General features: G+C 42.7%; 6 protein-coding genes and 1 long non-coding RNA gene across 8 annotated transcripts; 5 read left to right on the top strand and 2 right to left on the bottom strand.

Moving 5' to 3' along the window:
- The first annotated feature begins 19,344 nt into the window (after positions 1–19,344).
- Positions 19,345–26,589, top strand: extl3 (exostosin-like glycosyltransferase 3). The gene is made up of 5 exons (XM_083790781.1): positions 19,345–21,497; positions 22,441–22,568; positions 24,148–24,292; positions 25,000–25,128; positions 26,199–26,589. Exons 1-5 carry the CDS (start codon positions 19,359–19,361, stop codon positions 26,406–26,408), a joined length of 2,751 nt encoding a protein of 916 aa, XP_083646907.1. The 5' UTR covers positions 19,345–19,358; the 3' UTR covers positions 26,409–26,589.
- A 54-nt stretch (positions 26,590–26,643) lies between these two features.
- On the top strand, positions 26,644–29,372 carry LOC310876742. The gene is made up of 2 exons (XR_014570767.1): positions 26,644–28,671; positions 28,753–29,372. It is a non-coding gene; the product is annotated as an uncharacterized lncRNA (long non-coding RNA).
- Positions 29,373–31,692: 2,320 nt separating this feature from the next.
- Positions 31,693–39,605, bottom strand: syt14b (synaptotagmin XIVb). The gene is made up of 9 exons (XM_083790540.1): positions 39,544–39,605; positions 37,640–38,420; positions 36,826–36,934; positions 36,430–36,570; positions 35,659–35,906; positions 34,800–35,231; positions 34,224–34,401; positions 32,347–32,403; positions 31,693–32,013 (listed from the first exon to the last, which is right to left on the bottom strand). Exons 2-9 carry the CDS (start codon positions 38,366–38,368, stop codon positions 31,697–31,699), a joined length of 2,211 nt encoding a protein of 736 aa, XP_083646666.1. The 5' UTR covers positions 38,369–38,420; positions 39,544–39,605; the 3' UTR covers positions 31,693–31,696.
- A 6,926-nt stretch (positions 39,606–46,531) lies between these two features.
- On the top strand, positions 46,532–50,938 carry LOC310876212 (cytosolic 5'-nucleotidase 1A-like). Its single transcript, XM_083789669.1, has 6 exons — positions 46,532–46,739; positions 46,974–47,141; positions 48,204–48,333; positions 48,434–48,556; positions 49,018–49,202; positions 50,437–50,938. The coding sequence occupies exons 1-6, from the start codon at positions 46,632–46,634 to the stop codon at positions 50,800–50,802; spliced, it is 1,080 nt and encodes a 359-aa protein (XP_083645795.1). The 5' UTR covers positions 46,532–46,631; the 3' UTR covers positions 50,803–50,938.
- Positions 50,939–52,090: 1,152 nt separating this feature from the next.
- On the top strand, positions 52,091–69,249 carry LOC310876211 (saccharopine dehydrogenase-like oxidoreductase). 2 transcript variants are annotated; one of them, XM_083789668.1, is made up of 13 exons: positions 52,091–52,243; positions 58,861–59,059; positions 61,848–61,960; positions 62,246–62,326; positions 62,852–62,981; positions 63,115–63,164; positions 63,466–63,596; positions 65,955–66,075; positions 67,106–67,225; positions 67,438–67,494; positions 67,866–67,977; positions 68,267–68,348; positions 68,698–69,249. In XM_083789668.1, the coding sequence occupies exons 3-13, from the start codon at positions 61,850–61,852 to the stop codon at positions 68,795–68,797; spliced, it is 1,095 nt and encodes a 364-aa protein (XP_083645794.1). In that variant the 5' UTR covers positions 52,091–52,243; positions 58,861–59,059; positions 61,848–61,849; the 3' UTR covers positions 68,798–69,249. The 2 variants fall into 2 exon arrangements, with proteins under 2 accessions (XP_083645794.1, XP_083645793.1); XM_083789667.1 differs by lacking the exons at positions 52,091–52,243; positions 58,861–59,059 and adding an exon at positions 60,766–61,075.
- LOC310876365 (cytosolic 5'-nucleotidase 1A-like) lies at positions 54,266–57,792 on the top strand (the record flags this gene model as incomplete). Its single annotated transcript, XM_083789892.1, has 6 exons — positions 54,266–54,358; positions 54,844–55,011; positions 55,915–56,047; positions 56,135–56,257; positions 57,020–57,204; positions 57,478–57,792. The coding sequence occupies 6 exons, from the start codon at positions 54,266–54,268 to the stop codon at positions 57,790–57,792; spliced, it is 1,017 nt and encodes a 338-aa protein (XP_083646018.1).
- Positions 69,250–80,402: 11,153 nt separating the features above from the next.
- Positions 80,403–121,779, bottom strand: snap25a (synaptosome associated protein 25a). The gene is made up of 8 exons (XM_083790087.1): positions 121,643–121,779; positions 102,080–102,223; positions 99,776–99,817; positions 91,560–91,608; positions 87,963–88,080; positions 82,960–83,079; positions 81,565–81,709; positions 80,403–80,541 (listed from the first exon to the last, which is right to left on the bottom strand). Exons 2-8 carry the CDS (start codon positions 102,149–102,151, stop codon positions 80,473–80,475), a joined length of 615 nt encoding a protein of 204 aa, XP_083646213.1. The 5' UTR covers positions 102,152–102,223; positions 121,643–121,779; the 3' UTR covers positions 80,403–80,472.
- Positions 121,780–122,211: the final 432 nt, after the last annotated feature.

Raw genomic sequence — 122,211 nt, 5'->3', positions numbered from 1 at the left:
AAGTGTATAATAAAATCGCTAGTAAAAGGTGCAGTACTTCCTCTGGCCACCAGATGGGGCAAGTTCCCAACATTCCTTACCACGGTTAATCAACACCTCCCAGAATGCTTTGGTGTTTGCTATTTGCTCCAGCCATCTCTCTCTCTCCAACAATGCAGCTTTTAATCGTGCTGCTGCTGCCAGTGGGAATGTAACGCGCGTACGTACACATACACACACGCTACACCAGCGCACGCACCTCGCCGCGGACAGCGTCGCCGTACCGTACGTGCGACCCCCTCTTTGACAAAACCTCCCGGCCGTCTGTGTGTTGTGTCTTGATGCGGGGACATTCTGTGGACTGATACTGGGGGTGAGTAGCTACCGAAGCTAACATGAAGCAAAATGCAGCTTGTGTTCAATGTGTTGTGACCACTACTACTAGTGCTGGCTAACAGGCTAGTAGCTAATTGGCCAGATGACGAGACATATGGACCCCCCTTTTCCACCACCGCCCCCCTCGGACCCTGTTCCCTTCTTCAGGCTCTGACTGTTTATCTTCTTTTTTGTGATGCGTCAACGGTATCCATATCCCCCCTCCCCTACCTACCTACCTACCCCCAAAGGACCATCAGATGTGTAGACTGTAGAAGGAAGGTAGTTGGATTTAGCAGAGACTTAGTTTGGGTCACTGGTCAGTTTGTTGTGTGCTGTTTGTTCCTCGGAACCTCTGCTGAACAACGTCGACGCGACAGACTGGATTTGCTTTGATCTCACACACTGGGCACTTTCACACGTCAACCTTGCACCGGGTTGACGATGTGGTGCTGGTAGGCGTCGGTCTTTCTGTTGTCGGTGTTTAGGTTTTCAAGGGGACCCCCGCCCTAGTGTCCATCGGCCCCACTCACTGAGCCACGTTAAGGGTTGGGAGTCGGGACACTACAATCAGTCACCCCACTAAAACTGATTTTTTTAATGGGGGGGCCTTCATTCGGACCCACTCCGAGGTTGTTACACAGCCTCCTCTGGTCATAAGCCGGTACTTTAGCTCTAGCTTCTAGCCTCTGTCTGTGACTGAATGAGAGAGGGAGAAAAGTGTATGACTGACAGTGACAATAGTTCTGTATGTTTTGGAATATATTTCACTTCCCCAAACTGTTTAATGTTTTGATAGCGCGACAAACTACCTAAAAAAACAATTTTTGCTTTAGGTGAGCGACTGCGCGTGCGTGCGCGCGAGAGAGTGAGTGGTGGGAGGCGGGGAGCAGGTTCTCAGTGAAGAATTATTAAGTTGTAAGATTCTTAAACACCCAAACTGGGTTTATGAATTGGTCCATTATCTCAAAAATCCAGTTAGTGTGAGTATTACTGTGCCAAATTGATTCTGCTGATGGAATCTCACTACTTTCATTCCCACAGTTGCAATGATGCTATGTAAATGACAATGTAACTGTCCTGTCGATATGGCTTTTGAATTAATCCCAGAACAGAGTTGTTGACCAAGCTTTCTGTTATGACCTGACCTGCTCTGTTATAAGAATTTACACTTGTCTAGCTTAATGAACACCTGTTGTTTTGTGTTATACCAACCAGGCCATACCAAGGACAGTTTTTCAACTGGCAGCGTGATTTAATTTTGTACAAGGCAGAAGCAAGATAAATGACTGTCTGACATGAACAGATGTAGTGGGAACTCTTAGCAGTGTGGGAGGGAATGTCGAGGAGAGATGGCAACATTAGGCAGAGCAGCACACATACTATTGTTGTATCTTATGGGGATAGTATTTCTAAAAGTGTTTATGAAATCAATTTATTTTTCCCAACTGCCGTCAGTGCCGTGGAGTCAGTGGACATCAGTTGCAGCAGGGTACACTCAAGGCTATGTGTTAAAATGAAAGCTGTTAAATATAAACCTCTTGTTACAGTGCAAAGTAAATATTTGAATGCCAGCCTATTCTATTAAAGCAGAAGCTGAACCTGGGGTCCTGTGGGGGACACCAAACACCACTGTTTTTTTTATGTTCCTTGGAGCACTAGTTACTGTTATGAAGATAGACCAATGTACCAGCTGTTAGCTGATGGCGGGTTCGTCTTTGGCTAATTTGTCTAACTGAATTATTTTGATTAAAAAAAACATTTAAACTAAAGGTAACTTACATGCAAACGTCCACCCACTAACAAGTCATTAAACCAGACTAGCCAAAATTATGTTCAGATGGACGAGAACAAACCTAAATATAAGTCATGATGACTCATGAAATGTTGAACCATTTCCACTTTGTGTTTGTAAGCAGTAAACTACTTTTACCATAACATGGGCCAAATTTGTCATGCATTGCATCATTTGTTAGAGTTACCTATTGAACTTGTGTCTATGCTATGAGTTCGCAGTGTGTGTGTTAATCAATAATCAGTGCCAGCCCTAACTCTGAGGTACAATCTCTTTTGTGGGGTGGCACACCATGGCTGGGGCTAATCATTCTTTTTCCCCTCCCTAAATCCATCAGTGTCTGGAGGATGAAGCATGTCAGGGGGACTGGCAGCTGTTGTCAAGGGGCTGAGTCAATCTGTTATGGTCTGGGACTGTTAGCCTGGGCTGGGAGGGGAGAGGCAAGAAGCAACAGAAAGTGGCTTTCCTGCCACAGCTGTAGTGAGATAACAAGCAGATTTATTTGTCAGGACTGGCTTGGATGGGCACATCTATTAATTATGCTGTGTTAACACTAACTGTTTCTTCCCTGGATGCTTGCAACCAAACCTGTTGGACCATGCATGGACATGGCCAAACGATGTCTCAGTAAAGGAATGACAAAGGTCAAATTTACTGTGTAGATGGAACCAAAAAAGAGGAATTATAATGTTGATTCACATGAAGTATATGGATGTGTGCTGTTGAAATATATGCAGAGATATTTGACAGGTATCTTACTATAATTAGTTTAATAAAGAATATTTTTTGGAGCCAGATTACCGACTATTCGAACAGTTGTGCTGTGGGTACTAAAATAAACGTTGTCTTTTGCCAAACTTGTGGCAGTTTAACATAAAGAGAACCTTGCTACCAGATCTGCAAAGTGGGTTGAGTTTAAATTGGTCTACTGCAAAACAAGGACAGTGTTCCACACATTTTAATGGCTCACAAGTTTCATCTATAGACTTTGACTATCCTATGTCTTTCTGTGAATATCATGGCTCACCGGCTGGTCCTATTTATGGCTTCAGCCAAAGTGTGTTGAGTTTGCAGTGCTTGGCAAAGTTGAACTTGACACAGGGGAGAGGTGGGAACTGGGATTGGCAGGGACCTCTGAATTCGATTCACTTCTTGAGACTGAGTAATAGAGGACACAATTCAGTTAAACGTGTTGCGTTAGGACGTTAATTTGAAATGGGGTGGGGGGGGGATAAAACCTTTGTTTGGCATCAGTTTACCTGAGCTTCCCAAGTTGCTGGATGAGTTCAAAGTACCCCACTAGCTGCTGCTGTGTATATTCTGAGAGCACTGAGAGCCTGCCTTACGTCAATATCAAATATGTACTCATTGAATTTGTTTTAGGATGTTAGGATTCCATAAAAGGAGATGCAGATGGGCCAGATTTTTATTGGCAATGACCCTTACCTGCAATGCAGACTGCTTTAGTTGCACCCACTCTCTGTTCCTACATACACTTAAGCCTTAATGTATCGTATGAGAATAGCAAAATTCTACAAGTTTATTATTTTTTGTGTGTGAAGACACTTAAAATGCCCAAAATAGGAACACCAGGTTCAAAGTGGTTAATACAGATGTGGGCCTGCCCTGGCCTGGGCCACATCACTCTCACGTTGGACATTGCCACAGTTAAACAGCAAAATGGTGAGAGAGAGGGAGCAAGCGAATGCACTGCAGCACATAACATGTGAGAGAGATTTCCTTTGACACTTTCTATTCAATCACTGAAGCAAGCCTCCACTCTGGAAGAAAATGTAGACATAGCAGACAGGCACTCTAATCCAGAGCGATTTACAGTGCTAGGAGTAAGTCTGCAGGAAAATGGTCACTTAAAGTGCAAAGAAAACAAAGTTTAAAATATAAAATAGCAGGTAAACATGTTTACAAACCTAGTATCTGTGTAAACAACAACATGCTATCTAAATAGGCTCCTATCATTTGTGGCAAGCAATATACTATATCTAAGTTACTATTATCTGCATAAAGAACATGTGAACATGTAACCTACATACATCTGCTTAGTATAATTGGGATCTAACAAAAAGTTATATAAATAATAAAATATACACTTAAAAAAGGCCCACCCCTGCTCATTCTTCCTGTCTCGTAGGGACTGTGGTATACTAAAGCTGTTTACGTGCCCACTTGTTTTGTGACGGCTGGATTCCCCTTTCCACTGATAATGCACAATTACAGCTCAACAGACTAATTAAGGTCGCCCTGCCCTTGAAAATTGCATAGTGAACGCCTGTACGGCATCCCCAGCTCCTGATTAATTGCGTTGGGAGAGTGTTTTCATTTAGCACAGCATAATGGCATGAGCACAGCTACTTTGCATTGCATCTGGGAGGGTGATCATGTCCAGTTTAGGGGCAAACAGCAGTGACGCCAGAATCTCTTGAATGACCAAATCAAATACAATAAACAATTTGTCATTGTGACATTGGTGCATACACAGGAGGATATTTTTATTTACAGGATATTTTTATTTACAACTATACACACTGAAACCTGGGGTGCAAGGACAATGGACACCACATCAACCGAGTGAGCCACACTACTATGGATAGGTAACACTGACTACATGCACCCACAGTCCCACACACATACAAGTTTAATTGTGCATAATGCTATAGAATACAGTATGGTTGCAGCTGTTGTTTGTATGTGTGTGCGCATGTGGGGGGCAAATTCAGGCAATGCACGAACATTGTTGAATTATGTGTTAAGCCTTAAATCCACGATGCTCATGGCAAGCAGTCCTGTTAACGGAATGCACAAGTGTGTGTGTGTGTGTGTGTGTGTGTGTGTGTGTGTGTGTGTGTGTGTGTGTGTGTGTGTGTGTGTGTGTGTGTGTGTGTGTGTGTGTGTGTGTGTGTGTGTGTGTGTGTGTGTGTGTGTGTGTGTGTGTGTGTGTGTGTGTGTGTGTGTGTGTGAGAGAGAGAGAGGGCTGTGATTGGAATGCAGCTGCAGGGCGGAGGACCAACGCAGTTCATTTCATTCCATTGCATTGTCATGTCTCTCTGTCATACAAGTGGCCTTGATTTTTTTTTCCTGCTGAAATCATGTACAAGCCACTATCAGGAGCAGCTCTGTATAACGGATGTGACTGTAGCTCACGAGCTAACAGGGCAATGAAGCATGTGTTTATTAACACAAAGTGTTTTCCATCCATAAATATTCTAGTGAGAAATGGACTGGAACTCATCTGGTCCTTTCTGTATCAGATTTTTTTCCCTCTGGCACAGTGGTTCCCAACATTTGTTCTCTAATTTATGGCATTTCTTAGATTTGATTTGTCTTGGATTTCTTCATGAAATTAATGTGTTTTTTGAAAATGTTTTGAAACTATAATTAAAAACAATGTAGGAAACAAAAAATACAGAGACCCATAAAAATGTGTCCGGACCGCGACCCACAGTCTGACCCAGTGTTTGGAAACCAGTGCTTTAGTCTAGCAGACCCTCTGCTGTGGGCTTCAACGGTTGAAGTTCAACCCCAGTTGAATTGAGGCAAGAATATGGACATGGAGCAAGCCCAAGTACTCATGAACTTACTTTGGAGCTATCTATTCTAATAATCTTCTTATTTTGTAGTCAAAACTTAAAATATACAGTTCCTCTCACAGCCAGTGTCTAGACTACTAGCCTTTGGCTAAAGTGGAAGCGAGGCTCGTCTTAGCGTGCTCTTCGACATAATGTATGGAAGAGCTGGTGTTGGTGTGGTGGAGTTTTACCTGGCTTGAGTTTTTTTTTGGGTCAAATCATTCAGAGCAGAATCTCAGTATAGAGAAGTTTTTTTGTTTTGTATGACTTCCTCTCTTAGAATCTCTTCAACCCCACTTTCCTTTCCGAGTAACCTAATTATGCACACTTAGAGGGTTAGATGAGTACCGTGTGGCAGCCTGTAATTAGATTTTGGTAATGAAAGGGTCAAATGCCAATCAGCTATGCAGCTAACTCAGGAATGCCCGGTGAAGATGACATGTCAGACAATGCAGAAGGCGCTTTACATCGCCACATGAACACACCAGAAATCTTGGGCTGGAGTGTCTCTGTGTACCTGTACAAGTCAGTATAACTTAATTCAAAGGAATACTACAGGTGCAATTGACCTTAAAAACATTCTTAGATGTGTTTATAACACATGGTAGCTATGGCGAGGCAATGTATCAATATTCCATTGATATTGTGACCTGAGACAGGCATAAGTTGCCTTTTTGGGGATTTATACTTAAGCATTTCCATTTCTTCAAGAATCTTCAGAAATAACGAAAATAGCAATTTTTGGTCATACATATTATGATATACGGTTTGTCCATATCGCCCATTCCTAATGTGCAGGTAATCCTTTCCAGTGAAAAGAAAGCTAAAAGGAGTTTAGGGTCAGTAAAGGACATGTAGAACACATATTTACACAGTATGATGAGTGGTCAGTGATGGAAAATATGCAACAAAAAAAACTATTTTTTACATTGATTTATTTTTACATTTATTGTTGTTTAATATCATTTATTTTGTCAGATGAAGCTCATTAGACATGGTTGTGGAGCTGTTCTGTAATAAATATAAGATTGATGATAGACGCTTGTCCAGTCTAATTGTTTGACATCTCAGCATGTGGAAAGTGTGATGCCTCACTCTGTAGTGGCATATTGTGCCCCAGCCCGTAACGCGGTCATAAGCGTTGGCGTGTCTGTCAGACTACCACTGGTTGTTGTCATGCCAGCACAATGCATTTTGTTTATCATCCCCTACACACCTATTACCCAGGAGATGACATATACTGTCACCACAGCAAATATGTTTCACCACGTATACAAGTGGTTCTCAGAGTGTAGCCCTCCAGGGACTCTCAGGGTTCCTTGGGGGGTTTATAAAAGGTCCCGTTGGTTCCACTTGTATACTGTGCGAGTCCTTGAAATGTAAAAGTTTGATATTCGCCACTGACACCTGCCCTCATTACCATGCTAATTAGTAATTACACAGTTTACCAGCGTTTTGGACTAGATTTTCACCTTGGTTTGTGTCCTTCGACTGCACACCTGTCCAGTCCTACATGTACATGTTTGAAATTGTCCTCCTGGGTGAGCTGTATCACACTAAGGGAGCTTTCGGTTTTGAAAGGCGCCCAAGGCCCATCTGTCAGTAAGGCCCAACCCGCACCAATTATTCGCCATGCAGTTGCATTGGTGTGACATGTCCTTTAAAACTATTTTGTTGCAAGGAGTTGCATTGCTTCAGTTTGGACCTAAGAGTGCATCCATGCACTTCTTTTTAGTTTTGCTTCTATCTGCACCCATACCTAACTATATCCTTATTTCACTTCTGTCCTCCCCCTGCCCCCCACCCCACACGCACACACAATGATTCTGTGGTGAGTAGAAGGTAGTTGGCATGCAGAGCCCTCTAATTGCTTGTGCGCTGGGCTATAATCATGCAAAGACTGCCCATCATAACAAGCCTCATTGTCATCAGTTGCAAAGCAATCTGCTTTAAATGACAGCATTAGAAGAGCAGCACGAACACAATATAGATTTATACTGCGGTGGGCCGTTATTATAAGATCTGTTTTTCCGCTACTTTTCAGCTGTCAGCTGACGTTGTCATCCCAAATGAGGTAGAGAGATTTTAAATCGTCTAAAGTTATTTAGTTAGTTATAAGTTATAAGTAATCGTCTATATTGTTATTAGGAGGTCCTTTAGCCTGTCCCATGTTGCACCCAGTGAAACAACACTAGTGCAGCTTTGAGTCTCAATGCGGGAGCCTGCTGGAAAGATATCAGAATATGTAAATGAGTTATATTCTTAGTAAAGTGATTCACTCTACTATGCCCAGCCATCTAGTCGGGTTTGTACATTACGTGTCCTGAAATCCACAATTAAGACACAGTCACAGATATTTGGTTTTAATGTAATGCATTGTTTTGAATAAATTTTTTAAACCCCAATATTGAAATTCAATAGGACATCGATGGGTTAGGTTTTTTGATGGCAATGCTTGTCTCTGTACTGGAGCAGTGGGAGAGAGAGAGAGAGAGAGAGAGAGAGATAGATAGAGGGGCCCTCTGGGCGGTTCAGTGAGCACTGCAGTCTGCATATGAGCCATGAACCATGGTGGGAACAAACAGCTGCTCTCCTCACATGGCCCTCTGACTGCGCCCTCCCCTGCAGCTGCCCACATCTACCTCTGTTTGTTCTCTACCTCTGTCAACCATGAAATTATAATTAATCAACAGTTTGACCATGCTGAAGCAGAGGGCCATCAGGTGGCAGAACCAGTGATGATGATGATGATGATGATGAAATTGCAGCTGAGGTACTGAGCTGCTCACCAACATCTCCACTGGAGGCCTGTGTTCCAGCTGCTGCATTAGCAAGCACTCTACTGGAACAGTGCACTAACCTGAGTTATAGGTACATCGAAAATAGCTGATCTATTCTACAAGCAAGCTCACAAAACGGTGCAACTATTTTCTGTGCACGGCACAAGCAGGCAAATAGAAATCAGGCTTTAGCATTCTCTTTCTCACTGTTTGGATTGCTAGCACTGCAGTGACAGAAAAGGGTGGCAAATTGGCAATGATGGATAAAAATATAGGATCCATCTTTTAATATAGATAGTTGGAAAGGACTGTATAATTTCGAAATACTGTAAATCTATACCTTCAAATAACCCAGCAGGGAGACCAATTAAATACTGTGCTGTATTTACCTTAAAAATGAGTGAGTAGCCCTTTAAATGACCATCACTGTACCAAAAAAATAGAAAGATACCTTAAAAAATGATTTGGAGGCAGATGAAATAAAGTTCGGAGAGAGTTTAAGGTTTAACCATTATTTTAGTAGGTATAAAGTCAATTTACATAGAGAATGTGCTACCTGGTTCAGAATATTATTACATCAATATAATTTAGAATAATCAATTGTTGATTCCAAAAGAACCCGAAGCTGAACTGAACTTCCTCTTCCCAGTATTTGTTCCAGGCTAAATACTGTAGATCACGTCAGATTTGTTGATATATAGTTCATTGGCTGAAGCACTGGTTGTCGAGCGCCCATTGGACCACCGCATAGATGATGAGGATGGCATTCATCTTCTCTGTCCCGCACATGGATGCCCATTGAGGCCTGGAGAGCGCCTAGGCAGGCGTTGCCAGGCAACCTGTAGATAACTTTCCCTGCACTGAACTTTCGGCAGAGAAAAACACTCCCTGACTCAGTGAGCAGCTTATCTCCCTAGGCCACGGTCAAATGCATGCAGTAGACCTCTCATTATTGCAGGTTTGTGGCTGGAGGCAGACAACATGGAGACTGAATAAGGAGTCAGCAAGATATTAAATGGGACAGATGAAAACGTATTTTGGCCATAAACATGAATGACATGACATTTAGGATGATAAGGAACAACGCTGTGTAAACAGGCAGTAGGCTAAGAGTAAAATGATGATATGAAGAATAAGGTGACAATATGAATGACCCAGCCTGGATCAAAGTTCAGGAGAATATGGGACATTGACCACTGGACATTAGTTTGTAAACAGATTAGATCCATTTATCTAACAGGCAATGAGTTTCATTTTTGTTTTACAAAATGCACAGGTCCAGCTTATTTATGCTGTTTAGTTTGTGTAGGAAAGTCACAACTCACAAGTCCAGTCACAACACTATTTTAACACTATTAACCACTTCAAGGATCAGCTCTCTGTCTGTCTGTTTAGGTTACCAACAGGGGGCACTGTTGCACCACTTACTTCAGACAGGTCAGATTATTTTACAAGTGGGCAGTCCTACATAGTGCTGCACGATTCTTGCTCAAATGTGACTTGATTTTCACAATTTCAAGATTTTCTGTGAAAATATTTATAACATAAGAGTGACTAAAATGAATTCAACCAACTAGTGCTGCATGATTCTGGATCTCGATCTTTTTATTTATTTATTATTAACACTAGTACTCCTACATGAAAGATATATCGAAGACCGGTTTTGCAAGCATCAGTCCAGAAATGTAGTCAACGGTTGTCAACCCCACACTTGAAGTTTGGCCGTGGTGTGCAGGTATACAAAAGAAAAAAGAAAGTCAATGGGCCACCTACTGCATGTTTCACTGGCTCCAGCAGCTCCATCGCTAGAGCCTTGCCTATTAAAATATACAAGCTGTGTGATCTCACCCTCGCTCTGCCCTCAAAGCCCGCTGTCTATCTCTCTCTCTGTCAAAAGCTCAGTCTGATGCATCATGGGCTGGTAGATAAAACGGCAAGCTGCTTCACTGTGAACTCTGAAGCAGCAGGTTCTGTTATCTGGCATCCACTGCCTTCCACTAATAAATATGCCCCCCCCACCCCCAGTCCAGGGCCAGTTGCCCTGGAGTGTAGTTGATCCCAGACAAGTCATTGCAGTTGTCGGGATATGTTGTCAACGCTCTCCTCGGGTTGTCTGCTGCTTTCAGAGACTTTCAGGACTCTTAAATATCCCTCTGCCAGTGTGCAGAGAGAGAGACAGACTGTTCAAACATCTATAGAGACACTTGTCACTTGCCCTGTGGTATTTCGTTTTTTTTGTTTGGAGAGTGTGGGAACTGGAAAGAGGAGGCTTGTCCACGCTGGGGCTGATTCAGCAACTCTCAGTCTTGACAGTCTGGCTAGCCAGAGGCCGAGCTCTGAACACGGCACCTATACTGAGTGAGGTCCTGAAGGTCCCTCGCCCAGACCTGTTGGTATCAGTGCTAAATGCTGGAACAACACTTATCTTTGACGCCCTCAGCTCTTTGATCTAGGCCTGGACAGACACCTGGACACAGAAACCCAGCATTTGTGTATTACCGTTGAAACCCTGTCTAATGCGGTCAAATTTAACATGTATGGCATGTTGTATAATTTCTCCAAATCAAATTAACTGAGACCACTGAAGCTGCCTTGTTCACATATAAGTCCAATGTTCTGGCTGACTTAGTGCTGCTTGCTCAAAAATGTCTATCTGGGTCATCAGCTGTGCTAGTATGCACCCACCTCAAGCAAAGACCTTCCCATTTGAAAATGTTGCAGAATTCTGCCCTCTGGATGAAATGGGGCAGAAACAATATGTAACATTCATACTGACATTGCAGTACAACATTATAATGTAAATCCATTTTAGTCTTGGGGTGGCGAGGTTGTTCTGTCAACCACTTTGACCCCAAACAAATGATATTGTAGTCAATGGCCTTAATAGGGTGGAGTTTGCTGGGCATGGTGCTCCATGAAAGATGACCCTCCATGGCCTTTCCTGTAGCACCACTGTCAGGCCAAAATGTCTACATGCACACAAGAACATCCAACACTTTCATGCTTCCTGGAGGGGAAGAAGAGGTGCTGGTAGCACCACAACTACACTGTGATATATTCATCAATTCCATCATTCATCATCACCAGCCCATTTGTTCAATATGCCATTAATGCCACGAATAAATATGAACTCTGAACTACCCATCTGGTCCAACAAAAAGCTAAACTAAAACTATTATTACATCACAGTTTTGATTTGTTGTGACATAAAACACTCATGTAACTCTTGTGGTTTTAGCTTTAGGTCTGATGGACGCCTACTAAGTAATGTAAGTATAGGCTAATATTTCCATGCTGCTGAAAATCTGTTACATTTTGTCAGTAGCGCATAATTTAATTTAACCATCAGAATGAGTTTCCCCTCTATTAGTACCTATCAACCTAAAATCAAACCATGGTTAACTCCAATGAAGTTTGTTTTCATTTTGTTATCATACTCATTTTGTTGTTCACAGTTCATGTGATTGGCCTGCTACATTGGTAATGAAGGTCCATTCATGCATGCCTGTCCTTGCCACAAAGAAACGGAACCATTCATCAGTTTCCTTTCCTGAACCATGTACTACAGTCTGACTGCGTCTTAATACTGACTGGGACTGCTGGCTGAGCACAATTGCCTGCTAGCCGCCTGTGCCTGCACTCATTCTGGTACCCGTTTGGTCTCGGCTGTGTTTATTCTCAAGGCCGTTGACGATAAGCACTCAATGTAGTGTACTGTAATGTACAGGTATTTCTTCACGATCGATGAGTCTGGAAGACTAGAGTACTAAGAAAAGTGACAGTGGACCATTATGAGTAAAAAGATATTCTAACACAATCAAAATAACCATAAACTAGTAGAAATATGTCACCATGCATATTGCAATATTGCAACACTATATTGCAATTGAAATAATGGCACACTATATACTGTCCATATCTTGCAGCCATGCCCTGAAATGGTGGGCTCAAGTTCTCTCACGGTGTTGCCCAGCAGATTCATATTTTATTGTTGATGCAGGCAGTTTGAGGTCGAGGCAAGGACGGGCATCTCGGTGTGTGTGAGTGTGTGTGTGTGTGCGCGTGTGTGCGTGTGTGCTGCACTTGTTATCCCACCCACTCTGTCATCCTGTGCTACTTTTCACCAAAGCATACATTGTAAATGGATACAGCGGATACCATGCCAGCCTTTTAGTTGTTTAACATGAAACGGTTTGGTAGCCAATTATAGCATTATTATCATTGACTCCCATGAAGTGGGTCTAGTGGATCGATGCTTGCTTACTTGTGCACACTGGATATGTTCCCCACAAACTCACTCTCAGACAGGCAGACAGAGAAAAACAGAGCCCCACGACGTCACGTACACACTCCAGATTCAATTGAGTCTGGTGAAAAGAGGTCACTCGGCAGATTAGAGGGTTGCAAGTTTGCAACCAGGGTAGTGCGAGAGAGAGATTGTCTGTTTTGTTCTCCTTCCCAGGGGCCAGAACTGTAAATGTGTGTGTTTATGGTCCCAGATTAGACCTAGTGGTGGCGTGTGCCAGCATCTGTCTTCCATTACCCTTGGGATGCTGACAGGCCTGCAGCAATTAATTGTGATTGTTGTGATGGCTCCCTGTCTGTCTGCACCATGTAGGCACAGTGCATAGTGAGAGCTATTGGTCATGGGGTCACCTGTTAATGGTAGTTTGATGAGGCATACAAACAAAGGGAAGCCACCTTTCCTGAAATGTAAATACATTAACTTGCGTCAACCAGAGATAACTGTGGTCAACTCATCTTGTTGGCCCCGCCTCTCAAGGATGGCCCTTCGGTCCATCCAGCGATCCCCAACTAGCTCGATTGGAGTTTGGCCATAGAGTTTGATGTGCACCTTGATTTGGTGGTTTTGGAGACCCTATGGCCTTTTCCTCTTGTACAGAGGTTTTCAGCTAGTGGTCTGTGGACCACTGGTGGTCCGTGAAGGTATTTATTTGTATGTTGTCCCCGACAATGCATTCAATAATATAGGAAAGGGCCCAGGCCGTAGCGTAACGGTCTGGGCACCGGACTGGTAATCCAGTCGCAGTGTGCCGCGGGTTCGACTCCCGAGCCCGACACGGCCTTTACTGCATGTCATCCCCCATCTCTCTCCCGTTTCCTGTCAGCCTACTGTCTGTCCCTTCAAAAAAAATCAATAAAAGGCGTAAGCCGCAAAAAAATATCTTTAAAAAAAATAAAAAATAAAAATAAAAATAATATAGGAAAGTGTCTTCACTTGAAACGTTGTAATTATTTGATATTTGTCTGAAGACTATTTCTGGCCTGGGAAGTCAGAGGTCAATTACCGGTAAATCCACAGAAAAGGGTGTTAGAAAGAATGTCAAGAAGAGACTGTACCGGAGTGCCTGCCCTAGAGTCATCATTAGCATTGCCATTTGACCCATTTTGGGCGGGAACCCCTTTTGGTGTTAGCATTATGTTATGCTTTAGCGATTGAAAAATAGCAGATCTACAAGCTCATAGCGCGCCACCGAGTGGCGCGCTACGAGCTTGTAGGTCTGCTATTTTTGAAAAATCAAAGAACGACTGACATAGAAACATAGCTTTTTCAGAAAACTGTCAGGATGTAGAAGATTTTTTTTAAATCTGTTCTCAGGTCAGAATGGGTTAATGTGTCTGTCTGTCATAAGTTTCAAATCAGTATATCGTGAGTTTAATATGGAAGGTTGGATAAAGCGAGAACAGATTTTTGTTTTTAGATCTGGACCACTATCCTATTTCAAACAATCCTCAAGGGCCACCCACCCCACCTTTAATTTTTTTTGAGGGGTGCTAGCCCCTCCTATATCCAGCTGTTGGTGTCAGTGTCAAACAAACTCTCCTACACAAACATTAAATAAATTAATGGAGAATTTATAGTGTCTGAGCAAATAGACATTAGTGTCTATTTTACGTCTTGATGATGTACATTGTACAATGATAAGAGCGCCCCTCACTTCACACGGGAGTGATTTTTCTATAAATAGTTAACATTAATGATTATACTTAGTTCTGCAAGCTTACAATGCATTGCAGTGTGATGTGATGTCAACTTGTCAACTTGTAGATCAGCTGTTTTTGGTGTGCGATATTACAGCAAAAAATAATTATCAAGCCCTTAACGGTCAATAATTAATGCAATATTATTTAGACATAATGCATACATTTAACAAAGACATTTGAACACTTCCCCATGGACCACGTGTAATTATGCCACGGTTGAGAACCAGTGTTATAAAAGTACTATGCGTTCTTATAACAAACTATAACAGCAGTTTGTAATGCATTATACGTCTTAGTGTATTTATGATGCATTATAAAGTCAAAGTCGTACGATTTGTCACACACGTTACCGCAGTGAATTTTGTTCTCCACATTTGACCCATCTCTTGGAGTGGTGAGCCACCGCCAAGGAGCGGTGAGCTGCAGACGTGCCGCGCTCGGGAATCATTTGATTAGTTGAAATAGACATGTGATGCATAGTAAGTGACGTGTCACAAATATCCCCATCCAACACAACAGACAACATTGGTCACCAGGTTGATCCTCAAGTCAGGGTGGTATGTGGTCCCTGGTTCACAATCGGGTGAAAAAAAACCCAACTCAAGTAGCACCCATATGCCAAAATGTACAATTGCACCAATTATCATCAAGACCAAACATTTTGTACACACTGGCAAATGTTACCCCCGTGATAACGGAATTGTCCTGTGCACGTTGTCTTTATGCATCCTTGTTGACGAGGCTGTCTCTGAAGCAGTCCTAAGCCAAGTGTATGCTTTGAATTGTTTTCAATGGGAGTACTCACATATTTACAGTTATGACCCTTGATATGCTCTAAAAGGTTGAAAAAACTAAATTTCACTTTAACTTGTCTTCAATGAGCAGCACAGCCTCGTCTAGAGTCTAGAACAGGACTTCTCAAAGCTTTGCTGAAAGTATTTATTAACATCTGAGGCCTTCAGAGGATAACAGGAGGAATGCACAGGAATACAATATGGAGTTAACTAGGACAGTAGACCTCATCTCACAATGGCCTCTTGCCATGGCACAATTCCTTTGTCTGGAAGAAGGTCATTAGGTTGTGCCTTATGGGTGCAACCCATGTAGGTTTTTCTCTTGAATGTCTACAGAGACCAAATTGTAGTATGCACCGATTCACAGAACTATTGTCTTCTACTTTGTACTGGACAAGGCTGAGTCTGAGATGATAGAGTGCAGAAGCCAGACGGAAATGGGGTTGTTATCCAAACAAGTCACCCTAATCCTTTTTCATATATATTTTTTGGGGGGGATTTCTGACTTTATTAATATAGTACACAGTGGAGAGAATCTGCAAATATTCTGCAGCATTGAGCTACGGAATTGCAGAAAAAAAAGAAATGCTACTTTTTAGGATGTTTTTTAGTTTTTTACCAGCTGCTTTAGCTGCTGGTTAAACAACGCTCATGCAATGTAGACGACCTATTCGGGACCTAGTCATACTGAATGCATAGTCCTGATTGGCTGCCTCTGGCCAATGAGACGGGTCAGCACCAGCCTAACGCGGCTGCCTCGTCTCTGGCCAATGGGACCACAACATAGTGAAGAGAAAACGTATACACGCGCCGACACTAGCCATGTGGAAATTGACGCCAGCAACCATAGGCATGTGGAACATAAACGATCTACAAGCTCACAAGGTGTTGCGGAGGCGACGCGTTCCGTGCTTGCAGATCAGCTATTTTCACCATGCAACGTGTCGTACGGCGAAGCATAAGTCAGGCTCAGGCTCACTTTGTTTTTAGCCGAGCCGATGTACACAGACACACATGGCTCCTCTTGCATAATAAACAGTAAGAGCCGATTCATACTGCTATTTTACAGAGTTTTTATCACGTACAGTAAAGTAAGAAGTCTTAAGGCAATGTTGGCGGCAGTGCATCAGAGGTAGAGTGGGAACCAGAAGGTTCCCAGTTCAATCCCGGGCTCCCCCAGAGTTAAGGTGGTTGCACACCGGCCGCGTTTTTCGGAAAATCGATGGAGAAACGCAGAAAAAGGTGCTCGGTGTGTGGGGAGTCGGGACCTTTAGTGTCCTTGAGCAAAACACTGAACCCCTAATTGCTCCTGATGAGCCGGTCTGTGCCTTCCATGGTTTCCTCCACCATCTGTGTATGAATGTGTGTGCGTCTGTGCAAATGGGTTATGGGTTGCACAATCTATGCAAAGCGCCTTGGATAAAGGCGCTATATAAATGCATTATTTACCATTTATTTATGAGGCAGAGCTGCACCTATTCGCTCCTGTGTCTTATCTCTCTGCTCTGAGTTGGGAAGCAGGTGTATGAGCAAATAGCAATATTGCAAGATGCTCTGATCAGGAAAAAGCTGCATTCTCTGCCCACTCATCCCTTGGACACTGAAAATCGCCACAAGGCTGCTGGTAATCTCTGCATGTTGGCATGGCTATTCAGTATTCAGATGGAATCAGCAGGGAGAATTCCTGTTTTTCCTGGCACCCAACGGTGAAATATTGCAGGCTGTTTTTCTCAGGCTGCTAGTATCGAGAATAGATTGGGTAGTATTTCTGTGACACTTATTTGAAACGTGTAATTTCTATTTATTTTTATTTTTATTTTGACATGCCTGAAGAAAATGTATAATTAAAATGTAACAATATACAGTACTTCTGAGAAAAGTATTGTCAAATTTGAAAAAATATACAAAAATTACCTTTTTGTTAGGGTTAGGTTGCAAATCATCCATGTTCCCCAAGGACATTCTGGGCGACTTATAAAATATACCCAGTTGGTTTCACTTCGCCTGACAAGAGTTTGACATCCAGCTGAGTGACATGCAGCATCAGTGGCATAAATCCAGGGGGTGCAGAGGATGCAACTGGCTGCACCTGGAGGCTGCAGGAGCCCCACAGCCAATTACAGTCTTCGTTTTTGCAACATAGATTATATGTTTCACTGTATTAATGCACAGTTCAAAATGTAATCTTAGTGGTCCAAATTCAGTTAATATTCAGGTGATCTTGTTTAGAGCATATAGTGCTACATGTCATCTTGTCATTCATTGCAGGCAATGTCTGAGAAGTGTAATAACTTCAATATTTTGCTAATATAAAATGCAGGTATTTTATTTTGACTTTTTTATGATGGTAGTTTTGGAGGTATTTTGTATTTTATGACGCCATACTGCATTCTTATGTATTTCTGCCCATCCCTGCTTGTTGTATCAGACAGCATGTCACACCAGGGTGTGTTCTAAACGGGCATAGTACCAGTAGCCCAATTAATAATACTTTCACCCCAGCACAGAATTTCTGGCTGATCAAGTAAGCTCTGCTCTCCTGCTGCCAAGTTAAATTGTAGCTCAACCCGTCTATGTTGCTTTGGGTTTATCAAGCCTCTCTGATATGGTTTAGTTGTGTATTTGATAAGGCATGTTTGGCTCTCGGCATGTCTGGCGACATCCTCATGATAACTTGAGTGAAAAAGGAGACCGGTTGCCCTGGTAGGAAATGTATCAAGCCATGGTTTTAACTTTTGGCTGCTTTTGTGAGGACTTGCCTTGGAAATTGTGCCATTGTTTGAGTTGAGCCAACTTATGAAATTGTGTAACTTCTGTGCTGTAAATAAATTATAAATCTAATATCTGCTTATTGGTAATGAAACTCTTAAGAGCTTGTTTCTCTGACATTCCTAACATATGAAGATAAGCCCATTGTATGATAAAGTCCCATGTTCCAATAATTATTATTATTAGTGTTTAACAAACTCATTGGTTTACTAGGCAAAACATGAGTAACTTATTTGACTGATGATGATTGATGAACAATAGTTTATTTAACCTTTTGCATACCTGCTGATGCATATTACAATACTGTATATTTCATCCTACCTACTCTAGGATTGTGTTTGAGCAGGTGTGGATTTGATGCTTTGGAGGCTAGTGTAGAGAAATGCAAAATGTGATTTAGTTATTTGCTGATGCATTTTATTCAGATTTTCACCATTGATGCTGATGCTACCAGGCTTTACCATTCTATGCATAGTTAAAATAGTGTAACAATATTAAGTAAACAATGTTAATATAGGCCTAGTGCCTACCGCTCACACACTGCAGCCTTTTAAATACAGCTTTTCTGTTCAGACAAATTGCTCTATCATCTATCCTATTCAGTTACTGAAATAACTTTATCCAAGCAACATAAAACATCCACTTCGACTAATATTTATTAGATTCAATTTCACAGGCATAGTGTTTTTGCAGGAGTTCTATTTTAAGTGATGAATGTAAATTTCACCATAGAATTATACTTTGACTCATGGGTTTCTGTGAATGTTTTTTTTGCAGGTTCCTCTCTGGAGAAGATCAAGGGCAGTTTGGAGTCTCTGGGAGAAGCTTTCATCGATATTCAGAACATGAGCACGACCCCAGCCCAGATGAAAGAGATTGACCTGTGACCCCACCATGCCCCCTCTGGACCGGCCCTCGAGGGGCACCGCTCCCCTTATTCAGACATAGATCTGGAGTACCGTATGACCTTGCTTTGGAGACCATACCGGCTTGTTTAGACTATGATGACACACTGTCGCAGCACTGGTGAGGCCAAACGACTACGCAGCACCCAGAGCAGTGTGAAGACAGTTTAAATCCCTAGATGACCTTTCCTCAAGGACAAGACGGCATTGTCCCAGAGCAGTGTGAAGACAGTTTAAATCCCTAGATGACCTTTCCTCAAGGACAAGACGGCATTGTTTAGCATCCCTTCAGCTTGTCGATGAGGCCGTGCCATGGCTCCTGCTGATCCCCGTAGGATGACAATGTTGGGAGCAGATTGAGCGAGTGGAAGATGCAGCGCAACGGCGGCGGGGTGGGGGCCGGCGGGCAGCCGTGGGTGCTGCGCCGCGTGCGCCTCACCTGGCTCAGCTTCATGCTCTTCTTCATCCTGGTCTTCTTTCCGCTCATCGCCCACTACTACCTCACCACCATCGATGAGGCGGGCGGCCCCGACAAGCGCGTCTTCGGCCCGCGCCCCGGCGGCGAGCTGTGCGAGGCCAAGCACGTGCAGGACCTTTGCCGCATCCGCGAGTCGGTAAGCGAGGAGCTGTTGCAGCTGGAGGCCAAGAGGCAGGAGCTGAACGGCGAGATTGCGCGGCTCAACCTGCGCATCGAGGCCTGCAAGCGCAGCATCGACAGCGCCAAGCAGGACCTACTGCAGCTAAAGAACGTCATCAGCCAGACGGAGCACTCCTACAAGGAGCTGATGGCGCAAAACCAGCCCAAGCTCTCGCTGCCCGTCAGGCTGCTACCAGACAAGGACGACCCTGGGCTGCCCCCGCCCAAGTCTGCCCGCTCCTGCCGTCTTCGCTCCTGCTTTGACTATGCCCGCTGCCCACTGACCTCTGGGTTCCCAGTGTATGTCTATGACACGGCCTCCTATCCCTGGGGGGAACACATTGACCCGCTTGTCAGGCAGGCCTTCACAGCGGCAGTAAAGAGTAACATTTATATAACTGATAACCCCAGCGTTGCATGTCTGTACATGGTGCTGGTTGGGGAGCTACAGGAGTTCCCCTCCACTCCGCTCCCATCTCCTTCTGACCTGGAAAAGCAGCTGAAGGCTCTTCCCTACTGGAGGTCTGATGGCCACAACCATCTGCTAGTGCACCTATCCAGAAAGTCTATGACACAAAACTTCCTGTACAATGTAAGCACGGGACGTGCAGCGGTGGCTCAGTCTACCTTCCTGGAGCAGCAGTACCGCGAGGGCTTTGACCTGGTTGTGTCCCCGCTGGTCCATGCCCTCTCGGAGCCCAATTTCTTGGAGGTGCCCCCACAGGTTCCCGTTAAGAGGAAATACCTGTTCACCTTCCAGGGGGAGAGAGTGGAGTCACTGAGGAGCAGCCTGCAGGAAGCCCCACCTCAGTCGTTTGAGGAGGAGATGGAAGGGGACCCGCCAGCCGACTATGACGACCGCATCATCGGCACCCTAAAGGCGGTGCAGGACAGCCACCTGGACCAGGTGCTGGTGGAGTTCACCTGTAAGAACCCCCGGGCCAGTTTAGCCACAGAGTGGGCCCTGTGCGGGGAGAGAGAGGAGAGGTTGGAGGTTCTCAAGGCTTCCACGTTTGCCTTGGTGATCGCTCCAGGGGATGGACAGCTGGTGGCTTCAGCAGGATGTGGGATGAGGCTGTTCGAAGCCCTGGAAGTGGGCGCCCTCCCGGTGGTGCTGGGGGACCACTCCAGACTGCCGTACCATCACCTCATACGCTGGAGCGAGGCAGCTATTTTAGTCCCCAAGCCTCGTATCACAGAGCTCCACTTCCTGCTTCGTAGCCTATCAGACAATGACCTGTTGGCCATGAGACGGCAAGGCCGCTTTCTGTGGGAGACTTACTTCTCCACCTCGGAGAACGTCCTCAGCACAATACTGGCCAGCATCAGAACCAGCATCCAAGTTCCAGCCGCTCCCATCAGAGAAGAGCCTGCGCAGGAGATTCCCCACAAGGCCGGGAAGTTGGCAGGAACCGACGCCAACCTGGCTGACAACGGTGACCTGGACCTGGGTCCTGTGGAGACGGAGCCTCCGTATGCCTCACCGCGCTTCCTCCGCAATTTCACATACACAGCCGCAGACACCTACAGAGCGTGGAACCGTGCACCGGGCCCTTTCCACCTTTTCCCCCACACCCCTCTGGACCCGGTCCTGCCCTCCGAGGCCAAGTTCCTGGGCTCTGGTACGGGATTCAGGCCCATTGGTGGAGGCACGGGAGGCTCGGGGAAGGAGTTCCAGGCGGCTCTGGGAGGGAACGTGCCCCGGGAGCAGTTCACCGTGGTCATGCTGACGTACGAGAGAGAGGAGGTGCTGATGAACTCCCTGGAGAGGCTCAACGGGCTGCCGTACCTCAACAAGGTGGTGGTGGTTTGGAACTCCCCCAAGCCTCCCTCAGAAGACCTGTTGTGGCCAGACATCGGACTGCCTATTGTGGTGAGTGCTGCTGTTGTATACCAATTAGATGAGAACCGTATCTGGAGATCAGCAAGCATCCCCTGTTAATTTACAAGAGATATGTAGCAATTTGTTTTGCTGATGTTGGTGTCTACGTTCTTCAGCAAGAAATATAATCTTTAAAGCTCTGGCGCTCTCTTTAGCTCTGTCTCCCTGACAAATGCAAATAGAGCATCAGCTTTATGCTGCCATCTCAGAGGCAGTGCGTAGGTGTATTACATTCAGCTGATTGAATCGCGTTTCTGTTTGAACCTTTCATTTCAATGTCCAATTAAAGCAAGCTAAAAAAAAAGAGTTGGAACAACTACAATGCCCATTAAAATGTAAAGCTGTGATTTTAAATTTAGCCCAAGAAATCTAAACTTCAGTGGAGATAATTAGTTGTGACACATGAACTGGGGGTTGAGATCATTAATGACATCTTTGTGGATTTAATTAGTTAATTAGTTAATTAACGGTTACATACTATACCTGTGGTGGTTTATCTTTAGCATTCTCACTGCACTTTGTGATCAAGTAAGAAAGAGAAATGTATGTTTTTTGTTTTAAGAACTAATCTCCAATTTGATAGGCATCAGTAATAGTATCACTGCTGCGAAGGATTTTCCTTTTATCCATTTTACATGGTATTTTCACTAAAAGCTAATATATTGTGTCCGATTTTCAGCTGAAAAGAACTTTCTAAAGCATCTTAAGTACATTTTTGTGAAGATTTTAGCATTTCAGTCAAAAAATTGCAAAGACTCAGAAATGGCGATCTTTAACCATGTCATTACTTTCAAGAAAGGCTTAGTATACGTCATGCTGTGAGACGATGTCATTAACTAAGCACAGTAACAACTTTAGTAGATCCTGCATGTAGCTGCTCTGCACCGGTGAAAACCCAGTGACAACACCACGTGTTCCATCACCTCCCTCGTAGGTCGTACGCACAGAGAAGAACAGCCTGAACAACCGCTTCCTGCCCTGGGACGCCGTGGAGACCGAGGCCATCCTGTCCATCGATGATGACGCTCACCTCCGCCACGATGAGATCATGTTTGGCTTCAGGTCAGTGGTGGGGACAGACCGCTGATAGTGTGAGGGGTGATAGGCAGGCTTCAGGTCAGTGGTGGGGACAGACCGCTGATAGTGTGAGGGGTGATAGGCAGGCTTCAGGTCAGTGGTGGGGACAGACCGCTGATAGTGTGAGGGGTGATAGGCAAAGATTTCAGTCGCACTGGCATGCAAAGGAAATTGAGGCCCTATGCATTCCAGCGGCGGCGGCGGGCAACGGGAGCGTTCCTCCTCCGCTCTTTGTTGTTGATCAGCACTTTTTCAACACTACGACAAGCGATTACACCATTTTAAGGCGGATTTTCATGAAAAGGAATGATTATGTCGGGACGGTAGTTCTTCAAAGGTTAGTGGAAAAAACTAGGCAGTCAAATGGGGATTGCAATGTTTTTATCCCACAGCCAAACTGTTAAGATCGCATGAACCCCCCCCACCATTTTGCTGTAAGCAATTCCAAATTAGTGTGATTATTATCTCAGAGAGGCTAGAAGTATCCATCTCCCAGAGGTGGTTGTCCCTGGAAAGCCGTTTGTTCCACTAGTGCGGAGAAAAATGTGGTGTGACAGGATGTATGGAACTCCACTAGCCTTTAGAGACGCTCTCTGTAAAGAAAGGTAAATGGAGGAATGTAATAAATCAAATTCTGTAAATGGATCCTGAGAGGCAAACATTCCCCAGTCCCAATAATAGTGTTTGAAATTGGAAAAAAGCGATGCACCATCCTGTCTGTTTCCACTAAGCAGTCAACACAGTATTTTAAGAACAAAATAGGGCCGAGTCTTGTTTCTCAGACATACAGTAGGTCAGGAAGTTTACTGTACTTCACTGTGAAGTGACGTCAAGAATGGACACAGCGGTTAAGAGTTAAGACTTGTTATTCTTCCATTAGAAACGGGGTCTAAAAATAGAATCCAGAAGTCCTTTAACTTGTGAACACAAAGGCCATTACACCGTCAAGTCGTCTGTTGCACCCCCCACTCCCTTCGTCTCTTAGCTGTCTGACTTGCCACTGTTGCAGCAAGTCCAGGCAGGTGGAATGCAGCTCTGTGTGAGCGGGGTCATTTTGTCATGAATTATCTCCAACTCCCCCAGAATTATGCAGGAATGTTTCCTCTATCTCCACTCTCACTGCAGAATGGAAATTATACAGTGTCCATCTAAGTGTTGGGTATCAGATCGGCCTGATAAGAGGTCCCGAGGTGTGCGAGTGCTTTTTGAGTCTATTTCATGGGTAGGAATTTCAAGCATCTCATCTGATTTAAGAGAGGCTCTTGCCTTTTATTTTGTTCAGCAGCTTTCACAGTGCAGCTCTGCCTACGTGTAAATATGCATTAGCAGCTACTGGTATATTTTGCTCTCATAGGTCGTCGCACCGCTAGTGTGAATGACAAATAGAAATTAATAACCTACCAACCCATAAAAAGTGGCTACACCTACAGTCACAGCAAATGACTGTATCCATGGCCTATAGGAAAACGATCATCAATCGCCCACTCGGTCCAAAACCAGTGAACGATGTGGACTAGTGCTGAGTTTGCTGACTGCGCTCCTCTCTGTCTCTTGTGTTCCCCAGAGTGTGGCGTGAGGCCAGAGATCGCATCGTGGGTTTCCCGGGAAGGTTCCACGCCTGGGATGTCAACCACCAGTCCTGGTTATACAACTCAAACTACTCCTGTGAGCTTTCCATGGTGCTGACGGGAGCTGCCTTCTTCCACAAGGTCAGACTCATGACAACCTCCCCCCACCCCCGCACATCATAGCATTAATACTCTGAGGCGGATTCTACAAATGCCTGCTATATTATTCCATTTTCGTGTGTTTAAAATTATTAAACATTTTTCACAAAACACAAAAATAGCAGGTGTATGAGCTCGCAGTGTGGCACAAAGTAGTTAGCTGTGAGCTTGTATATCTGCATGCTATTTTTGAGTAGCCAACGCTAAAATCTAAAATGACACCAATGCTTTCACGCTTTTTAGTGGTTTTAAACAAATTGAGCCCATCGCCTTACCAAGCCTCATTCGTCATATTTTTGAGGGCCGCTAACCTAGAGTAGCAACCAAGTCTATGGACTTTCTAAGGTTTGTTTAGAGCATTTTATACAAACATTACCAGGTGTTATGGAGTTACAAAGAATTTCTCGCAAGTGTAATTTTTACAACATTTTTGAGTGGTGCAACCACTCCAAGGAACAGCAATGTCCGTGTTCACCCGCCTATGTGTTGGTTCACCCACCTATGTGACTGTGAGCACCATTACACTATTAGTACCAGTAGGTAAGTTGTGCCAGAAACAGAGAGTGAGATACTGTAGTGCTGCACTGTTGCCTGCTAATGAGAGTGAGAGAGAGGAGGCTTTCTATCTCTTGTGTTGCAACCACTTTCCCGTGGTGATTATTGTGACTCCCATTCACTCCCTCTTCCAGTACTACGCCTACCTGTACTCTTACGTGATGCCGCAGGCCATCAGGGACATGGTGGACGAGTACATCAACTGCGAGGACATCGCCATGAACTTCCTGGTGTCGCACATCACCCGCAAACCACCCATCAAGGTCAGTGTCGTCGGCAACAACATCCAGAAGGAGAGTGTGATTCTGGCCTCGCTCACTGCATCGCTAGGCGTTGTATCTCTCTCTCTCTCTCCGAGCTCTCGTGTTTTTTAGATTTCTATCCACTTAGCCTCACCATTACTCATACTGACACGTCCAATATTCTGTACAAATTATAAATCAAAACAGAGGATGGAATCGCTATGCCTGCGTTCTCTCCTTATATTTTCTATTGGTGGGATGTGCATTACCGTAGTGCATATTTATGGCCAGACAAATAATCATACCACTCAAGCCTAGGAAAGCAGCTGCGGTAGAAAGGCAGTTGCTGTCCGCTGTTTAACCCATTCTGGGCGGGAAGTTAGCTATTGAAAAATAGCACACCGAGTTGCGCGCTATGAGCTTGTAGGTCTGCTATATTTTTTTTTATCGTGAAAATGTGGCGACGTTATGTTTTTTGCTTCTGGGGAGGTCCCTGGAACTACATATTTTCAAATGGGGGTCGGCGGCCAAATACATATAATTTCTGGGGTCCTTGACATGAAATATTGAGAAACACTGATATAGAAACATGAGGTTTAAAAAAAATATATATATAATTTTTTTTAATTTTGACGTCAGGCCTAAATGGGTTAAGTATGATGTAGCACGCTGTTAATATTCGGTGGGGTTTCGGGGGAGTTAAGGATGTTTGATGGAGTCCGCTGTATGACAGCAGTTCCTTACCAGGAATAAGCCTTTTTAATATTATCCTAACGAGAGAGGAACTTATACTCATGTATAGGCTTGGGGCGCCACATGACGTCAGGGATGTTTGGTGGGGCATGTTGATTTTTGGGGGATTTCAGATTTTTGTGGGGAGCATGAATAAGACTAACATTAAAAGTCCATAGACTTGGCTGCCACTCCAGGCCCCTCAAACACTGGACTTGTGGTGGGGGAGGAAAGCTGGTGACAACAAAATCTTTATTCATCTGTTTATCTGACCAACAAAGGCAAGCTAATACATTAGCTACAGTGCTTATTATTATTATTCTTATTAGGAAATGAATAAATAAGTATTTCTGACACAGGTCACGTCTCGATGGACCTTCCGCTGTCCTGGCTGCCCCCAAGCCCTCTCACACGACGACTCGCACTTCCACGAGAGACACAAGTGCATCAACTTTTTTGTCAAGGTGTACGGCTACATGCCGCTGCTCTACACGCAGTTTCGCGTGGACTCTGTGCTCTTTAAGACTCGTTTACCCCACGATAAGACCAAGTGCTTCAAGTTCATCTAGTGTCCGGCCTCGGGCTCAGCAGCCCAGCATACTGTGCTGAGTCACGAGGCGGAGCGCATTTAAAGGCTGTACAGAGGAGCTCCTACTGATACTGCTGATATCGGTGGGCAGATTGTTAGATGGACAGAAGGGTGGACAGGCTGGCGGATAGATGAATGCACCGAATGGGCCGGGCAAGTTAAATGTGTGTTTGGGTGGGGGGTGGGGGGGTGGGGGCGTGGGGGTTGGGCTCGACCAAGGGATGGACATGTTAGAAGCTGTTGGCTGAGTGTAACTGGAAACCCTGGGTGTGGAAACTGACAGTACGGTTGCCAACAAGGATGCTACCCTACTTTTCCACCCCGTTTCTTGTCCGTCAGACATGTTCCATCAGCAACCACTATGGATCTCATTTTCACCACTTAACATGCCTGCTGAGAAGAGAGAGGCGTGCTTGTACACTACTTGGTAGCGACTTTCTAAGCCAGACTCTTGACTGATAACGGTTGCTGTCGGTTACTGGATGAGCGCCGCCACAATGGGGGCGGGGCATGGGAGCCGGCCGGGCCGACTTATTGACGAGAACATTTTATCATTGGGAGAACAAAAGTGTCAAAGGCAACTGGTCGCCATTGCACTCTTTTAGTTTTTTTAGTTGTTTTGGGGGTTTTTTGGGGAGGGGGGGGTCCATTTTACATTTACGATCTTGTACGAATCTTGTATATGAAACATGAGAGAAGCACTGACGGTCAGAAGTATTTTATTGAACAATATCTTTTTTTTATCAATGTTGTTTAAAATTGTAAATCTATGTGGAATGACCATGTTCCAGAAGCTCTGTCTTTGGGAGATCTGACATCAAATCAAGGAAACAGCACATTAGTATATCCACAAGTAGGCCCAAATATAACTTTAATATTAATATTAAGGGATCGAAAGTCACTTAATAGGTTACCATAAGCTCTCAAACCTCACGATGGAAGAAACACTATCAGACGCTTTTGTTTTATGGGCTACACTGTCAAGGAGTAAGTCAGTAAAAATTGTCTTTTCTTTTTTTGCTTTACACTATTATGTAATGCATTATGACCAATATGGATGCTTGACTGGAATAATATTGGTCATTGACCAGTTCTAGTATTCCCAATTGTAATGTTAATGAAATGCTTGTAAATATGGTTGTCACTTTCTGGCCAAGCCACAAAGTCTAAATTGTCTGCATCTTCAAAAGTCTTTAACGTTGGTTTTTTTTAAGAAATCTGTATTTAATGTTCCAGTTAGGCTTCCTGTCAGTTTTAAGACTTAAGGTTTGATTAATAATGTATTTTGTAGGTTACAATTATGAGTAGTTCAGTTTTGTAGCGGGGCCAGAAAGTAATAACCTACAAATAAAATATCAAGTCTTCAGTGTTGTAGGAACACACCCACCCACCCATCCTCCAGCTGCTATGGTCTTACACTTATTCTGACACCTGAACCTGCCAACTTCTAACAGAAAAGCCACCTTACCACTCTGTTGGTTTCACCATATTTCTGTTTTTACCATAATTAATGCTTGATGAATGTTTCTTTGCCAAATACTGTAGGTACGATATCTGCTGATGTGCAGCATAGTTTTGCAAGGTGCTCAATGTGAATTCTTGTTAAAGGGATGGCAGTCGGGTGTACTCGCCTCCATTTTGCATGGTACTTTACAAAGTGTCACGTCCGTACGAGTTCCATTTTCCAAGTTCCCCTCTTTAATGTCGTCTGTTGTTCCTTTTTAATTTGACCAGTGAGTGGATTTACTTCAACAAAACAAAAGATACTCAGCTGGTAACCGTGTTATCAGATGATAGGATTATTTTCTTTCCGCTTTTATATAAGGAAATCTCATGAGCCCATGGATTCTGTATATTTATTAAATATATTGTTAAAAAAAGAAGCTGAAGAAGCTCTTCTCAAGGAGAGTAACTTTTAAAATGGTAAACACACATGCAATAAAAATGAGTTGGGCCTTGGGGTGCATTATTGCAATGAGCAGCGCCATTGTACCATGACTGACCGTGACACCACTCATCAATAAATGAAGGTAAACCAGCGTGTGCCACTGACTGAATGCCTGAAAGCCACGTTATACTTTGTTGCACGCCAGTGTCGCACACCAAAAATAGCCAATCTACAAGCTCACAGCTTGACGTGAGCTTTTAGATCTGCCATTTGTGGCCCCTTGTATGAATTAGGCATATGGTGAAGTACTGCTATGGCCCTTACAGCACCATGCAGGGATGGAATCCTCCTGTAGGTGGCAGTAAGGCATGGTGTGTGTGTCAAACCCCTCAATCAAAATGTCACGAATTTGACCCCCTTCTGCAGAAGACTGAAGTGTCCTTGAGCAACCTTCTGAACAGTGGGCTGCCTCTTTATGGCATCCAAGTAGACGAGTCTCAGAGGAGCATTTCTTTTAAACAAATCAATTGCACTGTGCAATTAAGTGCCCCAAACATTTTTTATTTTATTTTCATTGTGTTTGTAACATGAACTCAAAAGCCAGCCGGGGCGTCTGTCGAGTCTAGCCTTGTCGACGTGCAATAACCCACCCTCCTATTTCTGTGTGCTTTTTATTGGAACTCAGGGGCCTCATTAATTACCTGCCTGACTACAAACCTGTCCCCGGGGCAGGAATGGGTCAGCTGGTGTCCCAGGCGGCTGTTTGGAATAATATCCTCCAATTCCTCCCCTCCATGTTATTTCCCCCTCCCGGGAACAGTGGCACAGCTGGTTTTCTACGGCTCGGAGCAGGAGAGGCCCCCCAGAGGGGACACCGTCACTCCGCTACGTAGGTATTAAGGAGTTGTGAAACTATGTGCTCCTGGAGTCTGTTCCAGAACTCTGGGAGCAGCTCCAGACACCTGCACAGTACCAGACTGAAAACCCATGACGGCGTCAAACGTACCATTGAAGGCCAGATGAATGGAAATAAACTCTCTACGTTGTTTAAAAACACTTTTGACTGGTGTCCTAATTAACTTGTCTGTCTGATGTGGGAATGGGAGAGCTGTGGGCCAGTCCCAGAGGGACACTTTAACCATGTTGAGGTAGATGCATGCTCGGTCACAGAAGCCCATGGGTTTTACTGAAGCAAAAAAAGAAAAAGTCATTGTCCCCATTTTTTTCTAGAATTGATAATTTATTAATACCCTCTTAATGAGGAGAAAGTAGATATTGGGTCTTTAAAAAAACCCAAAGATGAATGTTCCAAAAGTAAATTTCATTGTTCTTTCATAGACTTTGAAGTAATTTGTCAAATATTAATGGTTCGCCAATGTCTTTTGGTGTATGGTAGTGTATGTTATTTTTTTCAATTTCATATCTTTATTATTGCAACTTTCTTACAGATTATAACCACAATGTCTCATCTTCTTTTAAATAGGCTAATGTAAAAGCCACCTACCGGTATTTAAAATTAAAATATGTTAAAGAACAAATCTTAAAAAAGCTTATTTCGCTGCTTTTGAAACCAATCCTGCCATGCATCTATCTATATTGACAGCTAATTCTAATTATTTAATTCGATTTTTCTCCAGTTAAAGGAATGAATACTGGGACCTAATTAGAAAGGCAAATATTTGTTTGATCTTTCTTGAGTACAAAGTCATTTAATTTCTGGGTGATATAAATTGCCTGCAGTAGCCCTGACCCAGAGGCATTAGGTCAACTTTCATCACAGGCAGAGGGATAAAGATAAAGAATGTATCCCACACCCCTCAGGCGAGGGGGCTGGGGGGGCTGCTTTCATTCTGCTCTGACAAGGGTGTGGTACTACAGTATGTGATGTGATTTTTGTGGGCCTTTTCAGCACTGGGGTGGTTTGAACATGCAGCTCCTATATGTCTACTGGGAGATTACATGTCGGAGCGTGGCTTTCATTAGCACTGGGAGTGTATGCAGACTGTCAACAAATGACATCTATAATCTCCTCTCTGCTATCTATTGGATGCAAGCAACTGTGTACACATGCATTGACTTATACTGCTGGGATATTCTATGACGGTATTCTAATTGTATTTCTTTTTTCTTACCTGAATTTTTGTGTTCCTGATTACATCTCTCTGCGCTCCTCACTGAATGCTGTACCTGCATTGCACCGAGTAATTTGACAGCCGACAAGCAACATTACAGTCTGTCATCGCCCCTATACCTCAGAGACACAAATATGTTCCTTCTCAGCGGAAAGTCATGCATTCTGAAAGTTGTCCGAAGGCTGGGTGGTGAAATAGGCTTAGTCTTGATGGAACACACAGGACACTGAAGTTACTGTCGGTAGTGCCACACAAGTGCTGTGCTCAGCACAAAAACAACAGGCCCAGTGACCACTTAAACATGTTGTGTTATCTTATTTAAAATGATGACAAATGCATAGTGTTTTGTATGATATAAGACCATTATAAAAACAAACTAAATTGAGCCTGCATTTGTGTAACATGCCCTGTATGACCTACAGTATAAAGCCCCAAACATAAGAACATTAACCAATGCTGTAGGTAGGTACTGCATAATGCCACATGCATGCATGTAAACAGACTGAGCAAAGCATAGCGTGTCAGCATAATTGCAGCATGTTACAGGCCGTCTTGGTAACAAGTCTTTCAAATAGCTTTCCCATTGGCCATTGATGGCTACGTCTTGGTAGAGAAATGTCTGGTATGCTGGTGGAAGTCAGGTGAGGTCCAGGAGGAGTATTGCTTCTCCAGGACCTAGAGCTCTTCTTTGGTCCGAGATGAAGAAAACCAAAGGCATAAATTCCTGTCACTCAAGAGTCAACAGGCTATGAAAGTGTCGTATCGTCTCCTGTAAACAGTATCATGCAATTATTAGAAAAATACAATAACGGTCCCATTCTGTTCCTATACGCATGTCCAACAGATTTCATTTGATGGATCGACCACTCGGATTCAAAGAATGAAGCGGTCAGCCTCGTTTTTCTGTCAGTGATGGGCCTTAAATCTGCATGTCACACTTCATCCACTAATGCAGTCAATCTGCCCTGCCTTGGCTGGTTGACGGGTATTAAAGGATATTCAAACAATCTTTGGGGGTGAAGACCAGATATCTTTGCCAGTCCCCCCCCCCCCCCCCTTCCCCCACTTACTTGACAAACCAACACACAACCACACCACTACCAGCACCGGGCAGGCCGCGCACCGCACACACAAACACACCACCCCCTATGCCTTCTCTGGGGTGATTCTCAGCCACGGTGACCCCTATAGGTTAAATAATTTGGTGAATTCAGCATCCTTCCGTCGACTTCCTCTCGCCTCCTCGTTCTACGTGTCTGACAGTGTGTGCCAGTGGCAGACCTGCTGTCCCTCGGCCTCCTTCATCTCAGTCCAGTGGGCCTGCTGGTCCTCTCCCGTGCTGCTGTGCCCCAGGGAGACCCAGCCCAGCCTCTCCCGGGGCTTCAAGCTGCTCCGACAGCAGAACACGGACACTACCAGAGAGACCTCAGACAGCTGGAACAGCGCCACCTGGAACACGAAGCTCTCCTTGTAGGTGGGGTTGGGCTGGCCTCGGCACACGGCGGTCTTGCACTTGGACATCTCCTTCCCCTTGGAGTCCAGCATGGTCAGCTTGACGTAGGTGTCTGACCAGAGGTGTGAGAGAGACAGTTTGGTGTGAGTGAGACTGACATCTTGTGGCCGCATATTGGTAATGCAGGAGATAATGGCGCTCTCTGGGAATTTGTTAGTTTTTTTAGGGATGATCATTAGTCTAGAAATGTGTGGAGGATGCTTCTGAAACATTGTCAAAACACTACACTTTTTGACAACTGGGCTAGGTGTTGGACTGTTTTCTGTGATGAACAAACTCACAAAGAAAGGCATATTAGTTTCTTTCCAGCATTACCACAGATCATAATAAGTAATTACATGATCCGACATGAAGGTGGCCAAAGGGTCAGTGACAGCTGACTCACCTCTCATGATATAAAGCTGTCCTCCTACGAAGTGTTTTATACAACAAAACAGACCATCTGTGACACACAGCACAGCACACACAGAGATGGAAAGAGGAAAAAGTCAGAGAAGAAACAAGACGTGAAGACAAGACTCAGGTAGAGACACACAGGAAAAGTTTCCCAAGAAGAATATACAGAATGTAACATTCCCATATCTACACAGCAACATCCTGAACACTCATCTTGCTGCGTAGAACGGCTCATAATCAGTGGTGGAAAAAGTACTTGCATGTTTTACTTAAGAAAAAGTATCAATACTGCAATGTAGAAACAATTAGTCAAATGAATTAGTAAAAAATAAAATGTTATTGAGTAAAAGAACAAAGGTATTGGCATCAAAAAGTACTCATGTAGAATGTCCAAAGTTAAAGAAAGAAAAGACAATTGCAGGTCTACAAGCTCACAACGTGTCATGGAGTAGAAGTAAAAGTACTGAAAATTGTAAATACTCGAGTAAAGTAAAAGTACCTGAAAATTGTACCCATTCAGGACCCCTTTTGGTGTTTTAAGCATTATGTTGTACTTTAGCTATTGAAAAATAGCAGATCTACAAGCTCGTAGCGAGGCACCGAGTGCGGCGCTATGAGCTTGTAGATCTGCTATTTTGTAGAAAATGTGGCACAAATCTTTGAATATATATTCTTTCAGAGCGAATGTTTTTAACTCGAATCTTTGCTTTTTTTTTAGAATCGACCTCGGGTCTAAATGGGTACAGAACTTAGTCACTTTCCACCACTGCTCAGCATCCATTGTAGAAAGATCTTTGTTAGAACAAGGAAATAGCCAAAAGCCAAGGAACATCTGCAGAGGGAGCTTTGTACTCACTTGTAGGGCTGTGACTGTATGGAATCTGTATTACCGCATTGAAAAAAGCAACGTATCCCAATTGCTTATCGCTATGATAAGCTGTAACCTGCAGCTATGGATATGCAGCTGGATATGCCATATTTGGCATATCCAGATTTGGAACCAGATTGATTTATTGAGTGTAAACGGCAAAAAAAAAAAAGTTCAAGGTGGTTTGAAATGTGATTAAAATCTGGTTTCTAAAGATGTCTCTCAGTCTAGACGCTTTAGCCACTCACAGTGAATAACAAACTATCCTTTCAAGGATTTTGACCTATTCATTAACGTGTGAGTGGTAGCGTTATGGAAGACATTGAGAACAATAGCCCCTGGACAGAGGGAGATATTACCTTTCTGCTAGCACTTGGGGGGATGCCTCAGTATAGGCGAAGCTTGAAGGAATGTACAGGAACAAGACCATATTATATCAAGACATAGAAGGACATGGCTGTAGTGCCAGAGGGGGGAAAAACGAAATATAAGGAGACAAGAGATGGAAACAACAAAAGCGGGGCGGGACGAAATAGTTGCCCATTTTATGAGCTGATGGACATCATGCCATCGTTACCACAGCAACCAATGCAGATAGGTCGTCGACGGTGTCAGAATACACATATCCGGTTTGCTTTGATCACTTGTAAGTAACAGTGTGAACACAGGACAGTCGGTGCTAAACATCGTATTTGAGAAACAAAACAGATGTGCCTACAGTCTGAACAAAGACCATAGAGAAATTAGTTCTCTATAAGCACTTTCAATCTAACTCCAACTGTTTACTTTGTTGCTTCTGTTTCGCTTCTGCTTCTGAAGTAATATACTATGTAAAATGTAAGATACATTTTGTTTCTCCACAAGCCCTTGAACATAGGATTTAAGAGAGTCGATGATAATGATTAACGGTAAGCTATATGCAAGAAATAATAATGTAAGTATTTAGGACAGAAATTAACTCAGCCCCTGCACGTGGTTACTGTCCCATCCCCACTCACTTGTAGGTTTGTCAGAGGCCGTGGTTCTGAAGTGGCTTCCCTGGATGACCTCAGCAGACAGGCGACCCGTGGACGCGTTGTAGATGAGACCCAGGAAGATCTCTGGTAGGGAGTCTCCACTTGATCTGTAGGACAGTGCTCCTGCACTGCGAGACACACTCACCAGAGAGCCGCAGCCCTACCAAGACCAAACACCATGGAGGTTACTGTCCGTCATCTGCTTAAAGGATGTCTTCAGCCCCTTTCAACCTATCCTCACTAATGCTCATTATGGTAACAACATGGTCTACTACTCACTCTGTCTCAGTGGAGGGCTGTGGAGAGTTCATAAACCCACCTACCAGTGATATCATCGATGGGGAATCCATGCAAGCTAATAGAAACCGCAGACTTTCTATCCCTGGAAAGTTAACATATTATACGAAGCCATTGTTCTCTCATTAACACAAATCTAAAAAGGACCAATGACCAAGCATTTAACAAGCATCAGATATGTTTGGATAATAATTAAAGAGTCAGTATTAAAATATGAATACAGATGAATGTCATAACCAATGTTTGACCAAAGCCTCTCACCGTGAGCTCAGAACCTGGCTCCAGGGTGACTGGCAGCGCCATCTTGCCCTGCAAGTTGAGTTTGGTCAGGTAGAAGATCTTCTCCCCCAGGACCTTCTCCTTCTTCATGCGTCGGACACTGTAGAGACGGAAGCGCACGGCGTAGTCCCCCAGGGCCTCCTGCTCCACCCGCGAAAACTTGAAGGTCTCCGTGAAGACGGGACACGGACCCTTCTGGACCCCCGTCTTGGCTCGCTGTTTCTTGGTGGGCAGCAGCACCAGGTGCACCTGCCAGGCGATGTTGCCCGTCTGCTTGAGAGCAGGGATGTCCGTGGCTGCCGTGACGGTGACGGCCAACCACTGCTCGCCAGAGTCATACTCGAAGGCCACGTCCAGCGTGCCATACTTGGCCATGGGCTCCGGCTCGTAGGGAAGCATCGGACCAGAGCCGTCCTGAGAGAGGGAGAGCAGAGACAGATGAATTAAAGAGGGATAAATACACGAGTCACAAAGAGAGTGAGGTTGGAAAGAGTTAGGATAAGCATATTGCTGTGATTAAACAGATGGTCATGAGTCAGAGAGTCCTGCAGGTCAAATGTGTGAGCTCTAGATCAGCCTCATTCAAACATCGTCAGTTAAATAAGTCACAAACATTATGAATTGAGTAACACACACTTTCCAGTGATAATCTCTACTTTGTTGCACTTAGCCTATATTGTGTGGCCCTGTGTGTCAAGCAAAAGTAAACAAACCACAAGGTTTGCCAATACGTTTTGGCCGGGCCCTGACTTATATAAAGTCATGGGGGAGGAAGTAAGACAGCCCAAGGCTTGTTTTATGGGATAATGAGACGCAATAAACGTTAAATGCGTTAAATGACCTCTGCTCCCAGCACAGCGGTGCTGTCACTGGGTACGTCCTCCTCATATCCTTTGTTGAGGTAGCTCTCAGTGTCCTGGTCCACACTGGCCTCACTGGAGCCCTTGGAACGCTCTAGAGACGAGCCCCTCCTGACCGCCCGGCCCGAGCGGGAGCGTGGGACCCGCACCAAGGTGTCCTCGTCCTGATACGGGGGAGGCTGGAGCTCATTCAGAGAATGATCCCGCTTTATCCGCTGGATATTGTTAACTATCTCAACGAGAGAGAGAGAGAGAGAGAGAGAGAGAGACAGTAACACAATATGGTGGGTGTGGTGTTGTATGTTACTGGAGACTCACAGTATATGTTACAACATGAGAACTGTACTGGAAGGGTGTGTATACAATATACCGGTAAATATATACACACACAGAGGTATACACAGGTACATATATATATATATATCCCATCGATTCTGCACTATTTAGCAATATCTGGATGGCGCCATAAAAGGCTGCACAATCACATAGCACGACAACGGGGTGAGAGACAGAGAGACACGGAGAGACACCATCCTATATAAAGAATAAAATATACATGTATAAGTCTTCTGACATTTATCTTACCATTCCCACACAAATATACAGAAAAACATGGCATATTTTGGACATAGTTTGGATGGTGACTAATCATGATTAATTCATTTTTAAGATGTGATTAATCTGATTAACATTTTTATCGCCTTATAACATGTAATAACATACAGGCAATATTGAACATTGCTGTCACTCACCCTGTGCACTGGAGGCATCACTGCTGTAGCCCTCTGGGTCAGTACTGTGTTTGTGTCTGTTGTTCCACACAGACCCAGTGTTCTTGTGGACTGCTGCTGCGTCTGGTAGCTTCTCCTCCTCGCTCCCTGATGAGCCCCCCTCTGAGCAGGACACAAGGCAGTCACATTACAACATCGTATCACGGACAGTTAAACGTTTTATCAACGGTTTTTTTTAACACAGTTGACAGAGGTGAAGAAAGACGGGTCATTGGGTTGATTTTCGCACAACATTCGAGCGAGAACGTTCGGGAAAAAGTGTTTTGTTTTTGTTAAGTCCAGTCTGAAAGGTCAGCTGTTGGACATGAAGAGGTAAAGGAGAGCAGCAGTGAAAGAGAAGCAGCACACCGCTCTGACCTTTGCTGGATTTATTCTTTTTGCCTTTCTTGCTCTTCTTCTTTTTGTCTTTCTTCGACTTCTTTTTCTCTGTGTCTTTCTTCGACTTCTTTGCGTTGTCTTTCGCTGCCTTCAACGTTCAAGGTTCAACTTTATTGTCCCCGAGGGGAAATTTGTCTTGGGCACAAAGCTACACAGTTGCTTCCCATATAACATCAGTGGTGGAAGAGGTACACAGATTTCTTTTACTCAAGTACAATTAACAATACCATAATAAATCCTGTACACAATATAAGTATTCAATATATACTTACAGTACCAAACTTATAGTACTTACTATGTAGAGTGGCCCATTTTACAATCATGTGTTATTGGATTATAATTACAGTAGTAATGTTTTAATGTGTTTATCACTTTAACATGGCTGTTGGTACAGATTTGAATTGCTTTATGCGCTGCTGGGTAGCTTAACTTATAATAATAGGTCATCATTTAGCAATTAAAGTATGTGTTGTAGAAATATTCTAAAGTAACTATAGATATCAAATAACTGTTGTGAAGTAAAATGTACAATATTTTCCTCTAGGATGTATAGAGTAGAAGCATAAGGTATCATGAAATAGAAATACTCAAGCAAAGTAAAAGTACCACAAATAAAGAAAATGTTCTTAGTTAATTTCCACCACTGTGAGACATCTTAAACATGCTAATTTGATCATACATTCAACATTGACAACAGGATTGCTTGAAAAATAAACTGTAAGAATTAAAATGCAAAAGTTCTATGTTTTTTTATTGACTAATATCTACCGTATTACAGTAAAGTACACTTGACCTTCTTCTTTCCTGGAATTGTCTCCTTCGTTGGCGAGGGTGGCTTGACCTTTCCCTCTTTCTCTGCACTCGCCTGGTCGTTGTCCTTCTCTGGCGCCCCGGCCTTCACCGCGGGCCTGGGCGACGCTGGGGCGTCCTCGTCGCATGCGTCACTCTGCCGCTCCTCGGTGGTCTCCTCCTCTACCTGCGTGTCCCCCTCCCCACCGCCATCGTGTGCCTCCACAGCGCCGTCCTCCGGGTGCTCCGCGCCCTCCTCCTCCTCCTCCGGGTCGTCCTGGCCCGTCTCCTTGCGCCTCTGGGCCTCCTGGGCTTCCCTCTCCAGCTGCCGTTCTCTTTTCTCCCTCCTCTTCTCCTCGCGCTTCTCCTCCCACTCCCGCTGCTCCTGCTTCTTCCGCTCCTCCTCCTCCAACTCGGCCTCCGTCCTCTTCACCCTCCAGCCTCCGTTCCTCCACTCCCACTCCTGTTGGCTGGCGGAGCTCTCCGTGGCCTCCGTGGCCTCCTCCTGGGCGCTCTCAGCTGCGCTCTCAGCCTGGGCTTCCTCCGCCTTGCTAATGGCGGCCTTGCTGATGGTGGTGACCTGTTCAGACACCTGGTCGCTGACCGCCGACGTGGCATCGCTGACGGCATTCGCCAGGTCGCCCACGCCACTGGTGACCGACTCAAGCATGGAGGAGATGTTGACAGAAGGGAGGCCTGGGAGGTTGCTCTGGAAGCTCTTGAAGAACGCCATGTCTCTGCCGTCGTCACTCCTCACGCCGCTACAGATTAGCTCAACACAGGCACTGAACACGGATGAATTTGTAATTATGAATGTTTGTCACAGCCGTGTGTGTGTGTGTGTGTGTGTGTGTGTGTGTGTGTGTGTGTGTGTGTGTGTGTGTGTGTGTGTGTGTGTGTGTGTGTGTGTGTGTGTGTGTGTGTGTGTGTGTGTGTGTGTGTGTGTGTGTGTGTGTGTGTGTCCTGTATTCTAACCTTGTAATCTATACATGACATAATAACATTATGTACTGACCTTATATGACCCCATGCATGTATCCCATAGTGTTTGTTGAATATTCAAACTGTGATCAAGATAAACAGGAGTACTGTCTTACTCATAAAATGTAAGCTTGAACAGTGTGGACAAGGTGTAAAGTTACACGTGTAGAGACAAGCCTTCACTACAAGCAATGGTGAACTCAGTCAAGTTAAATTATAATAAGATTGAGTGTGATACAAAGTCTATGAAGTCTAGAATAATAATAATAAAAATTCATGGAACATTCTTGTTGACCATTATGCAAATATAATGATATTCTGACATTTTGGCTACTCATTTGAAACATTAGGGGATAAATCCTTTCGAATCCTTTCATCATTTGGCCTACAGTAACAAAACAAAACAAAAACACTTTGTGAGAATTATTAGCTACACTGCTTTACATTTTAAAACAAAGTAAACATCTTGTGCCAAGATTGCAATCTAATTTGTAGCACCCATTCATTTGACTGAGTGCTGCTAACAGTGAAGGTGGTTTTCAGTCAAAGCTCTATAGCGTAGAGATGTTCAGCCCGTACTGTATGTAACAACAATCTAACAATCTACTCCTTTTAATGTAATTATTATCATATTTAACTTTTATTTTTAACTGAATTTAGCTTAAGGGGCTTCTTAAACTTTTTTTAAACCGAGTCCTATCGTTCTATTGTAAGAAGGATATATGTGCAAATCTGACATAACACTGTATTGTGTCTTGGCAGCCCCCAAACACAGAATTTAGGATTCTTGATATTTGTACTTCAAAAGGCTGTGTGTAAATGTGCCTAGACAAGTCAAATCCCTTGTATGGGTGAAAATACTGGGCCAATAAATGGATTCAGATTCAGACTAAAATAAACAGATTCTGATTGTGATTGCGTCTTTACCTGGCTGCTCCTTATGGCCATGGAGACGAGACAGATCACTGGTGCTCTCCACAGACAGTTTGTTGCTGAAGTAAAGAAAACAGAGAGCCATCAGCGCCATGAAGACGGTGAGAGAGGACAGGACGCCGAGGAGCTCGGGTGAGACTGAAGAGAAGGATAGAGAGAAGAAGAAGAAGGGAGATGACAGTGAATATGATGGCTTTCATCATAGAAGAGAAAGAAAAAGGAAATCTGATTGTGTGTGTGTGTGCGCGTGCGTGCGTGATGTTACTTTATAATTATTTTGCTAATATTGAAATAAAACAATTATCCTATATTTGGGGAATAGAATTAGATGGGCCTATCCTGTAACACAAACATTGCTAGGTTCTTTCCTTCTTGTTCTTGTTCCACTTCAAAGACATAACCGATATAATCTACAGCCCTCTAAGTAGGCCAGCAATACTTCATGTAAATATGCAGCCCAGCATTGCTGATGATCTATTTTTATTAGAGTCGCAGAGGACCTGTGGGCTATCTAACTGCAATGCAAGACAATGGAATCAGCAAGACCGTGTTAAGATGACAGAGTAGGCCTACAGATCAGAGCAGGTGAACCAACCACACGACAACCACAGGGAAACTTGAAACTACCAGCCACAGTGGTCAGTAGGATACCGTTAAAATGTTACCTCATGCGACATTACTTTCACCAGCCATGCAAGTCCCTAAAATATGGTGTGAAAAAGTATAGCTGCAGCTACAATTAGCAGCATTAATGTTGTTAGGTCGTAATTTTCCCCCATCCTACAAATAGATGTGAACTTAACCGTTATTATAGGTCATTGGTGGACCATTGGTATGTCAGGTTGCAACAAATCCAGAATGGATAATGTACTTTATCTAGCCTGCCCTTGCTGAATATAGCCTGAATTTATTCTTGAGGACAGGCTGTTCTCGCCACATTAACATGTAGAGAAGACAGCCAGAGTTCAACAACTAGAGCTGTCTGCTGCACAACGATAAAAAAGATGAATGCAGATGTGCAGATATGCAGAAGCTTACCCAATCTCTGCATGACCGTCCTTTTTTATAGATCTCCATTCCCCAAAAAAACACACGTGCAGAGAATACACTATTAGAACATTACCAGGTATATAACTCCATCATAGGGGAAGAAAAAACAAAAAAAAAGTGCTAACTTGGCCTGTAATAAATCCCTTCTGTGCTTAATCCAATCCAGAGGTTCAACAGATACAACTATGGTTATACCTTTCAACTCTCACAGGTGACAGCTCCGACGAATGAGCCAATGGGGGCCTATAGCCCATAGCCTCCTGTCCAAATAAGTACTGTGTATACCTTATGACCCTGTTTTCCCAAAAGTAGGTGACAACTCATGCAGTGGCCCATGGCCCTGTTCTGTACTTGTCAACTGCACATGAATAATGTAGGTATCTTTGGTAAGTGGATCCCTCCCTCGGTGCACACCATCGAGGGGAACAGCAGCTAGCCTGCCTTTCAGAGCCTATCCTCGCTGCCTAGCAACTCACTGAGGATTAGTGGTGGTGACCCGTGAAGTCACATTGATTCATAACAACCACATTCACATAGGCTCAGTGTCCTAAGATGTGTGTCGAAACTAAAGACTCCAAACAGCAGACCAGGTCAGCTTCTACTATCTCTGTCTTCACTTTCTCTCTATCTTTCTCCATCACTCTCTCTCTCTCTCTCTCTCTCTCTCTCACACACACACACTCTTTTTTCACTCCTACTATTCTGTGTGTGCGTGCGTGTGTGTGTGTGTATTTATATATAATGCTGACAAATAGGCTGACAAATACAGTAAGAAGCAAAACCAGGTAATAATAACCATGATAAGTTGATCAAACTGACTGCTTGACCACTGACTCTGAAAACAGCATATTAATTATTCACTATGTAAACGTCTTATTTCAAATTAACGTCTCTCCATATATATAACCATAGGCCTAGTCATGTTTCAGCCATCTTTCCACTCCGGCCTGCTGGGACACTAATGGGGAGAACACTGTGAACTATGTAGTGATATATTCTATTTCATGACAGCATTCTTTTGACCAAAGTCTATTGAAGTCACCAAGAGTGTCTAAAGCATGTTTAGTTAAAACATAGGTGTGTAATCTTAAAGTCTTGCTTACATATGAACCCTATGGCTTACAGTATCTGAAACAAAACCCCATACTCTGAATAAATCATGACCACGCTGCTGCAGCCCTCCTCTTGGCAAAGTGTACTAAAACTTGATATGGCATGCATAATTCACACTCAGACATTGCATTTTCTGAAGTCAATAACCATAGAAACACTGTCTGTGCTCAGTGTGCTGTACTTCAGTGGAGTGGCAAGGAACTAAGGATGGGGAATAAAGTGCTCTGGGAAGTAACCATGCTTAAGCTTTCAAATGGACAAGTGTACAGCCAAGTAAGTGGTCAGACAGACTAATGAATATGTGTATAACATGCACACATACTGTACACACACCTTACCTCGTCTGGCACAGATGAGCTCGTTCACGCCACAGCTCCTCCCCCCTCCTGAGGTAAAGGGGTGAAAGGTGAAGGGTCAGATGTATAACTCCATTGTTTCCTGTTCCGTGCAAGCATGTGTTCTGTCCCCGCAGAAGCCAGGGGATATGACAGATGCCAGCGCTGGCAGATGTCAACCTAATTAGCTTGAACCAACTGAGCACACTGACAATTCAAATGTTTATTTACTTTCCCAGGCAAGGTAGTGTTACATAATAAAGTATTATTTGATGAGACAGGTGCAGAGTAATTGAGTGTAGATTTCATGTGCATTTAGAACAAAACACTATATTTAGCACAAACCACTCTGTCCACACACAGGTGGAGGATAGCACCATGTGACTGACCAGTACACATACATTCATAATATACAAATTTCATGACTACAAATCTTTATTAATAGATCTATTAATAGATCTGCTATTTTCACTACCTTGGGTCACAGGCCTAAAGGTTTTGGAACCATGACCAGTTCTATACTCTTGCAGGGATCCTGGAGAAGGCCTGGGAGTATGCATATCCGGTCTACATGTGTTTTGTGGATTTGGAGAAGGCATATGACCCGGTCCCCCAGGAGGTTGTGTGGGAGGTGCTGCAGGAGTATGGGGTGTCGAGGGACATACAATCTCTGTACTCCCAAAGCGAGGGCTGTGTCCGTGTGCTCGGGAGTAAATCGGAATACAAGCGGCCGGAATAAGTTTTCTTCGACGGGTGGCTGGCATCTCCCTTAGAGAGAACCTTTTCTGCGTACTCCTCCTTGCTCCTGTACTATCAGTAAAAGCATAAAAATCCCCCCCCCAAAAAAACAATATGTATAACAAATCATGATTCATGACACGCACACACACGCACACACACTCACAAGCAGATCTACAAGCAGGTCTACAAGCGTCATGTTGTGATGCGTTGTGAGCTTGTATATCGGCATTCTTTTGGCGAGGAGGTTTGGTGGTCCATCTTAATTACTAAGGGTTTATAGTTAAACTGAAGTCTTCTTTTCTGTTCGGTTTTTCCCTTCAGGGGTCGCCACAGCGAATCATCTGCCTCCTCACCAACTATAACTTCATGTTCTCTTTCACTACATGCATAAATCTTCTCTTTGGTCTTCCTCTATAGGCCTCCTGCATGCCTGGCAGTTCCAACCTCAACATCCTTCTACCGATATACTCACTATCCCTCCTCTGTACGTGTCCAAACCATGCATGGCCTATATCTGGCTTTATCTCCAAAACATCTGACATGCGTTGATGTACTCGTTTGAACTGATAATTCCAAAAATTGATGCGTTGATGTACTCGTTTGAACTGATAATTCCAAAAATTCCAAATATTATATTGGAAGTATTCGGACTAGGCACCCTGGGCTTGCATCACAGCACCGTGCCCACTTTGAGAACTGCTGGTCTAAATACACCACTGTCTGATCTGTAAACACCAACATACTTCTTTATCACAGCAGACAAGCGGAGAAAACACTGAGGGTCATACTGAGATAAAATTACTAGACAGATGTTCACGCCTAAACAATAATATATATAAAAAAGACAACTCCACAAACACATGTGAAGCTATATAGGCCTATACTTACTTATAGTTTAAAAATAGGGGATTATACATGTATGATAGGACTATAGGATAATCATTTTTGAGTGGTGCTGCAGCCACTCCATTGCCCATGTGTGTCCCTGGCTGGGTTCGTCCGAGCACGGAAATAGTTAGTTAGTTAGTACAGCACCACTCCGTTCAGACGGTTTTATAGTTGTGATTTATGCACATATTTTACTTATGTAGCACAAAGTTTGTTTCAAGTGTAAAGTGCATTGTAAACATAGTCCATTAGTATGATGATGATTATTATTAATAATTATATTAATAATAATAATATTATGATTATTATTATTATTAATTATTATTACTGTGAATATACACGGCTTGGGATATCTCCATGCATACTTTTGACCAACAACAACAAAACTGGTTCTAAATGTTCTCCTTTGACAAACAACAAGGGAAGATGCAAATAGCCTATACTGGTACTGTAGCACAAAACAGGTTATAACCTAATTTTAACTCCACCTGCCAGTACAGCTCTTTGGCAGTGTATACTGTATCTCTCTCGGGCCGGGCCGTCATCACAGCACCAGCACCAGGCCATTTTTAGCTGCGGGCAGTAGTCGTCTTCCTGCCTGATTTCCTGTCAGGTGTGACGGCATCAGTGACGGTGTCTGTCACTACCGAGCAGCGCGCCTGCTGGTTAAGCTAAACAATGTATACCCTGCTATACCCCGTAGTACACGGTGTCGGTTTTCTTCTCTTTTTTTAAAGAACAGATGTAGGCTATAAGCAAACCTGCAGCGTCGCATCCTTCATGCATGTGGCACGCGACAACCTGCAGGCGAAGGCTCTAAATTAAACACACACGTGACGTGATGCACCGCGTGACAACCTCAAAACACGGGCATGATGCCGTTTCATTCACAAAATCCTTGACAGCCGCAATTGTTATCCATTTGCATTAATAGGCTATATTAAATATAATATTACCTATTGTATTGAAATGACACACTCTCTCTCCCATGGACCCATATGGTGAAGGCTGACATAATAATCCGCGCGCATACATGCCACATGAAAGGCACGCTGCTTTAATAGTGTCGCTGTCCACTTCAGCACCACGCGCAGCTGAGAGGAGCACGCGCGCGTCCCGCGGAGGGCACATAAACAACCCCGCACCGCACCACCGGTGCAGCTACATTTCACATGTAGGGCAATGTTAAGAAAATATACAAATCAATAAAGTCGAAACATATTTCTGACCTCATAAATATATAATTTCACAGACTCGGCTTTCTCCAAAGCATATTTTGAGCCATCTTTGGTATATATATATATATATATATTTGTGAAACATTTCTTTTCGCTATGGGTATAGCCTGCATGCACACTTAAGGATATACTATCCCAGCACAGCACCGAAACACTGCCGTGTGAATCTAGTAAGCCTAGTCACGGCGTGTTTCTTACATAGCTGCCAAATATGCGGTGCGTCAAATGAAACACGAGGCTTAAAAGCATTATTTGTCTGTCCTATGCAAGTTACAGAGTCCCACAGAACACACGTGAGCACAGTGTACTTACCATCAATCGCCATGATGTTCTGCTCTGGAATCTACCAATTCGAGGGGAAGACGGTAGGAAGCGAGCATTCCGGTGCCAGGGCAGGGGCGCAGGTATATGGGCTCCGATCCAGATTTGGGAATAGTGATTATGTTTAGCTTTTAGTTTAGCTTTTTCTTCCCTATTTCATTTAATTTAATATTATTTCAAGTTGTACCCATTATGTGAAAATAAACACACAAATTAATACAATATTAAAATCTAAACGTATAGACATTTAGCCGACTAAAATAACCATAATATCATCATCATCAAATGTGAACCTGTGTACAATAAGATTGCAAGACAGATTAGCGAATTTTGAAATATTGTTTGAGTTTATATATATAATATTTTTAAACTACTATATGAAACCTTTTTGTACCAAAATGTGACTAATGAGCATTAATTAACTGGACTGTGGACCTCCGTCTGAAAATATATTGTGCCAGCCTGCCAGGGACCCCCATACAAGATTTGTGTTTCAAAAATATTGCAAATGTGTCACAAGATAGATTTCGATTTTGGGACCCCCTGGACCCCCACTTTGTGAACCACTGATTATTATATAATTAACTAAAATAACACTATTGTTAATAATCATATACAAACTATAGAATTGGATGCACTGGAACCACCGATTATTATACATTATGATTGCCTACACTAAAATAGCACGATTATGCTATATGGACAACTTACGACTTACAAGACTTTAGCCGGTGTGTCATATTTATCAAGCAACTTGAACACATGGAAGACTAACTATGCTTTCTATAGGTTCCCGTGACCCAAAAGAAAATGTTGATGTCTCCCCGCTGGGACCCAAACTATAGTGAAAATAGCAGATTGCGTTGTGAGTCTTGTGACCTTGTAGTTTCCACTAGTTACATTTTGTGGAATTTATAGAATTTATTTTAATTGTTTTAAATGTCATTATGACATTCTTTTGAAAAAATGAATGTTTGAATTTCTTTTTATCTTTTGAAATAAAAATAATAATTCATACACGTACAGTACAAGCAAAATATTTGGTTGGAACTTCTGCATAAATGTTTAACTCAACAAGATAATAAAAAGTATTAATTAAGTATTTTATGAAATGAATACAAGGCTTCTTTAGTGTGTCTATTATTGTCTAGACTTGGTATTTTCTCATGGGCCCACAAAGTTTACTCTTTCCTCTGTCCATCATCCATCAAGCCATCATGCCTATTGTGATGCTCTGGTTGCCTCGCCCATTAGTTGCGTGCGCCATGACTAGAAGACACGCCCACATACTTCCTCTCTTCACTACATTTCCGCAAAGTTTCCTCGGAGGATTCTCAACTGATTCTTAATTTCTTTCTGAATAGATTTTAACGCCGTTTGAGGATCTGCAAGAAGAATGAGTGAAATCAAGCCAGAAGCAAGTGATGATGACACTGGGGAGGAAAAAGACTGGGCCGCGGCGAAAGCCTTCTTTGATAACCTCAAAACAAAAACACCGAGACCTGTAAGTAGGCTGTTGTAGCTGAAATAATGAATTATATAAAGAGCGAGAGCACTCACTTATTGGTTGCAGTCTCATGTTTTAAAACAGCACTTGGACGTTTTAGCATTGCGTCTCAGTGTTGAAGCCATAACTGCACGCCAAAGTGGGATTGCATTGCGTTGAATTGATTTTTACACTTCCCACAACAGACAACTCATGCAATACTTCTTTTCTTGACATGGTCATCACGGGCAGCCCAAACCCAAATATGCTGTTACTATAGCCGTCTCCTCCCGTACCTTGTTCAACATGGTGGCAGAGAGGAAGATCTATGAAGAGCAAGGAGTGGAGAAGTACGTAGCGCATCAGGTGGAGCACGAAAACGAGCCTCTGATGCCAGGGGTTTCTTTTCCATTTGTCAAGGTAAGGTAAGCACTGTTAACAAAAATATAATGTTACTGTCAGCGCATCATGCATGTTGCATGCGAGCATGACGGGCCCTGTAGTTCGTGCTTGCTTGCACAGTTGCACTCACCAGTCACCTCACCACCTAGCCTACATGACTCAATCACATCACTGTCTTGCACCCCTGGACTTGCATAATTGACTATATTTAACGGACCAGGAGGATTGTATAAAAGGCTAGGCTACCTCTCTTGTATCTTAATCTAATCTGATTATTAATAATGATAAACATTAGGAAAAATCACACTCGTGTGAAGTGAGGGGCGCTCTTATCATCATTCATCATCACATTCACAACTGGCATCTCCAATTTTCTGCCCACACTTTTTGAGAGCCTCCTATGTCCAGCTTTTGGTGTGTGTGCTAACACAAACTTTGTCCTACACAAACATTACATTGACAATGAATGGACAATTTTGAGTGCTTGTGTAAACACAAACAAATTCTGATTGGCTGGAATGTGATGATGTATGATGTACGATGATAAGATCGCCGCTCACTTCACACAGGTGTGATTTTTATCCTCAATAGGCCTACCATATGTACTTTGCTCAGCCAATCAAATCATTGCTATGAGGTTCACACAAACAAAGATGGGCATAGATGTGTAATTAGATTAGTTACATGGAAGATTTATTACATGTTTGTCTTTGAACAATGGCACATTTAACCTCTGCACTGAGACCTCAGCATGGTTCCCCTTTCTCAGGACACACTTGAGATGTTTTATTTGCTGTGAAACTTATGTTTAAAGAAAAAAAAATCATATTTGTGGTCATTGTGGAACTCAAATGTTTGTAACTTGCATAGACAGCATTCCACATCGCCACATACCATATCGATAACCGGTTAAGTTGAAGGTACAAGGTTTCATTTTTGCATCTTGTGTAAAGTGTAATTATTGAAAGAAAGGTGTGCCCTATTTCGAGTGTGGCAATATATTTGCCAAGAATGGTCGGACTCGGAAATTCAAGTTCTCACTTGCATAATTATTTACAATGTGAACTTCTGTGTTGTTAGGCATTGATGACGGTTAACTCCAGGCTGAGGGAACTCTACCCAGACAGTGAGGAGTTGTTTGACATTGTCCTGATGACTAACAACCACGCCCAAGTTGGAGTCAGACTCATAAACAGTATTAATCATTACAGTAGGTTAAATCACCAAACACTGACAGCTATAGAGTAAATGTTCATTTGTCTATGCAGTATATTTAGTGTTTAATTAACAAATTGTCTTTGTTCCCTCAGATTTGACCATAGAGAGATTCTGCATGACTGGAGGGCAAAGTCCCATTGGCTATCTGAAGGCTTACATGACCAACCTTTATCTCTCCAAAGACGCTGAGAAAGTCACAGAGGCAATTGAAGAGGGTAGGCAATAATGCTGTTACTGTAGATCATGTTTTCTCTCACTCAGCCATGTCAGTTGAAGATTGTTTTTGTGCCATTATTTCTATTAGTGAGAACTAAAAAACTAACTTTGGATTACCAGTTTACCAACTCTTGGCATAAACTTCAATAAGTAATGCTTAAACTTAAAGTATTCTTGGTAAAGTGTTGAGAATGTTACCAAATGACACATCTTTGTTTACATCCACAAAAACACCATGGGACAATCCGGATATGTAGTCTTGTAAGTTGCATCCTAGTTACTTTTTAAGTTTTTTCTTTCTTTTGCTTTGCATGCCATTTACTCTGATCTTGCACGTGTAAGTCGCTCTGGATAAAAGCATCTACTCTTCTAAATGCCTAAATTGTAAACTAAACAGACTTTTTAACTGACTTGCCATCCCTCCACCTATCAACCCCTGCCCCCCCCCCCCCCCCCCCAGGCATTGCTGCTGCCACAATGTTTACACCCAACAAAGAGGTCCAGTTGTATGATACCCAGCTGAGAGTGGCATTTGACGGAGATGCTGTGATCTTCTCGGATGAGTCTGAGATCATTGTGAAACAAGGAGGCTTGGATAAGTTCTTTGAGCATGAGAAGCAATTTGAGAACAAAGCACTTGCAAAGGTAACCAATAGCCTGATTGAATAACATGAGGGAAGACCTATATTAACCTATACTATACTAAGAAACACCACAATCACAAGACCTAAGTCAGTCCATCAGGGGGTACTGTATTTCAGCACACCACCTCTGTCCACGACTGTGTTGAATCCACTACTGATAAGCCAACAATGTTTTCACAATCATCCTACCTTATATTCAATCTCAATAGTTAGTTACACACAAACTCTGGCTACATATCATGAACTGTGATTGTGTTTTTCTCTTGTTTACCTCCACCACTCAGTCTGTCACAATTAAGAAACTGATGAATCTGCACACTATTTTATGCTCCCAATTATATCTTTACTGAAGTGGTAACGTTTTGGGCCGCAGCCCTTCCTCAGACCTTCAAGGAACGAGTAGACAATACATATATATAGTGTGACGTACCACACCTTTGGCCCATCAACCATCAGTCCCAAGCACTGTCACCGATCAGGTGACATTGACATTGAAGTCTCAAAGTATATCCATTGCATAAGATATAAAAACACCCATATACAATATACATTCATATTTGTCCCAAACATATACAGACATTGTAACCATACACACAGATAACTCAGGCTGACAAAGCCATCATACTGCTACCTAAGAGGTGCCTCTTGTCTACTCTAAATGCAAGTAAAAAGTAGGGACAACAAAATACTGTATCATTTAAAAACGGGTCTGTCACAATTATGGAACAAAACAATCGAGGAGAAGAAAAAAGTGTAGATCACATGACCGTAGATGTCCATGTTCATCTATAGACATGTAAAGCACAGAGAATGTCTATAGATGAACATGGACTTGTTCTCGTTTCCATGGACATCTACGGTCATGTGATCTACACTTTTATCTTCTCCTCGATGGGTCATATCCTGGTTGTTTTGTTCCATAATTGTGACAGACTGACTCTCCTGTTTTTAAATGATAGGGTATTTTGTTGTCCCTACTTTTTACTTGCATTTAGAGTAGACAAGAGGCGCCTCTTAGGTAGCATATATACATCTTATGCAGTGGATATCCTTTGAGACTTGTACTGTACATATCACTTGTGTCAATGTCACCTGATTGGTTATTGTCTACTCATTCCTTGAAGGTCTAAGGAATAACATTATGTGCAGACTTTTTTCCATTTCTTCATTTGTGATTCTGATCCAGCATGTTCAGCAAAAGCATTTTAGGCATACGGTTGTGTCGACTCTTTCAGGGTCCCCTGAAGGGTTTTCTGGAGGCCTTGGGGAAACTCCAGAAGAAGTTCTACGCCAAGGATGAGCGTTTGACCTGTCCCATCCGCACTTTCCTGGTCACAGCCCGCAGTGCAGCCAGCTCAGGGGCCCGCGTTCTGAAAACACTAAGGAGCTGGGGCCTAGAGATCGACGAAGCTCTCTTCCTGGCGGGGGCCCCCAAGGGACCCCTCTTAGAGAAGATAAAACCCCACATATTTTTCGACGACCAAATGTTCCACGTTGAGGGGGCCAATGAGCTGGGCACCATCGCTGCACATGTGCCGTATGGGATTGGACAGAAGTACCACAAGGGGAAACTCATTGAGCAGCCACAGAAAGAGAAGTGATCTTGCCCCTGAACATGTTTTGACGTATACTCATTAGTTCCTTTTTTAAGGGTGGAAGATCATTTATGGTTTACTTTGTTACTTTGTTGACTTGAAAGTCACTGCACATGCAGAATCCAGTTTGCAGTCCATTAAATGAACACTGTAACAATGACACTGTTACATATTAACATGTTTACTTGTGATGACATTTACTAAATGTATACAATGTTCACTTTTTATTCACCCTAAAGCAAAAAGGGAAGTGCTGTTGAAAGCTATAATGCTTGTCCATTTTGTTATTAGTTACCCAGCATCAATACAATAATGTATTACTCGGCATGTAATACTGCACTGTAAATTACTGTCTAGACATTCACATTCATATTCACTGTTCCTTGAACATTCCAATTACATCCAGAATCAAAACAAAATACAATAAACATCCTCTTTTTTCATTCTGTTCTTCAATACATTCCAAAAGAATCACCATTTCAATATCATAAACAAAGTGACCCTTTGTATAAATATAATGTTTTATACTGGCATTTTAGACTAGGAGCTAATACGCACAAACTACTTTTTACATTAAAGTTTTCTATTTGTTGAACACAAGACTGAAATTACTACTGAAATGGTCAAAATTCCATAGCCTATTACATTGCATCTGTACAGCATGTACTCTTCTTTGCAGCTTTCCATAATAAGCTAATGGATAAAAATAAACATTTTTCTATTGGTTGAGAGTTGCACATTTGTACACAATGTAATTACAACGGAAATGAATAAAAAAAATTATCTAATCATGTCACGTGAATCTCAGGAATGGCTCTTATAATCTTTTGTAAGATACATTTATGGTATAATTGAAGAGGATTCATATGAATAAACAAAATATACTTTATGAATTGAACCTCCCCAAGGTGAATCTTGTAGGGTGTTATGTAAATTTAGTTTGAAGCAACAACATTTTGCTTACATGGGGATTAGCAAAGCATGCTCTGATGCCATGATATGACAGTTGTTCATGTGTTTTAAAATATATTTTAAGATTTTTGAACTACTCAGTAAATGCGCAACAGAACTTTGGCCGTTATGGGCGCAGCCAAAGTTCTGTATTTGGTATCGACTGCGTAAATCCAGTACTGTATATTGCTGGTGAAGATTACAGATGGTGTTATGCCTGTTGCTATGTCTGATGAAGAGTAAGGACTGCTGTGTAGAAAGAACAACCCATCACGACTGTAAAGTGATCCTGGACTGTGAGACCAAGTGCAAGGAATTGGGAAGCAGCCAAGGCAGACGAGGAAAGGTTTGGTGTGGGACATCAAAAAGAGCCTGCACTCACTTTACCTGCTGATGAACTGTTCCGGGTCGCAACGGCATTGGTTCAAGTGCCAGGGATGGACCAGTCTCGTCTGGAGGATGAAGAGGGTTGTTTCAATCAACGACTACCTGTACAGTAAGGCCTTACTAGATTTAGAGGAAGCAGGAATGGAACATTTATTAATAATAATAATAATAAAACTTTATTTGTATAGCACCTTTCATGACATGAAATGCAGCTCAAAGTGCTTTACAGAACAATGGAGAATAAAAGAAAAGCAAGGCAACGACATTAAAAAACAAGCAGTAATGTAATACAGTGAGGACATGAATAACAAAAAAATAAAAGATCAATTAAAAGCAATGTTGTAGAAGTGGGTCTTGAGCTGAGCTTTAAAAATGTCTACAGAGGCTGCCTGACGAAGGTACAGTGGGAGCTTGTTCCATGCCGACGGCCCGTAGAAGCAAAAAGCTGCTTCCCCGTATTTTTTAGTTGCCATTTCTTTAGGCAAAGCGAGCAGGCCAGCAGTGGACATATTTAGGCAGGCAGTCATGTAGGTAGGAAGGTGCGAGACCATTGAGAGCTTTATAGACAAGTAAAATAATTTTAAAATCAATCCTAAATACAACCGGAAGCCAGTGCAGTGATGCCAAAACTGGAGTAATATGTTCTCTCATCTTAGTTCTAGTTAAAACTCTGGCTGCTGCATTTTGGACAAGTTGTAATCTGTCAGTTGTTTTCTTAGGCAGTCCTGAAAAAAGTGCATTGCAGTAATCAAGCCGAGAAAAAACAAAGGCGTGGATTAGCGTTTTTGCTTTCTGCTCACTAGAACCGATTATGAGAACTTCTGTCTTATCCTCATTTAGCTTGAGAAAGTTCTCACTCATCCAACATTTGATGCAAATATTTGATGCACATATTACAAATGCAAGATGTGATTGATATGATCAAGCAGGGTCAAACTTCTGGTTCAAAAGAGTGTATGGCTCTTTCTCAATTCTATTTTTATTTTTTAACTTAAGAAGCGAGACCGACAATATTGAGGCACTTCCGGGAACACGGAAGTTTACAGTACTAGTCCAAAAACGGATTTAAAGTGGTAATGCAAATAGGAGTGACATTGTGTCATAGAAGTGAAATGGTGATTCTTTTGGAATGTATTGAAGAACAGAATGAAAAAAGAGAATGTTTATTGTATTTTGTTTTGATTCTGGATGTAATTGGAATGTTCAAGGAACAGTGAATATGAATGTGAATGTCTAGACAGACAGTAATTTACAGTGCAGTATTACATGCTGACTACTATATACAGTATTGTATTGATGCTGGGTAAATAATAACTATAGCTGGGACTCGATAAAAAAATTAATCTAATTAATCAGAGGCTTTGCGATTAATTAATCTAGATTAATCGCATTTTAATCGCATATCATTATTTGACCCGAGAACAGTGAGAAAGCAATTTTTTCAAATGGATTTTGGTATACTAGTGAATCAATGAATAGTGAATACATAAGTTTAAGCAATAAAACATTGTTTTTGAATAATTGCACACAACTGTGCTGTAATCCACGCTACCATCGGATAGCCTTTTAAATCCTATTTCCAATCCACGGGGACAAGCAAAGTGATCTCAGCGGCTTCCCCCAGTCTGGTGAACTGTCTGCGGTTTCTGGTGGTGTTATTGTCTGAAGAGGACACGGACACTTGGTGCGCAGGTCCGTCTGAAAACTGTCCAGTGACAACGTTCCGTGGTGAAAAAAATAGTGCGATTAAAATGCGTTAATTTTTTTAATGCATTAATTTTTCTGTAGTTAATTAATCGTAATTAATCGCAATTAGTCCCGGCCCTAATAATAACAAAATGGAAAATGCAGCAGTATAGTCAGGGAATTTATTGTGTGTTTATTGTGAATAAATCATAACAATGGTGAAAGAACGAAACATGTTTCACTCCATTCTTAAACATCTGTAACTTGTTTGTGATGCTCTGGTTACCTCGCCCATTAGTTGCGTGCGACATGACTAGAGGACATGCCCAGCCCACATACTTCCCGACCTCACTACATTTTATGTAAAGTTTCCTCTGAGGATTCTCAACTGATTCTTAATTTCTTTCTGAATAGATTTTACGCCGTTTGAGGATCTGCAAGAAGAATGAGTGAAATCAAGACTGATGACATTGGGGAGGAAAAAGACTGGGCCACTGCAAAAGCCCTTGATAACCTCAAAACAAAAACACAGAAAGCTGTAAGTAGGCTGTTATAATAAATAATTAATTGTATAAAGAACGAGAGGTGTCTTGTCTTGTCTTGTCGTACGTTTGTCTTGTTTTTGTTTCAAACTTGATTCAGGTTATGTGGTTTGTAACTATCAGTGTCACTTCCCTGTTAGCATATAGGTCTATACAATTTATTTTTCTTTTATGCTACCACAATATTTTGCATATAGTGGTCATAACATTTATATGTACATGTTATCTCTTTGGTATGTTCCGTATGGGTGTGTCACATATACACATTATTTGATTTACTGTATACCCTGAAATCTTGAAAAACGGTGAAAAAAAGATAGCGAGAGCACTCACTTGGTTGCAGTCTCATGTTTTAAAACAGCACTTGAACGTTTTAGCATTGCGTCTCAGTGTTGAAGTTAACTGCATGTAGAATAGATTTTTAAACTGCTCACAACAATTGATGCAATACTTCTTTTCTTGACATGGTCATCACGGGCAGCCCAACCCCAAATATGCAGTTACTATAGCCGTCTCCTCCCGTACCTTGTTCAACATGGTGGCAGAGAGGAAGATCTATGAAGAGCAAGGAGTGGAGAAGTACGTAGCGCATCAGGTGGAGCACGAAAATGAGCCTCTGATGCCAGGGGTTTCTTTTCCATTTGTCAAGGTAGGTCTCAGGTAAGCACTGTTAACAAAAACATCATGTTACTGTCAAGTGAGGGGCGCTCTTATCATCATACATCATCACATTCCGGCCAATCACAATTGGCGTCTCCAATTTTCTGCCCTCCCTTTTTGAGGGGCCTCTTATGTCCAGCTTTTGGTGTGTGTAAATTAACACACACACACACACACACACAGACACACACCGAGGTGACTGCAATTCAATCATGCCAGCCAGTGACATAGAGTCCGTGGGGGCCAGGGGGCCTCGGCCCACATGAGGAATTGGACCAGGGGCATCGGCCCCCATGAGGAATTGGACCAGGGGCATCGGCCCCCATGAGGAATTGGAGCAGGGGCCTCGGCCCCCATGAGGAATTGGACCAGGGGCCTCGGCCCCCATGAGGAATTGGACCAGGGGCCTCGGCCCCCATGAGGAATTGGACAACTTGGATAACGGGGGGAGGGGGAACGGGCCCCCATGACGATTATAACAACATTTCGTCTCTGATGCCAGCCCTTTTCTTGAACAAAGTGAAACGCAAACTCCAAACGAAAGTCGCCAGATCAAGAATAAGTGCTGCTAGGGGGGGGGGGGGGGGGGGGGGGGGGCGCTCCTATCATGAGCCTCAGGAGTCAGGACAGTACACATAAAATGTACCCTGGGTGTGCGTGTGTCAACGCTGTGTGGTCATCCAGTACACATACTATTTACCCTGGGTGTGCGTGTGTCTATGATGTGTAGGATCCGTTACTACATGTGAAGGGTGCACAATACTGGGTTTAAAAACACAGCTGAAACATGAAGTGGAGGCTGTCAAACCCCACTACCCTCCCATTGCGTTGCAACAGAACTATAGGATGAGAAAATTCTAGTTATTTACACTGTGAACTTCTGTGTTGTTAGGCATTGATGACGGTTAACTCCAGGCTGAGGGAACTCTACCCAGACAGTGAGGAGTTGTTTGACATTGTCCTGATGACTAACAACAACCACGCCCAATTTGGAATCAGACTCGAAAACAGCATTAATCATTACAGTAGGTTAAATCACCAAACACTGACAGCTATAGAGTACATGTTCATTTGTCTATGCAGTATATTTAGTGTTTAATTTGTTCCCTCAGATTTGACCATAGAGAGATTCTTGGTGACTGGAGGGCAGAGTCCCATTGGCTATCTGAAGGCTTACATGACCAACCTTTATCTCTCCAAAGACCCTGAGAAGGTCAAAAAGGCAATTGAAGAGGGTAGGCAATAATGCTGTTACTGTAGATGTTTTAACTCACTCAGAAATGTCAGTTGAATATTGTTTTTGTGCCATTATTTCTAATAAACTAACTTTGGATTACCAGCTTACCAAGTCGTAGCATAAACTTCAAGAAGTAATGCTTAAAGTATTCCTGGTAAAGTGTGTTACCATGTTAAACCAAATGACAAATCTTTGCTTACATCCACAAAAACACCATGGGACAATCCAAATGTGTAGTCTTGTCAGTATATGCTGGTTAATTATGTATAGCATAATTATTCTTTTATCTTGACCAAAAATTTAGATAGCATTTTGTTTAGACAGATGCCGGTATCCTAGTTACTTTTATTTATTTATTTTCTTTCTTTGCACTCACTACTTGACCATTTACCCTGTCAGTTGACCAGGTTTTATGCCATTTACTCTGATCTTGCACGTGTAAGTCGCTGAATAAGAGCGTCTACTCTTCTAAATGCCTAAATTGTAAACTAAACAGACTTTTTTTTTGTTTTTTGTTATCAAATGTTTTTTATTTTAAGACAAAAATCACAAGACACGTTAACAACATGAAAGACTTAAAGCAAACAAAACACACATAAAACAACACACAACAGCAAAAGCAAGGAACACAAAAACAAAAACAAACAATCCCACCCACCCCTCCCCCCCCCCCCCCCCCCCGAGACCAAAGATGCACTAAACAGACTTTTTAACTGACTTGCCATCCCTCCACCTATCAACCCCTGCCCCCCTCTCCCAGGCATTGCTGCTGCCACAATGTTTACACCCAACAAAGAGCTCGAGTTGTGTGATAACCAGCTGAGAGTGGCATTTGACGGAGATGGTGTGCTCTTCTCGGATGAGTCTGAGATCATTGCGAAACAAGGAGGCTTGGATAAGTTCTTTGAGCATGAGAAGGAATTTGAGAACAAAGCACTTGGAAAGGTAACCAATAGCCTTATTGAATAACATGAGGGAAGGCCTATATTATATACTAAGAAACCACACTCACAAGACCTAAGTCAGTCAGTCCATCAGGGGGTATTTCAGCACACCACCTCTGTGCACGATTGTGTTGAATCCACTGCCGATAAGCCAAAAATGTTTGCACAATCATCTTACCTTATTTTCAATCTCAATAGTTAGTTACACACAAGCTCTGGCTACATATCATGAACTCTGATTGTGTTTCTCTCTTGTTTGTGTCGACTCTTTCAGGGTCCCCTGAAGTGTTTTCTGGAGGCCTTGGTGAAACTCCAGAAGAAGTTCTACGCCAAGGATGAGCAATGTCCCATCCGCACTTTCCTGGTCACAGCCCGTGGTGCAGCCAGCTCAGGGGCCCACGCTCTGAAAACACTAAGGAGCTGGGGCCTAGAGATGGATGAAGCTTTCTTCCTGGCGGGGGCCCCCAAGGGACCCCTCTTAGAGAAGATAAAACCCCACATATTTTTTGACGACCAAATGTCCCATGTTGAGGGGGCCAATGAGCTGGGCATCATCGCTGCACATGTGCCTTATGGGATTAGGGGGTAGGGGAAACTCATTGAGCAGCCACAGAAAGAGAAGTGATCTTGCCCCTGAACATGTTTTGACATACTTTTTTACTTTGTTTCTTTATTGACTTGAAAGTCACTGCACAGAATCCAGTTTGCAGTCTATCTGATAAACAGTTCATACACATAATGTTTATAACACATAATGACACTAACATATTAACATGTTTACTTGTGATGACATTTACTAAATGTATTATACAGTGTATTCACTTTTTATTCACCCTAAAGCAAAAAGGGAAGTGCTGTTGAAAATACTGATCAAACTAGAAGTAATAAGCCTTATTTATAGTTTTAAATATCATAAACAAAGTGATCCTCTACTGCAGGCTTGCAAGATACAGTATGTATAATCCTACCAAAAAAATGTAATATATATTAAATATATAATAGCTTTCTTCAACACCTTACCTAAAGTTATAAAGAGAGGCTGTTGCTGTTGTTTCTGTACTGCTGTTTTACTTACCGGCATTTTAGACTAGGAGCTAATACGCACAAACTGTACTTTTTATATTAAAGTTTTCTATTTGTTAAACAGAAGACTGACATTACTACTGAAATGGTCAAAGTTCCATATTACATTGCATCTGTACAGCATGTACTGTTAAGTATTGTTAGACTCTTCCTATAGCAGCTTTCCATAATAAGCTAATGGATTTCTAAAACTTTTTTCTATTTCTTCTATTTACAAGTGGATTGGTTGAGAGTTGCATATTTAGTGACTATTGTTATTGTAAATGAGCGATACGCCCCCTCAACTGGTCTGCTTGAGGTGCCTAAAAAGATGGCGACTAGGAAATACGGTGAGGCAGCTTTCTGCTTCTACGGGCCGACAACCTGGAATAAACTCACTAAGCTTCAGCTTGGACAGGCCGCCTCTGTAGACTCTTCAGTCTTGCTTTTAAAACCTCTTTGTGTTCTTATTCATATACTCATTATTCTGCCTGATTTGCTGCCGTTTTTATGCTCTTTGCTATTGTTTTATTATGTTACTCTGTTTTTGCTTGTTTTAATGCCATCTTGTTTTTCTCTTTTCTGCCCTGTAAAGCATGTTGCACTGAAGGGGGGCACAGTGGCACAGTCGTTAGTGCTGTCGCCTCACAGCTAGAAGGTCCTGCGTTCGATTCCCGCTGGGGACACTGTTGGCACTGGGGGCATGTTTTCGTCCTCCGCGTCATCAGTGCCCATACCCGAGGCAAAAGGGCCTTTCTGTGTGGAGTTTGCATGTTCTCCCCGTGTCCCCTAGGGTAGGTACCCTCACAAAAAGCATGTAGTAATCGTGTTCTCTAAACTTCTTGCCCCTGGCCAGCCGGGGAGCCTAATGGAGGCGAAAGGAACTGTTCAGAATAACGTGTTCCTTCCACGTGCTACGTCCGGCCGGGGAAACTCCCCGTCAGGTGAAAAGAAGCAGCTTGGACTCCTCATGCATAGAAGGAAGCATGAGATCTGTCCGCTGCCCCCCCCCCCCCCCCCCAGGTTGGCAGATGTCTAGCGCCCAGGATTACATTAGATAATTGACACTGGGTGAAAAAATGGGTTGCAAAATCGTGGGATATAAATAAATAAAATGTTGCTCATGAAAGATGCTATATAAATAAAGTTTATTATTATTAATACTAAATCAGTGGTGGATTTCAGTACAACCTCTGAGCATGACCAATTGCACAATCATCCTCACATTCATTGCCATATCTTTATCATAATATCACAATAAAAATAAGTAAATACACATATACTCACATTATACTGTAGGGCACTGTTATGCACAGTGAAACTGAAACCACAAAGGACATGGATGTCCTGGTCATTGTGTCTTTTTGTCTAACTCTAATACTTCTGCACCTGATTGCTCATGTGTTTGGCAGTGTGTTTTTCTGCCAGACCTTGACGTACCTGAAGATAGGCAGGTGTTTCTGTATGAGAACAATTGAGGTAATTTGGTCTTTTGCAGTCAAATTCATGCAATCAACTCAGACTTCTTTCATTGCTTTTTACCCCCTCTTCTCCCCAATTTAATCGTTATGCCTCCCCACACATTTCTGTATTGTTACTGCTGTTGTATCCTCCTGACTCACCCGCCAGTGAGGTGCACCCACCGGGAGGACGTAGAGTCTTCGTCCTACTCCTCCTGCCCATTGTGCCCAATGATCTGCATGTGCACTGCTGACACAGGTGAATTATCACCTTCCCCGTCTGGGTTCCCTCCAATCCACCGAACACGGGCCAATTGTGTTTGTGTAGAAGATGCTCAACAAAGCCGGACACGCCACGGTGACACACACACACACACACACACACACACACACACACACACACACACACACACACACACACACACACACACACACACACACACACACACACACACACACACACACACACACACACACACTTTATGTATATTAACCACTTAAACCATATAAGTCAGTCACAAGTATGTTGCCGATTTGCAATTGCTGCAAACAAACTTAGTTTTTGCTAGAACTAAATAGTTAATTGCTGTAGTAGGCTATTTCAATAAGATTTCATCAATCTAAATACATCTCTACAAATCTCATTGTAGTATTAACTTTTAATTAAAAAGATATGTATTATACTTGTCTGCACTAGCTATTGATGAAATGCATGTCGAAGTACAGTTGGCAATGCATTCACATAAGCAGTCACAATGCAATACTAAACTTGACCACCAGATGTCTCACTTCATCACAATCACAATACCAGTTTTGCTGCAGTCAGAAATGGCTGCGTTCTCGCCGTTCTGGTTCATCATAGGCTGCCTGTGCAAGTTGTGCAACTAAACATTTCCCTGCGCATCTAGAGAAACGCTAATAAACTGCTAACGTATCTTAATATCTTACAGCATTACGCATACCGATGCCGGCTACATTCGGAAAAGCAGTAAATAAAAGGGGTGTGTCGATGTGTGAAAGCAAACTACGTACGTAACGGACACATGGCACTCCAGTTTCCTATCTGAAGGGCACGTTTGAGTGCAGTGCTGCGTAGAAATATTATATAAAGCTACCAGCCAGCTCCGCAGGCGGGTCCTTTAACCGCGTACACAATGGCGACTGTAACCTCTAACAGACCGTACCACATTATAATATTCGGTGCCTCTGGGTTTACCGGACAGTTTGTGGTGGAAGAGCTCGCCCGATGCGCGGCAGAGAGTTCCAGTGGAGGGTCGCTCCAATGGGCCGTGGCCGGGAGAAGCCGTGAGCGCCTGGGAGGAGTTTTGAAACAAGCTGCCAGGAGGCTGTGTATGTTCTGGACTGCGTGCACTGCAGCTTTTGTTGTTTGTCGTCGGTGTAAATATAACCCAATCAATGTTCCTCCGAGGTGGAAAGCCTGGAGACGCGAGGTTAAATCAATTATGTCGGATGTCATTCTCAGCTGGCTTTGATGTGTTTTGAGCGTAGCTGCGTAGTGAAGTTATTACTGTTTCGCCAGGACAGTTCAGTCTTCAGAGCCTGATCTTTGAATGGATAAAAAGCTACTCCATTTCCTGTATTCTTGACCTCAAGTGTGCAGTTTGTGCATGTCTTTCTATGTCCAATAAAATATTCCATTCATGTCTACTAGTAATAAAAATACACACAATTGATCTAGCTTTGGATTAAGACTTAGCATGATGTATTTTATCGATTTTGATTGCATATCTATGATCAAGTCAGACCCTAAAATATACACAACACATCTATGATAGTCTTGACTCTTGATCCAAGGCTAACATTGTCATGACATGACATGACATGCATGTTCCCTCAGTTTAGGGGTAGGGGAGTTGAGGTTAGTTTGAGGAAACATAACTCGATCTGGTCCATAGCCCTAATGCCCTTTGAAGGCATTATTAGAGCTATGGACCAGAGGTAGAGGAAACAGGGCTGAGACCTGAAGGGATTTGTTCTTGCAGACAGTAATGAGACCCAGACTTTAATTCCCCTAAATAAAATACCTGTATGAATAGTCTACATATAATTTTAGTGATTTCCACTGTAGATTAATCAATATTTACCAATCTCTGTTTTGTAGCTATGCCAGAGTTGAGCACAGACGTCAAAATAATTGTTGCCGATGTGTCCGATGAAGAATCACTGGGCATGATGTGTGGTCAAGGACAGGTCATTCTCAACTGTGTGGGACCAGTAAGTATGTATTTAGTCTTGTTGTGGTGATGGGGAGGGTTTTTCATCCTGTTCTGTACAGGTCCTGAGTAAAGTGCCTCTCATATAGGTTTTATTATGATTTATTTTTGACTAACGTATGTATGAATCAAACTGGTTTTCTGGGTTCATACAAATATAGCATGAATATTAATAATAAACATATGAATTAACATACCGGTAATAATACATACAAGAGCAAGGAAATATTCATCAGTATGTTTGGACAAATTTGGACGTTTCTGTGTCCCCTCTGTCCCCATTCAGTACAGATTTTTTGGAGAGCCTGTGGTGAAAGCCTGTATTGAGAATGGAGCTCATTGCATAGACATCAGCGGGGAGCCTCAGGTAGGTCGTAATTTAAATGCCACCTTTTATGACTGTTACCGGCGTTGTTCTTAATGTGTTTTTTATGGTTTGATATTTGTTTTAGTGCCGAGTCACTTAAAAAGACTGCAGCGATGACGGCACAAGTGATGTGTGCATGCGTTTGTATACTGGAGTGCACTTGTTCATTTGTGTGTGTGTGTGTGTGTGTGTGTGTGTGTGTGTGTGTGTGTGTGTGTGTGTGTGTGTGTGTGTGTGTGTGTGTGTGTGTGTGTTCATGCATGCAAACATTGCAAATATTGGCCTGGGCCATGGCTCAGCGGTCCAGGCACCTTGGCTGGTAATCCAGTCTGGCAGTGTGCCGCGGGTTCGACTCCCGATCCCGACGGCCTTTACTGCATGTCTTCCCCATCTCTCTCCCCATTTCCTGTCAGCCTATTGTCTGTCCCTCCATAAAATATATAAAATAAAGGCGAAAGCCACAAAAAAACATTTATAAAAAAAACATTGCAGATATTAATGAATGTGTGTGTCCTTCCTCCACAGTTTCTGGAGCGTATGCAGCTGCAGTATCACAGTAAGGCCTTGGAGAAGGGGGTGTATGTGATTGGCAGTTGTGGGTTTGACTCCATCCCAGCAGACATGGGCATTCTCTATACGCAGAAGCAATTCAAAGGTAACACAACGCTGAGCTCACACCTGGCATAGATTATTATTACTGTTTCAGTGCTATCAGAAATGTGATAAAATGTAAAAGGAAAATAAATAATTTACTTAATTTAAGTGTGGGTACGTACGTATGTTTTCAGGAACACTGACAGCAGTGGAGAGCTTCTTCACGGTTACCACTGGACCTGAGGTAGGCTATCTTATCTTTTCCTAACTTCAAGAATAAAGTTTTTCCAGTGGAGGAAAGTGTTAAAAGTTTTAAATGACAAAAGGTTTAGTGTTAGGTCTTGGTATGTATGAAAGTCCTCTCAAAATAGAAGATGCTTGGTACATCTCTGTATCATCTTGGTGTCTCAGGCTGCCAGTGACATCAGCCCAGTCCATGGCATGTTGCATGTCCTTCACTGTTCTTGTCAGAGAAGAGCAATTGAATTGAATGGGAACTGTTTACTGAGGTGAAGTCAGCACTGGTGTCCTTCCGTTCCTTGCAGGGCGGCGGTGGCCACGATGCCACCTGGCAGTCTGCCGTCTACGGCTTCTCAGACAGCCACTCTCTACGCCAACTGAGGAAGAAGTTTGGCCACAAACCCATGCCTGTGGTGGGAGCCAGAGTTAAAAAGAGGTGCTGTACTGGGTCTCAGAGTGGGGTTACTGTCTGACAAGTGCACTTGCATTTGGAGTGATGACATTTTGGTATGTCAAGGCTTGGCAGTTTGGCAGTTGAGGGTTAGGGGTAAAGGGTGTTCTGTTTGTTTCCTGTAGACAAAACGTCCACTTTCAAGTGAGCTACAGTAGTACACCATTTTTGTGTTTGTGTATTGAACCCTGGAGGGCACTCGGATACAAGTTATTTCTGACCTGCGCTATACTGTACAGTACATTACATTAACACTAAACACACGACTGCCATGGATGGAGATCCCTGCCTTTTCAAATCCATCGGCCATAGACTGTCTTAGTTTTAATCAAATCAAACTTTATTTATAAAGACCAAATGTCAACCGAAGTGCGTTACAAGATCAGATAAAAGAAGAAAAAATAGCATAAATGTTTTATATTTTTCAATTTGAGATAGCGTTATACTGTCTATCAGAGTCTCCGTGTCTAGGAGTGAAATTGGAAGTGGTTGGTCTGTCAGGCAAAATGAAGGTTGTTGACTTGAACGATAGCCGAAATCTTAACACCCTTTTATCTCGTATTCGATTCTATTCCCAGTTTCCGATTCTAATCAAAACAAGCTTTATTTACGGCCGATTCCGGTCGCGTCGCTGGTTAAAGAATCATGCCTCAGGTGGTCCGCGATCCTCCCGCGATAGGATTGCTTATCCGTGAGCTAACCTCTGGTTAAGGCCCGGGGTAATTTTTGACCCTTGCACATTTAGGCACCTCACTTTAAAATAGCCTTGGCACATGAATGGACAGAGACTGAAACAATCGTGGCAAAATCCCTCTCCCACTTGCAACAGGATTGTACCTACCTGAGTATAACGGAACAGAAATATGAGATAAAGTGTGATACATCACTTCACACGGGTGTGAGTTTTGTATGTAAATGTGACATTTACATACAAAACTCACACCCGTGTGAAGTGAGGGGCGCTCTTGGGAGGTTAAATTGCGTCTGCAGCTGCTGAAACAACGTCAGAACACCATCATTAAACAAAGACTTCACTACTGTAACAGCGTCTTCACAGGTCTCCCTAAAAGTCAATCAGATGGTTGATTCAGAACGACTCCTCAAGTTCTTAACTTCTTACTAATGGCATACTATTACAACTTTGTGTACACCAAGGTTTGTTCATCCAATTAGTTTCCGAATGTTGTAGCTTGCCTTTTTACTGGGTTCAAACAATTTGTTTCCCCCAATTTAGCTTCCCTACACTGGGCTGACTGCCAATCATTTTCAGAACTTTCCCCATATGTGCAAACGTGTAGTCTGAGATCCTTAGGCAACGCACTTTCTAGTATTAGTCACTTTTAGTATTCCAAAGTACAGGTTAAGGAGACCAGACTTTTGCTATCAGAGCTCCTGCACAGGAATGCCATGCCCCTGCAGATCATGCTCTATGAGTTGGTATCTTGTTTTAAATCTGTACTTAAAACTCACTCCAATCCAATCCAATCCACTTTATTTATATAGCACTTTTCAAAACTCAGAGTTTACAAAGTGCTGTACAGCAGAAAAATAAAAACAAATGCACTAAAGCTACCACACAGAATAACAACAGCGAGAAAACAAAGTACAAACAGTGAAAACAACTGAGACACATTACAGAAAAACAACAGCATCACAGTGAGACAAAACATATACTGTACAAGGACCGAAGGAACTCAAGCGGGGTTAAAAGCCAAGGTATAGAGGTGGGTCTTTAGGCGAGATTTATAAGTCTCGATGGAAGGGGCCAATTTGACGTGGGAGGCGAGTGCGTTCCATAGTTTGGGGCTACAACAGAAAAGGCTACAACAGAAAAGGCTCGGTCGCCTCTGGACTTTAAGCGGGTCTTCTTTGTGACCCTGAGATCTATTAATTAATAGATTAGCTTTACTAACTGGCTGCTCCTAATTTCAATGTATCTATCGTGTTTATCTGTCTTTTGTTGTTTCCACATGTGTATCCTGCTTCATGTGTAAAGCACTTTGTAACAAACGTGCTATACCTAAGGTGAAAGGTTTCTGCAGGACGCCAGCAATTTGCAGGCTATTATTGTCTGGTGGACTGGTTCCCATTCAGAGTAATGAGATTTTATTGGAAACTTCTCCGCCGTTCTAGAGCATTTAAAAGACTATCAGTGGGTGAAATGAGCTAGTGCTGAACGGTGCTGTCACTGTGTACACACTGTACGTCAAGGGGTAGAATTATTAAGTCTAGCATGTCTAACTTCTTGTGTGTGTGTGTGTGTGTGTGTGTGTGTGTGTGTGTGTGTGTGTGTGTGTGTGTGTGTGTGTGTGTGTGTGTGTGTGTGTGTGTGTGTGTGTGTAGGGGCTCTGTGTTCTTCAGTAAGGAGATTCGTCAGTATGCCATCCCTTTCATGGGCTCCGACCCCTCTGTAGTGAAGAGAACCCAGCGGTATCTTTATGAAGAAGAAGAAGACCATTCACCAGTAAGACCCTACAGCTACAACACAGCTTTTGCGCTGTCTTATTTTGTTGCAGAACAATATCTCAAAGTGAAAGTCGTACGATTGGTCACACATGAAATTTGTTCTCCGCATTTGACCCATCTCTTGGAGCGGTGAGCCGCAGCGTGCGCCGTACTCGGGAATCATTAGTTGATTTGACCCCCAATCCAACCCATTGGTGCTGAGTGCCAAGCAGGGAGGCATTGGGTCCCATTTTTACAGTCTTTGGTATGACCCGGCCGGGGATCTTACAAAATACAACTTTACTGACAGTCCTTATCCAGTGGAGCTGACAGTCGAGCCTATGCAGTTTTTATTAGAAGTTGTAACTTGCAGAATTTATTAACTGTGGTCATGTCTGTGATCTATTCCTCTCTCTCTCACTCACTCACACACACGCACGCGCGCACACACACACACACACACACACACACACACACACACACACACACACACACACACACACACACACACACACACACACACTACTGTAACTCTCCCCCCTCTTCCTCAGCCTATTGTTTTTTTCTGTCCGTGTGTGTGTGTGTGTGTGTGTGTGTGTGTGCTGTCAGTATTTTATTGTCATCCACAGGAAACTAGCCTTAATGAAACCCTGCTGTGATTGCATTGTTTAGACCAGTAGAGTGGAAATATGATGAGTCACATGTAGTGATCACTTCTCCACTGTTCATTATTCAGTTTGACGTCTCATCTCTGCATCTCTCTCCCCTTGTTTTCGTTCTACTATTCCCCTTTCCCATTTCATCTCCACCCCCCCTCCTTTCTCTTTTCTTCTCTCCTTTCTCCTTCCGCCTACCTATTTCTTCCCTTACCTCCTTTGCACTTTATTGTCTTTCCCCCCGTGTCCCATCATTGCTTCATCCCATTCCCACTTTCCCCATTTCTCTGAAACCATCCCTCCCTCTGTGACCTCCCCCATATTTCCCTCCTCTTCCCATCCCTCATCCCCTCCCATCTTCCCCCCTCCCTCCTCCCATCTCCTTCTCTCCAGGTTCAGTACAGTGCCTATGTTGGCGTTGGTGGTCTGTTCGCACTTGTTAAAATGTTCTGCGGGGGTCTGGTCTTTTGGCTCATGGTCAAATTCAGCCTGGGCAGGAAACTCCTCACTATGGTAGGCACATGACTCACCAGTAATCCCCTTATCACAGGAATGTCACTACTATTGCCATGAAATACGATATATTCCAAGAATAAGGCATCTCATCTGAAGAGGGAATTGAATTGAATAATTTTTACTCTGACACCTGTAAGGGTCACTTATTACAATTTAATGAACACTCGAGATTGTACTGTGTCGTAATGCGTTGTTATTTGGGTCCACAGTTTCCATCGTTCTTCTCCCTTGGCTTGTTCTCCAAGACTGGTCCAACGAAGAAGCAGGTCAGAACGCATGCTACTTCAGAGTTTTGTTCGGCTTATATTGTATTTCCTTTGCCTGTGTTTGAAACTCTGTCACTCATGTTGGTAACAGAGGCACATGTGCAATGCATGAGAACCCTCTCCCTGTTACTAAATGCACATGTTTCTGTGTCTGGACTTGTTCATGTATGATTATCTCCATGTGTGTCTGATGGGTTTTAGTTTGTCTTATCGTTATTTTCTTTTTTCACATTATTCTGCTGTAACACCTCAATTTCCCTTCGGGGATTAATAAGGTATATCTCATCTCATCTCGTCACACACTCATTGGACTCACTGAAAGCCTCCCTTCCTTCTGGTCTCCTTCCTTGCTTATCTAATCTCTGTCTCAGATGGAGGACACGTGTTTCAGCATGACGTTCTTTGGGGAGGGCTACTCGGAGGGACAGGACACCTCACAGGGTCACCCCAATGCCAAGATCTGCACTCAGGTCATAGGAGCAGGTAAAAAGAGACACACCCTGTGCTGCAACTATAGATTATTTTATTAGCAATTTTTCTATTGATATACCTTTTTGATTAATAAATAATAATAAATAATATTCGAGAAGCAATTTACATAATTTGATTTTATCTAACCACTATAGAATTTTGTGCTGCCCGTATTATACTATTATTAGTATGCTTTGGAAAGTGGTTGGCAGTGATGTTAAGTGTATCGTGAGACATGGGTAATAATGGGCTAAACAAGTGTCTTCTGTAATTCTTGGCTTGTATTGGTCTTTGCTGACAGAGCCTGGTTATGTTGCAACACCAGCGGCCATGGTCCAGGCAGCCGTCACCTTGTTGGATGAAGTGCATTCACTCCCAAAAAGGTTAGATGACGGTCCGTCTGTCTTGAAGTCCTTCTGGCTCATACTCTTAGCTGCTAGCTTTTCATACTGCACACACGTTACTGTACAGTACAGCATTTGCCATGAATTAGGAGACTGCCTCTCTTCCTGTCTTTTTCTCCTACTGTACTTTTGTTATCTTTCTGAAGGCATACAAACAAATGTCCTCTCTCTCTCCCTCTCCCTCTCCCTCTCTCTCTCTCTCTCTCTCTCTCTCTCTCTCTCTCTCTCTCTCTCTCTCTCTCTCTCTCTCTCTCTCTCTCTCTCTCTCTCTCTCTCTCTCTCTCTCTCTCTCTCTCTCTCTCTCTCTCTCTCTCTCTCTCATTGACAGGGGAGGAGTGTATACTCCAGGTGCTGCGTTCTATAAAACCAGCCTCATCGACCGCCTCAATAACCATGGCATTAAGTTCTCAGTCAGGAGCTACCCATAGGCCTCCAGCGGCAGCCATTCTTAGAAGCCACTGTAGAAGTCAACCCCTCTCTTATAATTTTTTACTGTTACAGTACAGTGGTAGTCATTGTTGAAATCCCTCCAACCTGAATTTATCCTGCATTATCACATGGCTTGATTGAATGATCGATTCTGCTTGGTCAGTCACGCCATTCTCTGGTCTGTTATTTCAGACCGCTGCTATGAATGAACGTCATTCTGATCAACAGGCTGGTTTTTGCTCTGCCGTATCCAACATGGTGCCCGAGTAACAATCACATTTTACATCTAAACGATACACCACAGTGTGCTTCTGGACATATTTGAGGCCAGAAATGGGCAATTACTGCCTAGATTGATAGTTGGATCAACGTATGTTTCGGGAGCTGGCCATGTTGCGCTGGACGGATCTCTTTACCAAACAACAATGAATAAAATTGTTTTTGTTGTGTCTTTCCTGTAAATGTATTGATTTCTAGTAGCTATGTAATAAGCGTCCTTTAGGGTGCTTGCCCTCCACTTCATCTTGGGGTCGTGCATCAGCCAGGGTTAATTCCTCTATAATGACCGCGTCACTGTTCATTATGCCTTACTTAGTCTCTCGAGACAGACTCAGATTGTGCCTTACTTAGCTTACCGGGCTTTGGATAATACCCGCTACCTTACCTACAGGCTACAGTACAGTACATACAGTATTTCTATCCTGCAGCAGAGAGCCTCTCTGCTCTATGATACATTCATCATTTCATCAAGTCCTTGTTATGCCTACATATCAAGTCCTATGCCCACAGTCAGCCAGGTACCATGAAAGACATCTCTGCAGAAAACAAAGTGTTGTACCTGGATCTCAGCCATAGCGTAAAGCCCAACACACACCGTCTGCGAACGCTGCGGGTCAAAACAGCCGCCTCCGTTATTTTCAATGAACCTATCCCACACCAGCGGCGTCCGACACGCGCTAGCGCTTGTTCATGCCTCGCCTGACGCTCCGATACGCCACTGTTCTATTTTCCAGGCGTTGCCGCGTCGCTGCGCACCCGCTTCACAGACGCTGTGTGTTGGGCTTTACTGCCAGGACAGGCATTTTAATTAGTCTGCTTAAAAAAATTAAAACAAAAATCCCCAAAGGTTAGTGATTGTGACAACAAGAGCATAATATGGAGATTTCGCAGCAGCAGTATACTTTTGCTGTAACCACTTAAATGCATTTTTACTAGTTCAGTCCAAAAGTAGTGGTTCTACAACACACATTAATTGTGATGTAATGGTTTTGTCTCCCATCGATTTTTATCACATTATGGCAATTAAACCTTTTTCAGAAGAATAAAACAAAACTGACCTACTACTGAAATGTCCATTTTAGAAGTGAGTGTGTGTGCGTACACACACACACACACACACAGTATATTTTGTATTACTATTATATTAACCATGTGAGAATATTCTTGTTGACTATACACAAAATGTAACATTAATCCTAATCGCAGATGGCTTCCCTTAAAGGAGTAGTTCACACAAATACAAAAATACTTATTTTACATCAATTACGATTCCTAAGCCAATCATTTGATGACCGCCGTGGAGTCATGTCCGGTAGGAGACTCCTAGGTAGGAGACTCCTACCGAGGACTCTGCCGTTAGGTAACCTTGCGTCACCAGTCTTTCCACCCCAGGAAAGCTTGGTCTGTGTTACAAAATTGGAGAGTGTGATCCGGTCATTGGGAAAATCAGTTTGAGGGAAAGGAAGTTCCAGATTGATGGTTCCGCCCGGATGACTACAAAACAATGACTACAACATGACGTAACGATATCATCCGCTCCCGACCAGATCATAATCCCGAAAAGGAATGCTGCCCAGGCAGTTTTTGACTCATGACCCGATCATAAAATGGTAAGCTCAGAAATGCGACACAAATAATCAAAAAAAATCAATGAATTCAAGGCTTCATGGGGTGATTGATAGAAAATAAGTAATTTTTTTGGGCGCAAACTACTCTTAACCTTTACACGAACATCGACCTAAACACAGAGCCTGGCTGTCTTTCTACATGAGTGAAAACATATAATGCTACATCATTATCTTTCCACTCAAATATGTATTTTAATATCAAACCAATTGTATTCCTCTGCGCTGTAGTACTTAATTTCCACCACCATGTGTCACTGTTGACATAGCTGTTTATCCCTAGCAAAATGTTTATGGCACAGATCAGGATGACAGTAGAGGTCATCAGCCTGTAAGAGGCCTTGTTTAAAGCCCTAATTAAAGAACCATCCATACACGTTTCAAGACAGAACAAACAGGCAAGGCGAGCGCAGCAAGGTTATCAGCGTTGGCAGACACCATGGCTCTGTGAGTCTGTGAATAGGAGGCCACGGCTAGAAATACCTGCTGGCTATGATTTCTGTTTCCCTCCCTTTTTTCCCTATTGTGACTCAGTCCACTCTTTGTTCTTTTTATCCTGCCCTCTCTCTCTCAATCCAGCCTGCATTCTATGTATCTTAGTTGTTTCCCCTCCCCCAGTTGTCACCACCGCTCCAATAAAACAGCTCCCAAGGGGTGAAAATGCCAAAATAACACACACATACGTCACATGCACATGCAGACCTGATAGATTATTTTATTCGTCCGTTAGGAAATATATTTCCGCATCCTATAGGTATAGGGCATCAGAAATAATTGCCTCAGTACAATTCCTTAGATTTAAGCAACATGGTTCAAGCTCAGTGGTTGCGCAACGTGATTACATTAACTGGTTTGTTGAGAGAAAATGCCAGTGGGGAGATAGATGGTGCTGGGATGAAGAGACTGAGGAAGAGGAAGGTAGAGATTGCAGTGGTGTCCCTGTGTCTAGGAGAGAGCAGCTCCAACCCTCTCTACTACGGCACTACCCTGCAGCGCCTTGTCTTCTCGCATTTGAGGAATTGAGGAAGAAGGGATAACCAGTACATTTTATAGAACGAGTGCTCTGTTCCCACCAGTGATCGCAAAGTGACACATACAGCCACAGGTCTAGGATCAGTTTGTCTTTCGAGACAGACAGACTGGTGTTGACTCACATCAAATTCAAAGGAAAAGGCCCGGACAGCTGGCGTAGCTGTCTTGGCACCTCTCCTGCCTGAGAGAGTGGGTTTGAGTCCCGATCCCGACGTCCTTTGCTATGCGTGTAACTGTAAATTGTGTGTTTGATGAGCAGATTGGCTGAGGACAGAATGTGATGTATGATTATAAGAGTACTGCTCACTTCACACAAGTGTAATTATTTTTTAAAGTATCATATGACAGTAATTTCTTTGTATATTTCAGTTATTTTTCATGTCTGCCCTGTGCATTTTTATCAGAAATGTATTTTTTTATCATTATTCATATCATATGTTCGGACATATGACAAGACGGACAACTACCGTGGCATCAGCCTGAGCTCACAAGTCGCCAAGACCGCTAACAGGATGATCCTCAACCGTCTTAGACCAATCTTAGACCCTCTACTGAGAAACTCACAGAACGGCTTCCGCCCAGAACTAACAGTCAGGCAGATACTGGCACTGAGGAGGATATTGGAAGGGGTAAGGGAGCGCAACCTGTCGGCGGTGATCACCTTCATTGACTTCAATACCATCCACCGGGGGAAGCTCATGCGTATTCTACGTGACTACGGAGTTCCAGAAAAGTTGGTCCAGATGATAGAGTCAAGCTACAGCCAGACTCGAGCCAAGGTCCAAACCTGTGACGGTGACACCAAAGAATTTGACATTCTAGCAGGTGTCCTACAGGGTGACACTCTTGCCCCCTTCCTGTCCGTTGTAGCGATGGATCATGCTTGCAATGAGACTTGCAATCAATGGCAGAGAGGAGGCACTGGGGTTCACTGGATGGAGTCTACACAAGAATGCTATGAATGGCACTAGGTGTCACATGGACAGACCGCATCAGAAATGTGGCCCTCTATGGGGACCTTCCACGGGTCACGGACAAAGTCAGAGAGAGAAGGATGAGGCTGGCAGGCATCCAGAACTTGAGGCAAGTAAATTGACCCTATGGGAGCCAACCCAGGGCAAAGCCAGGAGGGGAAAGAAGAGCACCACCTATGTAGACGTGGCAACAGCTTGGCTGACAACACTGCAGAGCTCAAGAACCTGATGTTGGATAGGAAATTGTGGAGGGCAGCGATCCAGGAATCCCGAGTTGGTGTTGGCTAGACCTCACTCTCGCAGCAACTTAAACTTAAATTTGTAATCGTGACAGCCCTTATTTGAGCATGGCTGGGAACCTGCTGCCGCTCTTACCTCCTGAGCCACTGCACCGTATCATGAGAATAGCCTACAGTACACACACACTGCACAAAGGCAGGATAGCAAACACGCACACATTTAATGTGTGTGCATGTGACATATGCACATGCATAGCCATTGAGTCAGATCCTGAGTGGTGTGATGTAAGCTGTGGGCTGAGGAGGGAGTATGAATACAGTATACAGTATGAATGCATTTACATTTGATGATGTAAGCCTATTATTAATTATGTGTGAGTGAGAGAGAATTTGTTTTGTTAAATGAGTTTTGTTCATTTGTGTGATTGTGCATGTGGCCGTGGATACTGTGTGTGTGTGTGTGTGTGTGTGTGTGTGTGTGTGTGTGTGTGTGTGTGTGTGTGTGTGTGTGTGTGTGTGTGTGTGCGTGCGCGTGTATGTGCGTACTTATGGCAGGAGCCAGGAGGGTGTTATTCCTCCAGGCGTCATGTGCTAACTCTTAACAAATTGGCTCCCAGACTGTGTCAGCAATATAGAGAGTCAGACAGCAGACACAAGTAAGCACTAGAGAGAGCGAGATTGATAGGACTAGGTGTGGAGGAGGTGAAAGCAGCAGTGCCTGGAGGATGAATGGGGAGAGCAGACTAATCACAATGGAACTGAGCGCTGGAAAGAGAGCAGACAAGCAGTAATACAGATAGGGAAAGAAGAGTAAAGAAATGAAAGACTAAAGTAGGAGGTGAACACACACACACACACCTGTTGCCATTTCCAAAATGTCACATTTTCACATTATCCTGATGGAATACTGAACAAACGGGTTAATGTCCAAAGATTTTACAATTGGCATATACACATTTTATAGAGTTCTATGTGAACTGCCACGGTTTGTCTACTCTAAATCTGCACGACCTGAACCTATGCTGCATTGTTTACATTTGGTACTGAGTGGAATAGTAGAGACAGAAAAAATTGTCTGGATTTCCGGTGGTTATAGGTGACCACAGAACTACAACATGACGTCACGAGCCGCGGTGAAGAGCAAACCACCGCTCCAGCCCTTCTCTCTGTTTTTACTCACCACCGCTCAACGTTATTTCAGCTCCGGTGGTCAGCTCACCACCGGAGCGGTGGTCACCTCACCACCGAAAATCCACACTATGAATAGGCCTTTACACTCTCAGAAATATCACTGGTTTCACTCTGCAACAAATCAAGCACCAAGAAGCATTTATTTGTCATTCACATACCTTATTGTGCTGTGGCATGTTCAGAAAGACAATATACAACAAGATGATAATAATAGAGATAATACTGGATTGTAATGGTTTAAAATTAATAAAAATAATAAATAGATGAGATCAAAACAAATGTTAGAAATTAGGCTAGAATGTAAAGGAAGGACATTTTTGTCTAACCCTGCATGGGTTCTGGTAGGACTGTATGTGTGAAGCAGGATGTTGCTGCATCCACTGGGCTTTGTGGACTATTCCTGATTAAATTAAATGGACATTGAATAGCAGTGAGACAAAGAGACAGTAATTCACATATTGGACGCAATCCACACATGGCATTACCAAGGATTATTAAGACAGGGAATTAAGAAAGTCATTAGCATGTCCATAAATATGCTGATAGTGCAGTAACACTCTGGTGTTCTCCCCCCCCCCCCCATCTCCCCTTCTCTGTCTGAACAATCAGCAGATAAGGAATTGATCCTTATCTACTGTTCTCAACACATGCATAGATAATTACCTCCAGATGTTATACACATCCTGACAAATACACTCATTTCATAGATATACGTGTGTCATGTGTGCGTGCGTGTGTGTGTGCACGTGTGTGTGTGTGTGGAGTCATGTCACCAATCACCACTTCTCTGCAGAATATTATATTAACTATTTGTGTGTGTGATAGATATATTTGGTCTAGTTTGTGGGTGAATGGTCTTTTGACCTTTTGATCTAATTGCCCTGTGACTGACATTTGATGTCCGGCTGTCCCACTGACTTTAAAATAGTATGGTTCTGAGTCTCGATAGTAACCCTTTTCCCTAGCCAGCGTTGGTAGATAAGAATTGTTTTGTTTTCGTTGGCCATAACACCCAGCCTCTGTGTTTTTGCCCTTGAAAGTTAGTATTCGCTCTGACAGACTGGTAAACTGCCCTGTCTCCCCCGGTTCCACTAAACTGATATTGCAGGTTCGGACTATCTCTGCCCCGTGAGATAGTTCCTGTGTGCAATATTCGTGACGTCTTGCATTATCTGTCCATTTGTGAACAAATATGTTTTTTAACCTTGTTGTCCAACACATTTTTCGGTGTATTGATTACGGTATGCTATATCAACCCTGTTCAATTTGAACATGGGCAGAGATCGTTGTGAAACGCTGTCCGGATGACATGTCTTCTTCTCTCCCGAAACAATGGTGAATATATCTGATCGAACCTCCCTCTAAGTTCTGCTTGTCTGAGTTCTCTTTCTTGTGTCCGTCAATTCATTCCAAGGTATATTGGTTAACTCTGTTATACTCTGACTTTTACTCATCATAGCCTAAAAGGTTTTTACATCCATTTCTGTAAAGTTACAAGCCCTCTGCTTCTATTCTGGTAAAGAGTATTTATGGTACTTAGATTACTTTCTAGAGTATTTATTCAGTTCCGGTGCTCCAGAGCTCTCTCTAGCTCTAGCTCTCAAGCTATCGATCCTAAGCTATTGTTTATTATTATTTAATACAGTCCTTATACAGTCCTTACATAGTATCATTATTTTAAAGATGTATTCCATTTTTTATTATCCATCAGTGTGCATGCGCATGTTCGAAATGCTTTGGTGACTGTTAACTGATTGTTCTGATTTCATGGCTCTGTTTCGGACAGTTGAGAAGATATAGTGGACAGACAGACCAAACAGATGGCATGAATCTTCACAGACACGGGTTGGAATTAACGGAGATGGTGATAACACAGGAGAACAGGATACATCTGTAGTATGTGTTTTTCATTTGTTAGACTTCTGAATAATTTATGAAAGTGTGTGTGTGTGTGTGTGTGTGTGTGTGTGTGTGTGTGTGTGTGTGTGTGTGTGTGTGTGTGTAGAGTTAAGTAGGGTAGAGCAAGATAAAATGCGAGCTAGAGAACGATAAATGGGAGAAAGAGAGGGCGATAGGGAGAGATGTTTGGTGATTGCATGGTATTGCAGCACTTGTTTGCACCAATGGCTCCCACGCGCTCTTTTCTACAGTATTGTCTCACTGGTTTCCTCTGAGGTAAGTTGGCTCTAGTTAATCAAAACTGGAAACATTTTGGAACCCCCCGAAGTACTGAAACTATAATGCAACAGATGATGGCACGATAACACACTATTCCTCTTATATTCTAGAAGATTTTTGTCTTTTAAGATTGTCATTAGGAAATAGCAGAATGTTTTAATTTACATCCCATAGATACTGTAACAGCATCATGAAAACAGCGTAGCTCCACAGCACAAAAGTGTCGCTTTCAGAAATTCTGATAATGATTGAAACATTGTGGTCACATTTCTTAACTGTAGACATAAGAGAGTTGTTCCATTGCTTATTCCAATATCGGAAATGGTTCTGGTTGCGTAACACTGATCCATAATATCACATCATTTATCACAATGATCTTCAATTACACAGACCAGCAACACATACAGATCCATACTTAAGATGGAAAGATACAGCTGTTGTGTCTCTAGACGTGATGAATAATGTTTATCTTTCAGAATGAATTTATGATGTGTATCTGATTCTTAGGCTATACAGATAGAGAACATGCTTTGTTGTTATTGGACAGGGCAGTTAGTACATCCAAAGCCTTAATGGAGAATGCCTCAAACAGTAGCACATTGCCAGATCAGATACTCTGGTATGGATGCAGCATAGTAGATCTACTAGTTCTATGTTGGTCCCAGTGGAGAAGACGGTATAGTAGAGGCAGCTTAATACACATGCTAGCTGTTCCCTTAAACTGGTCAGCATACTGATAAACTATGACAGAGTGTGTTGTAAAAACAATGGCATACTGATAAACTATGATATAGTGTGTGTGTGTGTGTGTGTGTGTGTGTGTGTGTGTGTGTGTGTGTGCGTGCTGTAGTGTACAGTGCTGCCATCCGTTATCAACACAATCAGGATTTGAGTCAGTGTGGAGGACAGAAAATGTGTCTCAATTACTTGAGGTCATCCACAGATGTATCTATTTTTATGAAATGTCTTCAGAGGCCCTACTCTCCTACAGTGGAGAGACTCCATCAAATGCTGAAGAAGTTTTTCTACTTGAAAGAAAATTCTAAAACAAATCATAATTGTCGCAATGTCTAAAACCTTTTGTAAATATGTATCAAGAGAACTACAATTTTCATTTCGGAGGGCATCTCTAACTACTCCACTGGCAGGGAATTAGAACTGGGTTGCTGAATAATCTGATGTATATACAGTTGTAATACATTGAGTATTATTATTATTGAGTCTAGTATGTTAACACTTGGCTGTCAAGCCAGCTTGTCAAAGTTTTGCAGACTCACACAGGCATTTGTGTCTAAATCTCATTGTGTTGATTGTCCATATAGATGAAAAATGTAATAATCATAATTCAAAGATTGCATTTAGAGCCTTTATTGTTACTCAATGAATCAGATATAGTAGCCTTATCTTAATTCAGTCAGGACAACTCATGAATGGAATATATATTTATTGAATATAAAATGAGCAATATATTTATTATGGTTTGGTGATGAATTGGATCTGCTTTTTAGGTACTCTGATCAAGCGCATCAGTCCCAACCATAGGGACTCAGAATCCCCCGTACCTAAACAGCAGATCCCAAACGACAGGTGGTAGCTGGGGTGGAGGAGGGTGAGCAGCAAAAGTTTAAGCAGACAGCAGTGCAGCAGTATCAGTGTGCAGCAGCATGAAGGCAGGATGAGCATTGCAAACTTCCAGTTTAAATAGCCGGTATGACGATGGAATTGTGTGATTGGATGAGTTCATGCTGAGAACGTGATGCTGAGGCGACAACTGCACCGAGTTTCCTGACTGACAGGCGCGATGCTATTTATTAATCTCTCTTCAATAGTGGGATTAATGCTTAATCTACTGTATGACTTCATAACCACATTATCCGTGTGAATGAAGTTATACCTACAGAATATCATCTGGTGACTCGTCATCAATCAGTTGTCCATAAAAGGACATTTCCCCCCTGCATGCTATCTATGTAAGTAGCAAAAGTTGGGTTATACTTGTTGACTTTATTTGATTTGGTTTTACATTGCTGAACTGCTACTCTGTACCTGGGCTGGATGTCTTGTCTTCTCTGAGCAATAATGAGAGGGATAAAGGAATATTAACTGGGATATATTAACTAAGTTCACAAAGTCACAAAGTATAAATCAGGCTTTTAGACCAAAAGACAGTTCCCCTGTAAGTAAACTAGTTGGCTTATTTTAAACACTTTTCTTTTATTGATTTCAAACAAATAAGACAACAACTACACCAACAATACAAAACATTACAAAACAATGCAAAAAACAATAACCACAATACAAAAATCACAATACAAAAGACAATTCCAAAACATAATAAACAAGGAATGCAAAATTACAATAAAACAGAATAAAAAAAAATCAATACAAAACCAAAAATATTTCTCTTTCATAAGTAAGCTATATAAATAACATCCCCTAGCCAAGATGTCTGCTCAGAGCTCCTTGGAGGTCCAGAGACCAAAGGCTGTCGGCTGACAGGAGCAAAAAAGACAGACACAGGTGTGACTAGGGTTCATTACTTTTAATCAATTCAGCTAGCTACAAAATGTCCACCACTTTACACACTGACAGGATACAGAGAGGGAGTCTTTAATATTACATGCGTTAGAGGACATCAATCTTACAGTTTGACCTATTGTTGTCTTTCTGGATTTTAGATATTCATCTTGTTCTAACTACTCCACATTTTGGCGATTTGGTGTGCATAGCTCTAAAGTTCAGAAGCAAAAAAAGAAAAAAACCTTCATATGTATTTTTTTTTTCTTGTTTCGGAGTCTTATAGTCGTTCATAATTATTTTCATAATTATCTTTGTGTTTTTTTTAACCAATAATAAACCACACGGGGAGAATAAACCAACAGATAGTCTTTTTTATATAAAAGTAAGGTCTCTCTCAGAAATATGCGACTTTGCTTTACATTGCAAACTTTTTTTTTTCAGAGCATCCAAAACCTATGTTACAGTACACAACCAGTCTCCATCTTTCAGCACATAATCAACATTTTCATCACTGAACTGCATATTTGTTTAGAAAACAGGTCATTGTTTTTTTATATATATATTTTTGCAATACAACCCCCAAGTCCTAATTTTTTCCCCTCATGATCTCATCACCTTTTATTTTTTTTAATCCCTTTTTGCATTATTTTACGAGATTTAACGAGATGGTCACAGTAGATAAATATATAGAGACAGAAAGAGTGGCACTATTGCAAACTTGTAGAGTATGGAACGATCAACTGTGTCCTAATACTGAGCATGCGTTTTTGTCAATTTGCTACTGCCATGTTATCATTTTTTATATATATTTTTCAGACACGTTTTTTCATTTATAAGGCTCTAAAATCTACCATTTGTCATGCAGAGAACGCACAAATCACGTTACTTGGAGGAATGCAATGTCTAATACAGCTACAGAGAGATCTAGTTGCACATTGTCTAAACAGGAACTCATTATGATTGCGATGAGGGGAAAAAAAGAACAATGAAACCAAAGACTGCCTTTGTTTTTGATTGTTAAGTGCTCTTTGTAAACCCCTTCAGCCTGGACCCTCGCTTAGATACATGTTTATTCATGTGTTTTTGTTCTCGTCCAATCGCTCTTCTCCCTTTCGTATGACGACACCAAAATAAGGAGCATGACAGTAGCCTAAATGGAATGACACAGTTCTACCAGGACGACACTCGGAAAAGAAAATAACAAAAGAAAAGAAAAGAAAACAGCTTGTAGTAGAGCATTCCTATTATACTTGTCATCTAGCGCAGTGTACTTTTGTATATATATATTATATATGTTATATTATAATATATGATATATATATATACTATATATTTTTCGATAAAGAGAATAAAAACTTCACAGGTGAGCTAGAGAGCCATCGAGTCACTATATACAACCTTTGGAAAGAATGATATACGGAGTATAAATAAATCATCTTTTTACGAGGACAATCATTTTTGAAAAAGCTCGACAGACGACACAGAACGACGTTTACAATGAGGGGCAGGTCGGGGGAGGTGATATGTGCATGTGTGCAAACCTAGAAGGTCAATACCATGATGAAAGCATGTCGGCGCCTGATGGCAGGGGGCGCGCACGGCAGGACAGCGCGGGCTCAGGAGGTCGGGAGGGAGCTTAGCCACTGCCCAACATCTTTGTGGCACGCTGGTTGGCCTCGTCAATCCTGGTCTTGTTGGAATCGGCCTGGATGGAGTGAAGAGATTAATAAAGAGAAGAATGTCAGCAGGATATACGTACCGGTACATTATTGTCTTGTAGCATCCCCCTCATGTTATTGCATTAGGAGTATAACAGAGTAGCCCTGCCTGCAGCCCAGAGGGGAAGTTCCCCCTTTGAATGAGGCGGTAGATGTTTAATTTCCCACATGGGCGATTTGGTTTTGAATCCAGGTGGTTACATACTGTAAGTGGTAAGAGGCGGTTCATTATGGCCCTTATACTATAGGTGTCTTATGGGACCCTATGAAGATCCGGGTTCAATCATTCACAAATGCTGAAACGGCAGCTAATAGTTGAGACCGAGCGGGAGTCGCACTTGTGATCATAATCACAATTATACTTTACCTTCTGAGCCACAAATTCTTAACACATGACAATGTATTATGTAGTGAGCTGCAGATCTCAGAACATTTATGACGAAGGTGAGGGGTGCAAATTGTGATTGGCTGGAATGAGATGATGTATGATGATGTACGATGATGAGAGCGCCCCTCACTAGTATTTTTTCTTTTTCAAATACATGCAGTCTACATATCTGGCATCTGCCTACTCTATACCAGTGCTTCCCAAAGTGGGGTCCGGGGACCCCCAGGGGTACTTAAGGGAGTTCCAGGGGGGACCCAGCTAAATGATAATTAGGAACCAAATGGACCCTTATGGGTCTGTAACTCTGAGAGTGTACAAATGGAACCATTTGTACACTCTCAGAGTTAAATTAACAGTGGTTTTACAATATAAATGCGGGTACCAGAGATAGAAATGCCATTAAATCGGGGGTCCGTAGCATAATGCATGTGAAACTGGGGGTCCTTGAAATTAATATGTTTTGGAATCACTGCTGGAGCCATAAAATCGACCCTTATCGGGGTCACTGGCATATGTTTTCAAATGGGGGGTCCGTGGCCTAATAAATATTGATTTGGGGGTCCTTGACATGAAAAAGTTTGGGAACCACTGCTCTATATTAATGGGATGCATGTGGCTGTACCTTATCCATGATCCTGTCTATCTGGCGGTTCTGAGTGTCGATCTCGTTGCCCATGTCCAGTGCCATATGGCGCAGGTTACCGATGATACCTCCAACCTGTTCCAGGTTCTCATCCATCTCATTCTCCCGGGCGTCGTCTGTTACCCTACATGCACATACACACACGCAAATACACACGCACACACGTGCACACACACACACACACACACACCAGGATGTATATAGAGACAGTAATGAGTGTACGTACACACACGCACACACGCACGCACGCACGCACGAACACACATACACACACACACACACACACACACACACACACACCACTGTTGTCATGTCCATAGATTTCACTTGAGGTTCATTTATGTAAAACAAAACGTTTCTAAGTGAAGAAATAGGAGTGATGTTTTTAGCTAGTCTTCCTTCTCTGGGCCTCCCATGGCACCTCCTCTCTGCTCCGCACTGTCAGATGGTCATCTCTGACCTCTCTGTCTCTTTCTCCTCCCTCGCCGGTCCCACCAGGGTTCCCTTACATCCCACATTCTCACATCACCAGATGGACAATTTATTTCCTCTCAGTTTAAGCTGTGTGTGTGTGTGTGTGTGTGTGTGTGTGTGTGTGTGTGTGTGTGTGTGTGTGCGAGCGGTGAGCGTGCACGTAGATAAACACACATCTTCCCCCTCTCTCATTTTTCTTCTACCTACACAGTAAAATTGTTCATTCCAAGCTTCAATCTGTATGGTACTGTATGGTAGAGTATGTTATTACAATAGATCTGGTGTCTCTATTCTTCTAGGCTAGGCTATCAGTGTTTCAATGTAATTACATTTCAATTAATGTTAATTATTGCACATTTGAACAACCTTTTGTCTGCTTTGCAGTGATAGAGAGCTTTATGCTAAAAAAGAATAGGCCCAAGTTATTTGTCATGCTAATGCTTTACTTCAGCTTGACATGAGCACATTATCTTGTGTGTAAATATAGAGGATAATGTAATTTTGAAACGTTAAGGAACTATTAAAAGCCCAGACCACTGTGTGTCTCTGTCTGTGGTGCTGAAATGTTCAAATCCTGCACCCGGTCCTGTCTCTTATTGTCTGATGGGAGCAGTCCAAAATAAACTGCAGGTGGGACGTGTTGAACTTGAAACCATTGCGGCAATCAATGGTAATGGTCAAAAAGCCAGCTGGAGAGTGCATGATTACGAAAACAGTCCTGTGCCCTGTTGGGCAGGACACATACATGTTGAAAATGGCAAAGTTCTTGGAGGTAGTTCGGACATTGTTGCAATTTACACCTCCATTGGCAGAGGGAGACAATGCACTTAAAAGGTATGGTTAACAATGAGGATTTAGCTGTGTATACCACACACCCTCCAGTCTCATCATCCCTCTCACCTGCGGATGAAGCCCCCACTAATGGCCATCTGTTCGCGTTCGTCCACCACGCGGGCAGGCTGGCTGGCCACCACGCCATCCTGATTTTTGCCCCAGGCCTTGCTGCCGCCGCCCTTCATCCTGGATACCGGCGATGATGAAGAGTAGCAGGAGGAAAGTGACGATGACGATGGGGAAGAGGAGGAGGAACAGTTATTCATCAACTCAACATTCGCCGCTTAAATTGCACACTCACTGAGATATATCTATGAAGAGAGCCTAGGATTTGAGGCAATGCAGCAGCACGTAAATAGCACTTGGCTAATTCATACTCCATCATGCGACCCTTTCGCTCGCCAAAAAAAGGTATTTTCGATTGTAAGGGCTTTTACAAATGAAAATGGTGTAGTTCGACGAAAGGGTCGTGCAACGAAGTCTAAATCAGATGTAAGTCTACAGCGTGATCAGCTGACATACAGACGTGCTATTTGATAATCATGCATCCAGCACAGAAATATATATTTAAAGCCCAACCCAATACTTCACCGTGCGACTCTGCCACTCGCCGTCTTTTTCTGGCGAGGGGTAAGGCCGTACGACCAAGCACAAAGTGGGCTCAAAACGGGAATAGATTAGGTCAAGCAGAGCATAGCAGGCATGGATAGGCTGGTAGATCGGTGGGGAGGTACGTTTGGTTTGGCTGTGTGCGGTTTCTGTCATCATACAGCAGTGCTGTACTGTATGTGGCATTGTCACAGTCACTATCTCCACGATGTTATATCTCCTATAGGTATATATAGGTATATAACATACTGCTGGAAACCAGCAGCCTTGTATGCTGAGTTACATACCTTCACTCAAGCTGGAATCAAATCAGGGTTTATGTAACGGAGGCATGCGTGCTGAGTGCTGACTGCTGCAACACTTGAGATGACTTGGTATCGGGACCCCCCGACCAAGACCCCCCCCGCACCCTCCCAACACTCCACCTGCTGGTTTCTTCTTTAAACCCCACCCGTATACACCTCCACCCGGCCCGTACACACAAACACCCTACCCTCCCCCACCCTACATTCCACAGTTACATGTCCCTGTGTGACAGAGAACAGAGAAGAGACACAAGCTTTTGGCAGACACACAACATAGGACGCGTTACATCATCAGGAGGAGACGACGACAACAATTAGTGTGAAGAACAAACTGCAAACAAAAGGAAACCAGAGGGAAAAAATAACTGAATTAAAGACAAGAAACTGGAGGGAGTCAATGAGAAAAAACACTTTGGTAAATTATTAATCATTAATTTCTTATTAGTCACGTCGGGCTGCTCTCGATAAGCCTTCATATCGCGTAGAATTTATGTTGAGTGAAGAATAATATGACAAGGTTCTGACTGCAGGATGATTGGGTCCTCAACTAGCAATTTCTGTTCAATGGGCTAGCAAGTTGCTTCTGTGCTAATGTAGCAATCTGTAGTCCATGTGTTCCATCACATTATTTTGTAAAACAGAAACACTACAATAAGACTGGGCCAAAAACATGTATATGGCTTGATCGTGTATACAAAACGATTTGAATTTGAACAACAACGAATACAGGAACATGGGCGGCGATATGTAATCGATCATTGTCGTACAGTTACGGTAGCACCAGCGTCGTCAAATGAAGCACGCTTAGACAGAATATCCCTTAACCAGGAGGGATCATTGCTCTATGATTAGCTGGTCTGTTAAGCCCACCGACCGACCAACGGTCACTCAGTAAGTCAGTCAGTCAGCAAGAGACCTTTGCATTTATAGGGTCCCACTGTTGCAGTCCAGCCATCCAGAGGTTGCATGGGAACAAGTAATACACAAGCTGGTTGGCTTTCGGAAGATGGAGCATTAAACTGAATTGACAACATGAATGTATCGACATGCATTCACGTTGGTTTGTTATATGAAGCGGCAGATCGGTCAAGGGCTACATCAACATACTGTATCATTATGTCAGCTTCTGTTTATCATCAACACTCCTCCGTTTATTCTTCTGTTCAAACTGCAAAACATCAACCTTCTCTCTCTCTCTCTCTCTCTCTCTCTCTCTCTCTGCCCTTTCTCTGCTGGTTGGTTTTGTTGAGGATGCATTGTGGTTGTTTCAGATGGAGATGTGCTTAGCCTCCTACATTAGATTTATTAATAGAAAATGGACTGAGGCAAATATTCCGGCCCTCTCCCTGCTGTCACAGAGCAGAGTGGTAAACACACTCCCTGTAGTAATCCTCTGCTCCTATTTTAAAAGGTTTTTTTAAATAGTAAAAAATGGCAAATAAGTTTAGGGATAAGGGTTTAAGGCTCATACATAGTCTGGATTTACGGTGGTGGGGTGACCACCGAACTACAACATGACGTCACGAGCCGCGGTGAAGAGCAAACCACCGCCACCGCTCCAGCCCTTCTCTCTGTTTTTACTCACCACCGCTCAACGTTATTTCAGCTCCGGTGGTCAGCTCACCACCGGAGCGGTGGTCACCTCGCCACCGAAAATCCAGACTATGAATAGGCCTTTGGGTGGCGCAAGATATGGCCCTATAGTCTGTCTCCCTAATCAGTTTCCCTGTAAGAGATGATCTGATTAGATCATGCATGTCTGCAGGGTGAAACTGAAGTTGTTCCATCTACTAACTCATTCCCAGAGAGACCTGCGAGTTGATCTATACACCGATCAAACTCTTCTAAAGCTGGCATGCAGACAGCCTGGATCAAAAGGCATCAGCACCAAAATTGTCTGGAGTCAGCTAAATCTAAAAGACAGCTGGGATTTCAAAGGCATTAGTGTGCCATTTACAGTACGGTCTGTGTATATGCAACAATAACTCACAACAAAAGAAGAAAAAAATTACTTCCAACAGAATTGATTCTCTTTGTTCTCGCAGGCATCTCTGCATCTATCTTATCTTTGCCTTTTCAGTGAACTTCCCAGCATGGTATCATGGCGATATCTGATGGGGTTGACCTACATGTATATGTATATGAACCCCCCCCCCCCCCCCCCAAGGCGCAAAAGAGAGAGCTACGCTAACAGTAGTGTGGAACAGCTAGTACAGGATAATGGCTAATTTAGCACAGAGCAGATGACACTGCAGAGAAAATGCACTGTGTTGTTCTCTCTCGGTGGTCAAGTCTCGGGTCTGATCAGGAACTGTCTGTTTCTCACCATCTTTGACATCCCAATTGTGGGCCACAGCCGCACATGCACAAATAGTGGAAATTGCCGATCCACAAGCTCACCACGTTGCCTAACAACAGTATAAAAAAGGGTTTAAGTGGTTGAACAGTTAATTTGTGAGACTACAGTTTACTCAATATCGAGTAGATTCCACAGCCAATTTTTGTGTTTGTTTCTGATGTAAAAATAGACTGCCTAAGTCTAACGTTGTTCCGTTTGTCACTTTAAAACAGCAAGTCTTTTCTCTGTCCTCGATCCTGTTTATCCCTCGTTCATCTCCAACCTCTCCATTCCACAGTTGTTATCCAGCTAACTATAAGACATCCCCCAGGCTTGATCATGTTAAATGAAACATAGAAGGATTCGATCAGCATCAACCAGCAACCCATTCACTGTCTCAGCATCGCAGCCTTAGTGTAGAGGTCATCACCACGCGTGGCATTGTCGTTATGTGGTGCATCAGCAGCAACACTGTCATCATCATCATCATTATCACCATCACCATCATTGCATGCATGAGCATTCAACAGGGGCAGGCATTGGCACTTATAGTGGTTTTAAAGAATGTCTGAAAGAGTGCGGTTCAGAGAGGGTGTGGATGTGGGACAGAAAGGTTTAGTAGTACTTGGGTCTAGTAGTTGGTGTTAAGCGGCGTGGTAGTAGTGATAAGTAATAGAAGGTCATGCATGAGGAGAAGTGTCGAGACGGCATCGGGCTTCCCAGAGGCATTTCAGGACCAGGATCATTGCATTGTCATTGGTAGCTGATGCATTAAAGGGGCACTTCACCACAGTTGAGCTCAACTCTATTTTGGTCACAGCCTTAGGCAAACATCTATGAAAATGTATATTTTCACAGATATTTGCTTAATCCCGGGAATTAAATCACATTATGTGTATCAAATTTGGAATTTTGTTGACAGTAGTTGTCCATAACACTTTTTTTCTATTTAAATTAGCTGTGAATTAGATATAAAATGGTACTTCCATGATGGCTGCACATGTATGCAGATCATTCCCATTGCGTGTGAATAGGTTTTAGCTCAAAAGAACATGGCACGTATAAAAGGGCACTTGATAGAAGAGTACTCAAAGAGGCACTTGAAAAGATGAAAAGCTGAGTGGAACAGATCTTAGGTTGATCGAACGTTTGGTGCTCGTTTTGCACAGGTCTAGTTAGTTTCAGCCTGAGTAAAGGCAAGGTCAATTGAAATGATATGTTTGAGTTATATGTTTTTGCATGTTACAGTATATGAGCACAGAAATCAATGTTCCGCTTTTGCAGCATCCATGCACTTTTCATAAGCCAGACATTTAATGATGGCTCTGAGCAATGGACTCAATTAAGGGAATCTGTGACATGGAGCTGTGGATTCAAGATTGTCTGGAGGCCAGTCCAATGCAGCAAATGAAATGAGGACCTGCTGGGGCCGTTGGCACTCAGACATTTTGTGTATTTGTGTGTCTGTGTGCCCACATTCTTCTATGCATGTGTTTGTATATTGTCTGAGTGTGTGGAGGTATTTTGGTAGTATAAAATGCCAGTGAGCGAACGTGTGTGTGTGTGTGTGTGTGTGTGTGTGTGTGTGTGTGTGTGTGTGTGTGTGTGTGTGTGTGTGTGCACATGTGCGTGAGAGAGAGAGCAGATCAGATAGTCAGAGAGAACCCAGGAGTTAGTAGGTTGGAGGCGCAGCTAGAGCTGGAGCAGTTGATTTTTGGCTGATGCCCACTATGCTGTCAGTTCTACCTCATTTTCAGTGTTTCTATTCGTTTTAAACGGCAGGCAGGCAGGCAGGCAGGCAGGCAAGCAGCACCTACTTGTTACATGGACAGGAGCAAAGACCACAGAATTTCCCTAGATCGTTCAAATTCTTTTCTGCGTCCTTCATGTCCTTATTGATTTGGTCCATTCCCTCCTCGATGCGCTCCAGTTGCTCTGATTAAACACAAGTCATTTATCCCCCACAGAATGAAGCACAAGAAAAAGGAGAAGGCAGGAAAGAGGAGAGGGAAAGGAGAGAGAAAAAGACAACAACTTCAGACACTCACTGTGACAAACGAAAGTACGAACAAAACTAAAAAAATTAAATAAAAAGAGGGAAAAACTGGACGCCACCACATATTGAAAGAACCTTCCGGGCATATTGTCAGTAGACAGTATATACCTACTTGTGACACGGACATATGAAAAGCCCACAGCAGTTCCCTAAATCTTTTAAATTTTTCTCGGCTTCCTTCATGTCTTGGTTGATATGGTTCATGCCATCTTCAACACGATCGAGTTGCTCTGGTTAAGACAAAGGAATGACAGTAGTGGAATGAAGTTTATTGAGCGGTTGACAGAAATATATGAGTTATGAAGAGTACTGTAGCAACTGTTGCTGTTTGACTGCATGCGTGTGAGATGGTGTGTGTTGGCCTATAGTAGTGTGCATGCACGTGTGTACATGGGGAAGAAAGGGAGGGTTCCTATGACTGAACTAAAATAGATTTCTATCGAGTGCAGGCATTGATTTGTTGTGCCATAATACAATTGTCTGCACTCTCTGGATCTTTAGGCCTGAGAATGGTATATAAGCAACACAAGTTTTACTGTGACAATGATTGTGTCATTTGTCAATAACCCCAGTGATTTCAGCTTATAGAAATCTTTCACTGGTGACATTTATGGATTTCACTCATGTATCTCCTTGTGACTGGGCATCCAAGGCATGGAGAAGCAATCACTGAATTCTGTCATGTGAAGAATCTGATTTAGTAATATATATTACTAAATTGTAATTGTAAAAGTTGAATTAAAACAAACAAAAAAAGTAATAGCTCGATGTATGACTTCACAGTGTTCAATATTGTTCAATCTCTATTAAGTGGTGTAAACCTTTAACCTTATAGTCTATAATAATTTGGTATTTGATTCAAACCACTACAGTTGAGAACGGCAGATGAACTTGTAGGTGTGTTGGGTCAAGGTTATGGACATGGTAAATGTTCCTTGTTTGAGTCAAGAGAGTAGATTCTAGTGGTGGATTGATGGAAAGGCAAACCAATGTTATGCACAGGGACTTCACTCTTGTATTGTTGAAGAGTGTTGCGCAAGAGCAGTGTGAAAGGTGAGGAACAGTAATATATGGAGCCGATCCAAAAACTAGTCCATTGACACTGTCAGATTTGTACAATTCCCGGCAGGCATGCATGCGTTTACTCAAATCTATTTAACTAAGAAATTCAGAATCAAAAACATGATTCTATACAAGAATCAGCTAAAGTGAGATCAACAGAATTAAGACAGTAAATATGTAAGGTATATAGTCTGAAGGATTATATTGACAAAGGCAAACCAGAACCATAGTTAGCTCAGCTTAATGACACCTGTTTTCAATTGACTTTTTGATCCTAGGCTATAGACAGGGACAGGGATTAGGAATTGATGAATGACTGGAGGATGGGGGGATACAGAAGTTTTGTCCCTCAGCCAGTCGGTGTACAGTAATTAACAGAATGTATTTTGACTCACAGGGATTTTTGGGCCAATCGAGCCAATTGGACAGCTGGGTTAGAGCTGAAGACAACCAATCACATCATCAGTCTGTCTAAACACAAACGATGCGAACTGCACTGCAGCACAGACTTCAGAGGTAAACTGCCATAGAACATAATTTGCATGAAACAGTAGTCAAACCCACTTTTTTCTGCATTACAACTGTGTTAATTTTGTAATACAATCAGAGGTCTACATGCAAGAACATGGCATATAGGCCCGGTCGGCCTAGCGGTCCGGACAACTAGGCTCCTAATGCCTGGCAGCGCATCGCAGGTTCAAATCCCGTTACCAACAAAGTTTGTTGTATTCCACTACCTGTCTCTCTCTTCCCCCAAAAAATATCTTTAAAAAAAAGGAACATGGCACATGCCCATCAAAAAAATGGACAGACTGCATTGAACCAGGGATTGTACAAAAGTAACTGATGGATTCATTGAATTGAATATGTTGTCGTTACCAGCTAAATCGATCGTTTGTTTTCACCTCTCTTTTCCATTGTTATACACATGGCACGTCAATCAGGTGGTGGTGCCCTATATACAGTAGCTGTTCTCAGACCTGTTATGGCCATTAAAACTACCAGAGACAGCCACAGCAGATTAAGACTTTGAACAGGTTAAACTAATATATATACTATATTTTTCACAGAATAAAAAAGAATGCTGAACTGGGACTTATCCAAGTCTAATTAGCTACAGCTAGCTATGATCTCTTGGGTAAAAAAAAACAATACAATGAACAGCTATGGAGTATGTCTGCTGCACCAGAATGGCTGCAACTAAAAAGTTAAAGTCAAAACTCTTTTAATCAAAGAGACTGGAGTACGTGGCATAAAAGGATCTGAGATCAAACTAGAAGTCACCGACCACTAGCTGCCAAAGAGACAAACAAGTTGAACCCAACCAGGTTATGGAGAAGACATATATTGTATCCTGCTGGGGTTTGGCACTGGGGAGTGCATGGATGGTGTGACACAGTATGCAGTGGGAACCTGTAAATAGTTTTGGCACTTCCATGTGTCAAGATTTTATTTTCATTGGCACGAAAAGCAAAAACCTGCGTGCGAATTCGAGAAAGAGAAAAAAAAGCTGCAAATTATTATTTTTTAAGAAAGAAAATTAGGCAGTAGTAAAAATGAAAATGTTAGCAAAACAGGAAATAATGTTTAAGATAAATATTTAAATGTGTTAAATGTGAGTGGAAAGTAAAAAAAAAAAGCATCTTCAGTGTGAGGTGAAGTGGCGCCTGTGACCAAAGGAAAAAATCGAATAAACCATATATTAAATAAGAGCCAAATAGGCAATTATTATCCAAATGCAGAACCTAGTGTAGTTTGGAAATGCACTCAAATGAAAACAGGCATTTGCACATGAAACAATCAAACCATTCACAAATGCATATTCTCTCCACTAAAGCTATTCAAACACTAAACTCTGCCTCTGTACACTGTAGTGTACATGTGAATGTCATCGGAACCATTATTGTATGTATGCTAATATGTCATTGTTGTATGTGGTGTTGTATATGGTCATGCCGTATATGGTCATGCTACTGTATACAGTATATGGTCATGCCATATTATTAGTCAGTCAGTAGATGGAGCTGTGGTTACTGTTTTCCTATGGTCTGGTAAAAGGGTTCACTTCCTCTTTTGAGGCATTTGTTTGGCAGTTGTTTGGCATGTTGATGAATCCCACAGTGTTCTGTGTAAAGAATCAAAGATAAAGACTCTACATGTTCCTTTCTTGACCTGAAGTTACCACGGTAATATAAAGTATATCGCTAAAGACATATACCTGCAACTTATCTATGACTTCAACTCATTGACATTTTGCTTTAGGTCAAACTTCCCATCTCCCCTCTGGATGACTTACCTCCCTGCTCGTCCAGCATAACCAGTGTCCTGATGCCAGCATCTTTGCTCTGAAAGCCAGATAGAAAAGAGAAGGTGAGTGAGAAAAAAGAGCCATCAATAAAGAGAATGGTGACAACTGACAGAATCAGTCTTTGGTAAGTGTCAACTTCAGCCTAATACAACCTTATCTCTCCACTCGTTCACTCAGCAAATCTGATAGGCGTACTTGTGGGTTAAGTGCAAGGGAACTTTGATGGCAGTGAGATTGTTATCTGGGGGATAGAGGTGGTTCCTGGACACTTTCCACAGGGATTCTGGCAATTGTATTCATTATAAACCTCTTGGTGACATAAGGTGGCAGTCCACATAATGCCTTTTTTGAGCAAGGCAGAACACTTTCTGTAAACGGTTAACATTTCCACATCCCCAACATGTATTAAATAATACAAATTGTAAATCATAGCATGATCCTCTGAATGTCCCACATTGATTACAGTACTGGATCTACAGTCCAACCCAATCCATTCATCCCGATCCCTGAAATGCATCTTATCATTTCCCTTCAGTGCTTAACATGAACAAACGAGACTTCACTCCCCTCACTTGAGGATGAGGGCTGGTATTGATTAGAAGATCAAAGGTCATTTGGCCTCTAAGCCTAAATGCAAGAAACATGGAAAATGGCCACTGCAGGCGTAACAATATTACACCATCGAATCACATTGTACAAATGACACAATAACATCCCGATAAGAAAGTATCCCCTTTTATCTCTTGAATGTCTGCTTAACATTTGACTGCACACGACTCAAGAACTTACTCAGAATTTGTTAAACATCTTAATTTGTAAAATTCAGATTAGGAAAACTGCAACTGCTCCTGAGCTGACTGCTGTCACTGTGTGAATGGGTGATGTTAAACGCTTTGGGTAAAGGCACTATAGAAAGATAGACCGTTTCTAGAAATATATACCATTTATTTGATGACATATAGTATACAGTAGTATGTTTTAAGAGCCAATTCCCTGGGCAAGGTTTAAAATACATTTGGATCTCCTTGAGATTGGCTCTGTAAGTGGCTCAGCGGGTTCATATCTGGCCTGGACGGTGTTGTTCAAGCTCATTTAGTCAGAGCCCATGTCCCAGGAGAAAGATTAAAACACCAACTGAACCAACTGACATTGTCACAGGCTCAGTGGTGTGTATATGGTGTTCAGGCTGGGTGTTCAAAGCCATGCATTCATCTTAAGTTAAAGTTAAAAATCACACCTGTGTAAAGTGAGGGGCGCTCTTATCATCATACATCATCATACATTCCGTGCTCAGCCAATCAGCTGAGCAGTGAGCACATTCCGTGCTCATACACACAAAGCTGTGCATAGGAGGGGCTATAGCTATAGATTACAAATTTAAAATATTTAAAAATAAATATTGTTTCTTCCTATACATCATGTTGTCAAAGACTATTTACAAAGGAAAGCTTGAAATACTCTTGGGAGAACTCATAGAAGCTCTGTGGGCTCAGCACTTGGTTGAAGATGTTAGGTTATCTGTTCAAGCCCCATTACTCTTAACTGAAAAGTGTCTTTTTGGAGCTAATGTTGCATGAAATGTTGGAAGGCTCCTGAAGAAGATGCAGAGATTGCTAGTGGCTCAGTGGGTTCTGATCTTACCTGAAGATGCTTAACCCATTCAAACCAGGAAAGCATCTGTGTCATTTTAGCTATAGCAAGCAAACTATAGGATAGGATTTAGAAGGCATTTTGTCAGGCAGAAACCTATTACTATTCTAACTATTCCAACTGTCTTTGTTATTAATAAAAACAATTGATAACAAAAAAGAAATAAGCCATGTTACCGTATACTGTTATCAGAATATTCTTTATACTGTAGTCAGAAATATATCACATTATATAGCCTACTACTGTAGGTTTCTGTACATCATCAAATACTATATCATAAAGATTTTACTCTAGAGCACCACTACCGATAATATTATACAAATCTCCATGTCATTTTCATGCTAATGGCATGCGGTGGAAACATAATCCCTGGCAGAGGTGGAAATAATTCATACGTTATGTCCATACATTACTTGTGTTATTATACTGGCTCAGTGGCCTTGTGGTTAGAGTGTCCGCCCTGAGATTGAGAGGTCAAGGGTTCAATCCCCAGCCGAGTCACACCAAAGACTATAAAAACTAATGGGATCCAATGCCTTTCTGCTTGGCACTCCATATCAACGGATGGATTGTGTGTGCGTCCCTGTGACATACTAGCATCATGTTCAGGGGGTGGACAGCACTTGTACATCATGGCTGGGGCATGTACAGTACTGTGTGGCCTCCAGGGGGGCAGTCAGCCAGATATTTCGTGAAGCCTCATTTGAAATCGGTAGTTCATATAATGGCCTGTTGTGGCGCTGGACTGGACCCAAAAAGCCCCATAGCTCCATAGAGGCCCATGTATTTTGGCCCAACTTCACCTAGACTGTATTACCTTAATAAACATGGTCATGAATACTTTCTTCTTCCAGTCACTAGTTTAAAGTCTCATTTCTAATGTAATAATATTCTTTTTGGAAAATTATGGTCCCATTAATTAAAAAAATGACCATAAAGTCGCGTATGTTCTGAGGGGCGTGGCTACCGTTACAGTCTATGATCGGGATTCCCCTCCCACTCAAGAGTCTTCTCCTCCCACTCGAGTCAAAATAAAAACCAACGGAGAAGAAGGGGGGAAGTCCCGCCTCGTTGTCTGGGCAGCCAATGACCAGCTGGTACAAAACGGAGCCAGCCAATGGCCAGCTGGTACCAAACGGATCTAGAAAGATGGCGACTTACATCAGGAATTAGCATATTATTACAGGCTTCATTTTACGTTCATGTTAGACCCGGGGAACGCTTTGTCCATATTTTTTACAGTCTATGGTGGCCTCACGCTACAGAAAATCAGGAGATACGCTTCTGAACTATGAGGCTACTTATTACTTGCGCAAGCAGAGCGCGCAAGTACTAGTTTCGCCAGGACTCGTATGCACCGTCCCAGCCGTCCCGCCAATTTTGATGCGTATGAACCGTCCCAGCAAATTGTGCCTGATACGGCAGTGGTGCCAGATTACATACATGTATACATAGGAGCATTACCTTTAATCCTCCCAACACTAAAACATATCGTCATTACGTCACCATCGAAAACCAATTACACTCTGGCATTGGGTCCTTTAATCCACATCTTTATTACGTCATCATTGAGAGCTAGTTATACAGATGTATGTAATCTGGCACCACTGCCGTATCAGGCACAATTTGCTGGGACGGTGCATACGCATCAAAATTGGCGGGACGGCTGGGACGGTGCGTACGGCGCAAAGTAACAGTATACCGCTAATCAACCGCAGTATACCGCTAATCAACAAATTACATATACATAGTACAGGTATATGTATAACAAGTAGTCATTACTGAGATTTGACAGTTTGTAGCGGTCAAAAGTACTTGCGCGCTCTGCTTGCGCACTAGTAGGTCATTTATGGCCTACTAGTGTGCAACAAGCAAGTATGCACTCGACAGAGTGCAGTTCTAGTTATATTATGTGGCTAAAATGAACCATAATGTCCTCAAAGGCTCAAACCCATTTTGTGTCGTCAAAATAACACCATCAAATGCACGGCACGCACGCATGCGCACGCACGCACGCTGGCTCGCACCCACACACACACACACACACACACACACCTCTGCATCTTCAGCAAGGAGTCTCTCATAGTGTGTGAATGATCCACCACATTCCAAGAGGAATAAATCTCTCCCTGGGGGGAGCTCCCAGTAACAATCAGCCCACCATCCCATGCAGGACCAGTGAAGCAGGGCCTAGCACAGCTCCATTCTGCTTACTTATTCAAATCACATGGATACCTTTTGGTATTCCTGACTCTATTAGGCACTGCAGGAGTTGGATAGCTTTTGCAGCTTGTGCCTGTTTATCTCAGAGGTTAGTTTTAACTTCATGAACCCTAGCATCCCTATATTCTGGGGCGAACATTCTGCATTTGAAAATAGCAGGCAAGTATATAGAGCCCAGGGAGAGGGAGACCCCGGTCAACATTGTAGTTCCTACGTAAGTAAGTAATCATGTAACTTCCAATGCAAATCTTGGTAGATAGACACTAGACACCTATCACCTACTACAGTGTCTGCCTAAAGGCCTATTCATAGTCTGGATTTTCGGTGGTGAGGTGAGTCGGTGAACACCGCTCCGGTGGTGAGCTGACCACCGGAGCTGAAATAACATTGAGCGGTGGTGAGTAAAAACAGACAGAAGGGCTGGAGCGGTGGCGGTGGTTTGCTCTTCACCGCGGCTCGTGACGTCATGTTGTAGTTCGGTGGACACCCCACCACCGAAAATCCAGACTATGTATGAGCCTTTACAGTGCATTTAGATAGGCCCTTAATGTGGATACTTATTTACTGTGAGACTTTTTCAAATGTATATAAATATGTTATATTTACTTTTTCATTATCACATAGAACCCCAATTCTGATAAACTAAACCAGGTTCCGGCCAATTAAGTCAAACATATGTCTCTCTCTCTCCCCCTCCTTTATTTACGTCCATTTCCTCCTTCCCTCCACATCCCCCCCCCCCATTTCTGTCTCACCCAGAGGTGTTGTAATTCTCCTCTTCGTATTTTTACACCCCATCTCTCTTTCTCTCACTCATGTCTTTTCAAACCTATTGTCCCATCGGTGTGGCAGTAAAACCCATCTCATTTCCCTCTGTCATTCTCTCCCCCTATCCCCTCCATCTGTGGTCCCTTCCCGGCCTGTGGTATTGTAGTACCAGGGAGGGACGATCAATATGACCTTGAGATATGCACTGGGATGCATGGCATGGCACAGCGTAGCGCGCCAGGGCGGCATTTCTTGTTTCATTGCTCCTCTTTGATTAGATAGATCTAATAGACAGAAGGCTATATATACTGTAGATCTATACTTCTGTCTGTTTGTTTTTCATTAGTTTATTTGTATTTATTTTCTTTCGTCTCTGTCTGTCTGTCTGATTTCTACTCTCTCTTTCTCTGTCTCTCTTCCTTTGCTTTCCATTTTCTCTCATATTGTCTCTCCACTCTCTCACTCTCTCCACCTAATGCTGTATTAAGTCTGCTTCATTGTTGTTGAGTCAAAACTCAGGAGTGGTGCTTTTCCTAAGCATCTTCCATATATGATCAGAGCAGACACCTCAGGTAACTACATCTCCCAGAGTGCACCAGCAAGATGGCTGCTCGTTTGCCTGAGTTGGAACACCTGAAAAGGCTGGAGGGAGCATTCTCTCAAACAAAACACCAGAGACAAGCAAGCTTTACTCCTGGGTTCCAAGTCCAAAGATACCAATGGTCAGTGACATCGTTTTGTAATGATATTTGCAATGCTGCTTAATGTACAATCTGGCGTCAATGGACTAATGCGTTTAGTATGTTTAATTGCTATAGTTTGAATTGGGGAAGGAACACATTGCAGTATTGCTTTCATTTTGTGTTTGCAAGTTGCATCATTTGTGTTTAAAGTCTAAAAGTATATCTTTACAAAATAATTTGAAAAAGTTAGAAATGTTAAAATGATTAGCATTAACTGTTTTCAAAGGTTTAAAACCTGATTCAAGAACCAACCAACCAATCAATGATGAAGCCAACTGAGTTGTGTCCTCCTTTCCTTTTTGGAGTGGAACAAAAGTGGAACTTTACAATTGTCATTCTCTGTAACCTGTTAAAATATTTGATCATCTAATAATAGATGATCAAAATCCAACAGCGATCCACTTTGTCTGAGAAAGCAATATGTGCGGTTTTAAAATGATTTATCATTTTTCACACACAGCTTGTCATAGACTCATTGCACTGGCATAAGACTTTTTTACCAGCTGCTTTAGCAAGCTGGTTAGACAACGATCATGAAATGTAGACGACCTAGTCGAGCAGTTCTGATTGGTTGACTGTCTCCAGCCCAACACGGCTGCCTCGTCTCTGGGCAATGGGACAGCCAGCAGCAACCAGGGTTGCCAAGTCTGCTTATTTCCAGCAAAACTTGGATTGTTTTTTTTCCCCACAGTTGCTGTGCATCAAACGTGCGCCATGCAAACCTGTCTCGGCGATATTGTTGGGTAGGTGTCCTTCATATTTGATACGCGACCTGGTCGCACAAATGCGTGTTGTTCGTCTATTACATTATCATACATGGCTCAGTTAACATGTGCTGTTTGACCAGTCTAAGTGCTCTTATTTTATTATATGGTATTTATATGTTATATGTTTATTATGTATGTACTATGTTTTTACTGTATGTACAACTGTAATTGTATTGTCTGATGTATTATCTATTGTTCTGTTGTATTGTCTGTTTGTAAAAAAAGAAAAGAAATACAATAAATATATTATTTAAAAAAAAAGCTGTTTGCGCTATGTGCATACATCTTTGAAACTTCACTACCGAGCCACTTTGTGAGCTTGTTTGGTCTGCTATTTACAATAGAATATCTAACCAGCGAGTGACTAATTCTCGTGCCAGTTGCCGTGGGCTTCCCCACACTCACCCGCCTCCCCGCTCCTCTGGCCTCAGACTGTATCGTATATGAGTGACTGACCATCGTAAACGATACAGAGACACCTCCCCAACAATATCGCCAAGAGACAGTTTGTTTATTGTTAAAAACTGCCGTGAACCAGGGGATGAGCGAGTGAAGTCCGGACGTCGGTGCTCTATTAATAAATACTACCTAGTATACCGCTTTACAAACGCATCAACCAGTACTGGACCTATATCTATATTATTTAGTGCTTGTTGTGCCACTTGGCTTCAGCTGCGCCTGCCTGTCATGCTGCAGATCAATTTTCTTCTCACTCCGCTCGCACCTAAATGCACAACGGACGGACAAGCGCTTCATGTTTATCATCCTATCCTTGCTCATATAACGCCATTTATGACATCATGGTATAACTTCATGTTGTGATAATACTATGCTACAAGCAAAGTACAACTTCATCATCCTATCCTTGTTTAAACATTGATCTAACTGGGAAATGTTCTGCTGTTACAATCATGACAGAATCACGACAGTTTGACATTGTTCGCAATGGTGCGCAACAGAGACAACTCACTTGCTGTGATGTGAGCGCTGAGCGGCCGGGCCACATATCCCCCACCTGTGTACCCAGGCCTGTGGAATTCATAGGCAGTCATAGTAGCTAATTTGAATGGAATCTGATCAAACTGACTGATACTGATTCAGAACAATATCTTGCCGTCAGTTGGAAACCTTGTATGACCAAAACCATTCCTTTACAAAATATGGGATGCATACTATGGTCCGACGGAGCATTGGTTCGACATGCGTCCGCACCTCGGACTAGCGCCTGCTCCCGTGCTTGCGGTTATGGTTAGGTTAGGGTTTGAGGTGGGTTGTCGTTTTTCGGACCAATGGTATGTCGGACCAAAGGCATTCACCCACAAAATATATAATACAAAATAAATGAAATAGCCTATATTCATATCTCGACAAGTTAGCAGCTGGTGGGGGTAATATGACTGTCATCATTTCTTGTTTTATATATTCATGTATTTACGACTTTGTATGGGTCCGACTCTGGACCGTACAGCAGAACCATGTATTCTAAAATAACAAGGGACTTGCATTGTTCTGTCTGTACCAGGCCAGCCTCAGTACTGTTCTGAACGGAACAGCAGATCTACAGCAGTGCCCTCGTATGTTTCATACATGCACTGTACGTGCTCTGCTGCCCAGCTCTGAAGCAGCTACTGTATTTTCTGTTTCTACTTTGCATGGCTTTCTTTGTTGATAGTGTGGGGACATGAGGATTATAGTGCAGGCCACTGCACTGCTGTGTACTGTATGGTAATCTATACGTCTATCTATACGGTATCTCATTGCTGACTCATTTCCACACTGTAACTCTTCAACAGATTGATGACTACAGTACAATGTTCTAATTGACTGTATAGCCGTGCATGAAGAATGTTCATCCCAAGTTTATTATTAAATATGTATACACATTAAAGAAGATTCAGCTATCCTTTTTTCCAAGACTATTGAAAGAGTCTGCTAAAATTATGTGAAAGGGATACTTCTGTCTTGTGGATACATACAGTAAGGGTCCATTTGTATTTTACACTGTACAGATATTCATATAACCTTAATATAAAGTGTTATGGGATTTTCTTACCTCTTCCACCAGTTGTAACATACGGCGAGTGCTCTCCAGTGACTGTGGAGAAAGCAGACAAGATAACAGATGAGAACCATGCAGTACACACACGTACACACATTGTTGTAAAAAATATTTTAGAAAATCATGCAGGGCAGTTGCAGCACATCTTATGAAGTGGATTTAAAAGACTATCAGTGGATGAACTGAGCTAGTGCTAGTGCTGAACATAGTCCTGTGTTCACGCTGTAAGCTAAGCGGTAGTCTAGAGTCTAGACTTGATAATTAATTGTTAAGTGTGTGCATGTGCACACACGTACGCACGCACGCACGCACACACCCACTCATGTGTGAACACAAACATGCAAAACATGTTTATGTGGACTTGAAGGGGACATGAAAGGAGTGACCACGTTGCAGCCCTGAGTATTAATGAGATCGATAAGATTCTGCAAATCCTATCGCCACGATAAGCAGCAATTACAGGCTCAGAAATTATTAATTATTCCGTATGTTCTTGCTATCAATTCCCTAATTATTGAATATTAATTAAGATCTAAGATAATTGACTTCAAAGATAAAATGAACCTCCTTTGACTTGAATAGTTGTCTAACCATAAGCGCTACCACATTCTCGTAATAAACCTTTCCGTGTAGGTTAATGAATTGTGCACACTGGATTTTAGCACGTGGCTGTGGGGGGGAGGGGGTCAAAGGGCAATGGACAGAGGAGGAATTGACAGCCTGAATTATACCTGCTTGCGCATCATGTGGCACACCGAAAATCGCCCATCTACAGCTAGCTTATACAATGTGTCGCAGTGTGACAATGTTGTAAGCTTCTAGAAGATCGTCTATATTCTGTGTGCGACACCAGCACACAACTATAAATCGGGCATAAGATGTATAGCACACAGCCTTTAAATCAATAATGTCCTCGGTTCAATCTCTCTTATTCCTCCTCCTCGCCTCTCGTTTCCCTCGTTCCTCTCCCGCCACACTTCTCTCCCGCCTCCTTATCGTCTCATATACTGTACACTAGTGTACACTGTTATTTCTTGTATCCCCTTGAAGCTGAGTGACCAGCCTTTCACCCCGCTGACATTGCAGTTGCAGCTCGATGCACTTCCATCCCAGACGTGCCATTGCTGTGTGACTTGCAGCGCTTTCTCTCGCTACGCTTTGTGCACCATGTCTGTTCATCTAAATCAGTATAGCGCACAAAGGAAACTGGTATTGTGATGCCGCCATTTTATGCCTGCACCATGTTTGCATGGCTGCCAGCGTACCGCGCACGCTTCTGTGTGTAAGCGTGTGTTTAATATTCTGCTCAGCTGTGTCAAGTGTGAGTCATTTATGTGATTCCAGAGGGTGTGAACTGATCTGCTCCAGGCTAGCAATGAGTCTGTCTGTATATCTGTCTCTCGCTCTTTGTCTCTCTCTCCGGCTATTTGTTTTTCCCTTTAACCCTCTCAGACATGCAGTACATGCACACAGCAAGTATTGTATATTGCAGTACAGTTATATAAGTTCAGATACAGGTAGACTCTCTCCATCTAACACACGCATGCACGCATCCACACACACGCACACATGCATGGATATACTATATACATGTGCATGCACACACGAGCACACGTACACGCACACATGCTGGCTAATAGCCATAACTGTTATTCAGAGGCAGCAGCTAATGCAATATGTTGTATAATTTCCATTGTTATGCAGGCCAGAATTCAAAAGCTGAATGCTCATTGTCCAAATAGGCAAGAACTGGCCTCTTTTTTTGGTGTCACAGTCCACTCCTCAGCCCTTGGAATTTGGCTTAGTTTATCCTCATATTTTATCAGTGTCACTTTTTGACTGCTTTATTACAATGACGGACAGACATGCATTTGAGGTGTTGAATATGGAGGATGCCACTATCTTTATTTACTGTAGCTGTAGGAAACCATGGTATTAGATAGACATCCTACAAGCTCACAACGTCTCATGGTCTCATCATGTTGTGAGCTTGTTTCCACCCGACATTTTCACAGCCCTGTCATTTTGAATATGTAGAATATGTAGCATTCTCTGCGATGAATTAAATTAATGCTGTGTCACGCAAAAGTAGTGAAAATGGCGTCACTCTCGCATTGCAACTTGTTGTTGCATATAGATGTGCTGCTATCTAGAAAGTGTTACATCTGTGTGTTTTATGAATATTGAACCAATAAAGTATTGTGTGACTAAATTGTAAGATTGGATCCATTTGAAAAAGAAATTGGTTTGTGCGCGAAAACACTGTAGTATAGGATCAAGTGAACATGATGTTCTCACCTCATCAGCCAGCTGGTCGGCGCGTTGCTGCATATCCGACAGCTCATTGCGCATGTCCGAATCTTCTGCCATGGTTGCTGGATGTGGTGGGTGGAGCTGGTCTCCAACAGGGATGAGAAGATCCTAGTGGGAATCCGGGGAGGACTGGAAAAAAAACATATTTTTAGCTCACGCTGGCCAAATAATTGACATTCATGAGGTAATGAATATAGTAATGTGACAATGTCCAGTTTATTGTTACAAAGCGTGTGTGAAAACCCTGTGTCTGTCAACACCCTGGCATTTGGTCGGAATGGTCTAGGCACAAATTTAAAATGGAAAAACATTAGCTGGTAATAAAGGAAGACTAGCACTAAACAGACTAAGAGGCTGATATTTTGACTTCAGGGTGCCGTGCATGAAGGTTAAGGTCATGGGTTCACTCAAATGGTTAGAGTTCATCCTCAAGGAAGCATGAATGTGCTTAGTAAATTGCACAGCAATCTGCCCAGGATGTGTGCACTAGGGCACTAGGATGTGTGCACTAGGGCACTAGGATGTGTGCACGAGGGCACTGGAGCCTTTGAGAGATGAAGCCACGCAGTGACCAGAATCAGCAGTGTTTACTGTTCATGCTCCGGGTAACATGCACAGAAAATTGGTTAGCAATCCAACAAGTAGTTTTCAAGATATCTTGTTGGAGAACAATTGTAACAAAACAACATGTATATACTGTATAATCAGCAGTGATGCTGGCCCCTGGTGGGAACAATACCCCAACCTTGGCATATTGTACTGTCTGTGCTGCTTAGGATCCGAGTAAGCTTCTTCAACTGAGTTTTTATGGAACTACAATGACATGCAACAAGGGCCTTGAGCTGTGTTCAACTCCCAATCCCAAAGAGAGAGTCTGATCGTGCCCAGATCAACTTAAGTCATATCATAACTAGTCAGATCTGGCACAGAATAAGCTATATAATTTCAACTGGTGAAGACGTCCTGGAAATGACGTAAAGATCATCCCCATATGGGCTTTGATCTGGCCTAGTCCTGAACGTCACCGGAGGACGTCATCATGACGTAATTTGGCTTGCTGGGTGGAGTTTGACCTCTATGGTGGACTTTATTCTACTCACTGCAAAGGTGGCTACAGGAACATGAGACCTGACCTGACACTGCAAGTAAAGTGAATATGGAAAAGAAGGAAAACTGAGATGGTGCTGTCAACTTGGCTTCTGCTTCTATAATGGAAAGATTAGCAAGCGCAGCAGCACTCGCAGACCTTGTTTGTGTGTGAGTGAATGGGGCGAGAGCAGGCGCTTGATGTTTGCAGAGAAATGCCAGTCTCATACGACAAGAGTGACTGGTATTTTGGAGGATTAGTGACAGAGACATAAACAGTCTGTTGGCCCTGTAGCCACAATCCTCTCCCCTCATAGGCAGCCTTATTAAAGTAGCCATGTGTCACCTGTTTCAATCGAAAACGGGCCCTGCTCCGGCCACCCGCAGAAGGCATCCAACTGTCATAACTTAGCCACTTTAGTCACAAGCTGTGGTTACTACAATATGCTTCTGTATGTACATAAAACACTGACACTGGACATCACATCGTAGCTAACCACCAGCCTTAACCTCATGGACAGACAGAATCAGGCCTCTAGTGACGTCTGAGTGAGAATACTGATTTGACATGTTACAGAAACTATTCATCGGGTATCACCTTAGTGACAGAATGTGCTGCCAGCCTGTCTTGTTGATGTTCTGTTCATATCTGTAGAGACACAGCAACATACTGTATGCTGGCCACATCCTCATTATGCAAGATATGAGGCCATTTCATTTTACTGCCAAGGAATTATGACTAGCATGTCACGGTTTGAAGTGTGTGTGTGTGTGTGTGTGTGTGTGTGTGTGTGTGTGTGTGTGTGTGCGCACAGACATAATGTGGGATACTAAAATTAAATGCAAAGTCAGTAAGCCGCATGGCCTTGAAGCACTACGGCTGACTTAAGGCCACATGAGGATTCTGAATTAATTCGGTGAAGGTTGTGGCAGTTGCAATTGAGTCATTAGTTGGAATCAGAAATCAACTTTATTGTCACATCACAGGTTCACAGGGGTGAAGAAGTGTGTGGAATAATCTTTAGTGCAAAAAAGGAATAAAGCATGGCCGTCCAGAGAGAGAGAGATAGCAAGGACAAAGCAGGAATGAAACCGGTCTATCTGAGATATGTACATTTATATAACATGAGAAAGTAGCAGGTATGTAAATGAGGTTAAATCTAAGGTGCAGGTTAAAAAAGAAAGCAGCAGGTGCTGTAAATGAGGTACTATATAGTTTTGCTAGTGGCGTATCCACATGAGTAAAAACTAAAAAAACACACGGGGAAAACGCATATCATACACAGTCAAAACCTTAATTTGCACACACTGGTATCACTGTAAATGATTCGGTCAAACAAACAAAATCCCTACTATGACATGCTGTTTCTCAGAGATGAAGTATGACGGAACTGTTCTCTTTGTTTCACTGGAACTTAACCACTTCCAACTCTGTGTCCTGATCGACATGTCTTTATAGGTCAAATGTCCAAAAATAGCAGTTCTACAAGCTCACAATTTTTTTCGCTATTCATTGTACAACAAAGTAGGGTTTAAGTGGTGCTATGTTTATGTACAGAACTACAGAATGTATTTTGTCCCTGCAGCCCATATTGAGATATGTCTCTGCTCTCTCTCTCTCTCTCTCTCTCTCTCTCTCTCTCACTGTCTCTCTCTCCTCTCTCTCTGTGTCTCTCTCTCTCTCTCTCTCCCATCTTTCCGTGCTCTTTCTCTCTCTCTCGCTGTCTCTCTCTCTCTCTCTCCCATCTTTCTGTGCTCTTTCTCTCGCTGTGTCTCTCTCTCTCTCTCTCTCTCTCTCTCTCTCTCTCTCTCTCTCTCTCCCATCTTTCCGTGCTCTTTCTCTCTCTTCTCGCCGATCTTTCAGTCCCTATTCCTCTCGCTCCCCTGCATCATTTCAAATCGGCACAGACATGAAGGGTTATATAAATCTTCCAGAGAACAGTCCAAACAAACTTCAAAACTAGTTACTAAAGCAAGACAAAGCCCACCCCCGTCCAATTACATAACCAAATACAGGCAATTAATGTTTAACACACATTGACTGCTTTTTTTTCTTCTTCTTTCAAACATCTCATTTACATTTTAAGCATTTGCATCTTAGCTACTCTAAAGACTGATTAAAATCATCCAGTTTAAGCTCTTAGAAGAGTTCATTGCGGGGTTATTCAACATGTGTCTCACACACACACACACACACACACACACACACAGAGAAAATGAGGAATGAAAACATGGATGGGACAAAAATTAAGACTTACATAAATTAATCAATAAGTGAACGTTTTAGCAAATTTCATGATTCTTTCATAGCTTGATGGGGTTAGGGTTGGAATTAATTTGGAATTTGGTTTAGAGTTACAGTTAGTGGAGACATTATTTATTGGTGAAACATTATGCACCATTGTACAATACATCATGTATGTTCAATATTAATATATATTATGTGAGATTCATTCAACAGTGTCTCAGGTAGAACGGTTACCATGACGATTCTGCCATTGTAGAAACAAATTGCAGATTTTCTCTTGGTAGGATCCACCCCAAAGGGCAGGTTAAAATTTGCTTTTGTGTTGGGCTCAGGCTAGCAAGCAGACAACACCCACTGAGAGCTGGCAGGGCCCTTTGCGGAAATGTTTAGCCTGCTACAAGTCTGGCCAAAAAAACAAAACAAAAAAACTGTCCTGTTCTTGAATCTTGGAGACTTGACTGTTTGGCCAAATCCAATGAAAAGGTTTTGAAAATATATACAATAGTGTTGTATTTTGTATGATTAAATTAACTGCTGCAACCTTATATGCAATGGACAATGACATTGGTTGTCATAATGTTTGAATATTTACTGACATTCTGTATGGTTGACTTCAACCCACAGCAAATTACCATAATATAATTAAGACGTGTCTAAAGAAGTGCCTACGACTCTACCAGAAGCAAACCTGACACATGTAAGCCAAATACTTAACCACTTTCCACCATGCCTTTCCTATTTAGCACATTACCACTAATATAATATCACAGTTTCCAATTCTGAAATATTGTCTCAAGATTGGCTTGTGTTTACTGTCATCCCATTACAATGGGATACTCAGCTTTAAGGATAATGTACATTATGTCCATGAGAATGAGAGGTAGTCTGCACTGACACTATGTTGCATTGTAAAACAGGTCAATGGGATACTCAGCTTTAAGGATAATGTACATTATGTCCATGAGAATGAGAGGTAGTCTGCACTGACACTATGTTGCATTGTAAAACAGGTCAGACAGAATGAGAGGTAGTCTGCACTGACACTATGTTGTTAAGGATAATGTACATTATGTCCATGAGAATGAGAGGTAGTCTGCACTGACACTGTGTTGCATTGTAAAACAGGTCAGACAGAATGAGAGGTAGTCTGCACTGACACTATGTTGCATTGTAAAACAGGTCAGACAGAATGAGAGGTAGTCTGCACTGACACTATGTTGCATTGTAAAACAGGTCAGACAGAATGAGAGGTAGTCTGCACTGACACTATGTTGCATTGTAAAACAGGTCAGACAGAATGAGAGGTAGTCTGCACTGACACTATGTTGCATTGTAAAACAGGTCAGAGGTAGTCTGCACTGACACTATGTTGCATTGTAAATGAGAGGTAGTCTGCACTGACACTATGTTGCATTGTAAAACAGGTCAGAGGTCAATGAGAGGTAGTCTGCACTGACACTATGTTGCATTGTAAAACAGGTCAGACAGAATGAGAGGTAGTCTGCACTGACACTATGTTGCATTGTAAAACAGGTCAGAGGTCAATGAGAGGTAGTCTGCACTGACACTATGTTGCATTGTAAAACAGGTCAGAGGTCAATGAGAGGTAGTCTGCACTGACACTATGTTGCATTGTAAAACAGGTCAGGGGTCAATGAGAGGTAGTCTGCACTGACACTATGTTGCATTGTAAAACAGGTCAGAGGTCAATGAGAGGTAGTCTGCACTGACACTATGTTGCATTGTAAAACAGGTCAGAGGTCAATGAGAGGTAGTCTGCACTGACACTATGTTGCATTGTAAAACAGGTCAGACAGAATGTGAGGTAGTCTGCACTGACACTATGTTGCATTGTAAAACAGGTAGAGGTAGTCTGCACTGACACTATGTTGCATTGTAAAACAGGTAGAGGTACTCTGCACTGACACTATGTTGCATTGTAAAACAGAATGAGAGGTAGTCTGCACTGACACTATGTTGCATTGTAAAACAGGTAGAGGTAGTCTGCACTGACACTATGTTGCATTGTAAAACAGGTAGAGATAGTCTGCACTGACACTATGTTGCATTGTAAAACAGGTCAGAGGTAGTCTGCACTGACAATATGTTGCATTGTAAAACAGGTAGAGGTAGTCTGCACTGACACTATGTTGCATTGTAAAACAGGTCAGAGGTAGTCTGCACTGACACTATGTTGCATTGTAAAACAGGTCAGACAGAATGAATACTTGTTTGTTTGCTTCTGACATCTGTCTCACAGCTGTCTTCCTGCGGCCCTGTTAGAATCATGCACGATTATGCGCCAGCTTACGCACGCACGCGCGCACACATACACACATTTTTGTTCTTTATTTGAATCCACAAATTACAATACATTTTACAAGGAAACAAATATAACGGGGTTGACAGTTCATGTTCACTTAAGGATACACATGGCACCTCCTCCTCCACACAGACAAACTGCCTATAACAGCCGAAACAGAACAGTATTTGGCAAGTTGTTTGGCTTGCTCTTTGTCATGCCAGCTATTCTTAGGCCACTCATGGTCAGTTTATGCACATGGCCCAGGCTTCCGAATATCAGTATGGCAAATATACAGCGATACCCCAGGTTTGTTATACTTCCAAGTATTGGTTGGTACTAGAATGTTTATCTTGGAATGCCTGGTCCATGTACAAATCAAAGACACAGCCCACGTCCAGAATCAGGACCTCCTTGTGACTGGTGTCAACAAAGACAACATCAGGTGTATTTGGGATGTTAGCAAAGACATCACATGCACAGCTAAACCAATCTGGTAACACTCTTGAATGTTTATACATTGCTGCACTAGATGGCACATACGCACGCACTCCTGTATTTACTGTATCACCATATCATCAGCCTACTTTACAATACAGCAGGGGACGGAATCCATTGTGACAGACATATTTCTGCATGAGTAGCACAGATCTGCAGAAACCAAGTAGTATCGGAGATGCTCAGAGGACACACACACTCACACACACACACACACACACACACACACACACATAAAGATCCACGCTTTCTTTATTGCATCCATTCCGTGCCAAGGACCACTGGAGAATGAGGTTTGTAGAGCGGCCTCTTGACTTAATTTATAGCGCTAGAAAACATGTTGTAAACCCTAGTTTATAGCTTACATGGCAGTTATTACAGCTTCCAATGCAATTAACAGGAGAAAGAGCCAACACGGCACACTCAGGAGGTGAATTTGGAGGAGTGAGTTTGTCCTCATAAGGTGAAAGATGGCAGTTAATAGTATTGCCATGGAATTTCAGTCTGTGCACATTAGTTCTACGCTATCCATCCGCCCATCTTCCCGTAATTAATCGAATCAGTCTCCTTCTATCTATCCTCCAGCCCGTTCACCCATCCATCCATCCATCCATCCATCCATCCATGCATCCATCCATCCATCCATCCATCCATGCATCCATCCATCCATCCATCCATCCATCCAGCCATCCATCCATCCATCCATCCATCCATCCATCCATGCATCCATCCATCCATCCATCCATCCATGCATCCATCCATCCATCCATCCATCCATCCATCCAGCCATGCATCCATCCAGCCATGCATCCATCCATCCATCAGTCCTTCCAGTGCCTCCAGAGTCCTATGACAGATCAATCTCCAGCAGCACAGTAAAACATTTCGTCTCTACCGGGAGGAAACCTTGTATGTTCAAAGCTGTTACTTTTCCAGAAATTGGGGGCAATTGAGCTCTTTTCGTATTCTTTTTCATTCGTTCATTATTTATAAAAACCCATCAACATCAACCATCGGGTCTCCCGCTCGATGACAGGGGCGGCGACAAGCGTATAGAGAGCCAGTCAGATTCACCAATCTTCCCCAATTGGGTCGGTCCGGTGCTATAGGGCTGGGCTTCGGCCAGCGACAGGCCCTTTTGGTGATAGCATCAATCCAACGAGTTCTGGGGGGCACCGCGGGGGCATGTCCAGCCCCACAGATTTATAAAACTGACAGACACTTTAAATTTCAATTCACAGAATTTGAGCTAACATAGCCGCTCTACGAGCTAACACGGATGCGACGCATTGTTGAGCTTCTAGATTGGCTATATTCATTACTTTTGTCACACAACAAAGTCGTGCATTCATTTGTGAAAGTTTCTGCCTGACAGCAACGATATGAACACATTTCTCATTTCCATTCGCCTCTCATTCCCCTGAAGGCTGGCATACAGTATATCATGCTACATATCACATGAGGTTTAACCACCCCCACCTTTCCTCTATTTTTTCATCCTTTTCATCTCTCTCCCGCTTTCTTGGCCATCAATCCAGCCATCTTTCCATATCTATCCATATCTATCCATCCATCCATCCATCCATGCATGGAGGGTTGGATTGGGTTTTATTTGCTTTGGGGGATCCACGCCTCTACTGTTGACATCCCCCCTCTGGCCATTCATTTTTATTGCCAGGGGGAATATGTTTCAGCCCTGCTTTTTTATGTATGAAGATTGTGTATATAGTATGGTTATGAAAATGTTTACACATCCATCCATCCATCCATCCCCATCTGACACACATACCCTCACAGGGAGAACAACCAGCAAACAAATGACAAAATGAGATCAGTGATGAGACTTTGATGCAGTGAAGTTGTAAATTGATCATGTTTTGGCTGCCTTAGACGTTAGCTTCTCTATACGCTATTGTATAATGTCAGAACCATGCTTCAAGTACAGTACATTCTGTCTGGGGAAATGCAGATCCCAACAGTTTATATTGCACACAGAGCGGCAGTGAGAGTATAGTCCTGGGAACCTGATTGTTCCTGGTTCGATCCCTGGCTCCTCCTGGCATTGTGTTGATTATTCCTTATAAGCAAGATACTGAACCTTTAATTTATATTTTGTTTCTGATGTTTCTGACACATAGGAATGTTCAGGAGTTCCCCCCAGTGTATGCTGTCAAAAGCTTTTTGGAAGACAGGAAGGTGATCACTGATTCATCGTTGACTAGTTTTGCTCCCTGGAACCTTCCTGTATCCTCCCCAAGGCCACTATACCCAAATTGTGCTCTCAGGGCGAAAGCTATTCTGTGAGTTTCTCAGCAGAGGGTCTAAGACGGGTTAATTTGAAGATCATGTTGTCTGCCTGGGTGAGGTCTACTGACTTTGGTACCGGGACAATGATCACTCTACACCACAGCTCGGGTAGCTCGTCAGATGTGTATGTATGATCAGAGGTGACGACACTGGAACCAGCAACACAAGTTACAACCCCACCATTTTTAACGACACATATTTTATACCGCAATTTATTTTCTAAAATGCTGAAAATAGCCAATTTCAATTTCTGTAAAGTTTCAGAGTATGATTCTGGGTTCTGGGGGAGTAGCCGATCTTAGAGCTTACAAGAAAACCTAAGAGTGCTAAGAAAACCATCAAGTGCTACAAACTACTGTAGGACAGCAAGCGAACACCAAACTTAGAAACTACAGCAAATAACATCCTATCTAATACCATACTCAGCATCTGGGAACACCCAGTGCGCCCCCTCCATTTCAGTAGATTCCCTCTGACACACTGACTGCCCACGCTAACCACCACCACTCACAAATGCACATTGCACGCGCACACACACACACACACACACACACACACACACACACACACACACACACACACACACACACACACACCAACCAGCAGGAACCCCAGTGAGGCAGGATAATAATGTAACAACACCACATTACACAACACAAATCAACACTGCCAGCTCCAACGGTGTGAGTGTCTCTCCCTCAGTAGAAGAGCTAACATTAACTGCATCCCAGTGGTCCAGAATGCAATGTATTATTGACCGTGAGATGCTGTGAACTCCATCACTTATTCATCTGGCTTCACTGTAACCACCCCATGCATGACTTACTGTAACGCGTGGACAACCAGAGGATCATCTACTGTAAGTGTGGTTGCAACCTGTCCACTTCAAATCTAGTCAAAACAGTTAACCTGAACCGTAGTTCTGGTGACCTTTTTGTTGCATTCCTCTCCTCTCCCACAGGGGCTATTCAGCAGGGCAATGAAAGGGAATGGTGATGTATCCCTGATCCCTCTCTCTCTCTCTCTCTCTCTCTCTCTCTCTCTCCATTTACTCTACACTTGTATCCCCTGACCCAAGTTGCTGTTAAAGATTAATCCCTTTAATTATGGATGTCCCGATCACATTTTTTGCTCCCGATCCGATTCCGATCATTTAGATGTATCTGCCTGTACCGATATTTCCTGATCCTGATATTTATATATTTTTATAGAACACTTTATGCCATATCACAATAGTACAATATCCAAAATCACAGACAATATCCAGTCTAATCTCATGATATGGATATAATATTGATACACTGTACAAGAATGTCCGAGTCATACCAAAGATTATAAAAATGCTACATACTCAGCATCATGGCCATGTGTTGGATTGAGGGTTAATCTCTGTGACATACTAGTGTCATGTCCAGGGTGAGTGCTTGTACAGTACATCAAGCTGCCTCATGCTACCATATGGTTTGCTACTTATTCAGCTGTGATTGCGAATGCACTGAGCACTAACTATGAGACCCTGCAGAGTCTGTGTGTCTGTGTGTGTCTGTCTGTCTGTCTGTCCCGCTGTGACACCACCCGCCCGCCACCAGAGGGCGCAGCTGTAGCACACACACACACACACACACACACACAGTAGCTTCCCGCGTTTGCGCGTCTTACTTGTAATGTTGTAGAAATCACTATGCTAACGCTCTCAATGTCAATATAGACAGGACTGGAACTCAAAAACATTATCATTATAAACTAATGATGACTTTCTCCTCATTCTATAAATTAGACTATTTAAGAAACCATTCATATTTTTCTAAAGGGGTGGCATTACAAAAATCTGGGTGTTACAAAAACACAGTATATAAAACAAGCGCTTTTGTGTCTCAGCATTCATCTGTTTCTGGAGTAGTAGAGAGCTGCCATCTCTTGCTGAAAAGTATCTTGGGGAATCTATCTTAGGGAATTTGGCGAGGATACAGAACAGCGTTCAAATTGTTGAGTGGATCGTTTAAAGCTATATGGGTCAGCCAGCCCAAGCATGTTTGTTGTACATACAATTTTCCTAGATCTGCTGAGCATGTGGATCGTGGTACATGATACATGGTTAACGGCTCCCATTTGTTACTGATGGCAGTTTCTGAACTGCTGAGCAGACTCAAAGGCACAAGGGTCAGTAGTAGCCCCTATCATTGCCTCTGTGTGGCTGTGTGTGCGCTGCTAATCGCAGATTCTTGTGTGCCATACCAGGCTGCATGCTTTACAAGTTTACATGTTGGCCTATAACTGTTGAACTGCACGTCATGCAAAAAAAAAGAAGCCAATATGACTAAATTTCTCCTGTAAATGCTGATGGCCAACCAGAGAAACTGAAGGCCACCTTAAGGAAAAGCCTGAACATTTACTGATGAACCTCCCCCGCCCCCTTCCCACCCACACATCTGGACTATTAAACATCTGGGGCAAAAGGATCTTTGCTGCAGATGTGGGCACTCCCCTCCATGATCAAGCATGATAGCTTGGGGGAACATAATCTATATATTTTTTAATGTGCTATCTGCATCTGCCACCTGTCAGTGTGTTTATTTGGTCATGTTTGTATCCTGTCCACGCAAAAAAGCCAATAGGCTTTCTTGAATAAATCATTTTATACTTGTATTTGTACTTCATTTGTACTTCTCTGTGCTTGTCCATACAAAGTATTCAATCAATCAATCAAAAAGCAGACAAGACAAAACAACAAAGCCCAGAAGAGAGCGTTTAGCCCTCACATAATCCCCGCCATAATGCAGTATTACAAGGCAGGCTGAGCTAAACATGGACCCTGCCAACGCCCTTCATCCTCTCACTGCCCGTCACCTCTGTGCTTAAAGAGGGTGTAGGGGGTGTTCTGGCCATAGTACGTTGGCCCGACCCTTGGGAGTGACCCAGGGACACATTTATTAACGGTGCAACTATTATAGCCGACACTCTTGCCTCTGAGAGGTTACAAGGATATGAGGAGTGACAAGTGACACACGACAATATGAGCCACTCAGGGGGAGATGCTGGCAGTCTGGGATTGTGGGGGGGGGGGGGGTTGGATGGGGCAGAGAGAGAGAGAGAGAGAGAGAGAGAGTGAACAAGAGTAGGTGAGATGATGAGAGCACTGGGATGGATGGTGGGGACAACGCAGCATGGAACATGGCCAGCAATCAACCTGGTGATTTCCAGTAAGGGCTCTACAGCCTGTGTTTTGAATTCTGCACAACCTTTCCGTTTAATTTTTAGGGACAACAGATTCTGGAGCTCTCTGGAAAAACAAACAAACTAAACAAAGAAAATTATGTCTTTTTTATGTATGGGGATTTGATGGAAATCCAAGGCAGGAGACATTGGAGTGGAGGATCCCCTTGAGCGTGTACCCTTTCTGATGTTGCATGCAGAGATTCTACGCTATTAGGCCATCAAGCTGTTAATGTCCTAATCATTATTGATGCGTTTCATCATTATCCCTTTGGTCACGGAAACACGGCCCTTTCAGCATGGGCTATATTTGTACAATGCTTTTTTCATTACTGTGCTTCTACCAAGAAGCACCTTTGCCTTCTGATATTCTATTTCTGTTTCCAATGTGTCATTTCACTGCTAGAAGGAATCATTTAATTGATTAACAAGAAAATAACAAAACAATGCTCTCTGTTTCATTTGTGGACCCGAGCCTCAGAAGCCTGCAGGCCACTTAGTGTCACATTAGAGGTTGTTAAATATACTGTAAGTCATAAAAAAGAGACGTTAAAAAAGTAATTAGGTGGACCGTAGAGCCAAGAAATACTTTTTGGCTGAATCTGTAGTCACTCGTAAAAAATATCAAATTTCCTTTTTCCATTATAACCTCTATATATCTATTATTGTATATGCCCCCTTATAGAACTGTCAACAAAACATGCTATAAACTGTTGTGGATATCTGATCGGAGTAATTAATTAGCAATGAATGGGTAGTCAAATAATAATAGTAATAATGTGATAATGAAATATGCCCTTACTCCTAACAAGAAATACTGTGTGGTGCTTTTTCTTTATACATCCATATTTATAATATTACATTCATTCAGCTTTTCACCCAATTTCCTTTTTTTTTACATATTTTATCAGAATTGAGCAACATGAGTTAAAATGTGTCCTCCTTAAATGAAGGATTCATCCCACACATTTGGGATAAGGAATATGTTTTATGTCAAAATACGGAGGTACTGTAAAGTTTGTTACCTACAGCTGCGTCTAATTGACTACACACTCCCATGTGGCTCAAAGGAGCACCATTTCGAACATGGCTTCATAGAAGTTCATACCAAGAACACATGAGATTAAAGCCAAACCTCTCAGGCAGAAACATGCATACAGTAGTGTACAGAATCATTAGTATGTCTTTGTTCTGTGTTAACATTATAGAACCGTTTTACTCAAGCGTGTGTGTACATGTGTACTGTATGGGTACGCGTGTGCTGTATAGCCTATTATGCAAATTGTCTGTGGCAAAGGGGACCAGTGTACAACATGCAGAGATTAGGCGACACAGTACTCTGGGATTTGCCTGCAGGCTAGTATACCTTCATAGTTCAAACATTCATACTCGGCCAAAGGTAAGATATAAAAACTCCTACGGTTTTTTGTATTTTTATAATAAATCAATACATCAACCACAGATCTTATGTGTTCATAACAGAGGTATCCTGGTATACAGAGTATATTTTTTATATCAAAGCTATAGATGTGTCCAGTAGGTACTACCTAGGACCTTTATCAGACTTGTATAATGAATAATAAGTAATTATACTGTATATTATTGTATGCTTTGCTCACACAGGATTATGGTAATGTAAGTATTTAGCACATCAGAAAGCTTTACACAGAATGCCCACAAAACAAGAGTATAAACAGTATGATCTGTGGCATCTGTATCGCATACCAATCAATATACCAACACATGTCAGATTCATAATTTATATTAAAGCATAAAGATGCAAGCAATTTTCTGAATTGATGGAATAAGACTAAACCTCAACTTCGAACTTTTCAGTTAACACTCTGCACACCAAGGTGTGTACTACAGCATGGAAGGTATGTACTCTGTGGGCTGGCCGTTTTATTTAAAATAAGGACAGGCATCAGGGATGAACTGTGGTCTATACAGTATGTTTGGAGCTTTTAAACGTTTGCCTTGCTCGGTTACAATTAATAAATGTTTTTTTTAAAGCTCACAACACATTGTGACGTGTTGATCTTGTACAGTACATTGACTATTTCTGCTACTTTTGTATGCCACCAATGTATATAGCCACTGTTGTAGTCTATACTGTTAGAGGTTTACTGTATGTAAAAGCACAGTGGAGGGCTAACCTGCATTACCAATTCTGGCCCACATCCTGTCCTACTGCACTGCAGCACCATAAATTACCCAACCCAACCAGCAACATGGTTCAACAACATTATCGCCACAAAATCCACACACACAGCTTCACGAAGAACTCGTGGTGGAATGCTTACTCAAGTACTGTACGTTTCAATACATTATACTAAGATTGTACTTTTTACTCCGCTGCAATTATTTGAACATATATAACCGCTATATGCCGTGCCTTACCCGCATATACTGTAGCGGGTTTAGAACCTTCCATTATCCTGAGTTGGAGCTGCCTTTGACGCACAACAGCAGAACATGATAGTAATTTTACTATGATCAGCAGAGTGTCAATTCCTTGTGTCCTTTGTGTTTATATAATTGTCTATTCGAAGAGCGAAGCACGATTTCATTCCCCATAATCAGTAACACATAGATGATATTTGTGTCAACCAAATGCGGTTTCATTGAAAGGCAATTAAAGACTAGCACAAAGTCCCTGCTTTTATGCGAGTGAGACTGTGTTGGTCGCAGAGAGGAATCGTGTATGATAGATAGAGGAGCTATACTGGTCACACAAAACAAAGGCAGGGCCATAGTGTAAGGCAAGATATCACTGGGCATAATGTCTTCTCTTAAAGGCAATGGCATGTGGCACGGTGATTGGTTTCATTATTGTAACACTTAGACCACACCTATGCATAATCTAACGGGTAGCGGATGTGTTTTGGGGATTTACAGTAGGCTGGGGTACAAGATAGCAATTTCTACGGGTGAACGCCTCTTACGCTATTACAGATTTAGTGACTCTGACGCAAGATAGGGCCCTTAGAATATATTACAAAATACAGTAACCAATTTGCTTGTAAATCTGCGAGCGTAGCTTGCATTTTGTTGAATACATTTAGTATATTTTGTTGCCAATATTTTAAGACTTTTATTGTAATCCCATTTCATTTTACAGTGTGGTGCTGCTACTGCTACTGTCACTTAAGCAACACATCTTTGTACTTCTTATACGCCTGGCTGGCATAGTGCAGAGGGCAGCGTTGCACCTGAGCCCACAGCACAACAATGGCGCGTAATGGAGGATGTGGACGTATACATTCATGTTGACTCGAGCAGATGAATCTCTTGCTTTATGTTTCACTGAAGCAGGGATAATATGCCTTCACTCTGGTCTGTTAGTACATGCTTTTCTCCTGACCATGAAAGCTTTGGCCGACCCAGGGAAGGCTTACGGTATGTTCTGCATTCAATATGCTCGTCTCCAGCAATAATGTGGTGAAAATGATACGATTGGGGGTGTGGTTCGGTGTGAAATTGTATCAGGCACCCCGAATATACTTCGGGAGGACAGTGCCTGGGTTGCATGTGTGTGCATTGTACACAAACACTACAAATTGATGTTGTGCAAGCAGCCAACGTTAATTTACAGTTACAGTTTTATTTTTATTGAAGTTTCACAGAGGTCCCCAAACGGCATTGGGAATAAGTACCATAACTAAAATATTTGTCCTGGTTGAGCCAAACTTTTCGATATCCGCTTCCATTCCTTTTGTGTGTTTCTAGCAGGCAGAGCAACCCACACTCATAAGTGCAGAAAGAGGGCTTCATTTGATCATTACTAAGTGAACAGTTTTTCGTTTAACTCCACCTACATATAATTTTTTTCCCTCGCCATATTATTTTACATTTCAATCTTCTCTTACCGGTATTCTCTTTCCCTCTAATCACTCACTCTAATCACTTTCACCTTCTCTCTATAAATTTCTCTCATTAATCAAAAAGACAGCGCAGTCTAGCCGTGTGTGTGTGTGTGTGTGTGTGTGTGTGTGTGTGCGTGCGCACGTGTGCGGGAGAGAGGAAGGGCAGCAGAAAGACGAGACCGTGTCAGACAGCGCAGTTAATGGCTTGTAGACGTACGTCTCTTTCAGTATGGTTTCAAATGTTTGAGCTAATGGAGGAATGCTTGATTTCCCCCCTCCGTTAAAAAAACCCATACAAAAGTATCACTTGTGAGATAAAATTAGAACTCCATAGAGCACCACTGCTCTATGGAGTCAGTTGTAGTAAGATAGAACGGTCGTTTGAGAGAAAACAAACAAGACTAAATTTAGATATAAATCAATGTATGTGTGTTTGGCGTTGTCACCCCCAGCATCTCTACAGCCATTATGATTTTTGGTCCTGAACGATGAACATTTACTTTAGCTTTAAGAATTAAAAGAATACTTACCTTGATTATTTGTACTCTGTTCATGCTAACAAATATTGCAATATTATGATATTAAAAAGATTTCTCCCATCATACAGTACCTGTAATCAAACTGGTTTGTTCTGAATATTACATTTACACTTTAGCATTTCTCAAGGGAGACAGTCAATATTGACTATTCCTCCTCTTTCTACAACAGCCTCCGAGGTAGCCATTTTGTATGACTATGTATTTGTTTACATGCAGAGAGTCTGGTGGAGAGTGATGGGTGCCCCCCTGGGGGCTGACTGAACACTAAACAAATACACTCTGCTTCACTCTGACTTTCCACTTCCCATGAAGATAAATCGCTGTTAAAGACACTGCCTATACCGTGCAGCGTTATTGAAAAGGGACTCAGTGTGTCTCACAGACAGGATATACACAATTACAAATTCTCAAGTCCTATGTCCATTCATGCTTTGCCTTTTTAGCCTACATAGTCTTCAACACGTTCAGGGAGTTTATACTGAAGATTTACAAATGTATAATGTCCATAAAAGTTCGGTAGAAATGTAATTGTCATTTTAATGAGTCTGTTTGCAATAGCTTTTTAACGACTGCAACGTGTCCGTCGTAATTGTGAGTGCAGACTGTCAGCCTGAAATAAACTAACACACGATATTTGAATCCTTTCCAGGTCTGGAACAAATGGATCACATGAGAGATTTGGAATACAATGAAAGTAAAGACTCTGAAAACGGAAGAATAGCCCCATTGTGCTATCTCCAAGAACCAGATATAATCCCTTGTTCATAATACCAGACAGAATAGCCATGTCTGAATCACTTCTGGATGGTCTGTGAACCAAGAATATACTGTATAGGCATCATGGCTCAGAGAGGGAGAGGTAGAGTGGGAGAGAGAGATACAAAGACAGAATGAGAGCCAGTTAGAGATAAAGAGAGAGAGAGAGATACGGATACAGAGATGACAGCACCACGGGATAATTCAACATAACAATATCTCATTAAGGACATGTCATCTCCTTGTCTGCCCTGACTTACTTCCATAATGTGACAGGAACAGAAAAACACCCTGATCAAATCAGTTCAGGACAGTTCTGCAGCAACATCCTCACTTTTTATTGAATTCTATAGTGTCCATTTTCTCACTCTGTTAATTTAAGTTTAAATTACTGTGAGCTAAATGCAATCTTCCGTGTGAAGTGTGAACTATGTATGATCGAGTAGTAGTTATTCTTATCAATATATGATAAAAATGTACCTGACTTGGTGACCTAACGGCTATAGTAAAAGTATGCCACAGTAAGACATTGATCCTGTTTGCCTCAGCACGACAAAACACGAGTCAGCCAGCCATCCAGCCAGTCAGGTGTTCAAAACCATTGATCTTCAGCGTGTTGGCATCATTTCAAAGCAGGACAATGTACAGACGTAAAACTGCCCGAATGAAAAGAATGACGGTCAAGCTGTTGCCGAGAAACAATCAACGGAGGGTGATGGTATCGTGAGTCACGGCGTATCCAGAGAACAGCCCCTTCACAGCCTCCCACATGCACCCGCACCCCCCTCCTTTTCTGCAGTCACAACTGTGGAATATAAAGGCGATATTGGTCGTGGCAGCCGAAGTGTGCGTGTGACTGTCTGCTCTCCCCGTCGGGGGGAGGAGGGGGTGTTGGGGGACTGAGTCAGAGCTCCAAACATACTGTATAGACCACAGTTCATCCCTGATGCCTGTCTTTATTAATATGTATGCTGCCAATAGATTCCAAGATCTATACGCTTTTATTACCAGAAGCCCCAACATACACATTCTGGAGGGATCATTATAGCAAATCTACAAGCTCACAACGCTGTGAAGCATTGTGAGCTTGTAGATCTCCATATGCTTGGCAAAGATGGGGAAAACAAAAAAACGGTATAGGCTACAAGTACACCATTAACTCAGTTGAGTTTTAGTAAAATAAAATGTATGATTTAAGTGCACTTAAACCATGTAAACATGTTTACTAATGTTGTGTGGCCTACACATAAGAAGAGCACCCACATTCAGCCAACATTTACCAGTAAGAGAGGCTATATATCTCACTCTGCGATGAACAGGTGGACAGGACAGCATTTCAATGGATGGAGTCGGCCTGGTGGTGATGGCCGTGCCCGTGCGTGCGTGTTGCCACTTGCCAGGAGGCAGGGCTCACTGGAAACGAGCTGCGTATAGCATGCATGCACGATGGAATTGATGGGGTGCTGGAGGTGTCATAGTGCGGGTTTCACCGCCGTCCACCCCCGCAGCCCCGCTCTCCTCCCTCCTCCGCTTTTCCAATTACTAAGCCCCCGCCCATCGCCTTGTTATCAGTCACGCACCCAGCCCACTGGGAAAGACTCATTTTCTATCGTCGCCTCGTCATGGAAAAGTCCTGTCAGTGACGAGGACGCTGCCGATTGTGATGCAAAACTATACTGCGTACAAAGGAAAGAGACGGGATACAAGCCTGGTCGAGCTAATAACATAATAAAATAATTTAAATTTAAGGAACATATGCACCTCGACCCCTGTTTACCCTCCTGTCTTCGTCTCAGTCGGGCGCTATTATAATAGGATGACATTCCCTCCATCAAGCCAGCAGCACCTGTGGCCGTCACATCCATTATAATGGTGATGTATGAGGATCTCTCCGCTTCGTTTCCAATACAAATCACGTAGCCGCGCGATATAGCGGGGACGCTCTTGCTTTCCTGGCTGGCCCGACTTGAAACTAAAGCTATATAGATTTATCATCATTCACCATTCTGCTGTGCCATCAGCAGTATATGGCCCCTCTCAGCTTTGGAGCATATACACCGTTACAGGTTCTCTCTCACCAATTAAGCTTTAGACACAGCCCCGCGGCTGTAAAAAATGCATCATTACTTTTCCCTCAGGCTTAAATGATGAAGAATCCCTATGACCTTTTCAACGCTATAGTTTCCCCTCACGAGTGAATGAACAGAATACTATACTAACATGTACTCAACACGGGAACCCATTCGCTTTCCAGTGCGCTTTCTACACATTCAGGAAAGGATCGAGGTATAAAAAGCTTGGAGACTGGCGCTGTCCGAGGTTCTGGAAGGCGGAAAACGCCCCACACCTGATAATGCATTAGCCTATTATTGCACACATGAGATTTATCACACCGCTGGAGTCATGCTTTCACAATAAGGCGTGCCTGTTTTGTTCTGTTCTGTTCTGTTCTGTTTCCTCTGTCATTCTACCCTGCCTCTTTCCATCAACGGTCCCCCGTGGTGCTAAATAACAGCTGTATTTCCAATTATCAAATGCAGATTGAACGGTAATTAAGGTTCAAATTGAATGGACGCTGGCAGTATAAAAGTATAAAAACAGACAAAGGCGGTATCCAAAGAAAATTATTCTCAAATGTTTATAGTCCATGCTTGTTTTCCAAAAGAATATCCGGAATATACAGAAATTATATAAAACAGGTGGGTAGGCTGCATGCCTTATTTGGTCTCCTACCTGTGTCCCTTGCCGTTGCCTCAGTCAGTAGTGAGGAAAGATGTCTGCGTAATTCAACAACTAACCGATTTCACCTCCTCTCTGTGTGTGACTGGATGGTTGCAAATTGCAAAGGCACTGCGCGTGGCTGATGTACCTCCTCAATTCCTCTTCAATGGGAAAGCAGTGTAGTCAAAGATGGCGGATGCTTTTTACGTCAGCAGCTTTTAATAGATATCTGTCAAAAGAGAGGGACAGGGTGGGGGGGGGACAGAGAGGGGGGGTTAATTGAGAGGGGGGTTGAGAGAGAGAGAGACAGAGAGAGAGAGAGAGAGAGAGAGAGAGGAGGGGGAGGGAGGGGGGGAGAGAGACTTCTGTATGCCTTTGTAATGTGCCAGCTGAGCATGGGAAAGGCATCACAAAAAACATGTGCTATTTTTAGATGTATGTTTTTTTTTACATGTCATGCTTTCTGTGTCAATATTGTAGCCAGCCTAAGCCAGGGGTCATGCTGGTTTTTGTTATAATTCAAATGGGTTCAAATTGGAACCAAATGGACCCTTACCGGTCCATTTGGTTATTTTTGTACA

The sequence above is a fragment of the Protomyctophum parallelum genome (assembly GCF_964188405.1).
Source record: "Protomyctophum parallelum genome assembly, chromosome: 19".
Lineage (NCBI taxonomy): Eukaryota > Metazoa > Chordata > Actinopteri > Myctophiformes > Myctophidae > Protomyctophum > Protomyctophum parallelum.
This window is presented reverse-complemented; position numbering and strand designations above follow the sequence as displayed.

Excerpts from the sequence above, each read along its gene's own strand:
- extl3 (XM_083790781.1), top strand. The coding sequence starts at position 19,359 with ATGCAGCGCAACGGCGGCGGGGTGGGGGCCGGCGGGCAGCCGTGGGTG. Across the intron at positions 22,569-24,147 it reads GAGATCATGTTTGGCTTCAG|AGTGTGGCGTGAGGCCAGAG; the intron begins GTCAGTGGTGGG and ends TGTGTTCCCCAG. Across the intron at positions 24,293-24,999 it reads GAGCTGCCTTCTTCCACAAG|TACTACGCCTACCTGTACTC; the intron begins GTCAGACTCATG and ends TCCCTCTTCCAG.
- syt14b (XM_083790540.1), bottom strand. The coding sequence starts at position 38,368 with ATGGCGTTCTTCAAGAGCTTCCAGAGCAACCTCCCAGGCCTCCCTTCT. Across the intron at positions 35,907-36,429 it reads TGATGCCTCCAGTGCACAGG|TTAACAATATCCAGCGGATA; the intron begins GTGAGTGACAGC and ends TCGTTGAGATAG. Across the intron at positions 34,402-34,799 it reads AGCCAGGTTCTGAGCTCACG|GGCTGCGGCTCTCTGGTGAG; the intron begins GTGAGAGGCTTT and ends TGGTCTTGGTAG.
- LOC310876212 (XM_083789669.1), top strand. The coding sequence starts at position 46,632 with ATGAGTGAAATCAAGCCAGAAGCAAGTGATGATGACACTGGGGAGGAA. Across the intron at positions 48,334-48,433 it reads AAACAGTATTAATCATTACA|ATTTGACCATAGAGAGATTC; the intron begins GTAGGTTAAATC and ends TTGTTCCCTCAG. Across the intron at positions 49,203-50,436 it reads AGAACAAAGCACTTGCAAAG|GGTCCCCTGAAGGGTTTTCT; the intron begins GTAACCAATAGC and ends CGACTCTTTCAG.
- LOC310876211 (XM_083789667.1), top strand. The coding sequence starts at position 60,880 with ATGGCGACTGTAACCTCTAACAGACCGTACCACATTATAATATTCGGT. Across the intron at positions 62,327-62,851 it reads ACATCAGCGGGGAGCCTCAG|TTTCTGGAGCGTATGCAGCT; the intron begins GTAGGTCGTAAT and ends CTTCCTCCACAG. Across the intron at positions 67,978-68,266 it reads CACTCAGGTCATAGGAGCAG|AGCCTGGTTATGTTGCAACA; the intron begins GTAAAAAGAGAC and ends CTTTGCTGACAG.
- snap25a (XM_083790087.1), bottom strand. The coding sequence starts at position 102,151 with ATGGCAGAAGATTCGGACATGCGCAATGAGCTGTCGGATATGCAGCAA. Across the intron at positions 99,818-102,079 it reads CCGACCAGCTGGCTGATGAG|TCACTGGAGAGCACTCGCCG; the intron begins GTGAGAACATCA and ends CTTTCTCCACAG. Across the intron at positions 83,080-87,962 it reads TGCTCCTGTCCATGTAACAA|GATGAAGGGCGGCGGCAGCA; the intron begins GTAGGTGCTGCT and ends GCCGGTATCCAG.